The sequence below is a fragment of the Dermacentor variabilis genome, chromosome 6, assembly GCF_050947875.1.
Source record: "Dermacentor variabilis isolate Ectoservices chromosome 6, ASM5094787v1, whole genome shotgun sequence".
NCBI classification, from domain to species: Eukaryota; Metazoa; Arthropoda; class Arachnida; order Ixodida; family Ixodidae; genus Dermacentor; species Dermacentor variabilis.
The window spans coordinates 58,530,480-58,668,851 of record NC_134573.1 but is presented as its reverse complement, the minus strand read 5'-3'; the positions used below and the strand labels follow the sequence as shown (position 1 = coordinate 58,668,851).

General features: G+C 46.9%; 1 protein-coding gene across 1 annotated transcript; it reads left to right on the top strand.

Annotated features, from left to right (window-relative positions):
• The first annotated feature begins 49,238 nt into the window (after positions 1 to 49,238).
• LOC142584802 (piwi-like protein 1) lies at positions 49,239 to 130,337 on the top strand. Its single transcript, XM_075695077.1, has 7 exons — positions 49,239 to 49,691; positions 55,006 to 55,647; positions 69,869 to 70,081; positions 80,645 to 80,785; positions 97,246 to 97,818; positions 124,012 to 124,395; positions 129,682 to 130,337. The coding sequence occupies exons 1-7, from the start codon at positions 49,473 to 49,475 to the stop codon at positions 130,135 to 130,137; spliced, it is 2,628 nt and encodes an 875-aa protein (XP_075551192.1). The 5' UTR covers positions 49,239 to 49,472; the 3' UTR covers positions 130,138 to 130,337.
• Positions 130,338 to 138,372: the final 8,035 nt, after the last annotated feature.

The following is a 138,372-nucleotide window of genomic DNA, read 5'->3' as shown; positions in this document are numbered from 1 at the left end:
TTATCGCCCTTGGACTTTATACGGAACCTCACGGCGAGGGCGACGCCGACGGCATAAATGCACTTCGAGTGTCCATATAATTGCTATCAGAATAAAAAGTTAGTGGCGTAATGGTTTCAACGTCAGGCTTGTGTGCTAAAGGTCCTGCGCCCGAATCATGGTGTTGGACAATTTTAATAATGTTCATTCATAATTATTTATAACGCCCTACTTTCTTCAAAGTGATGAGTTTGCTGTGTCACAGGCAGACAGACTCAACTCCAGTTGATGTGTACGTAAAGCGAAGCACTCTTGGTGTGATTGGCTCATAAAACATGTGTCTGCTGTAAAGGAGAGAAGCGGACAAGAGGCCGTCCTTGAGATTGCCTGCTTTACTCTGCCTCGTCCTCTCCCCTTGCAGCGCCCGCTTTGCGAGCGTCCGAGGTCAGGTTCCCTTCATCTTCACACTCGACCACGCTGCAACTTTATACGCGCGCTTGCAACCATGAAACTTCGTAAACTTAATATGGAGGCAACTTGTCGAGAGAGTGAAGTCGTCGTTGGTGAGCCGCCCAGCACGCAACCAGCTTCTCTGGCGGGTGGCACTGACTGTTGCGCTTGTCGCAGGTCTCGCCGACCATTATCCCATCCCAGATATGCACGTACAGCAGGAGATTCGGTACAATGAACAGTTGATCTGTTCAGCTGTCGCGTGTGTGTTTTTAATGTTGCCGCTGACTGACAAAGTGTCGCCCATATGCTCGATCACGCTGCAGAGCTCGACAATATGCCCGCTGCTGCTGATTCGTACTTATCCGAAGGTGCAACAAGGGTCGTCCGCTTTGAAATCGATGCTTGCTTGCGCATCTGGGGCCGAATTCACAAAGCATTTCTTTCCTAAGGGTTCCTTGCCATTGGCCGGCCACCTTTGCTAATAATATGCCCTGCATCCCCATTGGCTGAAATTTAACCCTACGGACAATTTTACCATAAGAAGGTCTTGTGAATTCGGGCCCTGGTTTCATGCGTGTCTATTGGAGTCTCTTGTGGTGGTATCTTGCGATGGTATTGAGGCCTCTTGTGCGTCTTTCGCGTAGTGGCAGGTCTTCGATGATGATGACTTCAGTCGTGTTACTTGCCTTCGTTTTCTTCAGCGAGGCCTCACTCAGTGCCGGACGAACAGCCACGCATTCGGCCAATGACTGTATTAAAATCATAGCGTATGACGGGTCAGCAGACATCTGTCTGCGGTGATCGGTGGACACATCTGGTTCCTGGAGTGCTAGTGCCTCAGGTACTAAAGGATCTGGCGCCTCCATGTGCCCCGGTGTCGATGAAGTTGGGAGCCGCTTCACCGACTGCCGATGACGGAAAACGGTCACGGTCTTTGCAAGTGATGGTGTGGTGTCGGATGCCGACGCAATGTCGCACATCCACGGCGGAAAATACGGCTCGCATCCGCGGTCTACCACGGAGCTGGCTGCGAGCCCATTTAGCAAATACTTGCCAGGTGCGACTGCTGCGACGAGATGGTGCTTCTCCTGAGCTTCACTTGGTTTCTGCCGCAGCAGCTGGTCTGGCGAATACTGCCAAGTCGAAGTAGCCGCGGTGGTCTGCTGCGTGTTTGCGGCTTGTGGTGGAGCCGATAGTGTCGGTTTGTGATGCACCGCCCGGTGGTACCCGAAGCGGGAGCAATAGTCGCTGTGCGCTTCCCACCATCTGCGGTGGGTCCTACGATGACACCCGGGGAGCCAGCGTCAGCGGCAAGACAGCCAGCAGGCCTCTGTGGAGACGCTACTGAGCCCGACTAGCGCCTCAAAGCGGTGTGTCTCGCAAGCACCGTCCCCGGAGCAGTGCTGGTCGGTTTCGTTGCAGGCACACGCGAGATGGCAGAAAGCAGCCGTCGAAGCTGCGCTCCATTCTGCCGAGGAGCGACACTTGCGGACTTCCTAGTTGTAGCGTGCCTTGGCACCACCTCAAAGCGGTCCCGCTGCAACCAGCCATAGCGTGTTGTCTGGCCAGGCATGGCAAGCGACGAGCGCGTTAGCTGCTAGCTCCCGCAGAATGGGGTCATTATGGAATCCATGATAATCTGGCAGTTCCGAGACAATTGGCGATGGTAAGGTTGCAGACGGGAAACTGGAGATGTGGCCGAAGCGATGTATAGTCCAGCCTGCTGTGTTGCATGGTAGTTTTCATATTTCCTGCTGATGAGAACCATCGCAAGCAACGGGCCACCGCGGTGGAAAGTGAACGTTGGATTCCGATACCAGCTCATGATTATGAGCCAAAAATTTCGTAATAGTTAAGCTTCGAGCTTCTGTGTTATTTTGCGCAGCATGCATTAGCCAACAAGGGTAGTTATTATCGTTAATGCCGTGTCATAATTTCTTACCGCACTGTGGGTAAGCTAGATTAGAATTAGCCTTGAACGTAGGTCGAGCAAGCAGATGCCCTTCAAAAGGGTTTATGCACGAAATCAGGCGGGGCGGCGCATTGTGGGTGAGCGGCCACCTTGTAGTACTCCTTAGCAGACGCCCGCTGTAGCCTCCGCACCCGCTAGTGCAGCATGCTGCGACGATAAATGAGATAACCGCTCCAGTGACGCGCTACAAGTTTCCTGTTCACAAAGACAATGACTTCAATTGTTGAAGACTATGCAGCAACGTTATCTGAACGTCGCAGACAACGTTACGAGATCAAAACAAAAGCGATTGGCATGGACCCTTTTACGATCGTGCAAGCGACTACGTCAAAGACATTGGCTTGTGGCCGTGAGCGGATAGCTCAGATATCTACGCATTCTCGGTTCTAAGGACCAGCTTCACGACGCGGAAGCAGTTGAAGTCGCGGAAGGCGCTGAAGGCTCACAATTTTGTGACGAGCGGCTGGGTGCACGAGCCGTCTGTGAAGGTGGTGTCTGCCGACACCGTAATCATCATAACAAAGGTAAGGCGTCTTCTTTTGCACCATAACATGTGCTGATGGCGCGTTTTATTCGCAGGTAAACCCCTCACAGAGCCTCAACCAGGCTCCGCTAACAGTGTTGGCCAAGAGCGACGGCGACATAAGCGCTGCGCACTGCACTTGCATGGCGGGGAACGGCGAGGCCTGCGCTCATGTTGCCGCCGTTCTTTTTTCCTCGAGTACGGTGTGCGTGGGCGGCAAGAGCGTTCTTGCACTGACAAGCTCGAATGCGTGGCTTCCAGCCCACGTACGAAAAGTGGAAGTGCGGCCCATTGCTGCCTTGGATTTCGCATCGAGTGCGCGGAAGAAACGTCGGCTCGATTGTGAAGGAACTTCAGTTTGTGCGGCCAGTGTGAGCGCGCGTACGAAGGCCCCTGCTCCAACGAAAGAAGAGTGGAACAGCTTCTTTGGCGATCTTTTATACTTCGGACATCGGGCAGTCGTGATGAGCACGGACCCCACGTACAGCGACATGTATGTGCCTGTGGCAAGAGCCTGCAATGGTGCAGACCTGCGTCGACTGTACGACCGCAGTGCACAGAGCTTGTCTTATGACCAGCTGGCACAACACTGCAATGTTGTTTGCAGTAAGCTGCAGATTAGTGACGATGCAGTCAGCAGCATAGAGACAAAAACTAGGCAACAGTCGATGAGTACTCGATGGTTTGCATACAGGGCTGGCCGTATCACAGCGTCCCCATTATACGACGTCTGTCATACAAGACTGGAGGTGCCTTCAATAAGCTTACTGAAGCGCATTTGCTGCCCGCATGAAAATAAGGCGTCATCGCCTGCTCTTATGTACGGCAGGCAGAATGAATCAAATGCACTCGGCGAATACAAACTGACTGCCACAAAGTTACACCAGCAAGTACAGTTTAAGGAGGCAGGGCTGCTCTGTTTGATGCTGGCTTGATGATTCATTATAGCGTCCTACATCCCTCCCTCCCTGCCCCAACCCCACTCATTTCTCACTAGATTTGATATCGGTTGGGTTGACTATTCCTCCAGGCAATGGCATGATTCTTTGTTCGCAAAACACATTCATAAAGTTCCAGATCGCTTGCATGCGTAATTTAATGAAACTGTCAGAATTACTCTGGGATTGCAGCACGAACGGACACGGACACCGACTAGAAGCAGACAGACAGGATGAGTGATAACTCTCAACTAAATTTTATTTGAAAAGTATATATATATATATATATATATATATATATATATATATATATATATATATATATATATATACGTGTGTGTGTTCTTCGCTTCAATAAAAATTTAGTTGAGAGCTAGCGCTCGTCCTGTCTGCTTCTAGTCAGTGTCCGTGTCTCTTAGCGCTACAATCCAAGATCGTGTTACCGTCCCAACTCACCCAACTTTCTATCCTTTTGCATTCTCATAATTAGACCCTGTCTTTGAAATTTACCCACATATTGCCCATAAGGCGCCCTTTATTTTTCCCTAATATAAACGGAGCATCTTGTTTAGTTCACCCAGGACATCGCTGAAACCAAGTTGCAATGTGTTCTGACGCCTAAAAGATAGGAAAAGAAAAACGACGGCTCAGTAATTATTGGCGACGCTTCTAACTGGACCAGGAAGGTAACAATATTGTTGAACATTGCACGTACTATGACTCCCCCTCCCTTTTCCACAAAATATGGAGAGATAATTTAATTGAAAGAAGGCAGAGAGGTCGGCCTGAGCTAAGGTGATCTAGCCTGCTACTCTACACAGGGGGAGGGTGAACAGGGACATAAAGGTGTGATGAGGGATGACATAGCAAGAGGGATGCGCAAAGGGGAAAGCAAGTTCAACTCTGATGATAAAGATTGACAAATGTCATCCTAAAAGCCACTATCAGGTTACGTATCAAGTCTGTAGTCACCAAGGGAAGTTAAAAATAAGGGCGCTAGGACGAAGCTGGTGTGTGGGCCTCCCCTGCGTGAACAGCACAAGCGCCAAACAAAAGCTTTATAGCATATAAAGAGCTGTGATAAGCGGCTCCAGCACGGCGAGCACTTGTAAGGCACCTTTAGCGGCCGGATTCTCGAGACTACCGAGAATCACGCGCATTGACTCTACCAGGCGTTTCAGCATTTTTTGTACATTCTCCTTCTCATTGTGTTCATCTCCTTGCTTGCCCGTAGTGTCACCGGATTCATTGGCCCTATAATTCTTGGCTTCATGGCGCAGAGGACCACTGGGGACCGCTGGCATGGCCGTGGGCCTACAGGGCAGCAAAGCCATTCCGTATCTGTATCAGCCGGTGGAAGTGAATGTTTGCCGCGTGCTCGCGTCGACCTTGAATTATCAGTAGACGCCGTTACTGTCCTCGATGCGCGCACAGGTAGAGGTGGCCGTGGTTCCTGTGCCACGCTAGGTAGTTCTTCTGAAATGATTTTGTGATGCTTCTGTCGCGAGCGTTGGCCACTTTGGCGAACAGATTGAGCAGCCTCTTTACGTGAAGATTGGTCTCTTGCCATTTTTCGAAGAATACGAACCTCTTCTTTCATCTTCGGGCATTCCTTCGAAGTCGCTTCGTGAGAGCCAGTACAGTTGGGAGATTTAAGTGAGGACGCTTCACAGTCGGTGGTATTGTGCTCTCCGCCGCAACGCGAGCAGGTGGCTTTGCTTCTACAAACAGCGCTCACGTGTCCTACCTTGAGACATTTCCGGCACTGAACAGGCCTCGGAACGAATGGTCGTACTCGGTGTATCACGTAGCCCACTTTGACAGACGCTGGTAATGTCGAAGAAGCAAATATTAACTTGATGCATCGGGAGTGCCCCAAGCGGTGAATCTCAAGAATGCGCACCGATGAGCTCAAAAGACTCTTGAGGTCCGCATGCTTGATTTCAAGCTCCACGTCGGAAATCACTCCACTTGTTGTCTCCTTCCCGTAAGTAATAGAGGAGCGGACGAAGATTGCGCTTAACTGTGGAATGGTCTTTAACTTCTCAAGTATTGCGGAATTTTTCACAGCAATTGTCAGAATGTTCTTGGGAGCGTTGATCCTGATCTCGTTGATTTGCCCAGGAGCCACACTTACGAAAAATTCGGTTAGAAACTGCCTGCTGAGGGAGTTCGTGCTGCGTCACGTCGAGAGCGGCGCGTAAGAAACCATGAAGGATTCCTGTTCACTCTGATTCGATGAAGTCGCCTCAGTCAACATACGGCGCACCTTCTTCATACGGCAGCCCATGACTACGGTGTACTCGCTGTCAGAGCCCATGGCTTCTGGCGTTGAGCTCTCCCAGGAATCGAGCTGGTCAGAGCTTCCAAAGGCACGTTGTCCAAAAATGAGCTATGAAGTACACGACTGACCTTGTTCAGGTGGTCGTGGGAACATCTGGCTCATCCTTGATGAAACGATTCTCACGAAAATGGCAAGAACGTAAAAAAATTGCATAAGAGCGAGAGGCGCAGAGCACCAGTGAGCTCTGGGCACTTCTTTCTTTTCCTCCTTCCCACAAAATATAAACCTGTTGTAACCTATAGCTGTCAGGACACTGAGAAGCATAGCTGATAGCGGCCATATCATGCGCTCTAACACTTGAATAAGAATTCCTTTAGAAAGGCTCTGTGTCACAAAGTGCGTGTACTCCTCGGCGTCACCACACCGCAGCCAAGAGATCTCGCCGCGGCGTGCCCGGCGCGGGGAGCGCTGTCCCTAGATCCCGCCTGCATCTAGACCGGTTCCTCACGTGACAGCCGGCGCTCGACGGGAGAGAGAGGAGAGAGAGCGAGCGTGGAGTCAACCGCGGCAGTGGGCAGAGTTGTTGAACCGGCGAGGCAAGCGGCACGTGGATTGGACATCAGGCAGGGCGTGAACGGCGGCCTGAGTTCTCGTAGCCGAAGCCTCCGTAGACGCGGCCCCGAGTCCGTTCCGATCTTCGGCAGCGACGTATGGTGACGACGGACCCAGCAGCCCGGCGCCTACTCGACCTACTCGACACTCCGCAGATAAGCCTACGCTACGTGTTCAGCAGCTGTCAGAACTTTCCTCCGGACTCCTTTTCTTTTATCGCGTTTCATATTTTATTTAATTATTCATCACGTGTTAATACTTGTAAGTTCTGTTAGTGTAGTGTTTGCCGCGTTTATTGTCGCCTGTATTTTTCATTTGTGTCGCGTATTTTTTTGGGTTTTTTTTTTGTTATTTCGCGAGTGTTAGTAGTTCACGCGCGGTGGGCTTTGTGTCGCGCGTCGTGTCAGAGTTGGCGTTGTATGTGACCCGCACACCTTCCGCGAAGTTTGGCCCCACCTGCTTGTAGTTTTATATTCTTCTCACGATTATGTCTCAGGCATGATTTTATTAAACTGGGTGTTTGTCTTAAGCAGCCTCCCGTCTCATGTCTCTGGTTCATGGTCGATCAGGCGTAGACCTTATCGCCGGCCAGCAGTCGAACGATCAATAAACGCACGCGGGGTGGGTTTGTTGTCTCCCCATCCCCCCGGTTCGGAGAGTGTGAACATCTTACCCCAATCTTTGACAGTCACCAAAAATTGGCGTTAATTTTTTTCAAAATACGAAATATCTCCTGTTTTTCCTCCTGCCAGGAAACAAGAAATAGTGTAGCTCTTATTTAGAAACAGCCTGAAAATGAAATTGTCAAAACTCAGAAGTGACACGTGCCCAGGCCGCCGCCGGAAGCCAACTTATTCCGGCCGACGTCTACTGGAGAGGTAGACGGCGAAAGGGGGAGCTGCGTCTCACCCTGGTCACCCATACTCTCTGACGGGTGCAAATGAAGTGCTTTCTCTCTCTCTTTAGAAAAAATTCAAGTCAGAGTTCTATTGGTATTGAAATGGCTCTTCACGTTTAACCAAGGTCATTTTGCGGGAACATGTATACGATAAGTCGTGATAACACAATGAAATTCGACAGTTATACCTGTAAGAGGTTGATTAAATTTTTGATGATGATAAGATACTGAGATTACCACTTTACGTAGGCTGTCTTTGAACAAAGATAAATTGTTCCAGCGTTTGATAATCCAATGATTTCATGCCGTAAGGCACACAATTGTTGGGCGCGGCTGATTATAATATTTTATCCTTACCTCACCGTCGCCTCCAGGTTAAGTATAGCAAGCTTATTCGAATACGGATATAGCGCACAAAATACTGGTCGTGATGCAAGTTGCGCAAACTCACATTTGGAATGGTGGTAACCGCCCAGCGCCAGTCGTTCTCCCCAATGCGAGCGTCTATGGTGAATCTCGCGCGTCGCGCGCTACAGGGCGTCCCGAGAAGGCACAAAAGGCGGTCCTCGCTGTGCAAGCAGAGGATGCGTAGTAAAGAAAAACATTACTTATGTGGTCATCATCATCATCAGCCCGGTTACGCCCACTGCAGGGCAAAGGCCTCTCCCATACTTCTCCAACAACCCCGGTCATGTACTAATTGTGGCCATGCCGTCCCTGCAAACTTCTTAATCTCATCCGCCCACCTAACTTTCTGCCGCCCCCTGCTACGCTTCCCTTCCCTTGGGATCCAGTCCGTAACCCTTAATGACCATCGGTTATCTTCCCTCCTCATTACATGTCCTGCCCATGCCCATTTCTTTTTCTTGATTTCAACTAAGATGTCATTAACTCGCGTTTGGTCCCTCACCCAATCTGCTCTTTTCTTATCCCTTAACGTTACACCTATCATTGTTCTTTCCATAGCTCGTTGTGTCGTCCTCAATTTGAGTAGAACCCTTTTCGTAAGCCTCCAGGTTTCTGCCCCGTAGGTGAGTACTGGTAAGACACAGCTATTATATACTTTTCTCTTGAGGGATAACGGCAACCTGCTGTTCATGATTTGGGAATGCCTGCCAAACGCACTCCAGCCCATTCTTATTCTTCTGATTATTTCCGTCTCATGATCCGGATCCGCCGTCACTACCTGCCCTAAGTAGGTGTATTCCCTTACGACTTCCAGTGCCTCGTTGCCTATTGTAAATTGCTGTTCTCTCCCGAGACTGTTAAGCATTACTTTAGTTTTCTGCATATTAATTTTTAGACCCACTCTTCTGCTTTGCCTCTCCAGGTCAGTGAGCATGCATTGCAATGTGGTATCTCTATGTGCATTGCAATGTGGCATGCATTATGTGGTAACTCTGCCTTTCCCTCATGACTTCTCTCTTTCTCTCCATCTCTCTCTCTTTCTCTAATAAAAACGAAAATTTAGCTTCAGCTGTACCTTCGTTGGCCTTTGCAGCATGTAGCCGAAAGTGGCCACTGTCAAAAGTAGGGGGGCGAATGACATATTTTGACCCCCTACTTTTGAGAGGGGAGGCCAAGTACCCCCTGACCCCCCCCCCCCCCCCCCCCCCCAGTAGATACACCTCTGAACAAAATGGTGCGGTTGCTACCGAGGAATTTGCGTCATGACCATGCCATCAATGTGCACATCAAGCGGCACGTGATACCCAAGTCATTACTTGACCGGGATCGTTCAAAAAAACCATCGTCAAGGTTTTGCTACGATACCTGCACACAACGCCTCTCTATTAGAAATACCGGGTGGTCATCGACCCACATTTCTTGACTGATACCGATGATGTGATCAATGAACATTCCACAAATGATGTCACTGAATGCTTCGAGGACGACGCTTCTGACTTATGTATGATGGCCGCCCAACAGCACACCATGCTGTGGAACGAGGACAAGTACCTAAGCTTGTGTCCGGATGCCAACCAAGTGCCTGTCAGTCTCCCCTTTGACGAACAAGCTGAAGGACTTTGCCGCCATATACCTCGGCCAGCCAAAAGCATTCACAGTGGACGGTGTGACTGCTTTCGTGATGGCATCCAGCGAAATCAGGCCCAAAGATGGCCGTGGAGCCACGCCCCACCACATCTTGTTCAAGACTATGAAGGCGCATTGCATTCGCATACGAGACGGAATGCAAGTGATCTTCAGAAACACACGTGACACAGCCGGTATCACAAAGCGCGTGATTGAAGGCATTCACTTCGCCAAGAAAAGCGTCAACAACAATCATAAAAAAGTTTACACCCTTTGGGGCTTATCTTCTCCCACAAAAATAATCGTTGTCTGCTTTGATTGCTTTTCCTATGTTGAAAACTCAGCGCTCGCTACTCTCCTGTTGAGAATGCTGGGTCACGCTGATAACTCGGAAGTATAGTTCGTGACCTGGAAGTACCAGGCTCGTAGCATTAAAAAAAGGAAATGCGGGTAAGACAGATGACGATTATTGTTGTGGGACAAGATACGACCCAAAAGGTGTAAACTTTATTAAAAATGAACAGCCTCTCATTTCTCTGAACGATCCTGAACCTACACCCTTAAGCAAAATTACACCGTTTTGCCACCCAACAATAATCGTCATCTGCCTTGTCCGCATTTTCTTTCTTTAATGCGGCGAGCCGTACTCCCCAGTAACGAACGGCATGCTAGTTATCAGCATGACATAGCATTCCCGACTGGAAAGTAGTGGTCGCGGCGTTTTCAAGAAAGGAAACGTAAGCAAGGCAGATAACGATTATCGTTGTGTGGCAGATATACACCACAAGAAGTGTACCTTTGTCTAAGAGTGCACTATCCTAAACTCTAAAAAATGTTTACACTCTTTGTGACTCATCTTGTCCCCAAACAATAATCGTCATCTGTCTTGCTTGAGTTTTCTCTCTTGAAAACTCGGCGCTCGCTACTTTCCTGTCGAGAATGTTGTGTCAAGCTGATAACGCGCAAGCCCATCGCGACTAGGAAGTGCCGGGCTCGCAGCGTTAAAGAAAGGAAATGCGGGCAAGACAGATGACGGTTATTGGTTGGGGACAAAATACAACCCAAAGGGTGCAAACTTTTTTTAGAGTGTGGTGGTCAGCTAGGAAGAAGGACGTTTTCTCAATGATGAGACCACTCGGTAAGCCGACCGTTTTCCTCACGCTCAGCTCCTCAGAGTTACCCTGGCCCGATCTCCTTCGCCTACTGTACCACCTACGAAATGACGAATCGTGCTTTCACAGCGATACGCTGTGTGACATGACAGCTCTGCAACGCACGGAGCTGGTGAACCAAGACCCTGTGACATGCGTGCTCTACTTCAGTAAGTTCGTGGGTGTCTTCCTCGCCACCTTAAAACATCGTACGGCATCTCCATTTGGGCTGTACTTTGGGGAACATTTAACGCTAGAACGTTATCTAGTTAAGCGAGTCTAGCAGTGCTATTGGAGGAATTAGAGGGCAGTAAATGGGATATAATAGGGCTCAGTGAAGTTAGGAGGCCAAAAGAAACATATACAGTGCTAAAAAGCGGGCACGTCCTGTGCTACCGGGGCTTAGCGGAGAAACGAGAACTAGGAGTCGGATTCCTGATTAATGAGAATATAGCTGGTAACATACAGGAATTCTATAGCATTAACGAGAGGGTTGCAGGTCTTGTTGTGAAACCTAATCAGAGGTACAAAATGAAGCTTGTACAGGCCTACGCCCCTACATCCAGTCATGATGACCAGGGAGTGGAAAGCTTCTATGAAGACGTGGAATCGGCGATGGGTAGAGTGAAAACAAAATACACTATACTGGTGGGCGACTTCAATGCCAAGGTAGGCAAGAAGCAGGCTGGAGACAAGGCAGTGGGGGAATATGGCATAGGCACTAGGAATACCAGGTGAGAGTTACTAGTAGAGTTTGCGGAACATAATAATATGCGGATAATGAGTACATGGCAGTGGACTTCTTCAAATGAATAGAATTCCAATACACGCCTACATTGTCTTATGGCTGGACAATGATCCCAACGAGGAGGTCAGTGAGCACATGTATTTGTCATTTCACCGACTCGCTGGTCAGCTTCGAACACAGACATCCTTCCAAGGCCGAGCGATCAACGCCACTCCCATATACGTTCACCGGCTCTAAGGGCGCACTTTTGCCGCATGGTTACTCAGTATTGAGAAATGACAGGACTTTTGCTCGCGGTGGTGGCGTAGCGCTTTTCATTTCTAATAAATACGTCTTGCTACTGGAGCTTCTCGACAGCAAATCGGTTTGGTGCAAGATTGACTTTGGTGGCTTTACTATTGTGATTGGCGCTGTATACCGACCACCAAATGATGTCAACTCAATCCACGCTGTTACGGACTATATTGCAGTAAACAGGCTACAAAAAAAACAATTAATAGCTTGCGGTGATTTCAATGCCTCTTACATTGACTGGCGTTCTCTTTTTTCTGCTGGATGTGATCGAACCATCTCCGACGCTCTAATCAATCTTGCTGTGTCATATGATTTAACACAGGTCGTTGGCTCATGCACCCGAGAATCTGCTATTTTGGATTTGGTCTTCCTGAGTGATGGGCTCCTGTATAGCGAATGTGACGTTGTCGTTGGCATATCCGATCACAAGGCGGAAATTGTCCATCTAGATGTTGCTCTAGAGCCCAATAATCCAACATATAGTACTGTCCATGACTTTTCTCGAGCTGACGACAATTCTATCGTCGCCTCGCTTGCATCTCACTTTGATGACTTTATGTTTTCGAGTGATGCCTCAGGTGTTGACTTGTTAGTTGAAATGTTTCACAACATTGTCAAAAAGTGTACAGCTAATTTCGTACCAAAAAAGTATGTAAAGTGAAACCCGAAGCACCCATAGGATCCTTGAAAGATTATACATTTGATTCGCCGGATAAAGCGCTTTCGCCATGGCTCTCGCACTCAGAATGTCCGAGAACGCTCAATGCTAACATCACTTAGAAAATTTCTTAAGACTAAAATGCTGCGTGCTCGAAACTATAACACTCTGAAGACATTCCTCAAAGATAACCCATCCAAACTGTGGACACCGGTGTTCCTCCAACTCAACTTCTACGGTCATTAATGGACAGTCGTATTCTAATGCTATCATGATCTCTGAAGCGTTCAATACATATTTTAAATCTCTTTTTGTTGAAGATAATGGCATTATCCCTACTATTCACTGTGGTAATGCTTCAGAATGTTTTTCAAAACTTCAGATAACGTTCAGCGGAGTTCACAGCCTCTTGTTAAAATTTTGACACTAGTAAAAGTGCAGGACGGGGATAACATTCCAAACATGTTTTTTAAAGAGATACTCGGAATACTGAGCGCGGTATCTGAGTATCATCTTTCAAAGATCTGCCGAATCACAAACTGTTCTCAGTCTCTGGAAGGTTGCTCAAGTTGTACCAATACACAAATTTGGCAATAGGCAAACAATTTCCAATTATAGACCCATCTCCTTGTTATCTACTTGTTGTAAACTACTAGAACACATATTTCATCAGCCTAATATAGAGTACCTCAACGAGAACGACATTCTTTCACATCAGCATGATTTTGGATCGGGTTTCTTAACGGTTACACTACGAATTGAATTCACTCACGACGTTGCTACTACACTTAGTAACCGTGGCCAGATTGACGCCATTTTTGTTGACTACTCCAAAGCGTTTGATAAGGTATGTCATGCTAAGCTACTTATGAAACTTGAAGCTATTTTCAGAGGTATATACGGCAATCACTTGCTTGGCTGGATAAGAGACTACTTGCATATGTGGTCCGAGTTTGTCTCATTTAGTCAGGAGCACTCATCTTCAGTTGGTATTTCCTCCGGCATCCCACGGGGCTCCGTATTAGGACCACTTTTGTTCATTATTTACTATAATGATGTCGAGAGCGTTGTTACTAGCACTATTGTTAAGCTCCTTTTGTATGCAGACGACTGTGTCGTGTACTCTAACACCACCAGTGTCAATGCCCAGGAGATACTGAATAACACGTTCAGTGCCTTCTGCAACGGGAGCAAGACCTGGCAAATGAAAATGAACTTCGGTGAAACGGTATCTATGACCTTTTCGAACAAAAAGGAACCCCTGAAATTCCGCCTACAGTAATGATGAGAAGATTTTGACTTATGTCACCGAGTTCAAATATCTTGGTGTACCTTTTTCTTCCAACTTAATATAGCACAAACACGCCGACTTCATTTGTTTCAGGGCACTAAAGCGACTTGGATATTTAAAAAGAACCCTAAAAACAGCAACCAAGGAATGCAAACTAGCAACTTACAAATCCTTCGTGAGGCCCACTCTAGAATATGCATCTGTTGTCTGGTCACCTCACTGCGTATATGATGTATCAAAGCTTGAGGCTGTGCAGAAGAAAGCTGTTAGATTTATTTGTAATTTATACGATCGCAATTTCTCCCCCTCTCTGCACGCTGGCCTGCTACCGCTTGAGCCGTTGGCACACAGGCGCACGTGTGAAAGGATTACAATGTTGCACAAGATTGTACATGCTTCTGTCACTGTCGATGTACCTGTGACATTTGTTAACTCCTCGGCACGTGTAACGCGAAGAATCAATCCCTTGAATATAGTTCCCTTTCGAGCTCACTTAGATAGCTTAAAATTTACTTTGTCATTTACCATTGAATTTTCGCATAACCTACATACTCATCTCCGAGAATTGCCACATGAGCGCTTTGTAGACGAAGTTCGCTTACATGTGACATGCTGATTGTATCTTGTCTTGATGTACTTACCCACTCCTGCTGTCTCAAATCTGAGACAGCAGTATTTGTATATAAATAAATGTAGGTTCGGCGCCGCTGTCCGGCCAATGACACAAACGCGTGTGTTGCTCCCCATGACCACTGAAGACGCACGCTACAAGCTGCACTAGGAAATCTTTAATGACATGCAGGGCCTCTCGAAACACGCGCTTACGATAGCCTCGAAGCATTCTTAGCCGCACACAGCCTGAACGGGGCTCCATAGTTGGATATCATCCGGGCTGGCATCAAGCGACCTATGGTCGTTTTGAAAAGACGCATCGATCAGATTTGTGTTCCCGGCCACTGTGGCCGCATTTCGATGGGGACAAAATGCGAAAACACCCGTATGCTTAGATTTAGGTGCACGTTAAAGAATCCCAGGTGATGCAAATTATTCCGGAGTCCCCCAGTACGGCGTGCCTCGTAATTAGGTGGTGGTCTGGCACGTAAAACCCCATATTTTAATAATAATAATAATAATAATAATAATAATAATAATAATAATAATAATAATAATAATAATAATAATAATAATAATAATAACCAGATTTGAGTGAGCGCTTTTAACCCCTACATTGGTCCCAAGCTGCGCTCCAACATAGATCTGCAATACATCTTAAAGTAGTCGTGTGCCCCGTACGTACTTGATTACATCAGCAAGATTAACCACGGCGTAAGCGACCTTCAACCGCGCACTAATTCAGCTGCATGAACCGTTTCCTGACGGTGACTTCACCGATGCTTTGAAGAAGGTGGGGATGAACGTTCTCAACAGTGTGGGAAAGAACAGCCAAGAAGCGGCTCGGTATCTGCTCAGGCTTGCCATGTCTGAGTCGAGTCGCAATATCGTCTTCATTCCTACCTGCTGGTACGATGAGCGAAAGCGCGTCGAGAAAACGCGCCTGCAGCTGCACGCCGTCGATGATGAAGACACCAACGTTTGGAAGGAAGCTTGCATCGAAAAGTCTGCCTCAGGTGTGACATTAGCACACTTCTCCGTCCAGTACTACAACAATACGGATGGCAGCTATGCTAGGAGAACTGTACCTCGCATCATAAGATTGGTTACAGCCCTGCTAAACAGCAAGGCTATTACAGAGAGATGTGGTGCTGCTGAGCTACCCATTCCGAAACGAGGTAGCCGATGTCCTTGATTGTGGCAAGTTTGTCGCCATCTACCACTACAACAAACTGCTCCTCCGTAAACGGATGCAGGAATTCAGCTCCAAACTAGACACTCAAAAGACCATCCAGATCTGCGAGGCGTTGCACGTCACAGAGGCTAGCGAGGCAGGCTGACCGTCCGCACTGCGCGTGGTCGCTATGTATGCGAAACGGAGCACTGCTGAGGCCGAGTTATCTCAACATGAGCTTTGCGCGAAAATGATTCGGCCTAATAACGATGGCATTTGTGTGGGCGCGAAGACAAAACTCTGCAGCCGTAAAGAAGCGCAACAACATAATGTCAGCTGCCGATTTCCGGTGTCAATTTCGGATGGTTGATGGTGGCCAATATAAGCTACTTCTTCCTTACGTGCGCTGCCTCATTCCCTGCGGGGAAGGTCATTCGCGACCCCCACTGTAGATCTTCCCCACCGGACCGGCAGGCAATGGCGACCTTTGTCATGCGCCTCATGATGGGCATTGTCAACAGACTCCGCACTAGCTATGACAACACCAAGGCGCACATTTCCAGTGCATCAACCGGCAAGGCCGCAACAGCCATCAGTGACAGCATCATACGCTCTGCATTTAAGATTGACCAAGCCATGTGTCAGGAACCTGGGATGAACGTCGAACGATTAGCTTGTACAGGAGCGGAATGCGGGAGGCGGTTGCTTTGCTTGTGGACGAGGTGAGCATGATCGGCGCTAATGTGCTCGCTAAAGTTTATCGACGCCTTCAACAAATAGTTTTCAGTTTGACGTCCCACTCGGGGGCTTCTACATGATACTCCGTAGTGACCTGCTCCAACTACCACCCGTCCGTACCAGGTCTATCTACAAGAACGACACGACAAGCTTTGCTGGCGCCGAGACGATATGGCAAATGCTCCATTTCTACCCTTTGACACAAGTCATACGTCAGAGCGATGTCGCCTTCACAACAGTATTGAACAAAATTGGTGGCGGTGACCGCCTCACGCAAGACAAAACGGACCTCATGGAAAGCCGCTTCATCACCAAGTCGCAGGCACAACAAACCTGTCCAGATGCCATTCATCTGTTCCTAAACATGGTCCTCAGCAGACACCCCGACGTTTTCAACAGCGTAGCTATTGATGTTATGATTGGCTACAACGCTGCAGATTTGGAAGCATTCATGCTATCCAAAATTTACAAAATGACTGTTGCAGAAACGGCTGGCCTGCACTACAAAATGTCCCTTGTGTCCGACAAGATGTACACGGTAAGTTCCAACATTGACGTTCTCGACGTTCTCACAAATGGCTCCATGTGCACTCTGAAACACACTGACTTTCAAGACGACGGCCTTCTCCACAGGGTTCAGGTTCGAGGAGATTCCAGTAAGGTGGACATCGCTGCACGAACTAAGGCTTTAGCTTGTGCCACCTCAGTTGGCCTTAACACCAAATGGATTCCCATTCACTTCCGAACGGCACTCATTCAGCTTAACCCCATTTTGAAATGTCGATGGACCCAGCTTCCACTGGTTGAAGCAGCGGTTGTCACGATACACAAGTCGCGAAGCGGTACATACGCTAACGATGTATATTTATGCTAGGTCACGTCACCAACAGTTGGCGTACGTCGTTTTGTCTAGTGCTTCCACTGTACAGGGACCATTTATCACCAACGACACCGATGATTTCAAGTTTCATCATGCCGGAGGTCGATTCAATCCAGATTTCGATCCAGATCCAGATCAATTCCGGCGTCTCGAAAACCACACACTCCAGACAGCCTCGGATGACATGATGGCATTCCTCTATTACCATTCAAACCGCACAGCATTTTCACTCCTCAGCCTCTATGTGGGCAGTTTGAAAGCACACTTGCAAGACGTTATCATTCATCCTGTTACTATATTATATACATTAGCAAACTTTCTCCTTCTCAGCGAAACTTGGACAGACGCTGCAGACATTCTATATTCGGCTATTTCCATTGCGTGTCAACAAACAAATGATCCAGCCGTCAAGCAGCAGGTGTGGCACTGTTCAAGTGCAATGGGGGTCACATACATTGCTGCACGCATAGGATCCATGAGCACAGCAGTGCAACGGCCGTTCATTTTGTCGCACACATGTGCGCAGGTGAGACTAACGTGAACGACACGCATGTGCTCTTCGCTGTTCAGATACCTCTTAGCATGATACAAAATAACATCGAGACCTGCTTGGGCACCAAGCGTCTGCGTTACGTTCCGCCACTACCTCAAGTGTCGCCCAGCCTACAAGATCGCTAATACCTTGCCTCAGTGAGACCCGCAGGTGAATTTAATGTTGACATATAAAAGCCCAGTGACCGTTGGCTCACCGAATACACGGCCAACGTGCTCAACCTGCACCTCGTGACCGACCCCGCGGCCTACACGACACGTTCAAGGACATGCACTGATGCAATCTTTGCGCGGCATTTGCCATCCACTCTGTCCTGGTCTTACGTTAATTACTTCAGCTACCACAAGGGTTTGATCATGGTCGTCGACGTCAATCGTCAAGATGGATGAGACGTGCCACTTGACGTCCGCGTGGATGCATCCACATCGAACGGTGCCGTGCTGGTCCAATACCAATAGACATTATACGCATTTGTGCTCTTACACTTCTGCATTCTTCACGTGCAATAAACATGCAGAAGCTTCAGTGAAAACGCGTTTCATTTTTGCGTTCTACATATTCCTTAGAAGAGAGATCAACCCTAATTATTTTTGTAACGCGTGTACAAGTCTAAGTCTGGTCGCTGAGCATGTGCGACTGGATACGTGCCTGTACTGATTACTTCGGCAATGTCAATGTGACATTGGTATGTGCCCATTCTTCTCCATTCCCCCAAAGCGAATGCGCCAAGGCGACGCAAAAATATATTAAAGCAAAGTACCCTATCCGCAACAGGCAACTCAGCGTCGAGCGCGGCTGCCTCATGGATAACCATAGCAACGAAGTTGCAGCCTGGGGCGCTATAACGTGAAGTTATTCCAAACTTTTCTATTCCAATTCTGCAAGCAGCCCTCCACGATCGGTCAAAAAGTTTTCGATCAATCTCCCCTGCGTGTGTCTGTGACGCGACGTCACGAAATCACGTAAACGTCCGGCTTATATATGCGAACACGGATTATGCATGATTAGACCGAACAAAAGAAAAGTAATACTTCCTGATTCGACGCCTTTTTCGCCATTGGCGATAAACGCGTCGTTTGACCTGCTATTGGTAAAACGTTATCGGGCTGCGCCCCCTTCACCTTTCTGTCACGCGACGTCACAAAACCGCGAAAACTTACCGTGTCAAAGTGACGTGTAGGCGTTCAAGGCGCATTAATATGCCGAACAAAATTGAAATATCATCTGAGTAGCCGGACCGAGTCTGCCCCATTCCGAAAGGAATAGAAGACCGCTGTCCGCCAATCATTGTGTCACTAACTACTCGGAGCTTCCGGCGAGCATGTATATTTTTGGCGTATAATAAAAAATCTGCGTGGCAGTATAACGTCATCTAGACCTTTCGGCGTGCATACTACTTCACTCTGCTAACTTTTCTTTGATGAGGATCAGTTTTAGCGGAATTTTTAAACTTCCGTTGCCTCCGCCGCGATTTTCGACCAGTCAGCGCAAGCTAAGCAAACGGAAGCGGACCAATCGCAGAGGCCGGTACCACCCTCATCATCCAGTTGTCTCTTTTCGCTGTGCTGGCTCGGCCCCGTCGAAACTCTCTCTAATTAAGCGTGCTCCTCATCTCTTCGTAGGCAGTTAGGTAAGAAAAACTGTTCAATGTAGGCAATGCTATTCGCTTTGAAAGCAAAAGAAAGTGACATCCTACAAACAAGAAGCGCGTTTGATTAGGCTTTTCAAACAACGCTGCAGGTTTCCGCCCGATGCTTGCGTTGGTGGTTAAGTAAATTTGACGACATGAAATTGGAATAAAAACAGACTGGCATAGTTTTACGTTATAAGGGCTTCTTTCACGTTCGCAAAAAAGTCGATGTTTCACCCGCAAGGCTAAGCATCGATTGCAATAGACAATTAGTGGACAGCTATACGAAGTAAGGATAGTTGTTTTATCGGCCGTTTATAGTTAGAAGCTTTCGCTTACTAACTGAAATAACAAGCATATGGTGTCAGTGCGCGAATAAACATAAGCACATCGCACTCGATGAGCGCGGACACTCCCTGTAAGAACGCTGGTGGGAGCAACTCGGCAGCAGCAGCGACCGAAGTGACCTTCGTAAGGTCTACCGCTTCAACGTAAGAGCGGCGGGCACGCAGCGCGCGCAAAGGCATGAGCCGTCTGCAGTTCCTTTGTTGGCGAAGTCGATTGCCGCCTCCCCCCCCCCCCCAATCCCCTGTCTCTTTCGCGTTGCTTCCCCGCTTGCCTCCGTTATGGCGCGCGAGATTAGGCCGCGATCATCGGTTCCCCTGCGCCGGGTCGCGAAATGCGCAGTTGCTGCCGGAGCACAACGCGGCCTCCCCGTCCTTCCCTCCCACCCCCCAACGGCCTTTCGCGCAACGGAAAGGGGGTGTTTCCTCTCGGCTTTCCTTCGCGCGCGCCAGATTGAGCATCGTCGGTTCTCCTTTCGTGCTTTCACTCGCACATACACTCGCACGTACGCGTGGCGACGGCCTTATCGCCCTTGGACTTTATACGAAACATCACGGCGACGGCATAAATGCACTTGGAATGCCCATGTAATCGCCATCGCAATAAAACACTCTTATGTTGGACTACTGAGCGACAGAAAGTGGTATTGGGAACTTTTCATGTTGGTCTGCAATTTTCTCATCGCACTTTTCGTCTAACTATAATACTTGAGAAGTTGAAATAATTAACAATAATTGCGTAATTAGTCGGGATGCAGAATATAATCTCAGTATCTCCAAGCGACAGCAAACATTAGCTTGGTTCTGTCCAGCCTCGTGATATTCGCATATTTTTAAGTCTTGGCGCGTGATAGTCGGGACACCCTGCGTGTGCGATATATATATATATATATATATATATATATATATACACGGTTAGGACGCGCGCGTCCACACCGGCAGTGCCTCAATACGCACTTGGTGTCACTATACAGTCCTTTTAGGACCCTTGAAAGCAGTGGCATAGCAACAGGGGGGGGGCCGGGGGGCCGTGGGCCCCGGGTGCACGGGGCAAGTAGGGGGGGGGTGTCATATACGTCTGAAGACACCCGAAAATTGTCGATATCCTCGCCTTCCTCGACTACACCCGGGGGGGGGGGGGTGACAGAAGAGCTAAGGGCCCCGGGTGCCAGACGACCTAGCTACGGCACTGCTTGAAAGCATAGCGAAATAGCGGCTGCATAACGCTTCGTACGTAGCCCATGATGAAGGAATTTTCTCAAAGCTCATGTATCCCAAATTAATGCACACGCATTTCTTATGTCCATTGAATGTAATTGTCCCTCTATATTCAGCTAATTTGGCCTCGCTGGCTATTGTGGCTCTGCCAGGACGGCGAGCTTTCCCCATTCATAAAGCACGCTTATTGTGCTTAAGAGAACTAGCATACATAATTTCATGGAATGGAAACAGGTAGCCCACACATTCTGAAGTTTGCATACGCACTACCCATATCATGTCCCTCATTTTCACCAAGTACAAGCCAAGAATTAGAGCGCAGCTCTTAGGTGCCCGTTCCTGCGACGAGCGTCGGCGTAACCGAGCGAATGAGCACAGCAGATTAAAGACGCGAGGAGAAAAGCGAAGGAGGAGGATGCAGCGGAATCATGAGGCGAGAAGCTGAGGAGGAGGGTATGGCAAAAGCGTGAGAAGGAAAGTCTAGCGCGGCGACGATGGCTACGAGATGGCGCCAGAGTGGCGCGCGTCGTCTGTGTGAGGTCTGTCTTCAGCAGCTGCTGTGAATCGCGCCCACGCGTCACCGACGCGCTGCCTCTCGCGATCTCCAGATTATCGAGGCTGTCGCGCCACACATCGCTCCATTTGCAACGTGTAGCACGAGGCATTGTCCGCGCCAGCCAATATTTCGCGGATTGAAAGCTGCGCTCAAATTTCGCATTATGGATTATCGTAATCGTCGGTGAATTTTGTTTTCTTTAATTCACAGTGAACACTGCGGGAACCTAGTACCTCGTTGAAAGCATGAAAATAGCTAGAAACTGAGCATGGAGTAATTATTTAAAACATTTATATTTAAGCAAGAAACAATAATGCTTCACCTTACGCTTAAAGGCAACTCAATACTCGTTCTTTCCTTCGTGTAATAATATACGGAGTGGCCTTCCGGACTGCGCTGTAACAGCACAAAATGTTAACGAATTTTATACTCACCTAGAATTGTGTTACACGCAAGATAATTAAGAATTGATAATGCTTTCTGTTATTCTGTGTATACTGTGCATACTTGTTCATCCTCCCTGTAAGTTGTGTTTGACAATACTGTATAATGTTGTATTGTCGGTGCTGAAATTTACCTTTTTTATTTTGACAATTCCTCTCCTGTAATGGCCCTCAAGTGAGGGCTACAATATTCCAAAATAAAAACTCTAGCGATTTTTCGATGTCCCCTGATCTTCATAAAATTTTGAATATACGTTCTCGTTTGCACTCTGATTGTCCGTGCCAAACAATGTGGCTGCAAGTCATTTGGCTCTCCTGAAAATGAATTTTAAAGTTTGGTATCGTTCCCGACTCATGACTTTTTACTGGCCACCCTGTGTTTGTGACGTCACAGACTACACCACCACTGTCGCTGAAATCGCCGCTGTCTCGTTCGGAAAACCTGTAAAAACTGCCCAGTGCAGTCAGAAGACTTCATCAGTTTCGCTTTTATGACGTCAGCGCCACGTGTACTGCGCGTTTAGCCCGCCTTCTGGGTGTTTCCATTATGGTAGTGTAGGATCTGACGTCATCTACTCATCGTGACCTGACGTCACGATGAGTAGATGAGTAGAAAGTCATTGATGAATTCCTAAGCAAATTGAACTACCTTACCGGTGACCGGACTGTCAACGCGATTCGAAAGTGGTATACCCTAATATGTTAAAAAAAACGCCGGGGTTGCCCTTTAACATGCGCCCCATTTTCCCCAAATAAAAACCAGGAGCGGCTGGCACGAACATTTAATACCTAAAATAATAAGAATTTTAATTACATGCTCTTAAACGTTCCCTACGACGTTCCAACTTAGTATCTATGGTAAAGGGACCCGGAGCATCCGACTGCAAGCAGCTGCCCCTAGCTCGGCGGCCACTACATAACCAATGGCGCGACATCTCCATCAAGATATAGGCGGCACGTGAGGTTTGCAGTCCTCTTCTGGCTAAACCGGTTGCTCGTTCGCAGTCATATTTCGCAGGGGACACGTTCTAATACCGCAGCCGAGTGTGTTACATGCCTGTAGGTGACCGCTTACAGCAGCGACTAGCACAAAGTGTAGAATTTGCTGTAACATAACGGTGGCGCCTTCTGGCACTGTAAAGGGGAAACCATAGGCTGTGGGTGAAACAAATTGCGTGCCGCGTTTCGCGGCTATAAACGACAGACGGCAATGTGGCTGAGTCCCCGCAATTTCTGCACTTTCTACTCGGCAAAGTAGGCGACGTGTATTCCGATTTAATCTGAACAAGACAAGGAACAGTGCATCCGCAAATGTGGCATTAAAATGCATACAGAATTAATTGCTTTCTGTCTGAAATTTGACCGCGAACGAGCAGTGCAGCAGAACGAGTGATGCATACCAGGCACACATTTAAGCAACATAGTGCGTGATCTCCGCTGTGCCACCTTCTTTTCGCAGCAAAAGACACAGGCAGGAATCCGGGGTATGAACGTTTCTATTTAGAGCAGTATACACGCGCTGTAATTACGCGTAGACAATTTTCTTGCACCAACAATGCACACGTAAACCTAAAGTGTACTGGTCGCAAGAAAATATTCTACGTTTCCGACATTCAACACTAATGCAATACACAACGCGAGTATACTTACGTGCACCGTACTTACGCGAAAAGTGATAGCTTCGGCAAGAAGACTTTCCGAGACTGAGAGACAGCACATCATCGCTCAGCACATCACAATTTGCGGTGGTCAATAATTAGCGCATTGCTGTTGCCTGTGCAGGCAAAGTGCGTGCAACACACTTTACAGGGTAAACATGAATCCTACCTTAACGTACGACGAGTTCAAACCCATTAAACCCCGTCGCACGCAATCTACGTAGCCGACGCAGTCGCTTTGAAGAAATCGGATACTTTGGGCACAAGTAGGCCTATCGCTACCACCGAGAGGCTGGGATGCCTCCATCGGTGCTTTTCAACTCAAACACTCCACGTCGCGGTCAGAGCAGTGCGACAAACATATGAACACGCCACTGCAATTCTCGTACTCGCAGGTTACAACACAACGCCACAATTTCCACGCCGACTCATCTAGCTCACGTCGACTCTACATTTGGCGACTCGACGACTGTGCTGCACGGAAAAGCTCATTCGGTCCTGAAGATGTACTGTGCAGGAGCAGATAGGGGGGCGTACGACATCATCTCGACGTCTTTGGTCATCGAAAAAAAAAAAACCTTCCAGTCGGCGTTAATTTGACTAACGGAAACTGAAGCACAGAAACGTCATGCTAATAGGGCCAGCTGTTTCCCACCGTCCATGGAGGAAGGAAAAGTTAGGAGAAGTCATTGCGCCACGCAGCCAGCCTTGGCAAGCGAACGCTTCGTGAAGCTAGCCCTTTGCAGCAGTGGTGGCCCAACACGTGACCCCTTGCGTCGAGATCACGGAGCAAGAATCGATATTTGCTGAAACGTTTCGTTCCCAGTAGCTATGCTAGTAGTTTATTCGAAGCGCGCTTGTTCGGCTTCCCTGCCGTGGCTTTGTGCGCAGAGCGGGAACACTAAAACCAACCGCGCATTTTGACGTGCGATAACAGTTCGGGCCGACAGGTTTCACTTCAATCGCGTTGTGCATGCTATGCTCCCTCCTAACTTTTTCCTTATTCATGGCATCGTCTCTCCTAGCCTCGGTACAGTCTATTCTAGCACAACGCAGCCTCAGTAAGAACCCTACTGCTAGATTAGTCGGAAAATGTTCCACAGACAGTGTAAAAAAACATCGTTACAATCGTCAACAATTAAAACGCACCATATGTGTCCCGACACTTCTTGCTAGAAAATGCGACTAAAATTTAGTCAAAATATATTTTGTTTTACCGGTAACGTACTTTGTTTGATAATACCCACACGACAATATCACCGGCTTGCTCCAAGAAGTTTGTTGCCGAGTTACGCTACATTTTGCAGTAAGAGGCCACCCTTTCACGAAATTTCTAGACTAGTATTATTAATAGACTGTTGGCTGGGTGCCAAGCGGTGGTGATCTTGGGAGCATTTAATCACGCATTATTAAAAGCGTTATTATTTTCGTTGTTGTAAATGTTCATGCATGCTGCGCTCGGGGTGTGACGTGGCGTTTCCTCGAGACTCTGCGTGGGAAACTCGGCCCATGACGGTATATAGTATAACGCTTATGTACGCTTGCCTTAGAGCTCTTCTGCAAATGCTGGTACTAACTAGGGTCCTTGAAACTTCGGTCATGAAACACGCACAAGTTTTCCCTCTTTCCTCAATATTTCAACTTTCTGGCACGTTGAATTGCTTCAGGACAGTTCACGAAATTTCTGTGCGGGTCGTTAATTACGCTCGTAAAGCCTTGGAACGCTTGAATAAGTTATTTTCTGCAAAGGCTGTGATTAGCCTAGAGACTTCAAATTTTATTTACACATCACCAGTAACGTGGTCCCCGTTTTCTACAAATATAGAATTACTACCACATTTGGTTCTCTCGGGGAAGCGGGAAACACTGTAAACGTCTCATATAACACTTAAGAAAAACAAAAACAAAACAAGGTTAATAAGTTTTAATTTAGCCGCTGATTATAAGCCCACCCTTCCCACTTTTCCTGCACATTACACCAAGCATGTCCCATATTCCCGCTAAATTTAAATTCTTTCGATTACCTGGTTCTCCCACGACTCTTAAAACACGCATATAACTTTTTCGCGAGCTTCCAGTCACGCGCAACAAGCTACGCTGTGAAGTTAAATTCAAAGCGCAGAAGTCGCACGATCAGTCGTTTGAACAGTAACAGCGCCTATCGGCACAAAAGAGAACGCGCCGTAGACACGTTGGGCCCAGGGACTTCGACGCCAGCTTCAGTAGAGTTACGAAAACCCTGGCCAAACATCAGCGATAGGGCATGATTCTCAACTCATGCACACATACTGCAGCGCCCTTGAACAACAACACGCGAAATGCAGGCAATCGCAATAATTAGCACGTGCACTCCAACGACCCCAACGAGATTCATATACTTTCCGATAACCAAGCCGCCGCAGGGAAATTCGCAAACGCATTGTCCGCTCCCCATAAAGAAACCGCCCTTAAAGACCACACGAATTTAAAGACCAAGGGCGCTATAACTTAAAAATGTTCCAAACTTTTCTATTACAGTTCTGTAATCAGCCCTCCGCGATTGGTCAAAAACTTTTTTGGACCAACCCCACTTCACTTGTCTGTATAGCTACCCATCTGATTATGAATGATTTGACCGAACAAAAGAAAAATAGTTATTTCTGATTCGACGCCTTTTCGTCGTTAGCCCCCGGCTATTGGCCAAAGGTTTTCGGGGTGCACCCTATTCACCTTCCTGTCACGTGATGTCACAAAACCGCAAGAACTCATCGCGTCAAAGTGACGTGTACGCATTAAAGATGCATTATTATGCCGAACAAAACTTAATTTTCTTCTGAATAGCCGCAGGCTGCCCCGTTCCGAGATGAATAAAAGATGGCTGCGGCCGATCGCTCAGGAGATAGGTATTCGTACCTGCCAGAGGGCATATGTTTATTTGCGTATAATAAAACTTCTTGCGTGGCCGTGTAACGTTTTCGAGCACTTTCGGCACCTTTACGACCTCGTTCTGCCAACTCTTCTTTGCTGAGGATTCATTTTAACGTCATCCTTAAGCTTCCGTTGCATGCCGCCGCGATTTTCGTCCAGCCACCGCAAGCTAAGTAAAGCGGACCACTCGCAGACGCCAGCACCCCCTTCTTCATCCGGTTATCGATATTCAGGGCAGTGGCTTGGCCCCATCGAATCCCTCTCCACTTGAGCGTGCTCCTCGCCTCTTGTCAGCCAATTAGATAAGACAAGCCGCTCAGCGTAGGTAATGTTATTCGTTTTTGAAGCAAACAAAAGTGACCTCCTATGAGAGAGATAGAGATTCTTGGTTGGGAAGGAAAAGATTGGGGTAAAGTGCAGCGCAGTAACTGTCTCTCAGTTGAGGACACCTCAACCGCGCTGCACAAGAGGGAGTTGAAAGAGGGGTGAAAGAGACGCGGCGGCGGCGGCCAGAACGGCGTGCGCGGGCAAGTTGGTGACCTTCGCTTATGTGGCGCGGGGATTTTTTTATTATTATTATTTATAAATACTGTGATCTTAAACAACATCTTAGCAGCGTGGTACACGAGTAAGTTCACAAAACAAAATAAATAAAAATGGGCAATTGCACTCAGGTGGTGGTAACAACTTTATTTCGTCAACAGAAAAGATTTTGTTAACTTTAGTGGGCTTCCAGGGTGCGTGAGGTGGCCGTCCGATCAGTTCCTCTAGTGCCACCTGTTATGGTAGTGAGGCCCTGTCTGTCGGCGACTTCCAAAGCCGAGCTGACAGCCTGCAGTTGAACCGCTGGGTCCGAGCTGGACACCGCATCCTCCCACTCTTGCTCGTTAGAGAGATGCCATTCTCTTTTCGGTTTTAGATTGTCGCAATCGAATAAAATGTGTTTTAAATCTGCCTTTGTGACCCCGCAGAGCTTACATTCGGGGGTGTAGACTCCTGGGTAGGCCTTGGAGTATATATAGGGGTTGGGGAAGGTGTTAGTTTGTAGCTTCCGCCAGGCCACTTGTTGATGTTTACTAAGGCTTTTGTCCGGCGGCGGGAGCGTCCTTCTGTTGTTTCTGTAGTATAATGTGATCTCGTGGTAGGTGGTCAAGGTCTCTCTGGCCGACCTCAGGACCGGCTCGCCCACTGCCCGGTTGACGAAACCTCGGGCTAAGTTGTGGGCCGCCTCGTTCCCCGGATGCGACGCGTGGGCCGGAACCCATATGATTCTAATGGGTCTGGCGTTGAAATTTTGCGGTTTTAGGATTTGTTTGGCGGGATTGTGGACCCTCCCTTTTGCAAAGTTTCGAACGGCTGTCTTCGAGTCGCTAAAGATCGTGTTTGCTTTAGTGCTTATAATGGCTAGGGCGATGGCCGCTTCCTCCGCCTCGTGTGCCTTTTTGCTCCGCACAGAGGTGGCTGAGATTGGTTTTAGGTCCATGCCCACGACGCCTATCGAAAAGGCATCGTGATTACAGAGCTCTGCAACGTCCGTACAGACTGCCTCCTTATGGTTTGAATATTGCCTGTGAAGGGCTTTGGCTCTCGCCTTCCTCCTTTCTTCGTAATGTTCGGGATGCATGTTTTTCGGTATTGGATCTATTCTCAGATACTTGTGTATGTCTCTAGGCATTTTCACGGCATCCGTCCCTATGCATTCTTGCCTGATATCCAAGGTCCTTAGAATGTGTCTTCCCGTGGGTGTTTTTGTTAGCCTGTCGTACTGTGCGATTCTGTGTGCCTCGACTAGCTCGGGAAGCGTGTTGTGTATGCCTAACATTAGCAGCCTTTCTGTTGATGTATACTTAGGGAGATGAAAAGCTGCCTTGTACGATTGTCTTATGAGGCATTCAACCTTGTTCTTTTCCGCTGCCTGAAGTTTGAGATAGGGAGAGAATATACTATACGGCTGAGCACGAAAGCCTGCACTAACCTCCTCAAATCTGTTTCTTTCATTCCCTGGTGTTTATTAGCTATTCGTCTTATGAGCCTGTTGGTTTGTCCAACGCATGCGACTAGTTGGTTTATTGTAGTTGTGTTTTTCCCGTTGCTTTGAATGTGCATTCCCAGAATTCTCAAGGTTTGTACTTCTGCAACTTTTGTACCATCAACCCTAACATCCAATTGTGCCGGGGGATCGTTTTTCTTAGGTCTGTGTCTGATAACTAGGAGTGCGGATTTTTGTGGCGAGCACGTTAGCCCGACTCTCCTGGGGCATCCCGTCACTATATTCGCTCCCGTCTGTAGCGTGTTCTCAATATCACATTCGCTTCCCCTGACTGTCCAGAGGGTGATGTCGTCTGCGTAGAGTGCCGACGATAAGTTTGGTATGGCGGCAAGAAGCTTGACCATGGGTATGAGGGTTATGTTGAACAGAAAGGGTGACAGTACTGACCCCTGCGGTGTGCCTTTGCTTCCTAATTGTAGTGTATCCGACTTGATGCTTCCGAATGTTATTTGAGCCGTTCTGTCGGTTAAAAAAGCCTTGATGTATGAGTATATTCTCTCCCCCACGTTTAAGTCGGAGAGGGCATTCATGCTGGCATTGTGGGTGACATTATCAAAGGCTTTCGTGAGGTCCAGTGCCATTATTGCTTTAGTGTTGGTGTTATTCGGTGTGTTTATTACCTCTTCCGAAAGCCTGAGCATTATATCTTGCGTAGACAGGTTGGGCCGGAAGCCTATCATCGTGTGCGGAAAGAGATTGTGCTTGTCCATGTGGTCTTGTAATCTAGATAACGCCACGTGCTCCAATAGCTTCCCTAAGCATGATGTTAGGGATATGGGCCTGAGGTTGCTTAGTTCGACTTTCTTGCCTGGCTTGGGTATGAGAGTTACTTTGGCGTGTTTCCACGTCTCTGGCAGCCACCCATACTTCCAGCACTTGTTAAAGTACTCCGTGATCCCTTGAATAGAGTCCTCGTCTAGATTTCTTAGTATTTTGTTCGTCACCCCATCCGCTCCTGGAGCGGAGGATGTTCTAAGTTTCTGCACGGCCGCCTTTACCTCTGCTACCGTTATGTTTTCGTCAAGTTCAGGGTTGGGGTTGCCGTTGTAGTTGGGAAGCGTCAGGTTTTTCGTTGTGCATAGGTATCGGTTTTGTAATTCCGTTATCATTTCTTCGTCATTAAGTGGGCTTGCATGAATTATGCGTGCTACATCCTTCTGGTGAGCGGCTCTGCTGTTTTCTGGGTCTAAAAGATGTCTCAGAAGGTGCCATGTGTCTTTGAGCCCCAATTTTCCGCTCATTTGATCACATGTTTGTCCCCATTGTTGTTTAACTAAGTTTTGAGAATGATTTTCGATTTCTCTTTCTAGTTTGGCTATTCTAATTATAAGTTTTCTGTTGTGTTTTTGTTTCATCCATCTTTTTTGTAAGCTATTATGTGCCTGCCACATGTGTAATAATCTGCTATCAGCGGCTTTGTTTTCGGCTGCTATCTCTATCGTCTTAGTGGTGTGCTCTGCGTCGTTCAATAGTTTGTGAATCCATTCACTTAGGTTTTCAATCTTCTTGCCATCTGCGTTACCCTGTCTCCTTTCTCTGAATTTATCCCAGTCTACCACTCGTGTCACCCTTCTTCCTTCCTTCTTGAGCGTACTGCTGGGTATAGTGGTCTCTATAATGTAATGGTCGCTCCCTAGGTTTTCGTTCGTGTTGTGCCATTGTGCATCTACTATGTTTTTGCATAGGGTCAGGTCAGGGCATGTGTTAGCTTGCACACTGTTCCCTATCCTAGTTCGCACCAGCGGATCTGTCAGGAGCGTGTATCCTTCGTCCTGAACATATTGCCAGAGGCTAGTACCCTTCTTTAAATTTGTTCTGTAACCCCATGCCATGTGTTGTGCTTTCATATCTCCGACTACTATTAGGGGATTCGTTTTACTGATTTTTCTGGCTTCGTTCATGGCTGTTATCATGGGGGAGGATTCCGCCTTGGGGGTGCTATATATGTTTAGAATGAAGAGCGGGGCCTCGCTTCTTTTTAGGGGTATGACCTCTATCAGGAGGTAGTCTGCACCGTTCGATTGAATTTCGTGCTCTATTGCAGTTAGATTTCTATGGACCAAGAAGGCCGTGAGTGGTTTTTCTTCCTTGCCATTTTCATATGTTTTATAATCCCGAACCTTTACTTTTTTCTTGGTTTCTTGTAGGGCTATGACATGGGGAATTTTTTTCTTTTTCAAGGTTTTGAATGTGGAGCTCTAGGTTCTCCCGCTTTCCGCGGAAGCTCCTACAGTTCCATTGCCATATTCTTATCTCCGTCTGGCCCTTCCCCATGATTGGCTTTAGGGAGGGAGATGGATTGCGCTGTGGTGGAGGCCATGGGTCCTGGGGCCGGAAAGAGTTTGCCCATCACCTTAACCAGCTGATTGTCATGTTTCTGTACTAGCTCGTTTGTAGCCTTTGCTGCTTTTGTAAAAACTCTTACTTGTTCTGCTAAGGTTTTATATTGTTCCCTGGTCTCGTTTCTGATAGCTGTGAAGCATGCTTCTATGTTTGCTTCAATATTGTTTTGCCTTTCCTCAATTTTATCTAATCTCGTTGCCACTGTTCTTAATAGGCTCATTACTTCCTCGTGATTCCGTTTTTCGTGATTCTCTGAGTCTTCCATCAACCTCTTTTTTGCCGGTGGTCCTCTTGCAGGTGAGGGTGCCCTGGAGGATGCGTTTGACGGAGGGAGGGATGCCCTCCGCGGTTCCTGTGTTAAGATCGCGGGTTGTTGAGCAATATGTGTTTTACTTTCTTGCTGCTGCTGCGTTATTGCCTTCATTAGTTCCTGAATTATTCTTTCCTGTTTTTGTATGATTGCTTTAAGTTCCTTAATTTCATTACTCTCGTGGGAGGATTGCGGTGTCCCGCTCACCTGATGTGGTGCTCCTTCCCGCCAGGCGTTCGGTAGCGCCGGGTAGGACTCCGATCGGTCTCGTTGTCCTCGGTCGTTACCCTGGGCTCGGTTTCTCGATCTGCTTCTGCCTCGCTGTTGCTGCTGCTGTGTCGGGTGCGCAGGTTGCGCTCCCTGTCCCTCCGGTCGCTGAAATTCCACTTGAGGCTTGCCACTTCGTTTCTTGTTTCCCTTGGCGGGCGGTCTCTCATATCTGATCTTGCATTGGTTGTATCCCGTGAAGTGTTCTCCCTTGCACAGGATGCACCACGGCGTGCACGTGGGCTGGTCTTGGACCGGATGCTCATCGCCGCACCTGTAGCAGAGATTTCGTCGTTCTTCCGGACATACGTCCGAGCGATGTCCCGGTCTTCTACAGTTGTAGCATGCTTCCACTTTGGGTCTGAAGAGGTAGCAGTTGTGGATTCCTCCGCCAAATCGAATGGAGTCCGGGACTCTCTTGGTGTTTGCGAAAGTGATGAGCAGGGCTTTTGATGATTTTCCCATCCTTCTTGCGTCCACAATCTCTAGCTGTGGGTTCACTTTCACGATGTCGTCCATGATCTCGGCGTGGCTTTGGTGTTCTAGAACGTGATACGCAATCCCATTGATGCTGTTGTCCGGTGCCGCTACGTATGCACACGTCGAATAGACTTGGTCAAGGATTTTGATATGCTGTACTTCCGCGTATTTCCCTGCGCGTTCCATAGAAGGGGTGCTCACGGTAAAGGAGCTGTTAAAAGGATTGATCCTTACTTGGTCGTGTTGCTTGATTTCCCCAAAGTTCACTCCGATGTCCAGGCACAGGGCGTACAGTAGTGTAGTGGCCGTGTGGTCACGGAGCCGAAGTCCGCCTCTCGGCCGGTGTACGATCTTGTAGTCGCTCTCTGGCAGACGCGGGAGCGGCTTCTTTTTATATGGGCGGCGTCTTATCGATGCGTTCACCCCACTGGTCTGGGCGGCCTTGCCGGTGGCGTCCGTCGGTGTCATAGCTGCATCCTGTTGGGCATTGGCGTTCCCATGCTTGGGGCGAGCTCGATCATGGGCTTTGATGGCAGCCTGTATCCATAGGCTTCGGTCTTCATATTCCTCCGTGGAGATTTCTTCTCCGTCTACGGCGTACACCATCGCGACAGCGTCGGTGACGGCTCGAGGGGCCGGCGGCGACGCCGATAGCGCCCCTAATCGCGCTAGGCCTGAAGTAGGCCCTGCTCGGCTAGTTGCGGCGGGTGAACGAAAGTGCCCCTAAAGGGGTAACAAGGGGTCTTGCTCCTCGAAAAACAGCGGCAGGGTTCCAGGCACTCTCTGTGACCTTGTGGGAGCAGGTCCGGGTCTGCTGGTACAGAAAGTAGCTCGGAAAAGACCAATAACTCGGGAGCCCATACAGGCGCAAAAGACAGGCGCAAAAGAACAAGTGCAAAAAAAGAACAGGTGCAAAAACAAGCGCTTCAACGTTGCTTCAGGGATCTTTCCCGATCATACAGTCAAAGAGTGCTGTCACTAACTATCTCAGCAAGTGCAAAAAAAAAAGTTAAAGATATGTTTTGAAAAGTGATAATGAGTCCAGTGTTACAGTTTTATCGGCCAGCTTATTCCAATCTACTATAGTTCTCGGAAAAAAGGAGTACTTGAAGCGGTTGAAACGTGTTGTAAATGGAGTTACAGCTAGTGACTGTCGCTGTCTGGTAGCGTAACATGTTGCACAGGTGATAATGTGAGACGTGTCGATGTTGTAGTGACCATTTATTAGTTGGAAAAAGAATTTTAGACGACATGCACGATTTCTGTCCCTTATAGAAGTCAAGCCGCTCCGAGATAAAAGGCTAGTAATAGAACTACGCCCATATGTATTGTAGATGAATCGGACTGCTTTTTCTGTAAGCTTTCTAGCTTTCCAATATCGCTTTTAGTGAACGGGTCCCATATCATCATCATCAGCCTGGTTATGCCCACTGCAGGGCAAAGGCCTCTCCCATACTTCTCCAACTACCCCTGTCATGTACTAATTGTGGCGATGTTGTCCCTGCAAACTTCTTAATCTCATCCGCCCACCTAACTTTCTGCCGCCCTCTGCTACGCTTCCCTTCCCTTGGGATCCATTCCGTAACTCTTAATGACCCTCGGTTATCTTCCCTCCTCATTGCGTGTCCTGCCCATGCCCATTTCTTTTTCTTTATTTCAACTAAGATATCATTAACTCGCGTTTGTCCCCTCACCCATTCTGCTCTTTCCTTATCCCTTAACGTTACACCTATCATTCTTCTTTCCATAGCCCATTGCGTCGTCCTCAATTTAAGTAGAATCCTTTTTCGTAAGCCTCCAGGTTTCTGCCCCGTACGTGAGTACTGGTAAGACACAGTTATTATAAACTTTTCTCTTGAGGGATAATGGCAACCTGCTGTTCATGATCTGAGAATGCCTGCCAAACGCACCCCAGCCCATTCCTATTCTTCTGATTATTTCAGTCTCATAATCCGGATCCGCCGTCACTACCTGTCCTAAGTAGATGTATTCCCTTGCCACTTCCAGTGCCTCACTACCTATCGTAAACTGCTGTTCTCTTCCGAGACTGTTAAACATTACTTTAGTTTTCTGCAGATTAATTTTTAGACCCACCATTCGGCTTTGCCTCTCCAGGTCAGTGAGCATGCATTGCAGTTGGTCCCCTGACTTACTAAGCAAGGCAATATCATCAGCGAATCGCAAGTTATTAAGGTATTCTACATTAACTCTTATCCCCAATTCCTCCCAATCCAGGTCTCTCAATACCCCCTTTAAGCACGCTGCGAATAGCATTGGAGAGATCGTATCTCCCTGCCTGACGCCTTTCTTTATTGGGATTTTGTTGCTTTCTTTATGGAGGACTACGGTGCCTGTGGAGCCGCTATAGATATATTTCAGTATTTTTACATACGACTCCTCTACACCCTGATTCCGCAATGCCTCCATGACTGCTGAGCTTTCGACTGAATCAAACGCTCTCTCATAATCAATGAAAGCTATATATAAGGGTTGGTTATATTGCGCACATTTTTCTATGACCTGACTGATAGTGTGAATATGGTCGATTGTTGAGTAGCCTTTACGGAATCGTGCCTGGTCCTTTGGTTGACGGAAGTCTAAGATGTTCCTGATTCTATTTGCAATTACCTTAGTAAATACTTTGTAGGCAACGGACAGTAAACTGATCGGTCTATAATATTTCAAGTCTTTGGCGTCCCCTTTCTTATGGATTAGGATTATGTTAGCGTTTTTCGAAGATTCTGGTACGCTCGAAGTCATGAGGCATTGCGTATACACGGTGGTCAGTTTCTATAGAACAATCTACCCACCATCCTTCAACAAATCTGCTGTTACCTGATCCTCCCCAGCTGCCTTCCCCTTTTGCATAGCTCCCAAGGCTTTCTTTACTTCTTCCGGCGTTACCTCTGGGATTTCGAATTTCTCTAGACTATTATCTCTTCCATTATTGTCGAGGGTGCCACTGGTACTGTATAAATCTCTATAGAAATCCTCAGCCACTTGAACTATCTCATCCATATTAGTAATGATATTGCCGGCTTTGTCTCTTAACGCATACATCTGATTCTTGGCAATTCCTAATTTCTTCTTCACTGCTTTTAGGCTTCCTCCGTTCCTGAGAGCATGTTCAATTCTATCCATATTATACTTCCTTATGTCAGCTGTCTTACGCTTGTTGATTAACTTCGAAAGTTCTGCCAGTTCTATTCTAACTGTAGGGTTAGAGGCTTTCATACATTGGCGTGTCTTGATCAGATCTTTTGTCTCCTGCGATAGCTTACTGGTATCCTGCCTAACAGAGTTACCACCGACTTCTATTGCACACTCCTTAATGATGCCCACAAGATTGTCGTTCATTGCTTCAATACTAAGGTCCTCTTCCTGAGTTAAAGCCGAATACCTGTTCTGTAGCTTCTGGAATTCCTCTATTTTCCCTCTTACCGCTAACTCATTGATCCACTTCTTATGTACCAGTTGCTTCCGTTCCCTCCTCAGGTCTAGGCTAATTCGAGTTCTTACCATCCTATGGTCACTGCAGCGGACCTTGCTGAGCACGTCCACATCTTGTATGATGCCAGGGATAGCGCAGAGTATGAAGTCTATTTCATTTCTAGACTCGCCGTTCGGGCTCCTCCACGTCCACTTCCGGCTATCTCGCTTGCGGAAGAAGGTATTCATTATCCGCATATTATTCTGTTCCGCAAACTCTTCTAATAACTCTCCCCTGCTATTCCTAGTGCTTATGTCATATTCCCCCACTGCCTTGTCTCCAGCCTGCTTCTTGCCTACCTTGGCATTGAAGTCGCCCATCAGCATAGTGTATTTTGTTTTGACTTTACCCATCGCCGATTCCACGTCTTCATAGAAGCTTTCGACTTCCTGGTCATCATGACTGGATGTAGGGGCGTAGACCTGTACAACCTTCATTTTGTACCTCTTATTAGGTTTCACAACAAGACCTGCCACCCTCTCGTCAATGCTATAGAATTCCTGTATGTTACCAGCTATGTTCTTATTAATCAGGAATCCGACTCCTAGTTCTCGTCTGTTCGCTAAGCCCCGGTAGCACAGGACATGCCCGCTTTTTAGCACTGTATATGCTTCTTTTGGCCTCCTAACTTCACTGAGCCCTATTATATCCCATTTACTGCTCTCTCATTCCTCCAATAGCACTGCTAGACTCGCCTCACTAGATAACGTTCTAGCGTTAAACGTTGCCAGGTTCATATTCCAATGGCGGCGTGTCCGGAGCCAGGGATTCTTAGCACCCTCTATAGCTATAGCATATTCTAAAACGGGGCGGACTAGTGTTTTGTATGCAAATAGACGTACTGTTGGTGTGAAGTATTTTAATACGCGTCTTAGAAAAAACAAATTGCGGCGACAATTTGCTATTACTGTGTCAAGGTGCTTTGACCAGGAAAGATCCTTTGTTATGTACAAGCCAAGGTACTTATATTGCGCTACATCTTACAGAAAAGCGTTTTCTGTGCCATAGCGATATAGCAGTGGCTTCTTTTCTGAAGTTATCCGCATATATACTGTCTTTTCGAAGTTAATGCACATTTGCCATTGTCTACACCACTCAACTATTTTATTAATGTCCCTGTTTAAGCTAAGTTGGTCTTCTTCCGTTGTTATTTCATCGTACAGAACGCAGTCGTCAGCGTAAAGCCTGATTTTAACAGAGAGGTTAGTGACAATATCGCTTATATATAACAAAAAGAAAAGGGGGCCAAGAACGGGTCCCTGAGGGACACCAGAATTGACAGCAGCTATATCAGAGGTTGTTTTATTTACAGTAATAAACTGATGGCGGTTTGTAAGGTAGGCTAATCCATGCTAACATTTTATCGTTTTTAAGCACAGCTCCTAGCTTATGAAGCAATTTAACATGAGACACCCTATCAAATGCCTTGCTGAAATCCATGAATATCGCGTCTGTTTGTTTCCCTTTGTTTACAGTGTTAACAAAGTCATGTATGATTTCAACTAGTTGAGTAGTAGTCGAAAGGCCACTTCTAAAACCATGCTGTATGTTTGTGAAAACGTTATGTTAGTCTAGAAAACCAGTTATATGTTTATGAATTATATGTTCTAAGAGCTTACAAGATGTTGATGTTAATGAAATCGGTCTGTAATTTTTGATGCCAGATTTATCCCCCGATTTATGTAAAGGTTTTATTCTAGCAATTTTCCAGTCTTCCGGTAATGATCCTTCGTTGATTGACTTCGCAAATAGAATGTACAGATATTTTGCACACCATTCAGCATAACGCTTTAGAAAACAGTTCGGAATATCATCTGGCCCTGGAGATTTTTTAATGTAAAGCTTTAACAATAAGTTTAGAATACCCTTTTCCGAAATAACAATGTCGGGAAGGGAAGGCAGTTCCGCAGAAAAGCATGGTAAACAGCCATCATCACTTGTGAATGCACTCTTAAAATGGTTATTAAAAGCAGAACACACAGTTTTTTCATCCCGCACACTTTCACCGTTTATAAAAAAGGTGTCGGAAGACGAAGAGGCGGGCGTCACAACCCTCCAGAATTTCTCGGGAGATGATCTGATAAAGTCTGGTAGTAATGTGCTGTGATAATACTCTTTATCTTTGACAATCTTTTCGTGAAGTTTTTCGGACAAGTTATCAATATCGGCTTTCAGTTCTTCGCCGTCCCTCATTATGGCGCATTTCTTTTTTAATAGCTTAAGTTTCCGCCTCATCTGTAACGTCTCTCGCGTAATCCATGGATTGCTGCGCTCCGACTTATTAACTATTTTAGGAACGAAGCTTTCCACACAATCAAAAATGAGGTCCTTAAAAGAAGCCAGAGGTATTTTACACTACAATCAAGGCCTTGAAAGTGATCGTAGTTAAAAGCTAGCGCATCTATTATAGAGTCATCCTGTGCTCTTGAAAAATTTGGAAAATATTGAACCTTATTGGTTCGATTTATTAAAGCACTTTTCAACGTCAGGACAACTGCTTTGTGATCAGAAATACCAGATGTTACTGTATATGAGATGCAGTCTTTAATGGTGCCACTTACAAAAAACAAATCAAGAATGGACCTTGAATCATTTTGAATTCTTGTGAAATCCTTCACAATTTGTAGTAGATCAAAAGTAAAAGCTATATCAGTCATAACACTTTCCGCACTTTGAATTGAATAAGAAGAAAAAGTTTCCCAATTGATATTTGGCAGGTTGAAATCACCGGTTAGTATTAATTTATCTTCTCGCGTTACATATGAATGCATATAAGTTGACAAACGCTCCAAGTTATCAACAGTGGAGTTAGGAGGTCTGTACAAACCTGTAAAGATATATCTAAAATTATTGACGTACAATTTACAATATATGCTTTCAACATCCGGAACATCAGGCATTGTCTGCAGCATAACGGAAGATTTATACAGTATAGCAATACCTCGCCCTCTGTTATCCTGGTCCCTACGTAGCACTTTATAATTCTTTGGTACGAATACACTGTCAAATATTTCAACGCTTAACCAAGTTTCGGTTAGTACGGCCACGTCGGGCTCTAGTGAAAAAAGCCTGCTCTCAAGCTGGACAGTCTTATTCACGACACTGCGGCAATTCATGTTAAGAATTGTGAAAGGCCTAATCTTCTCAATTCATTTCTTTTTAGTAAGTTTAAAGCGCTTATCTTTAGCTTCGTCCCAGCGAAACATTACGCCGTCCACGCTTAACTTATCAAAGAACAACTTCACCTTAGCATTATTTTCTTTTTCCTGTTTCGCACTTAGCCATAATTTTTTTTCGTATTTGACGCACTCTGAATGAAAAGTCTTCTGTTACGGAAAGGGTTGTTCCTTTCCTAGTCATGGTGAAGCAGTGCTTCCTGCGCGGCGAGAGCCGCGTCACACATTTGACGTACGTTGCCGTCGATAGCTGGGCACTGGACAAGGAGGGCACGGATTGCAGCCGCGAGAGCGGCTATCAAAGCGTCCCTGGGGTCGCTGCTCGGAGCGGTTGAAGGGCCGAGTGGTGGCGCAGCCGCGGCTGTCTGGATTTGCGGCCGTGCAGGGCGTCACCATAGAGAAAGAAATTTCAACAAGAGCGGACACTCCCATAGAGCCCAGCGGCCGAATTGACTGTAGCACACCAAGCTGATGGTGTTTGAACACCAGTTGGTACACGCCGCGCCGGCTACGCTGTTCGGCGCAGCATTTTTTTTTTTTTCGCTTCTGCTGAACCCCGCGTGGCCTGGGCGTGGAATCGTTTCATTATTCAGTAAAATATATTGCGACGGACCTTTACAAGACTCCACCGAATCCGCCAGGTACAATTTCATAAAGAAAACGCAAGACGTCTTCTGAAATGATGAAATCTTTATTTCGCTGTATATAAATACTCGTTCCGGGCTTCTACATTCATCCAAAGTTGTGGCACCAGGTAAGCAGCAGTCGTTGCCGTACGAAGCTCCACCGGATGCCATCAGCTGCAAGAAAGTAAATTATAAGCATGTATTATTTCGGTATATTGACCTAACAGGAGTATTGCGTGTAGAGGCGAAACGTGCGTAAGTGGTGAATGAGCGACATTACAGATAAATTCACTTTTACGTAAATTTCGACTCCTCCCAAACAATGCCATAAAATCTGAACAAAACATGCGATTTTCAAGCACCCCTCCCTTCCCGGGCATTATTTCCTGCACTTTAAGTGCACATATACACGGGTGACTGCGCGTTTCCAAAACAACTTGGCCTCAGTCGACGCGATGGTATGCCAAGTACACAAAGGTGGCTACAACACAGGCTCAGCCAGACCATGTTACACGCTCGCAGAATGCCTTCTAGTCGCACTCGAGACAGATTCGTGGGTGCAAAGCCTGTTTTCAGTCGCTCAGAATACATAAATGTCATGTTCTTGAGCTCCTCCGCGTTATCTTTCACGCGTCCTGCCGGCGCATGCAACACTCCCGTGTTATCACTCTCGGCAATCGCTCGTCGCGTTTTCGAGAAGCGTGAGTACCGAAATAACGTATATGTTGTTGCAGGGCTATAAAATTCTTCACAAACTTGTCCCACTAAAATTCAGTACACGCAAAACTAACTCACTATGGCCGGTTTGCTTTTCTGCTAACAGCTTCACAACCCCAGGCGCGGCGAGCAAGCCTAAATATATCCCAAAAAGTTACCAAATAAATTACAATACTTTTTCGGGTCAGAGAATGCGTCACGAACTTCTACCAGTAAGATTCAGTACACGCGAAACTAACTGCGGCACACAGCCGAGCTGCTTTTCGCTAACTGCGCCACTACGCCGAGCGCGGCCACTGTGCTTGAAAAGTACCCCAAAAAGTAGTGAAATTAGTTACAATAATGTCTGGGGTCAGAGAAAGCGTCAGAACTTGTCGCGGTCGAGGAGAGCGTTTGATTGGTCAGTTCAGACAATCCTGCGGGTGACCGTCCGGTGCTTGCGTCGGCGGTTACGCAAATCTGACGCCAGGAGACTGGAATAAAGACATATTAGAATAGGGGCCCTAAAACGTACAAATATTCCAAAATGTTCATTCCAATCTCCTGACGTCAAATTTGCGTAACCGCCGACGCGAGCATCCGGCGGTCACCCGCAGGGTTGTCTGAACAGACCAATCAAATGCTCTCCTCCTTCATAGGAGGTCACTTTTGTTTGCTTCAAAAACGAATAACATTACCTACGCTGAGCGGCTCGTCTTATCTAATTGGCTGACAAGAGGCGAGGAGCACGCTCAAGTGGAGAGGGATTTGATGGGGCCGAGCCACTGTCCTGAAAATGGATAACCGGACGAAGAGGGTGGTGCCGGCGTCTGCGATTGGTGCGCGTTCCCTTATTTAACTCGCGGTGGCTGGTCGTTATTCGCGGCGGCATGAAACGGAAGCTTAAGAGAGAGAGACAGACAGAGGAAAGGGGAAAGGCAGGGAGGTTAACCAGAGGGGCAGATCCGGTTTGCTACCCTACGCTGGGGAAAGAGGGTAGGGGCAGGTAAAGTGATAACATAGTAGAGATAAAGAAAGAAAGGAGCATAGACACACAATCACAATCGGTCACTGTCATCGCATACTGTCACCGCACAGCACAGTAACACTTGCAGCACTATCGACATCTGTGCAGGCTACAGCCGCTTGTCCAATTCTGTTGTCATTAAAGAAAGCTTAAGAATAACGCTAAAATGGATATTCAGCAAAGAAGTGTTGGCAGAGCGAGGTCGTAAGCGTGCGGGAAGTGCTCGAAAACGTTACGCGGCCACGCGAAAAGTTTTATTATACGCAAATAAACCCATGCTTTCCGGTAAGTGCGAGCAGCCAGTGCTTCGGCGATCGGCGGCAGCCATCTTTTCTTCCTTTCAGAACGGGGCAGCCTGCGGTTATTCAGAAGAAAACTCAGTTTTGTTCGGCATATTAATGTATCTTTGACGCGTACACGTCACTTTGACGCGGTGAGCTTTTGTGCTTTTGCGACGTCGCGTGACAGGCAGGTGATACAGGGATATAGTGCTTGACCCCTGTTCTGCGGAGACGAAACAAACTTGTTGTCACGAGATTTGAGGGAGCACGTCCATGTCTCACCTATACCAAGAAATATGAGTGCCAGGTACCACGCAGGCCGCAGACAGGCCAGGACGAAGACTCTGCAGAAGTGATTCGGCATGGATCCGGCCGCCTACTACAAGGACGCAAGTGCAACCGCTCGCAGGGACTGCTACGCGATCGCCGCAACCAACAGAGTCACCACGATATCTGCTACGGTTAAGACTACCTCGGTAGGCACAGCAGAGGCAGCGGCAATAGCGCTGGCGATACGAGTCGCCGACTTCAAGGGTCAGTCGGCTCACGTGCTTACAGACTCGCAGGCCGCGTGTCAACTCTTCATGCTGGAAATGCTACTGCGCAGCGCCTAAAGAATACTCGGCTCACGACTGGACGTGGGCCACGGCATTACGTGGTGCCCCGCGCACAACGGACTCGACGGGAACGAAAGGGCAGACCGCATAGCTCGAGGAAGCAACGACCGAGCAGCGGCCAGAACCCTAGAGGAACCACTGACCACAGTGCGCGACATATTAGAGAATCAGAGGAGGGAAAGACGGACCGACGGCCCTCCGCACTCCAAACTGAATAGACGACAAGCCCAAGACTGGCGTCGCATACAAACTAATTCATACCCACATCTAATCCTCTTGCACAAGAAGCACCCGACATATTACACCGACACCTGCCCGTGGTGCGGTGCAAAACCCACGCTGGCCCACATAACGTGGGAATGTAAAGCTCGGCCAAGCAACGTCAACTCACCTTTTCTAAGCGTCACGGACTTCGAACGGCAATGGGAGGCACTGCTCGCAAGCGAGGATCATGAGAGCCAGTTGACCCTCCTGGACCAAGCTCAGCGAGCGGCAAGAGCCAGTGGAGCTCTGGAATGAGGCCCCCACCCAGACCTGCCATAACTCTGATTAACTGATCAATAAAGTTTTTTTTCTCTCTCTCTCTGGACTCTGTGGTGTCGGACGCGCCTCGCCGCCCTGATGCATGCGACGTATACGCTCAGCCTCTCTTGAGCGCCGCTTGCGTTCAGCTGCTGCCGCACGTCGCGTGTTGGGAGTCACTGGTTTGACGAGACGAGGCATCCTTCCCACACGATACCGCAAATTAAACTGCCGCCACCGCCGCCGCCACACCACACCCAAGCAAACGGTCGCCACGCGGCCACGCCAGGCCACACAGCGCCCAATCGGGAGGCCACCTCAAGCGCCTGACGACAGTGACGTCAGAGCGCACCGTCGAACACACGGCCGCCACGCGTGCCGATATGATGAGTCATCTCGAGCGGCGCCGAACCACCCGACACCCGCACTTGACGATATATAGGGACGTCACGCACGCGAGCCAATCAGGAGGCGCACACCTGCGCCTAGCGACAGTGACGTCACAACACAGAGGAGACCAATCAAGAGGCCGGAAAGCTGTGACAATTTCTGCTAACGACAGATGACCTTGACAAGGAACCATTAAAGGCTTCCGCCTTTAAAATATGCATAGCTGTGAAGAGGCGCGCGTGAGGCTCTCTGACTAACAACGCTAAGAAGGCTCGATCGCTAGGAGCGCTACTGTCGATGTTGCGACTTCTTCCAAATCGCGTCTTTCACGACGCCATGGTCTTTTGCTAATGTCGAATTCGGCAAATCGCACCGTTGCGCTCTGGCGAGCGCTGGGGCGGCGATGATTGGATGAAACGGGGCATTGGGGCTCCCCGTTGCGCACCGGTACTATTTGCCGCGGTGGTACTAGAGCAGCGGTGGCGTAGAGGTAGAACACCCGCCTCGCGTGCAAGAGGTCCGTGGTTCGAATCCCGGTGCCGGCAATTTTCCACCGGATTTAAAAAAAAAATCCGCGTGTTGATAAAATTGCACAAACAAGCCTGGAGTGTGGCCTGATCCCGGTGACCAGAACCGGTAACGCACTCCCTCACCAGAGCAGGATTGGCCACCCTGGTGCTGTACTTGGCCACAACCTCCTATGAACACAACAATCAAACCCCGGCCCTCAGTCCTCAGCAGCTGCGAAGCAACTGACCACGGCGGCGGTCAGACCTGCGACGCAGCAGAGGGTGCTAAGAATCACTGGCTCCGGACAGGCCGCCATTGGAATATGAACCTGGCAACGTTTAACGCTAGAACGTTATCTAGCGAGGCGAGTCTAGCAGTGCTATTGGAGGAATTAGAGGGCAGTAAATGGGATATAATAGGGCTCAGTGAAGTTAGGAGGCCAAAAGAAGCATATACAGTGCTAAATAGCGGGCACGTCCTGTGCTACCGGGGCTTAGCGGAGAAAAGAGAACTAGGAGTTGGATTCCTGGTTAATAAGAATATAGCTGGTAACATACAGGAATTCTATAGCATTAACGAGAGTGTGGCAGGTCTTGTTGTGAAACTTAATAAGAGGTACAAAATGAAGATTGTACAGGTCTACGCCCCTACATCGAGTCATGATGACCAGGAAGTCGAAAACTTCTATGAAGACGTGGAATCGGCGATGGGCAGAGTGAAAACTAAATACACTATACTAATGGGCGACTTTAATGCCAAGGTAGGCAAGAAGCAGGCTGGAGACAAGGCAGTGGGTGAATATGGCATAGGCACTAGGAATAGCAGGGGAGAGTTATTAGTAGAGTTTGCGGAACAGAATAATATGAGGATAATGAATACCTTCTACCGCAAGCGGGATAGCCGAAAGTGGACGTGGAGTAGCCCGAACGGCGAGACTAGAAATGAAATAGACTTCATACTCTGCGCTAACCCTGGCATCATACAAGATGTGGACGTGCTCGGCAAGGTGCGCTGCAGTGACCACAGGATGGTAAGAACTCGTATTAGCCTAGACCTGAGGAGAGAACGGAAGAAACTGGTACATAAGAAGCCGATCAATGAGTTAGCGGTAAGAGGGAAAATAGAGGAATTCCAGATCAAGCTACAGAACAGGTATTCAGCTTTAACTCAGGAAGAGGACCTTGGTGTTGAAGCAATAAACGACAATCTTGTGGGCATCATTAAGGAGTGTGCAATGGAAGTCGGTGGTAACTCCGTTAGGCAGGATACCAGCAAACTATCGCAGGAGACGAAAGATCTGATCAAGAAACGCCAATGTATGAAAGCATCTAACCCTACAGCTAGAATAGAACTTGCAGAACTTTCGAAGTTAATCTACAAACGTAAGACAGCTGACATAAGGAAGTATAATATGGATAGAATTGAACATGCTCTCAGGAACGGAGGAAGCCTAAAGACAGTGAAGAAGAAACTAGGAATTGGCAAGAATGAGATGTATGCGCTAAGAGACAAAGCCGGCAATATCATTACTAATATGGATGAGATAGTTCAAGTGGCTGAGGAGTTCTATAGAGATTTATACAGTACCAGTGGCACCCACGACGATAATGGAAGAGAAAATAGTCTAGAGGAATTCGAAATCCCGAAGGTAACGCCGGAAGAAGTAAAGAAAGCCTTAGGAGATATGCAAAGGGGGAAGGCAGCTGGGGAGGATCAGGTAACAGCAGATTTGTTGAAGGATGGTGGACAGATTGTTCTAGAGAAACTGGCCACCCTGTATACGCAATGCCTCATGACCTCGAGCGTACCGGAATCTTGGAAGAACGCTAACATAATCCTAATCCATAAGAAAGGGGACGCCAAAGACTTGAAAAATTATAGACCGATCAGCTTACTGTCCGTTGCCTACAAAGTATTTACTAAGGTAATTGCAAATAGAATCAGGAACACCTTAGACTTCTGTCAACCAAAGGACCAGGCAGGATTCCGTAAAGGCTACTCAACAATAGACCATATTCACACTATCAATCAAGTGATAGAGAAATGTGCAGAATATAACCAACCCTTATATATAGCTTTCATTGATTACGAGAAAGCGTTTGATTCAGTCGAAACCTCAGCAGTCATGGAGGCATTAAGGAATCAGGGTGTAGATGAGCCATCTGTAAAAATACTGGAAGATATCTATAGCGGCTCCACAGCCACCGTAGTCCTCCATAAAGCAAGCAACAAAATCCCAATAAAGAAAGGCGTCAGGCAGGGAGATACGATATCTCCAATGCTATTCACAGCGTGTTTACAGAAGGTATTCAGAGACCTGGATTGGGAAGGATTGGGGATAAAAGTTAATGGAGAATACCTTAGTAACTTGCGATTCGCTGATGATATTGCCTTGCTTAGTAACTCAGGGGACCAATTGCAATGCATGCTCACTGACCTGGAGAGGCAAAGCAGAAGAGTGGGTCTGAAAATTAATATGCAGAAAACTAAAGTAATGCTTAACAGTCTCGGGAGAGAACAGCAATTTACAATAGGCAGCGAGGCACTGGAAGTCGTAAGGGAATACATCTACTTAGGGCAGGTAGTGACGGCGGATCCGGATCATGAGACGGAAATTATCAGAAGAATAAGAATGGGCTGGGGTGCGTTTGGCAGGCATTCCCAAATCATGAACAGCAGGTTGCCATTATCCCTCAAGAGAAAAGTGTATAACAGCTGTGTCTTACCAGTACTCACCTACGGGGCAGAAACCTGGAGGCTTACTAAAAGGGTTCTACTCAAATTGAGGACGACACAACGAGCTATGGAAAGAAGAATGATAGGTGTAACGTTAAGGGATAAGAAAAGAGCAGATTGGGTGAGGGAACAAACGCGAGTTAATGACATCTTAGTTGAAATCAAGAAAAAGAAATGGGCATGGGCAGGACATGTAATGAGGAGGGAAGATAACCGATGGTCATTAAGGGTTACGGACTGGATCCCAAGGGAAGGGAAGCGTAGCAGGGGGCGGCAGAAAGTTAGGTGGGCGGATGAGATTAAGAAGTTTGCAGGGACGGCATGGCCACAATTAGTACATGACCGGGGTTGTTGGAGAAGTATGGGAGAGGCCTTTGCCCTGCAGTGGGCGTAACCAGGCTGACGATGATGATGATGACTATTTGCCGAATTCGCCATAAATGGATGCGTCAGTGGAAGTTATTGGCGTCGATATGATACTCTCGAAGTCATCCATATTAGTGTGAAGCGAGTTCGTATCAGCGTCATCGAGTGATTGAAGACTTCTTTTTTTTTAATGAACACACATGGCTGGACCTCTGAAGCATTGAATCCACACGACGCCGTAGAATCAAGAAATTTTACAATGTAACAATAGCTACGTCTGTAAGTGTACATTCGCGTACACTGTGAGCTGAAACACGGTGCACTTGTTCAATATGGCACTAAGACTACACGGAAACACCGACCAACGAAAAATTGATACAATAAAAACCAGTAATTTTGGTGTTTAGTTATCGAATTATTCGGATGTCGGCGGCCGCCGTGCAACCTTGGGGCCCTTTTGAACCTGAGTACCGTGTTTCAGCTCATATGCACGCGACTGTACGTGTCCGTCCTTAGGACCACAAAACTGAGGTGGTGGGTCAGCCAAGTTGCAGCATCGCAGCTTTTTCCTCACTGTTCTCATTACAACTCATGTGCAATTTCGGGCATGCAACGACATGGAGAAATAAACTTCACACTTCACAAATCAACGCCACATCGCCCGTAACGAGGTGGGTATTCTGTGAGACGACATGAACCAGACGCCTGAGTGGCGTTCGCTAGCGATGCATATGAGGGGCGGTAAAGTGTTGACCTGTGTGGCTGATTTCTCCGGGCATGCTTTTCTTTTCGTCGCGACGATAGATAAGAATTTTACAGCGAAGCTGTATATGGGCTAGCCGATTCGTCCGTCTGTCGCCTGTACACCGAAATCTCCTGCGGCACAACCCCATGCGCATGCGCGAAAAAAGAAAGCAAGAGAGGCGCGCGATTGGCTGCGCCAGTAGTGACGTCGCTGCAGTAGAGCGTGCGCGCAGCAGTTCCTCTCTCCGGCTCCGAAACAGGTAGGCCGTGCGTCATGCGTACTCCTGAGGAGAAGGCAGCTTTCGCGCACCAAAGCAACGAGTAGAACTGAGAACGAGGTCATCTACGCCGTGCTGGTGCTGCAGCCTGGGCCCAAGAACAGGCTCGTGCAGCCGAGCGCAAGCAGCAACTGCGTACCGAAGATCCGGCTGCCTACCAAGCGGTCGTTTAATGAAGCGTCGGGAATACGCCATGTGATAAACACCGGGCCGCGCGTTTCAGCTTCGCAACCATCGGTATGGAGTGCTTGGGCGGTGATTTGTTTGCAAGTACTGCTCTAGGAGGGCACGTATAGTACGTAACCGGCAAACAGAGGCCTCAGGAGAGCATGCCTGAGATTATAACAAAGCAAGTGACGCAGAATGTCAGGGTCACCCAAAGGGCCGCGGGGGAATCTAATTAAGCTGGAAACAGGGCCGTACGTGGATTGGAGCCTCGGCGAGCTCCTTTGATGTGATGTAGACGCCGCCAATAATACGAAATATTCACACATTGGCACAAGAAAAAAAAACGATTGAAAAATATGATCACGCCCAGCCACCAACTTCTGCAGCGCTAAGTTCAGCGCTGTCGTGGCACGCGACATCTGCAACATCGTCAGAACCTTGCACATAAGAGGCAATGGGAAAATATGACAGAAACCACGAAGGCGGCGATCTTGTTCGAGATAGGGATCGAAGAGCAGCTAGCCTCTATTCGTACGAACATCCGCACATTCTCAGCGATGCACTGCGCTCTCCACTAGTATGTGTTGACGGTAAAAATCGAAGCACCTCTAATGACACAGACCGCCCAGCAAACGTTAATTCGGTTTCCCTGTACAATACACTGCACTTACGTACTACGTAACGACGCCGACGTATCGCACGCTCCGACTTTCCTAACCACTCACGCGTTCTCGCTGAGGCGGTGCTGCTGCTGCATCCGCGGTTACAAACGATACACAAATCGTAGACGCCATATTGCGTCTACTACCACAAAAGCAGAACAGCTCCAGCAGCGCGCGATATATGCTGACGTAGTTGGTGTTGCGTGGCTTCAGAAGTGCGAGACAGTGCATGAAGACAGCTCTGTTTGTACGCATATTGCAGCGCTGCCTCGCACTTCCTAGGTAAACGGACTGAGGTGGGTCGCGCTCGCTTTCAGGGTACGACTTCCTCCGCAATGGTGCGCTAGCTACGCTAGCGCCGCAAAGCATTGTCCTATCTGAGCAATATGAACTAGAACCACAATGGACCGCTTTTCGATACTATGCAAGTCAATACTACGCGGTGCGGACGCGGACAACGCCGCCGCTACAAACTATAAATAAGACCATAAATAAATTCGTGGCGCGTGCACGTGCCATCATCGCGGACAACTTTCGGTGGAAGTGAGTGCATGAAAGGCTACGGGTGCGTGGCTGTCCACACGTGTTACGGCGCCAAGTAGTCCGCCAACGTTTGACAGCGCTTTTGGTTGCCTTGAACAGACGCTGAATCGACGCAGCTTCACGTGCGATGGTTTCGCGTTTACCAAGACACGGAAGGGAAAAGCCGTAAAATAAGTAAACTTTTACATTCAGTGGTTTGTTTTATCTTATTTAACTGTTGCTAATAAGGTGTTTACGTTTTCTCTTCCCCAGCCTAAACTAACGTGTGTATAAACACGGGACTCTATTGAGAAGCGCTCTCACTTGTGCGCGCTTTGCCTCCATAGCTTTCCCTTTCCCTATGGCTTTCCCTTCATTGCGACAGCGTAATTGAGCAAGCGGTCCCTAGCGCGTGCGTGGCAATTTCGCCGTCTACCCTCCGCTCCTCCCCGCAGCATTTCGTCATTTCTGCCTTAGTTTGTGCTCACTCCTTCGCCACCCTCCTCGTCACTTTCATACTCGGCTTCGTTGGGGATGGTTGTGCGTGCGTCGGCGGTTGAAACGCATTACCGCGACGGTGTTGGCAGCGTCAGCGCCACGTGGCGTTAATAAGACCCCTTCAGGTTGTCGTTAGCGACTGTAAGTAGCACAAGGAGCAGTACAATGGACGGCAGCAGTGATGGACCGCCTCTAGGCAGAGCTAGGGGCCGCTCTCGCGGGCGACTGCAATCCACGGCACCGCAGTCTACTGCAACAAGCGTGTTCTCGCGGCCTTCAGCTACGCCGACGCTGCTGTCCCCGATGTCGACCATGACTGACGTCAGCAGCCTCACGGCATCCGTGAATAGGATGACCATCACGGGAGCGGCGCAGGATGGTGCGGTAAGAAAATGAGTACTAACCACGCTTTGGGATCGGTCGTCGTCGATAATTGGCGCGTCCACGCTGTACTGACGCAGCGTTTGGACTGAACAATTTGTGACGATATGTGTTAGCCACTGCAGGGTTGCAAGAACTCAGGTTGCGTCTAACAGCGATTGCGCCTGTTTGCATAGAGTTTCACACCATAATTTATTGTTGAAAACTCCCAATTCCTTTCTGAGGCGCGTCGAGATCCATCGGTGCGTCTGCGGAACGTGCGGACGCGCTCGGCTTACGCACTGGTACGCACATACGAATTTCCACGCGTCTCGGAAATGGGCCCTCGCGCTTTGTTGTTCGGTACTTTGTGTAAAACCTACTCGAATAGTGTCGTAACGTTTCTTTAATGTGTATTGGGTACATCGGAGTTAGCAACATATGTGATGCTCCAGACCTTTTTTTTTTTTTTTTCGCGAACGAGCCACGAGACCCATGAGAATTAAGCGCGCGTCGTAAAAGGTGCGCAAGTCACAGCTTTTGGCTCCTCCCGTTGTTGTATACTTATCAGAGGCGGTTCTTGGAGCACCTCTTTCTCTCACACACACTTGCTTAGGCGTATTTTATGGCGAATTAGGCAAATCGCACCGGCGCGCACCGGGGCCCGCCCTGGGGTGACGATGATTGGATGATTGGTGCGCACCGGTGCGATTTGCCTAATTCACCATCACTTCGGTGTCGCTGTTGCTGTGTTCCGGTGCGTCGGGCTAAAATGCTGCTGGCGTCGCGCTTGCTCTGTGGACGCTGGTTGTACGGCGTTCTTAGCGACGTCATCAGATGCAACGCTGTTGGTGTTCCCACTGGCAAAGTTCTGACTGGTGTTGCAGAAGTCGCTTTTTTCGTTGCGACGCTGTTGGTGTTCCCACTGGCAAAGTTCTGACTGGTGTTGCAGAAGTCGCTTTTTTCGTTGCGACGATAGATTGGATGTTTTCAGGGGTACTGCTCCATGGGGGCAAATGTAACCGGCAAACGGAGACCTCAGGAGAGCACCTGAGATTCCCTCTTGCATCACTGGTGTATGTTGGAGAAGTGTTTCCTAGTGGAGCATACATCGCACATGCCTTTCGTCTTCCATTGGACTCCGCGGCTGTAAAAAAGAAATCTCGGAATTCGAAGCGCACCAACATAAAAAAAAAATTAAAAAATCACCGAAGATTACGATGCTCCCTAATGCTGAATTTGAGTGCAGATCGATCTGTGTTCGTTTTCATATCGTGTGTTGATGTTTTCTGCTATGATTATACAAGGTGTTGCTCTTTTTTTAGTTGCATCAAATTTTTAAAAAATTACCTATGGCAGATAGCACAATTCTAACCCTTGATCTAATTACTCCATAAGGCGGCTACGAGAAATTGAAATGTTCAATTGAATGGTTAGCGTAATTGTGCTAATTAACTATTTTAATTAGCTACATTACGCCACATGCTTCAATCTACGAATTACATCCGCTGAGTTGACACGGGATATCCACTTGGGACGAATTCTCTGGTCATGCACCAGTTCCAAGATATTTTCAATGTCCGTCGAAATCCATTGGTGTTGCAGTTACTTTTGTGCTTCAGTGCATTATATCAGGTTCTTAAAAAATTAACCTGAACGCCACTGCATTTTGTCGGACACATTGAAAATTTATATTTCGGAACTGGTTGTTGCGGCCCGAGGTGGCGGTAGGGCAAGGAATCCACCAAGTTCATCGGCGAATATGTCCAGTATTAGGAATGAAGGAAGAAGGGTTTATTTGGCATTAGTTACACGGCTCCAGTTACGGAAGCCCACACCGTGCAGGAGCACGTTAGACGTCCGAGTTCACAACACGTCGGGCACTGCAGGAAAAGTCTCCGCTTTTAATACCCTCGTCTACCCTTGGCGACTCGACTAGGGAATCTGATGATTAATCATCAAATCGGTTGCGCTAGCACACGCCCATGCAATCGCAACGCTCCTCAGCCGCCCCCTTCTCCGAAGCTTCCGCATCTCCGAAGCATGGGACAGGGGACAGGATAGCAACCTGGGAATCCACAGTCGTTGCCGTTCTTCGGTAGCATTAGACGGTGGCCCTTTTCATCATTCAGGTTGTCAGGTAATGTTGGGGAAGGGGGGTGCCTTTTGTGGACCTGTCAGCAGTAGGTGTCAACGCTGCGTTAACTCATTGGTAGGCGCCGATGGAGGGCTGGAGGTTGCCTCGTGGCGAACGTCTGATTAACGCCTTTGGCCATAGTGACACGTAACATGGCGCTGTCCAGAGAATTCGTTCCAAGTGAATACGTCGTGCGAGCTCGGCGGCTATAATTCGTAGATTGAAATAAGTGGCGTAAGATAATTAGTGAAAAAGTTAACGTAATTACGTTAATTATTCAATTGAACAATTCATGCCTCGTAGAAGTATAATGACCGCCTGCCGCATCGAATAATTTAGATCAAGGGTTAGAATTGTGCTATCTGCCATAGGCAATCTTGTTGCCTACGCCACTGTGTTGCTCTGTATGCTGCGAGGTGAGGACTACTCAAGCTGTTTTTGCAGCTTTTTACCTGCCCTCCTCGCAACATTTCCTTGTTGCGCCGTAATGCATTTTAATTTCAGTTTTAAAAATTTGGTGCAGCAAAAATAGAAGAAGTAACCCTTTCCCTATAGAAAAAGGGGGGTAAGCGAAATGGGGTAGGCGAAAATGCGAGCATTGACCTTCGTCACGGTTAAGTAATTAACCAATATGTAACGGCGCCGGATTGTATCGGCCTCCCGCGCCCTCAGCAGCTGGGATCCTCTCGTTGCTGTCAATCGAATTGCCTTACATCGGGTGGCTCTTAAAGGCGTTTTTTATAGTCTGACGTTATTGGCGCGCGAACGAGCGTCGTTAGACGTTCGGGTGCTTCGGAGTCCGTTGGCCGCGTCTGGTTACGATGGCGGCGCCAGTGCGTCGAAACATCGGTTGAACTATAGACGCTGTTGTTCACGCCAACGTGACCTAACGTGTGCGCGAGTTCTCACCGCCGCTCCTCGAAGGCTGCCAGTTCCTCCGGGGAACGCACGACGCGTGGCCGTCCCATCCGTTTTCCGAGAACGAACTGAACGGAACAAAGGCGGCGCGGCGCGCGCAAAACCCTTTCCAGCCCTTTCCCTCCCCTGCGGAAGTGAAACGGCTCTGACTGGTTGCACGCCTGGCGTGAGCGCGCGCGCCTATGTAGCTGGAATCCTTGCAAATGACACACGCTCCGGCGCCAGCGCAACTGTCAACTCATCATAACGCCCTTTCTTGTAGCTGCTGTGGTAGCAACTTAGTTTTTGCATCACTATATCGCCACTGAAGCAATCGCTGAAATGTGTTTTGAGGCACTGATAAGTTGTTAAGGCCCTCTGTATTTTCTTGCTATAAGAAATTTTTTGTGTTGCATGGGTAGTCTCTTTTTATACTTTAATTCCCCCCTTTTCCTTAACAAATATAAACTTCATCCATTCAAATTGGTACTTGAACGCTAGTATGCATACCTGCCAATCCTCACGAATCTTTTGTAAACTGCAAATTTGGGCCTGGGCCTGTTGTACATTTTTATTAATGCTGAATCGTGTATTGCAGAAAACAAATTCAGTTTTGTAAACTATGAGTTCGGGCTTTTCCTCCGTTGGTATTAATGTCACATCAGCGTTACAGAAAGTAAATTCAGTTCGCGAAAATCTTTTAAAGGTGTTGAAAGATGGGCTAGTGCGGGATTGTAAAAAATGCTTCCAAAAATGAAATTGTGATGTTACTTGCGTTGACCTTTAGTTGCAGTGCAAGGCGCTATATGGGGTGATAATTTTCATATTTTACAGATTAGTTAAAGATCACCCGGTGGCAGATAGCATAATCCTTGTCCTTGAGCTGGATTATTTGAAGGGGTGGTCATTACTAGCATGATAAATCAAACCACATAGTCGGTAGATTACCAGAAATGGACTAATTACCCTCTTAATTAACTTTGCTGCAATTTATGAATTGTAGTTGGTGCATTTGCATATCCACTTGAAATGAATTTGCAGGATTGCACCAGTTTTGAGATATTTCTCAAAGTGTGGGATGAAATACATAGGGGTTCCAGTTGCTTTTGTGCTTCAATGCAGAAAAGAATGTTTTGTTAAAAAAGATGTGGGAACAACTGCATTTTTACGACGAGTTTTATGGAACATATTGTTACCTCCACCAGATATGTTACGTAGGAAGGTGCAGACAAAGCTACATTCAAGTATATTTACAAGGGAATACGCCGCACTTGGCCAAGAGGCAACAGCCCGCGCTAGCCTCTCCTCCTCCTCGTCGCCTTCTCACTGCTCGCCTCTTCGTCGTTGTAAACACTGTTCCGTAGCACTATGTCCAACTGGCGTCAGTCTTTAAGTTCCTTCCAAGTGGATATGTCTTCCAAACCCGCCGAATACAATTCCTAAATTGCAATATGTGCCCTAAAGTAACTAATTTTGATGTTAATTAGTTAACTGATGTTAATTAGTCTATATGCATTTCGTTTTGTCGCGCAAGTAATGCCCGCCTCCCTGCGTAATCCAGGCCAAGGACTAGAATTAGGCTATCATGCAGCAACAGGCGATCTTTAAAAATTATGGAAAACTTAAAAATTATCAGCCCATATACCAGAAGGCTACTGGTTCGAGCCAGTTTATTCGGAATAGGTTGTAAAGGGGGTGGAACCTATGTCGGCAACCCTGCGTCAGCAATGTCATTGAAAAAGTTGCTTTCAATCTCTACTGGGCCAAGTTTACTACTGCGTGTGTGCTGCAGTGAAGCTAAGTCATTGTTAATAAAAGGCGTATTTCACTAGAGCTGAAATTCAGGCTAGTTGGTTATTCACAGGGATCAAATACCAGCACGTATGTATGTCACAGAAGGTATATGCTTGGGGCGAAGTTCTTTCAAATGCATGCGGGATTGTTATGAATTTTAATCTTCACAGGTCGGCTGGAGGCTCCATGCACACGTTTAATTATACACAATTTGGAACATAGTGTCCTGCCTCTACGCTTACCGTTTCTTCATTTTGTACTTGTTCTAAATGTTGTACTAGTTTTTACATGACTTCAGCCATTGAGCTACTGCAGCAGGTAGAATCCCAAAAGATTACCAGATCAATTAAAGTGCAGAAGTGAGACAGCAAAACAGCTCTGTTCCATATTGACGTGCTTTGCAACGACATGACTTCAGCCATTTTGACAAATAAGAAACGAATCTATGCATCTGGAAATTTAATAACTCGCACACAACTTGAAACAACCATTTCCATTTCCTCCTGACAGCACTTCACGGGCACGATGTGTCCTAGTCCACAGGCCCTGGCGGCCACCTCCCAGGTGGGCCATGGCACCCAGCGCGGCCGGCGCAACGAGTTGGCCGTTCTTGCCACACGCCCCGAGCACTTGACCGACAAGTGCGGCAACACGGGTAACCCTGTCCAGCTGCTGGCCAACTACTTCCGGCTGGTGTCGCTGCCCCAGTGGTGCGTGCACCAGTACCACGTCGACTTCCTGCCACTGGTCGAGTCGAGCCGAGTGCGGCGCGCCCTGATAAACGATTTCCGCGAGCGATTCGGCCGCTGCTTCGTGTTCGACGGCATGTCGGACCTTAAGACGCCCACGCGGCTCAGGCCCGACCCGCTGGAGCTGCAGGCCTATCGGCCCTCTGACGGTGCACCTATCGTAATCCGCATCAAGTGGGCCCAGCAGCTGGCGCCCAACAACCCCGAGGTGCTGCGGCTGCTCAACACGCAGATGCGCCGGAACCTCGAGCACCTGGGCTTCGTGCAGATAAACCGGCACTTCTTTGACAAGCAGGCAGTGTCGGCTATCCCACAGCACGGGCTCGAGCTTTGGCAGGGACTGGTCACCGCAATCGGGCAGCACGAGACTGGCGTCATGATGGTCACTGACACGGTACACAAGGTGGGTGGTTGCCAGCAGCTTTGGGAGTTCGTTGCACTGTGGTCTTTTGGTGTGGCCTATAATGCACAAACAAGCCGTATAAGTCGAGCCCACTTATAACCATCCGAGTTATAACAAGTGCTCAGTTATCACAAACAACGGACTGTCATAATTTTCATGCGGCGTGTGGTAGCACATCTTGGAACAAACGTGTCGCGGCTCTGAGCTCCCTTAGAGAGAACATGGTATACAGTTGAACCCGGATATATCGAACCCGCATATTTCGAATTGTTGGCTGTATCGAACACACAGATTACCCCCCTTGAAAATACTATGTAAAAGTATAGGACAATTGCATAGTATATCAAATTCCATTTTTGTCGGACATTCGATATATCGAACGCCGCGCCGCACCACGCCCCTGAATGTCCCAAAGACATTCGTGTCTGGCTCCAGGGGAAAACATTTCTGCAGTCAGCCAGCAGGCTCCTCCTCCGCACATGCGCGACTGTCGCCTAGCGACGGAGACGCAGAGCCTTTCCCCCTTTCTTGCACCCCACTGGTGCGAGCTCTCTTGCTCCTCCTGTACCGCCGGCGTGTGCATTGGGCAAGGCCATTGGAGCTCAACGAAGAGAGTGCGCGGCATTGAGACGCGGCGACGTTTCCAAGCCACGCTTCCTGGGGATGGGAAGAGAGAGTGAGGGGTCGGCACGGTCACTGCCAGAGAGGGCTCAAAAAACGAAGCATAGCGAAGCGGCAATTGCACCCACAGCGCCTTCGGCGGCATATTCCGCCGATCTTTGTCCCCGCTCTCTTCTTTCTTTTCCCTTTGTCGTTCCTTCGCAGCCGCGCTGACTGCCGCTCGAACGTTGGTTCTTTATTCTATGAACAGGCTGCGCTCGGACTGCTCCATCTGCGCATCGCGCGTTTTCTTGTGTGTACCTGTGTTTCAACACAGGTACACACAAGTGTGTAGCACGTATGATTGCGGTCATCTGGTGAGCTATAGCATCCGCGGACATGAAAAAGAGGAAAAATCTGGACTTTGCAAGAAAGTTTGAGGTAATCCAGCGTGTCAAGAACGGAGAAAACTCCTCCGTGGCAGATGCATTCGGCATTGCGCGGTGTACTTTAGGTACGTTGTTCAAAAACGAGCAGGACATCAAGCTTAAAGCAGGTGGGGAAAGTCGCTCAGGAGCGTGTCGTGTGCGCCCTGCTGCTTTTGACAAAGTGGATAAGGCACTCTGTACGTGGTTTCTTGAAATCCGAGCGAATAATATTCCCGTGGATGGCCCGATGTTAATCGAAAAGGCTAAATGGTTTGCTAAGGCTCTTGGCGAAGAGAACTTTTGTGGTGGCACAGGATGGCTGCAACGGTTTAAAAACCGCCGCGGCATTGTAGGAAAGGCCATTTCAGACGAAAGTGGGGCTGTCAGCCGCCAGGAGATGCAGCAGTGGCTTTCTGAGGAGTGACCGAAGATCACTGCGAAGTTTTCACCTGCAGAAATCTTCAATGCAGACGTAACTGGTCTCTTTTGGCAAATGTTGCCGAATAAGACACTCGCTTTTCATGGAACCTCATTTCACGACGGTAAAATGAGCAAAGTGCGTGTGTCGGTACTGCTTGCAGCCAACATGGACGGCCCGTGCAAGCTACGGCCATTCGTGATCGGGAAGAGCAAGTCTGCCGTGCTGCTTCAAGAACTGTAAACAGCTTCCCGTCCACTACGGCTGTAATAGGAAGGCCTGGATGACACGTTAACTTTTTGTTGAATGGCTGCAGGCTTGGTACGCTGCGTTGGGCAAGTTGAGCCGCTGAGTTTGCCTTCTGGTAGACAACAGTTCGGCCCATCAAACGACTTGCAAGCTGCAGCACATTGAACTGAAGTATCTCCCGCCGAACACCACAGCGAGACTGCAGCCCCTCGACCAGGGTATCATAAAGGCATTCAAGGTAGGCTATCGGAAGCGACTTATTCAACGGCTCCTCGTAAACCTCCGCATAGGAACCGATCTCAAGATCGACCTGCTCGGCACGATCCAGATGATTACCGGCGCTTGGGGCGACGTGAAGCAGGCCACAGTAGCCAACTGTTTCGGCAAGGCAGGCCTTGAAGTGGCCGGAAATGAATGTCCGGAAGCTTTAGATGACGAGGAGTGCTTGGAGGACGCGTTTCGCGACTTGTCCAATTTTCCCGGCGCCGTCTGTTGGTGACTTCATTAACGCTGACAGCGAAGTTCAAGCGGTAGCCAACCTCGCTGATGAGGACATTGTGGCCGGAATAGCTGGCGTTCAAGACGGCGATTCCAGCGACGACGAGGGCAGTTGTGTTTTCGAAGAAACACGTCCGTGCACAGCCACTGAACTGGTGTCAGCGTTCAGCCTGATTCGGCGCTGTTGCGGCGAAATGGAAGGCACTGGGCTCTCGCACCTGGACAGTATCGAGAAGATTGAGACTAGTGTTTTCAACTTCATTTCCCAGAGGAAAAAGCAGCCCAAAATTAGTAATTTTTTTTTCCGTGAAATAAAGCGCTTTCATATTGTGTGCACATGCTATGTGATTCGTGGCTGTTCCAATCAGTAAGCCACAATTTTTTATGATCACGAGTGCTTTTTTGGCCTATATCTGTATATTTAATTTTCGTTATATCGAACTATTTTCCGATCCCCTTTGAATTTGATATATCGGGGTTCGACTGTAGTACAGCTGTGGAAATGATAATGGCAACTTGGAGGGAGGTTATTGTGCATTGCATGACATGTCGGGTGATGTGTCTATGTTTTGGACACCATACTGTTGCCCTGTTTGCAGCTGCTGCAGTACCACACTACAGTGGGCATATTTCATTGTGCTTGTAGTGCACTAACAAAGCAATGTAAAGCAGGCTGTGCAGGCGTGTTGGCTACTGTGTTTGGCTTTAGGTTTTGAAAAACGTCATGATTTTCTGCTTGTCGACACTGCACCTTCAAGGGGGAATGTCTAGCCAGACAAGGCGAGCGAGCGAAAGGTTTAGTTAGGCAGCATGTTGAGTGCCAAGTCTAGTGGAAAACAAACTGCCTTGCACTGCGTATCATATTTACCGCAAATAAAGACGGGGAAGTGGAAGAAGAAGAAGATGGGGAAGAAGCACTGGAAGAGAACACAAAAACAACACGGGCAGTAACTTTCAACTTGGCGTCGGTGACGCCTATAAGGGGATTCAGTATACAGCAGCAAGTGTGCTCAGTCATTCATATAGCGAACACCAATGTGCTTTGCATCAGCTACATCCACGCGGGAATAGCATGCTTGTAAATTAACAAAATCATTACTAATGGTTGGAAACACTCTAGCTTACAGAGCAGTTATAGATCAATCATGATTCAAATTATTGGAAGGACGCCTGTAACATGCAAATTAACCATCTAGCCAAGTGCAAACAGAGCTGGAGGTACGCTGCCATATACCCTCTTGGCCGGCATCACATGGTCCCTATTGATATGTAGAAATTCCTCTAGCATATGCCAGAGATTTGCTGAAGGCCCCAGTCATTGTTAAAAAAGAAAATTAAAAAATGGGAAGGCTTGCTCTAAGTGTCTGACTGGAATTTCTGTTTGTGTTCGGGCACTATACTTACGATAAGCAGCAAGCAGAAAGGGGAACATTGCTCAAGATAACCACCTTGCACCTTGATGAGCTCGAACAGGTGGTGTCTCAATCCACGCCCCAGTGGGGGCGCCTTCTAGATAAAAGTTCCATATCTCAAACCACGGCCTTCGAGATTTGCACGTGCCGGCTAGTTTTTCTCCTGCCATGCTTATCGCACGGAGAGAGCATAACTTCAGAGGCGGGCATGGCTGGCTCCTCCTCTGCACTGTAGCGCTCGCAACCGAGGCATCGGGGAGGCTTTCGGGAGCTCTGGTACTGTTGCTGCGGCTTGGATGAGGCAAGAAAAAAACGTTCTTGTGCTGCTTTATGCTTTTTCATGGATATGGGGCTCAAGGTGTGGACAAGGGTCAAAGTGCACGTTGGAGTGTAGATTTTCTCAAATGCTTAATTTTTTTCTGCTGACATACGGTCACTGCATTCAAATGAGAACGTAGAAGCGGAATGTCCTTGTAAAAGATTGTCATGTGCTGGAAATGGATGATCTACTTCGAAATTTGCGGCTTATATAATGTTTATTTTCCGAGCCAATTTCAAAGCTGGCTCACCAAAGCTGTCATGTGCTGGAAATGGATGATCTACTTCGAAATTTGCGGCTTATATAATGTTTATTATTTTCCGAGCCAATTTCAAAGCTGGCTCACCAAAGCAGCGAGTTTCAAAGCAATTCCTCCTGCTGGTATCGCCGCTTGCTTTCGCCTCAGCATTTCGGCATCATGATATGGCGTGAAGGAAGACGTAGCACGACGTGCCCACAGAAACTTACCGCAATCGCCAGTGTACTTAGATTGAGGTGCACGTGAGAGAACCATGACTGGTCAAAATTATTTCGAAGCTCCATGCTACAGCATACCTCATAGTCATATTGTTTCTTTTTTTTTGCCCATACACCAAGAATTTTGTATTGCAATTGTGATTATTATACAGACACTCCAGGCTTTGACATTGGCATTTCCTCTAACTTACAGTGAACACATCTGAACAAGGCTACATTGCAAACACTCAGTTTAAGGAGCATGCGTGCAGTACAAAGAAATTAAGTCGAGCGCCTATTCATGCTAACTGAACTGACCAAACTTGGCACTCAGCATCGAATATGCTCGCTTCTCGCAATGTTGCCGGTGCCGCCAGGTCTGGCGAAGCATGACCTCATCTTCACCTCATCTTTGTGAGGACGGTCAGTTATCGCCAGACCCTGTGGCGCCAGTGGTGGAAGCAAAAGCTATGCTTGCATTGCGCACAATGCTTGGCGTTTGCCTGCGAGGCTTCCCACTTTTCCCTTCCAAACTCCCGCAGTAGTGCCGCAGAGGCGTGAAATGTGGACAAATACATTTAGGAGCAAGACAAGAAGCACCGGGCTGTGAGGGCGGTGGAAGTGGCCATACGTCTAGTCTGAGCGTTGTTGCTGCTGCGACGGCTTCAGACTGGAGCTACAGGCATGTACGTAAACTTCGCATGTGTGTATGAAGGAATGAGGAAGTTCAGCGTATATTTACCAGCATTGTGCTGCCGATAACGCGGCGGTCGTACAGTCCTTTGATGGGTCCTTTTCTCTCGATACAGTCGTTTAGAGTATGGTGCGCGCCGCTTGGATAAACGTTTGATGTTGCCGCCTTCGCAACAATTTAACGATGCCTTTTTTTCCACTTCACCGTATAGTCAGAAAATAATCAGAAGATCTTTTTTTTTTACTTAAGTCGCACTCGGACTCACCGGACTTCTACTCAGCCAGCCTCACACTCGTGGCTCAGTGTAAGTTTGAGTGAGTCTAAGGGGCCAACTGGAAGTCAAGGAGAAAACGGAATTTGTGCTCTTTTAGTCAAACCCACTTAAGTGAGTCGACTCACGAGTGAGTTTGCTGACCTATGCCATACCTGCTTTCCATTCCCCTTCGAGCTCAGCGCTATCGTTTGCAAGGTCACAGTGACAATATATCCAAATGAAGATAAGGCATCCTCTGCAGAATTCCTATCTTGAGATGGCATCGAACCAGCCGGCTGGTCTGATTTTTCGATATTGATTGGGATTGTAACCGGTGGGCTTGTTCCCGTACCATCTAGCCTGACCATTGGCGTAGCCAGGGAGGGGTGGGTGGTTTAGGGATCGAAATCCTCCCCTCCCCCCCCCAGAAATTTTCTGATGGACCCTGCCTTTTTCCCTTTCCCACGGAACAGAAAGTATCAGGAGGGGGGGCTCAGAAAGAACTACATGGATGTAAGGGAAAGCTTGAATGTGAAAGCAATAGTCGAGTACAACTTTAGAAAAAAGAGGATGCCCCGCCCAGATGACTGAAGTGCGACAACCGATTGCCTGCATGACTAAAATAGTCCCGCTCAAAACACCATATGTGCTTCTAAAATGCATAATTCTCTGTATAAATACAGACGTCTGTATTTTGATGACTGGTTTTGTAGAGATGTTGTGATTGGAAGGCTACAGCATGTGCTGGATCATGTGAGGAAAATAGCTCTGTGCCTTCTACAATGCTGCGCATCGTCTGCTTTTTAGCTTCATTGCAAGGGACAAAAGAAGAAAGAGCAGTTCTACATGGCTTTTGTGCTGGTTTACATGTACACGGCACATTTACTACTTGTTTTCTGAGCTTAAAATGAATCATTTGTGATTTAACAAGCACTTAAAAAAAACAGTGCATTTATTGAAACCATTACACACCTGGGGCGAGAAGACAATCGAGGCAGGAAAGATGCAAAAATAATTCATTTATCGCCTTTTCGAGTTTAGTAACATGATGCCTTTTGGGCTGTACAATGCACCAAGCTACGTTTTAATGTATAATAGATGCAGTACTTCGTGGCTTAAAATGGAAGACGTGCCTTTGTTACTTGGAATCATCTTTTCATTGAGTTTCTCCCAGCACCTACCACGTCTAGATGAAGTTTGCACGAGTCTAGCAAAGGCTAGTCTTCAACTGAATACTAAAAAGTGTTGATTTGCAAGCTGAAGCATTAAAGTACTGGGCCACATCGTCAGTAAGCATGGCATTCAGCCTGATCCCTATAAGAATTTGCTGCAGTGTTGCAATTTCCGCAACCAACCACACTTCAAGACATCCGCCGTTTCCTAGGACTAGCATCCTACTTCCGCTGCTTTGTCCATGACTTCGCCACCATCACCTCTCCTCTTCACAAACTTCTGATTTAGAACGCATCTTTTGTGTGGTTGAACGACTGTGAAGCCGCCTTCCAGAACCTCAAGCAATGTCTGAAGTCAGGCCCAGTGCTCCATCATTTTGGTGCAACCACCTCTACTATTTTACACACTGATGCATGTGGGCATGGAATTGGCACGGTCCTGCTGCAGCGGAATCGGAAGTCTGAAGAGCAAGTCGTTGCTTGTGCAAGTCATACTCTTTCTCCGACCGAGGGCAGCTACACCATGACAAAACAGGAATGCTTCGCCATCATGTGGTCAATACAATAATTTCTGCCCTATCTCCAAGGCCGCCATTGCAAAATTGTGACAGACCACCATGCTCTCTGTTGGTTGTCATCCCTGAAAAGCTTGTCTGGACGCCTCGGCCATTGGGTACTGCGCTTGTAGGAATATGACTTCATTGTCATGTATAGGTCCAGCAAATAATAATGCTGACGTTCTGTTGCGTTGCACACTGTCGCCAAATGCCCATGCTTGATCACTTTAAGTTTGCCCGCCACCATCTAACTGAACGTCCAAGCACACGCCAAGTAGCCCGGTACACTCGGTTGCCTCAGTTGACGTTCTTCCGTCTACTGACCTCGTCTAGCTCCACCGTACTGATCCATAGTGCTGTACACTGACCGACCGACTCACTGGCTTAACACGTCCCTCAATAGTCACTTAAGATGATAACTTCCGTGTTTTAAACTTCTAGGTGGTGCATTATTTTGATTAATTTACCGTCCTCCCGGTAACCGATGGGTCCCAGTCATACCTCGCTCACTTCAACTCCAAGCTTTAGAAGCATTTCACAACGATGCAACGGCTGGCCATTTGGGTTTGCTGAAGAACTACAACTGTATCAAAATGTGCTGTTTCTGGCCGGGCCTTTGCACCTCTGCTGCCAAATACCGTAAAAATCCGCATACAATACACAACCCGCATATAGTATGAGGTTAAATTTTTGGGATGTGAAATGGAAAAAAAAAAAAGTTTTATCTGCATATAACACGAGTTGGGAAAACTTGAGGAAAACATTTATTTAAATTACACTCCACACTCCTATCACTGCCTTCCTCAGCTGTGCTCTCTTCGGATAGTTCTTTCTCTGACATATCTTCCCAGAGGTACTGTCATGGTCTCAGGATGGTAAACACGATGCAAGGAATGTTTGAGTGAGGAAAAGCCTTTATGGGGCATGAGCAAAAGAAAATACATATATCCAGAAAGCACGCCTTGTCAACCCAATGGCAAAACCCTAACATACGACAAACTATATACAAAACTAGTTAATAGAAAATATTGTCTTAAGTCCTCGCACATGATGTATTATGAAGTTGAAAATATTTACATAAAGTCTATCGACATGGCCATGTCACCTCGTCGTCGCTGCTTCCAACGCCACGCCGTTGGGCCTGCCGATATGTCGTAGACTCAACGTCGCTGTGTCTGATGTTCGGTCCACGGTTGGCCTGGTCAGGGAGTCAGGAGGGTGGAGTGACCTAGGCGCCTGGATCCCCCAGTCAACTGCGCAAGCTGTGGATCGTAGCCGCAGGGAATCTGGGAAGTGGTGCCGTCAGCCTGTAGCTGCGGCTTCCGGTGAGAGGTCCTCTCGGCTTGTGGGTCGTGGCCGCGGCAGCTGGAGAACTGCTTCCACTGGGTTACCGCTGTCTCCGCTATCCGCCCGTCGTGTTTGGCCTGCAGCCCCTTCTCCTCGCCTTCGTCCCATAGCGTAGCTAGGCTGCTCTCTTCAGCTACGTGTCCCTTTTCCCATTGGCCACGTAGCTGCGCGTGCACTTTTGCGCTTCTTCTTCTGCTTTCATATTGTATTCTTTTTATTGGTACGCTCTTATTTTCTATCTTCTTTTTTCTTTATTTCTGCCACCGACTCCTCGTGTCTTCTTGTTTTTTTCTTACCCCCTGATTTTTCTTCTTTCTTTCTGCCTTTATTGGCTCATCACATATTATGCCCCCTTCAAGAGTTTTTCCATATGAAAAACTGCTTATTTTTCCTTGTATAGGATGTTTCCATCATCTTCATATGCCGGTCCAACATTAACACTTGACGTCTGCCACCATTTTTGTCATTTGCACCACTGGGTACTTTCCCCACAGATAAGTTCACTTCACTTCACTTATTCACTGCACTGTACATATCATCGAGTTCACTATTGGACACAAAAAGCTCATTGTACAATACTCCAAAACCACAACACTTCTAGAGTAAAATGTTATGACACTTGTCACTCCATGTACTATGAAGTTCTACTCATAAAATCTGCTCCAACATTTTCTCTTCCCTTGATGTATTCTACATGGAAGCTATATTCTTGAAGCGCAAGGCTCCATCTCATCACTCTGGAATTATTTAACTTTGCTTTATTTAAGAACTGAAGGGGTTGGTGATCTGTCTGCACCCTAACATGTTTTCCGTACAGGTATATGTGAAACCGTTTGACTGCCCATACGAGAGCTAAGCATTCTTTTTCCACAGTCGAGTAGTGCCTTTCCCTTTCGAGCAATCGTTTGCTTGCATAGAATACCGGATGTAATGCGTTGTCATTTTCATGTAGCAACACTGCCCCAAGCGCTTTCTCTGATGCACCTGTGCGCAAAACAAACTCTCTTTCTAAGTTGGGCGCCACCAGAACGGGAGGTTTGGCCATGTACTGCTTGAGTCTTTCAAATGCGTCCTCTTGCGCTTTTGTCCATTTCACTCTATTGCTTGTTGCACCTTTCTTTGTTAATTCCACCAAATTATCAGCTATCTCCGCATAATCTGGAAGGAAGTCCCTGTAGAAGCCCGTCAATCCCAGAAAAGACTGTACTCCTTTCTTGTTCTTCGGTGGATTTGCTTCTTGAATTTTGTCTAGTATTTCCTCTTTCGTCGAAATGCATCCCATGCCCAACTTGTCTCCAAAAAATGTCACCGCGTGAAAACCGGTGACATAAAAAAGACGTACTTCGCAAAGCGTGGTTTGCACGTGTGCTGCCAAGGTGCGCACTCAACAATAAAGAAATGATGCTGTAGTCACGCAGCAATAACGAAACCAAACCATAGCCACGCAGCATTGAGAAAGCCAAGCCACATAGCCATGCAGCAATAACGAAGTCAAGCCATAGCCACGCATCAATAGCAAAACCAAAACTTCTAGCCGAAATTTCTTACTGAAATTTTCGTTCGGATCCACACATAGTATGAGGCAAAAATTTGGGACTCTAATAATAGGGGAAAAAAACTGGTATTATACGCGGGTTTTTATGGTGTGTTGGCTCCTGCATGTCATGCCAACACAGAAAATGCTTGACCTCCCATCCAGCCAGTCCTCTGCAGCCTCTACCATGCCCGTCTACCCCCTTCGAATTTGTCAGCACTTATACAGACCCCTCCCACTCACGCCCGCTGATCACCACTGGCTCTTTACCGAAGTGGACCATCTAACACGCTCTGCCGAGACAGCAGCTCTTCGCTCTGGTACTGCCTCTGAATTCGTAGAGTTTTTCGTATACGGCATTGTTTTGAGCCACGGTGCACCTCGTGTCCTCCTGAGTGACTGTGGCAAGACATTCCTTTTGTATGTGCTTCGTGAAGTCCTCCAGGCGTCTGACACTGCCCATAAGACCACATCAGTGTACCATCCGAAAACAAATGGTCTTACAGAGTGTTTTTATCGAACTTTGTCCGAAGTGCTGTCTATATGTGTTCAACTCTATCACACAAACTGGGACACCATTCTGTCTTTTGTGACGTTTGCTTATGATACTGCCATCCAACGCACAACCGATTACAGTCCCTTCTTCCTCGTGTACGGACGTGCACTGTTTGTCTTGGACACTACATTCCTTTCAGCACGTGCTGCACTATTCGTGACCTTTCCAGAAAAATTTGGTGCTGGCATCGCCTGCTGCTGTGAAATTGCCCGTGCCGACACTGCTACCATTCAGGACAAAAAGAAAGTTCGCTATGATTTGACGCGTCATGTTGCTTCGTTCCAACCAGGCAACAAAGTTCTTTTGTGGACACCTGTTTGTACACCAGGGCTCTTTGCAAAATTTCTTCAGTGATATCTCGGCCCATACACAGTTTTGCAAAGAACTTCAACCATTAACTTTCACATCACTCCTGTCGGCTCAGCTACTGAGCGTCGCCCCCGCCGCCGTACATCGCTCACGTCTCGCCTGAAACCGTACATTCGCCATACCTACCTTTTCTAGTTTGCGATCTTGCTCACCACTTTTGTGAAGGGGGGGAAGTTAGTTTGAGTGCTGTTTGTGCATAACATCATTGTCATCTGTACATGTGCATTGACATCTTTTGGCTCAAGGGGTGCTTCGGCTCTGTCTCAGGCAGCTGCTCTGAAATATAAGCGTCACATTGGTCGACGTCTCACAATATACATATAAACAAGAAGAAAGGTAACCGAGGTGCCAAATTTTTGTTATTCATATCACAAGAAGCCAATAAACATAGGGAAAATAACTTGTACTTGCTAATTGAATTAAATAAATGATAAATTATTGGAAATGAAAGGGGATGAAGAAACAACTGGCCGCAGGTGAGATACGAACCCACGTCTTCGCACCATGTGTGCGATGCTCTTACCAACTGAGCTACTGCGGTGCCGTTTTCCCTTCCACTTCCTGGGGTATTTATGTTTTTAGTACTAGAACTAAACCTGGGAGTGTTAGCCAGCACCACCACTCACAAATCACAACTATGTGTGTGTGTGTGTGTGTGTGTGTGTGTTTATATTATGGGTAAGACAATCACATGCATAATGTGAAGACATGGGATTATTCCCCACCTGCAGGCTGTCGTTTTTATATCCATTTTCATTTCCATTAATTTATCTTTTCTTTAATTCAATTGGTAAGTACAAGTAATTTCCCCTCCGTAGCGGGAGAGAGAGAAAGAGAGGTGAAGGAGGGGAAGGAGTGTTGGCTGTCTGTGAAGAACCCCCCCTCAAATAAATTACAGGGTATGCCCCTGAACCTGGAAGTAGATACTACTTGGTTTTGCTTCCAGAAACGCGTGCAGGATTCAAAGGACAAAAATGACTTGTGTAGAGATAGATAACACAAATATTAAGTACAATAACATAAGCCACGAGCGGGTGTCACGGGTCAAAGTGCTTTAAAATCTGTCAGAGCTGCCAGCCTTCATTGCACAGTGACTTATGGCTGTGACATCTGATAACCTCCTATGGCTTTAGTGTTCAAATGGGCTTCTTGTAACACAGAAAGGAGCCCTGCTTGGGTTTGTCTGTGCCTCTTGAATATCTGTGCGCGATCAAATAATAAGGTGATGTTTCACAGAATGAGGAATGCAGAATGCATCAGCGACCACAATTAGCCCAATTTCCATCCAGATATCTCTAGAGCAAAGAAGGATGCCAGAATAGCCCTTTTATTTCCCTCATCAGGATATTTTACAGTGCAAAGAAACTAGACACGAATAAAATAACGTAATAATAACACGGACAAAGAGGTATATTCTTACATTGGTCTAATTTTGGGAAACTGAGCAGTTACTGTGTTTTCCTTCATAAATTTGGCCAAAATAAATGCATTTGCAAGATCTGGGCACTGCTCCTTCCCCTTGGCTGTCAAAATGCCCTGCAAAAGGCAAAAAAAGAGCCATTGCGCATGCTGAGATCTCGTGCGGTCAGCCTTCCACCACAGCCTCTTCTGGTGCCATATGCCTCGGCTAACAGTGCCCTCTCGGACTACCCGGGTGCACATGCCGCATTACGCTTTTCTGCTGCGGAGTGCGGCAGATGGGATGTACAGAGAAAAACCAGCCAGCGTGCGCAAACCTCGGAGGCCCTGCTTGAAGGCTGTGCTTGTGCTGGTTGCAAGCGGTCGGTGGAAGCGATTGCCGGAGCTGGAAACATTCTAGACGTTGGGTTTTGGGCACCTCCTATAATGAGAGTTTTTTTTTTTTTTCCAATTTAAATGTCTGGTGCAATGACGGGCCCTAAAATGCTATACGACTTATCCGTTAGTTTGAACTATAGAAGCAGGAGTTATAGGGACTTCACTGTACTAGGTAAATACCAGAAAGCAGGAAGAATGTGGCAGTTTTTTGCACACCATGAAATCGGATCTACGACTCCAGCAGTCAGAGCAAAAGTGAGGGACTTGATAAAAATTGCTATCACTTATTTCTTTGACCTGCTCCATGTTTGGAGTGCTCTGTTCTAAATAAGCTGCCCCAAGTTTAAAATTTTGTGCTGCAGATATGTCTCTTTTCCGATTGAGCTCCTCCAAAACCAAGATATTTCTGCTCCAAAAATTCCTTTAGAATATATTCCAGCTGTCTCGCCCTGCTCTATTCTTACGAAACAGCTCTAGGAAGGATGAAAACATAAGCACGAACTGCACAGGTCAAGCACCAGACCGTGCAGTTTTTTATTCTCTTCGCCTTCCGTAGTACTGTAAACATGTTTCGTAACTGTACCAGGAATGAACCAGCCCAACATTCAGTATCTTGGTTCAGTTTGCATTTCTTACATCATAAAGATGTCAGAGAAATTCTACCGTAGCTTCTCTGATATGCATTGCTTCGAATACTAATTGAGGATCTGCATCAGCGTAAAATGCAATTGCACAAGAAAGCAAAGTATTGTGCAGGAATATTTACATAGTGCACTAAATGCAGCAATGTTCACCTGTGGGACAGTGTATATCAATATTTTTTTTTTGTTTGAGAGGCACACGACGATAGTGGTGAGGCAAAGAGATACCACAAACGCTAACACAAGGCACACACAAGTACTTTCGGCTGGCAAAAGTGACTTGAAATGCCCTTGAACAGGCCTTTGAACACTGTGTGCCCCAATATCGAGGCAAGAAAGCGCTCTGCATTTTGTGGTGAGTTGGATCCAAAACGACTAGAACTCGCTCTGGAGCGACCAGCAGCATCAAATTCGGCATTGCAGAGTGAAAAGAAAGATAAACTGACAGAACTGTCTATTTGTCGCACCCCACGTTTTGTCTATTGCCTTCAATGTGTAGCTTGCTATCCTTTCATGATGCTAAGATGTGTTTTGTCTAATTATTATTTTGTTAAATTCCTATGCCGGGATCCCGTGTGTCTTATATTTATACTGTTTGCATGTGTGCACAATTTTGAGTTTACTACTACTTGTTGTGTTACTATATTAGTTATATAATATATATATATATATATATATATAATAGTAATTGTAGTGTTACTATATTTCTTTAAAAATAATCCTGAGATTAAGTGCAATGACTCACTTATATTCTTACAAATATTTTTTTGTATGTGTGCGTTGTCTGTTAAAGTAATCATTGTGCTTGCGGCTCCGTCAAGCTCTCACTTCTGTCGGGGCTCCTGCATCATGTTAATTGTTACTTGGCGTCAACAAAGTTCAAAGTGCAACATTATTCACTCATGTTTCTGTATATCTCAGGTGCTCCGACGAGACAGTGTGCTCGACCTGCTGTCTCACCTGCCACACTTGCCAGACTACAGGAACGAGGCTATGAGGCGCGTGGCCGGCTGCATCGTGATGACCCCGTACAACAACAAGACGTACCGTGTCGACGACATTGACTGGGACAAATGTCCACTCAGCACATTCGAGACCAAAGAGGGGACGAAGACGTACATGGACTACTACCAGGTGTGTACACTGGTTGATGTGTTTCTCGTTTAAAGACTTGGAATTTGCTGCAGTAAGACAGAGACGCAGTTGTGGACATACATTAGCGCTAACAGGTAAATGCTTCGTTGTCACTGCACAAATAGCTCAGCTCTAGGATGAGTAAAATGGAAACGGAGTTGATGATGCGAGCACTTTTTTTGTCTTGCCCTTTCCATTCTTTGCATACGTGTTCTGGAGTTGTGTTTTCCAGGAATTATGTATTTAGCGTAACCGTCAAAAAATTTTACACGAAGGAACTTTGGGCTTGTTGGTATTTCATATCCACCAAGTAATGTAGAAAGAAAAGAAAAGGAACGCAAATAGAGGCATAGCCTTTAGTCTCTGTCTGCTGTACTGTCCTCATGTTTTTTTCGTGCTAGTCAGCTAATATGTCTCTGAATGCAAGGAATGCATAGAGGAACTGACAATTCTATAATTGTAGCTAGCAGTAGCACATTTTGCTCGCACTAGCGATGAGGGGCTAAACGTAGGAAGTTGACAGTAACAGGCTGGCAGGTAAATGTGAAGCTACTGCCCTTGTGTGCAACTGATAATAAATAGATTGCTTACTCGTCAGAGAACAGCGTACCTGTAGTGCGTGGGGTATGTGGGTTCATGTCCCCAAAGGTGGCTTGTTCCCCTCTTACAAATTCTCTTCCATCATAAGTAATGGAAAGTAAAATTAATCACTTCGACAAGTGGAAGGAGAGAGAGGAAGGAGTCCTTGCCTCTGGCACTCTGCGGATTCGGTGACCGCATTTCCTAAAGTGTGCCACCCTGTCAGTTCTGTTCATTAGCCGACTAATATACTATGGGTCCCACGTAACTTGCTTGTACCAAAAACTACTTAATATGAAACTGCCACACGTCTGGACGGAATGAAGGTAGTGTTTGCTGTCACTTGGAACAAGCCTGACTAGCTTTTGCATTTTGTCTCATTACATAATTAGTTATTCGTATTTAATAACCTTCTACAATGTTATATTCAGAGCAAAAGTGTCAATGAGAAAATTGTAGACCATCCTAAAAAATTTGCGATGCAGCTTTTTGTTGCTCAATGCATGCTGCATAAATGTTTGTTCCAGGCCTAAAGGAACGTCGCGTGACACCTTTTCTGTCAGGCTTGGAAAATTTTTGTGTAACATCTATTGAGCAACAAAAAGCTAGACACCCTCATTGATCATCCCTGTTTAACCGGTTTTAGGTGGTGTTTTTGTTGGTTATGTTCAGTTCAGTATAGGGTATAACTATAGATTCCTGTAGGAGGCTATAGATTGTCTATCGAATCATAACCATGCTATTTATGTGCTGTGCAGTGAAGCAGAATAATATGCTTATGCAGGATATCAGTGTGAAAAGCTTGTACTGTCAAATGAATGTTTTGTTTGACAGTCATTTTTAGTAAAAGCAGGGCTGTAATTAGACATTCTTGAAGCAGCGCTATGTGAATCCTTATTTTCCTTAAGGTTAAAAAATTCAATTTTACATATTACGCAGGGCACATGAGCACCAAGTTGTGAGAGGTGTGGATTTTCGCAATGGCGCCGTAAAAAAATCTTGTGTAAAAATAAGCACGCAATCAACTGAAGTATGATGAAAGCTGCTGCTGGAACTAAGGTCATTTTGGAGCTAGCTTCGGTGCTTAATGTCTCAGGAGTGCAAGGGCTCTAGCTTGCCTTCTTAAAGGGACACTAAAGCGAAACAATAAATCAGTTTAGACTAATAAAGCATTGTTTGAGAACCCTGCAGGCAGCCATTTCAAAATAGTAGTTTCATTATTAGATGAGAAAATGAAGGTCGAAGTATGAGTATTTGAATTTTGTGCCGAATCCCCGACGTTGGTACGTCAGTGTGATGTCAGGCATATTCCAAGGTATGTTTTTGCATTTGACTGAGTAAAGGTTCCTGAAATTTGCTATGTTTAATATTTGGCTCCTTTAGAACACAATGTAGTCAATCTGTACTGCTATATATAATTGTAGTCCCTAGAAGATTCCATCAAAATCCAAGACATCACAGCCCCCAGGTGCAGGAACTTAAGCAGGCGTCGCCACCTGCCTTTCGTTCTTGCACTTTTTCTGGCTTACCAAGCATTTTATTGTGGTAAGAGTGGTGTTTTTAGTGTTGTAGAAAGGTAATTTACAGGTGCAAAAGAAATCATTTTTCTCTTTAGTGTTCCTTTAAGAGTGTTGGTTACATGGATGGCTGGATGGATGTTATGAGTGTTGCCTTTGGAACGGGGCGGTGGGTTGTGCCACCAAGCTCTTGTTATTATACTGCCTAATGTTCGCTCAGGATAAAAAAGAAGAAAAGAAAAAAAAAGCGTGCTCTGTTTCCTTAACCAAATTTTCTGAACCCCTATTGTGAACTTTGTTTTCTTATGTCTTTGTTTTTTGGCATTTCCCTACTTTTTCACCAACTTCCAGTCCCCTCTACAACCTCTATTGCGGACTTGTTTACTTTCCTCCTGCTCTCGCTGAACCCAAGGGCTTCAAGGAGTCCATTGGTGCCTAAATCGACTGCTGGGAAGATATCTTCACATTGTAATAAAACATGCTCCATCATTTCCTTCGCTTTAGCACAGCAAACACATGCTTCTTCCTTACGTATTGCGTCATAAGCGCATGTTCTAAGGTATCCTCATCTCGCTTCGAAAAGTACTGAGCATCCCTTTGAGTTATCATAAGTTGTTTCTTTCTGGATTTCGTTTTTTTCTCTTAAATAGCTACTCGTGGCTGGTTTATTTTTCATTACCGCCACCCATGAGATCATTTCTTTTGTGGCTCGCCGGGATGCGCGGGATGTGCCCGTAGCAGTTCTCGCCATAACAAATTTCATCTGGCGCTTCTTGTATCATATGCAGCTTTTCGGCCCGTATAATCATATATGAAAACCCAAAATCACATTGCTCTATTTGACTTAAAGGCAAGTGGTGGGGTCTGGCTGAAGTGTTATAATCAGCTGCACCCAATAATTGCGCTCCTTATGGTACATGAAATCACCGGATAATCAGATAGCACTGGAACCTTTGAATCTCTGTCCAGAGATTGTCGACCTAGTGTCGCACGCTCGGTCTCTTTTCGCCACCAAAAAAAGAAAGATATTAAAATTTATGGGTGTGACTGTCAACTTTCGTCGTGTATTCACGAGTTATCCTAGATGCGGCGGTAAAAACGACCTTGTTGAATGTGCAAAGCCATTGCAATATACTGATACAGCACTGACCTGAATTTCTTTTCTATCAGCACTTGTCACTTCTGATGTCTCTCCATGTTATATCCAGGCTGTTTATACATAAGAGTTCACTAGCTCATGTTCCCTGCAGGAGAATATTAGCAGAGATATAATATTAAAAAAAAAATGTCACGAGATACAACTGCATGAGATATGAACTCCGAATTCGTTGTGAGACTTTCACATTCCTGCTTTAAGTGAAAGCGTTGCAAATTATTACTGAACCCTCGCCTTTCCTATTCCTGTGCATCACATGGGGCTCATAGTTTGTTTCTTCGATGCCTTTGGGGGTCTCTAAATTGGACACCGTGTTCATATTTGGGAAAAAATAGGGGCATGCTATTGGTAATGTGTAGGCAATGTCCTAAGCCGGTGGGTTAAATGCGCTTTTCCTCAAAAGATTACATATTCAAGCTGTGCTAAGCGTACTCAGTGTGTGTTACAAGTGCCATAAAACATACCACTGCCCTGTCATAATTACAGCGACAACAAAGGTAAAATTTTTCTAACATAGGGGGAACGCTGCTCCATGATTGTGTGTGTTGTCTAATGTGTGTCGATCGAATACAGCTATAGCAAAAAAAAAAAAATTGGAGGACGCTTAAGCTTCGCCTTCAAGAGTGGAACGCGACAGCGTTCCTGTTTCACCCGCCAAGGGGTGTAAGACAATGGGCTACGGCGCAGCGACTACGCGCCCCGCATCGGACGCGGTGAGCGTCGAGCAACGCAGCGTTCGGCGCGACAACAAAATGTGCGCCTGAGCAAGCGACGCACGCCTGAGCCTTAGAAACAGCTCGTTTCTAAGGCAACACCGCGTTCACTAGAGGCGCTTTTGTACCGCTTTGAAGCATCGAACTCGTGGCTCAGTGGTAACGTCTCCGTCTCACACTCCGGAGACCCTGGTTCAATTCCCACCCAGCCCATCTTGGAAGTTGCTTTTTATTTATAAAGTGCCTGCCGTGATTTATCGCTCACGGCCAACGCCGCGGACACCGACGCCGACGACACCGGCTTTTCTGCGACACGAGCTCCTTAACGCTATCGCGTTAAAAGATTCTTAAGCAAACGTTTCGAAGGGTCGATTTCCTGTTATCGTCTGTGGTTCTTGAATCTCTAAGAGAACTCTACGTTTCACAAACTTTACACTTGGAAGAAATGGCTGCATTTTAAAGGGACACTAAAGGTTAATATTAAGTCAACGTGGACTGTTGAAATACCATCCCAGAAACCTCGAAACGCTTGTTTTGTGCGAAGAAGAGACTTAAGAGAAAATGTATTCTGAAGCGTCTGCGTACCTCTAGTGCAGTTCAAATCACCTGCCCTCCGATTGAGGAGTATTGACGTCATGGTCTCATAGTGACGTTGCGCCATCGGTGAGTAAAACGGCTCCCGCAGACGGTGTTACGGTTTTTCTGCACAAAACGCAAACGCGCGGCCAGAAAGAGCCAAGACAGAGCCGACAGCAGCACGAAAGCGGAACATTGAAATTTCTTTCTCTATGGCGGAACTATGGTGGCTAGCGGAAGGGAAAGCGCACGACGATAAGCTGGTTCTTTATTTTATGACGCCAACTTCAACGCTCGTTGCAATGGATGACTCTGACAACGACTTATTAGCTCACGATGCTGGGCTCGAGTTCAGCGATTTAAGCACTGATGAACGTGACCTGCTGTTGAGGGCTCGCGCTGCCGGCGTCATTGCATACTACTATGACGACGGCCTGCTTTGAAAGGCACTTCATGCCACTTCAGTAAGTCGGCGTTGAACTCGTAATCCTCTGGAGGAAAGTGCAGCGAGCACACTACGTGATTTCTCGGCTCTTTGTCAGCGCGTTGTGGCAGAGGTACAGCACTTAACCACTTCGAACGGAGAGGTTCAGTCGTTGGCACACAGTGATAAGTGACATTGGATTCGCCGCTGCAACTGCCCTTGGCCAAGTTCCGCGGACCGTTCGCGCATCCCAGGACACCACATGGACGTGGCATTCTCGCTGCTTGTTCCAAATGCAAGTCTCGCGAGCCAGCAGGACCACCGCAGCACGACGCGATAAAGAAACAACTGAAACTCAAAGCGCGCGCGGCGCATAGTCGAGTGCGCAGAATCGAGCGAAAAGGGAACCTTTTGATCACCCATACTACTCAAGGGTAACATAAAAATGTTATTTTTTCTTAGAACCAAATAGAAGTAGACAAGTAGCATTTTCTTCCGTGTTATACTCTAATGAAATTATCTTTTTAATACGAGTAGTTGAGTAATAGTGACATAAATTATGATGAGGAGTGCTTTCGTTATCAGGCTAGTACCGGAATGTCGCTGGGGGGTCTCAAATCGTGTCATGCATTTACCTCAATTTCTCGGTTACTAAAGCTCTGTTCGCGATTATATTGACGCCTTAGACATTCTAGAGCATTGCTTTATCACTTTAACTTGACTTTCTGGTAACCTTTAGTGTCCCTTTAAGGGAAATGTGAAGTTTTAATGTTTCTGGTTTATATACAAGGCATTACATATAGTTAGTGAACCCTCACTTTGCTTTTTTTATTTTTATGCATGATATATTTGGTTCACCTGTTGTCCTCGGTGAACTAAACTAGGCAGCATCTTCCATGGTTGGTGGCGGTAAAAACAAGGTAATGGGTGATATGTGTGGGAAAGTCAGTAATGGGTGGGTAATTGCTGCTTTGCCAGTAAATTGCATATGCAAATGCTCTAGAGCATTTCAAGTGTCTGACGAGAGGGGCAGAATTCATCCCGTGCCCCTGGCAGGGCTACGAATGTCACCAAGATCAAATTTAGGGAAATTGGGAGGAACACTATGAGCTTTGCATCGTGAAATAATGTGTGTGTTGATGAATTGACTGGCTGTTTCAAAATTGGAATGCATCATGTAACCACACGAAAACAAGGGACAAAGAAGGAACACACAAGACACGCGCGGAACTTCAACTAAGGTTTACTCCGGGAAATCCCACATTTATACAAGTAACATAATCACACTTGCTAATCTTCAGACAGCCATCACTCGACATGCGGGCGTGAGTGCCACAAATTCGCTTGTAAATATTTGAACTCTTTATCGCTCAATGACACTGAAGAGTTGCTTACGCAGCTGCCAGAATGCATTTTTATACAATAAGCTTCATAGATTTCTCGGCTCAGTTGTGACGCAAACATCTTAAAGACTTTAGTGTCGCGGAACCTAGGCGTACAATTACGACAGTGGCGACAATGGTCAGCCAGTTTGCCGCCCCCCGCCAATCCTTCTACTCCTGCGCGGTGCTCCTGCAGTCTGACGTTTAGGCACCGTCCCGTCTGCCCTATGTAGCTATTGCCACAAGAGAGAGGTATCTGGTACACTACCCCTATTGATGAAGTGATGGCTGTCTGAAGATTAGCAAGTTTGATTATGTTACTTGTATAAATGTGGGATTTCCCGGAGTAAGCCTTAGTTGAAGTTCCATGCCTGTCTTGTGTGTTCCTTCTTTGTCCCTTGTTTTCGTGCGGTTACATGATGCATTCCAATAACGACCACCAACTAGCCCGCTTATCCCTGTTAAATATGTTTCAAAATCCCTGACAAGTGCTCAAAAGTATTACGTGCGGGCAAGGTTTCAAACAGAGCAGTCATGTACAGAAAAATTTTCAAAGGATGTGATACATAATTATCGGAAACTGACTCTTGTTCCAACTGTGCGAAAGAAACAGCAGCTTTGCTGGAAATTTAGTTGTAATTCTGGAAGGTTGCGCACATCTGCAATAATTCTTTATCGCAGTGAACATTACAAGTGTTTTATGATGACTGTGCTTTGTTGTGTATAACCTCAACAGTACTATTGCCTTAACTAGCAATAAATTTGTTCTAATAGATGTAAACACCAAGTACTATTGTTTGTTTAAGTGTTAAATTTTGTAACGAAGGTGCATTTTTGTATGCGCTGTACTGCTGCTATTGTGTGGGGTCAGAGACCTCTGTCAGGCACACATTGCCATTTGTCCCTGCATGATTTTGAGATTTTACATGATTTCAGTGTATAAATTCAATTCAGATCATTTTTTTTCGCCTTTTGTAGATTACCATATGTGTGATCCATAATCAGGTCCATGTTTTTTAATGTTAAAATTACTGGTAAATGCTCTTTCTCTCATTCTGTGTGTGTGTGTGTGTATATATATATATATATATATATATATATATATATATATATATATATATTGTATTCTGCCTAATTAAGTCATTTTGTCTTAATTTATTAACTTCTCAAATATTATAATTACATGAAAAGTGTCAATGACGAAATTGTAGAGCAACATGAAAAACTCTCGATAAAGCTTTCTGTTGCACAATACTTGCTACATAAAAGTGTTTTTCCAAGCGTGAAAGCAGCCCACAAATACACATAAAGTGCCTCAAGCGTCCAGTCGCGTGGCACCTATATATATATATGTATGTATATATATATGTATATATATATATATATATGTATATATATATATATATATATATATATATATATATATATATATATATATATATATATATATATATTCCATATTGCTGTTTTTCATTGGTGCATCAACATACATTTTCTGTTTTTCTAGTACAGTGAAACCTTGTTAAACCGTAGTTGGCCGGAGCTTGGGAAAAGTACATACTAAATGATAGTACTGTTTAACTGAAATGGCATAAGATCGCCCACTTACCTGTCGAAAACGGAACATGGAACTCTGAGAAAATGTGATGAAAGGGGAAAAAAAACATGCAGTATTTATTAACTTCGCGCGACAAAATTGTTATTTTTGTTTAATGCTGCTGCGTGCCACCTTTTCAGCCAGCCTCCTCTTCTCGGCAAACACTCGCATGGCAGATTCCTCGTTGGCGTTAAGTATTCTCCGTGCACGTGCGCGGTAATAGAGACATTTAGCGTGTCCGGTATTCCGGCAAGCATGGGCGGTTTGCCGGTTTAGCGGGGGCGTAAACGTGAGCGGCCAGACTGGTGGCGCCAGCTGGTGGCACAAAGCTCACCACGTAATCACAAAGCTAATTACTATGTTCTGCTTAGCTGCTGGTGTAAATTTTTGACAGTGGCGTAATCTTGTTCACAGTTACGCTGCTGCCAAAAATTTGCACCAGTAGCGAAGCAGGATCTAGTGGGTTACTGCAGTTTTAGCTCCGTGTTTGTCTGGTTGAACTCTACACTACCAGGCGGCTGGACCGCTCTGGCCTCTCACGTTTACGCCCCCGCAAATCCGGCAATCAGCCCAAACCACTACCGTTTACCGGAATAGCGGACAGGCTAAAGGTCTCTAATACTGCAGAAGTCCCGGGGCGCCTTTTTCATTGCTGGGTTCTGTCTTCATCTCGACGAATGCATTCACAAGGCTGCTGTAACGCGCAGCTTCTGCCACTGTCGGGCCTGAATTGCCCGTGCTGTCGCTTTCCGTGTCGTCCTCATCACTGTCGCTAGTCGACACTTCGGCAACAACAGAGGCAACAATCGCGAAAATTCGAACCTCATAGCCGACATCTCTTCGCAGTCGCAGCAGCGCTGCCGAGCAACTTCTTCACATTCCAAATGCCACACACCATAGTCAACAGCAGATCCCTGTCACGTGCCAGCGCCGACTTGTTCGTGTCACGTTCGATAGCATGGACGATGTCTAATTTTTATTCTATGCTGAGCACTCGGCGTCTTTTTTTATCCGAGCTTCGGGCATGACGTGAGTCATCGCTTGCACGACGCCACAACACTCTCTGGCACGGCGCCGAAATGATGTTGATGTTGATGGGGCTTCATGCGCAAATGCACAGGGTGCTTGGAGGCCGTTGTTCCGATCTCTTAGGCTTGTTGTCCTGCCGGGCCGCCCGATGGAGACAACGCGCCGCCATGTTTGCGCGATGAAAAGTGGAAACACTACATGTTAACCGATGCATATGCAATAAGCTGGTACGGTTTATGCGGATAAAAAAGACATTATGTTCAATGACCGCTGAGTCGGGGATTTGACTTTACTACTTTTAAAACGAAACTTAGTAACTATTTAAGCGGGTATGGTTTAGCGAGGTTTTACTGTATGTATGTATGTATGTATGTATGTATGTATGTATGTATGTATGTATGTATGTATGTATGTATGTATGTATGTATGTACGTACGTAGATAGAGTAGAGGGGGGTCAGATGGTCTGCCCCCCCCCCTTCCCCCCGAGAAATATTTGGTACACCAGTGTGCTCAGTCATAGCCACGGTGGTCATGCTGTTACACACAGTGAATGCTGCTGTGAATGCCAGGCTCCTTAAGGCTTGTCAGTGAGCAAAAATTATCATGTAGAGTGTCTTTGTGAATGTAGGCCCAGACAAGTTGTATGTAGCTCCCCATGCTGCATGTCCCAGCATGCACACTGGTCGGTATATTTTCTCGTGTGCTGCATTGCCCTACTCGCCATTTGTGTCCTGTGCTGTCCTGTTCCGTGTACTTCTGGGCCCTACATTGTGACCATCACTTTTAGAAATCCCTGAAAGCTGGGAGCCTTTGAGAATTTATTATGATCACTGAGTATAGCCATATTTGACCTCCATTCTCTGTCTTAGCCTTGTTTTCTTCCTTGACAGCCTTGGTATCCTTCTTGATATCTTCATCTGCTTCCTCACCTAACCCTGGAATCTTATATCAATCAATCAGTAATTGAATTTTATTTCAGTTAGTTCCAAATAAAATGGGAGCTGAAAGGAAAAAGCAGTTTAAATGACCACTTGACTAAGCTAGCTCTCCTTGTAGTAGATACTTGTCCTACTTTGTCCTATGCACTACTTCTGTTGATCCTGAATTGCACTAGACTGTCTCCTGTATTGTATTACCCCCATATTCACAAACGTGCCTTAACTTGAAGCCTATGCTTGACTTGATCCAGATGAGGACGCCAGCTGGTGTGAACGTACCAGAAGCCCTCATTGAGTTTTATTTGGTGGGTTCATGTCGGACATTATTTTCACCAAGTTGAGCTTGGGCTTCAAGTTAAGATGCATTTCTAAATGTGGGAGTTACATTTGCCCTATGTTATTGTGCTTTTATTCTGTGTTATCCTACACCCTGTTTGAATAGTTGCCTTGTTCTAAGTTGTAGTGATGGGTAAATGCCTGGGGCAGGCATTGTCACGGGTATTCTAGAATGAGCGGTGTGCTCTAGACTAGCAATCACGTTGTGTCGCACCTCCCCCTGCCAAGCTATGCGTATTGAATTTTTTTTCTGCGGCTTCGTTGCACGTTGTCCAACATCCAGTTGACGTGGATGCTCTCTGTCCTACTTGCAGGAACAGTACGAGAAGCGTATTTCTGACGGGAGGCAGCCACTGCTGGTGTGCCGTCCTAAGGAAAAGGACCTGCGTGCTGGCAGGACTGAGAACATCTACCTCATACCCGAGCTGTGCGTGCTCACCGGACTCACCGACGAGGCATGTGCTCTGTGGGCTATCTTCGATGCCTTCTGCTTGCTTAAGCTGGTGCTTGCAGGGAATGGCCTTGATTTTTTTGCTCTCTGATTTAGACTACTTGCGTAAGATGGTCACTTTCCACCCCTGTTGTGCAGTTATTTTCATTGAAAAACACAAGTCCAGCCTTTGTTTACAATGGCAGGAGCATGTTTTTTTTTTTTTGTACAGTAGAATCTTGTTTATGTGTTCTAGGGGAAAAAATGCGAGAAAGAACATGCTAACCAGAAAAATGCATGATCCAAAGTTACTAAAACATTTGACAGACTCAACAGTTGACATCTACATAAAGGGACGCACATGTTGCACGAATCCTTGGGGTACAAGACACAGACACTCGCCAAGCGAGTGAGCGGCCCGAGACGCTCGTAATTTTTGCGGCTTCAACAAGCTTACGTTTGTGCTCCTCGAATCAGGCCCGAGTCAGCAGCTTCTTTGGACGGGGCATTTTGGCTGTGACTTTAAACGCTCACTAGATGTGCCCACAGTGATGCTGAGACGACATAGGGCGGAAGCTTGCGTCCGTCTGCCGTGCACAATAACACGACAGTAACTCGTGTTTTCTTGTTGCCAGTGGACCAGACGTAAACTTGTTTGGAGCCCTTTTCGTTCATGGTGAGGGGCGATGGCATGTCCAGATAAACCGGCGTTTGGTCAGCATTGCCGATTTGCCCTAGCTGGAACTTCCTGGACTTGGGCAGCGAAATAATGTGGCGCCGGAAAGTCACAAGCAGTTCCTTAAATGATTCGGGCAGCTTTTGTGAAATCGCAGTTCGGCGGCGTAAGGAAAAACCAGCATGGCACATGTACTGATAAATCCAGTGCTTGCTCGCTTTGAAGGCAGAGCTCGGTAGCCCTTTTCCTCTTGCAAGGTCCTTAGCTTTTGCCTGCATAAGCTTCACGCTCACAGCATGATGCGCGGCTCGCTGTTGGCGTACGAACTCAGTCAGGGTGAGTTCGACTTCCGGGAATGTCCCATTCTTTGAGCCGCAAAAGCTTCTTCGCATTCTGCTGCATGCAAAAAGGGCTTCCTTCTACGACGTCATCCGCGAATGCTTGCCTCGTTGACGCCAAATGCCTCCCGGCCGCACTGTTGCCGATGTCCTGTGTGGCTAGAATAACCTTTCTCTTGAAAACAGCCGAGAACTGTTTTCGTTGTCCCGACATCTTGGGCCTTCAATGCGGAATGAAAAAGATGTACTTCGCAAAGCGTGGTTTACACGTGTGCCGCCAAGGTGCGTCATCATCATCATCATCAGCCTAGTTACGCCCACTGCAGGGCAAAGGCCTCTCCCATACTTCTCCAACTACCCCGGTCATGTACTAATTGTGGCCATGTTGTCCCTGCAAACGTCTTAATGTCATCCGCCCACCTAACTTTCTGCCGCCCCCTGCTACGCATCCCTTCCCTTAGAATCCAGTCCGTAACCCTTAGTGACCATCGGTTATCTTCCCTCCTCATTACATGTCCGGCCCATGCCCATTTCTTTTTCTTGATTTCAACTAAGATGTCGTTTACCCGCGTTTGTTGCCTCACCCAATCTGCTCTTTTCTTATCCCTTAACGTCACACCCATCATTCTTCTTTCCATAGCTCGTTGCGTCGTCCTCAATTTCAGCAGAACCCTTTTCGTAAGTCTCCAGGTTTCTGCCCCATATGTGAGTACTGGTAACACACAGCTGTTATACACTTTCCTTTTGAGGGATAGTGGCAACCTGCTGTTCATGATTTGAGAATGCCTCCCAAACGCACCCCAGCCCATTCTTATTCTTCTGGTTATTTCAGTCTCATGATCCGGATCCGTGGTCACTACCTGCCCTAAGTAGATGTAGTCCCTTACCCCTTCCAGTGCTTCGCTACCTATCGTAAACTGCTGTTCTCTTCCGAGCCTGTTAAACATTACTTTAGTTTTCTGCAGATTAATTTTCAGACCCACCCTTCTGCTTTGCCTCTCCAGGTCAGTGAGCATGCATTGCAATTGGTCTCCTGAGTTACTAAGCAAGGCAATATCATCAGCGAATCGCAAGTTGCTAAGGTATTCTCCATCAATTTTTATCCCCAATTCTTCCCACTCCAGGCCTCTGAATACCTCCTGTAAACATGCTGTGAATAGCATTGGAGATATCGTATCTCCCTGTCTAACGCCTTTCTTTATAGGGATTTTGTTGCTTTCTTTGTGGAGGACTACGGAGGCTGTGGAGCCGCTATAGATATCTTCCAGTATCTTTACATATGGCTCATCTACACCCTGATTCCGTAATGCCTCCATGACTGCTGAGGTTTCGACTGAATCAAACGCTTTCTCGTAATCAATGAAAGCTATATATAAGGGTTGGTTATATTCTGCACATTTCTCTATCAGTTGATTGATAGTGTGAATATGGTCTATTGTTGAGTAGCCTTTACGGAATCCTGCCTGGTCCTTTGGTTGACAGAAGTCTAAGGTGTTCCTGATTCTATTTGCGATTACCTTAGTAAATACTTTGTAGGCAACGGACAGTAAGCTGATCGGTCTATAATTTTTCAAGTCTTTGGCGTCCCCTTTCTTATGGATTAGGATTATGTTAGCGTTCTTCCAAGATTCCGGTACGCTCGAGGTTATGAGGCATTGCGTATACAGGGTGGCCAGTTTCTCTAGAACAATCTGACCACCATCCTTCAACAAATCTGCTGTTACCTGATCCTCCCCGGCTGCCTTCCCCCTTTGCATAGCTCCTAAGGCTTTCTTTACTTCTTCTGGCGTTACCTGTGGGATTTCGAATTCCTCTAGGCTATTCTCTCTTCCACTATCGTCGTGGGTGCCACTGGTACTGTATAAATCTCTATAGAACTCCTCAGCCACTTGAACTATCTCATCCATATTAGTAACGATATTGCCGGCTTTGTCTCTTAACGCACACATCTGATTCTTGCCTATTCCTAGTTTCTTCTTCACTGTTTTTAGGCTTCCTCCGTTCCTGAGAGCCTGTTCAATTCTATCCATATTATACTCCCTTATGTCAGCCGTCTTACGCTTGTTGATTAACTTAGAAAGTTCTGCCAGTTCTATTCTAGCTGTAGGGTTAGAGGCTTTCATACATTGGCGTTTCTTGATCAGATCTTTCGTCTCCTGCGATAGCTTACTGGTTTCCTGTCTAACGGAGTTACCACCGACTTCTATTGCGCACTCCTTAATGGTTCCCATGAGATAGTCGTTCATTGCTTCAACACTAAGGTCCTCTTCCTGAGTTAAAGCCGAATACCTGTTCTGTAGCTTGATCCGGAATTCCTCTAGTTTCCCTCTTACCGCTAATTCATTGATTGGCTTCTTGTGTACCAGTTTCTTCCGTTCCCTCCTCAAGTCTAGGCTAATTCGAGTTCTTACCATCCTATGGTCACTGCAGCGTACCTTGCCGAGTACGTCTACATCTTGTATGATGCCAGGGTTCGCGCAGAGTATGAAGTCGATTTCATTTCTAGTCTCACCATTCGGGCTCCTCCACGTCCACTTTCGACTAACCCGCTTGCGGAAAAAGGTGTTCATTATCCGCATATTATTCTGTTCTGCAAACTCTACTAATAATTCTCCTCTGCTATTCCTAGAGCCTATGCCATATTCCCCCACTGACTTGTCTCCAGCCTGCTTCTTGCCTACCCTGGCATTGAAGTCGCCCATCAGTATAGTGTATTTTGTTTTGACTTTACCCATCGCCGATTCCACGTCTTCATAAAAGCTTTCGACTTCCTGGTCATCATGACTGCATGTAGGGGCATAGACTTGTACCACCTTCAATTTGTACCTCTTATTAAGTTTCACAACAAGACCTGCCACCCTCTCGTTAATGCTATAGAATTCCTGTATGTTACCAGCTATTTCCTTATTAATCAGGAATCCGACTCCTAGTTCTCGCCTCTCCGCTAAGCCCCGGTAACACAGTACATGCCCGCTTTTTAGCACTGTATATGCTTCTTTTGTCCTCCTAACCTCACTGAGCCCTATTATATCCCATTTACTACCCTCTAATTCCTCCAATAATACTGCTAGACTCGCCTCACTAGATAGCGTTCTAACGTTAAACGTTGCCAGGTTCAGATTCCAATGGCGGCCTGTCCGGAGCCAGGTATTCTTAGCACCCTCTGCAGCGTTACAGATCTGACCGCCGCCGTGGTCAGTTGCTTCGCGGCTGCTGGGGACTGAGGGCCGGGGTTTGATTGTTGTATTCATATAGGAGGTTGTGGCCAAGTACTGCACCAGGGTGGCCAATCCTGCTCTGGTGAGAGAGTGCGTTACCGGTTCTGGTCACCGGGATCAGGCCGCACTCCAGGCCTGTTTGTGCAATTTCTCAACACACGGTTTTTTTTTTTTTTGTATTTCCCGGAGGAGAATTGCGCGGCACCGGGATTTGAATCACGGTCCCCTTGCACTGGAGACGGATACTCTACCGTCCCCGCAGGAGTTAAATTAAAATTTGAATTATGGTGTTTTGCGTGACAAAAACCACTTTCTGATTATGCAAGCCGTAGTGGAGGACTCCGAAAATTTCGACCACCTGGGGTTCTTTAACGTGCACCTAATTCTAAGTACACGGGTGTTTTCGCATTTCACCCCCATCGAAATGCGGCCGCCGTGGCCGGGGTCCGATCCCGCGACCTCGTGCTCAGCAGTCTAACACCATGACCACTGAGCAACCACGGCGGGTCCCGTAGGAGTTGTACGCCTCATTTAACCTACAGTGGCGCCCTATTTGATCAGTCAAGGTGGACCAATCTGAGCTCGGTTATACCGCATGGATGGCACTCGGCTAGAGAACCTGGTATTTATGACCTGCACATGTGTGGCCACACATAATTGAGGATATATAATTTTTTTTTTTTAGGAGGGTTTCCGTACAGTGATAAAAGGAAGGAAAATACATTAAAAGGAAAAAAAGAAAGGGAAAAAAAAGGAACATAACATGTGATTTGAACTCGTGATCCTTCAATGTTGCCCGGAAAGGTAGCTCAGTCGGTTGGTTTGTCAAGCCAGCGGTTACTTTCAAGCGCTATAGCTCCTGCTCCGAGCCTCATACTTATGTGGAAAGGGGCTGGTGTTGTCCGCGACAGTCGATTTTTGCTGATTCTGAGTGGTTGGAAGGCATTATTTCTTGGAAAAATGGCCGCCAGAGGAGCTGCGTGAACTCGAGCGGCTTTAGAGACTAGGAAAATTGCCTTACAATATTTAGACTTGAGGGGAAGCTTCGTTAACAAACTATAACACGGCAATGAGCACTCGAATACGACGAGAGAAATAATTGAGACGTGGAAAATTCCCTCGAAATAAATCTGGTTTGCGAGACAAATGCTTGTATGTATTGAATCTCTTAAAAGATGAGGGGGGAAATATGCGCTCACCGAGAGGGCATCGTCCGCACGAGACCACCGCCAGGCTCCTTACGGGGATGTGGAGAGCTTCGCGGCCGGAACGAAGCCCCCCCTCTCCGCCGACCAGGCGTGGAAAACGCGCTTTCCGATCGCTCAAGGTTGCGTAGGAATGGTATAGTTCTAGCGTCTAGGAAAAGTTTTAACAGGTGCGAGGACGGCACGCATAGCGTGGGAAGCTAGCCGCCGGAATAGCTATCTTCGAGAGCTATTCTATATTATATTATATTATACTTCGAGAGCTATGACTGATGCTTTTCTATATATATGTATTCATCTCATCTATGCGATCGCATGCGCGTGCTGTTTCTTTGTCTCTGCGTGTAGTAGTTAAGAGAGTCAGTTTAAGGGCGGAGAAGAGGGAAGGAAAGGAAAGCAAACTTGCAGCGCCGTGGTTTTAAAGCGCAACCGTGGTAGAGAAACGGAAAGGCGATATAAGCATGCGTGGCTATGATACGCACACGACAAACTGCCTTAAGGTATTTAGAATTGAGGGGTAGTTTCGTTAACAAACTATAACACGGCAATCAGCACTCGAATATAATTATAACCCTAATAATAATTGTAAATATTCATCTCATCTATAGTATCTAAAGCGCGCGTTGTTTCTTGCCTCTGCGTGTAGTAGTTAAGAGAGCCAGTGTAAGGGCGGAGAAGAGGGAAGGAAAGGAAAGCAAACTTGCAGCGCCGTGGTTTTAAGGCGCAACCGTGGTAGAGAAACGGAAAGGCGATATAAGCATGCGTGGCCATGATACGCACACGACAAACTGCCTTACAATATTTAGACTTGAGGGGAAGCTTCGTTAACAAACTATAACACGGCAATGAGCACTCGAATACGACGAGAGAAATAATTGAGACGTGGAAAATTCCCTCGAAATAAATCTGGTTTGCGAGACAAATGCTTGTATGTATTGAATCTCTTAAAAGATGAGGGGGGAAATATGCGCTCACCGAGAGGGCATCGTCCGCACGAGACCACCGCCAGGCTCCTTACGGGGATGTGGAGAGCTTCGCGGCCGGAACGAAGCCCCCCCTCTCCGCCGACCAGGCGTGGAAAACGCGCTTTCCGATCGCTCAAGGTTGCGTAGGAATGGTATAGTTCTAGCGTCTAGGAAAAGTTTTAACAGGTGCGAGGACGGCACGCATAGCGTGGGAAGCTAGCCGCCGGAATAGCTATCTTCGAGAGCTATTCTATATTATATTATATTATACTTCGAGAGCTATGACTGATGCTTTTCTATATATATGTATTCATCTCATCTATGCGATCGCATGCGCGTGCTGTTTCTTTGTCTCTGCGTGTAGTAGTTAAGAGAGTCAGTTTAAGGGCGGAGAAGAGGGAAGGAAAGGAAAGCAAACTTGCAGCGCCGTGGTTTTAATGCGCAACCGTGGTAGAGAAACGGAAAGGCGATATAAGCATGCGTGGCCATGATACGCACACGACAAACTGCCTTAAGGTATTTAGAATTGAGGGGTAGTTTCGTTAACAAACTATAACACGGCAATCAGCACTCGAATATAATTATAACCCTAATAATAATTGTAAATATTCATCTCATCTATAGTATCTAAAGCGCGCGTTGTTTCTTGCCTCTGCGTGTAGTAGTTAAGAGAGCCAGTGTAAGGGCGGAGAAGAGGGAAGGAAAGGAAAGCAAACTTGCAGCGCCGTGGTTTTAAGGCGCAACCGTGGTAGAGAAACGGAAAGGCGATATAAGCATGCGTGGCCATGATACGCACACGACAAACTGCCTTACAATATTTAGACTTGAGGGGAAGCTTCGTTAACAAACTATAACACGGCAATGAGCACTCGAATACGACGAGAGAAATAATTGAGACGTGGAAAATTCCCTCGAAATAAATCTGGTTTGCGAGACAAATGCTTGTATGTATTGAATCTCTTAAAAGATGAGGGGGGAAATATGCGCTCACCGAGAGGGCATCGTCCGCACGAGACCACCGCCAGGCTCCTTACGGGGATGTGGAGAGCTTCGCGGCCGGAACGAAGCCCCCCCTCTCCGCCGACCAGGCGTGGAAAACGCGCTTTCCGATCGCTCAAGGTTGCGTAGGAATGGTATAGTTCTAGCGTCTAGGAAAAGTTTTAACAGGTGCGAGGACGGCACGCATAGCGTGGGAAGCTAGCCGCCGGAATAGCTAAGGTGCGTAGGTGAATAAGGTGAATAGCTAAGCCAAGGTGCGTACTCAACAATAAAGAAACGATGCTGTAGTCACGCAGCGATAGCAAAACCAAGCCATAGCCATGCAGCATTAAGGAAGCCAAGCCGTAGCCACACAGCAATAACGAAGTCAAGCCATAGCCACGCAGCAATAACAAAACCAAAACTTCTAGCCCAAATTTCTGACTGAAATTTTTGTTTGGATCCGCATATAATACAAAGCGAAAATTTGGGAAGCTAATAGTAGGAAAAAATCTCGTGTTATATGCGGGTTTTTACAGTATTTTCGTTTGATGCCGCGGTGGCCTAGCAGCGATGACAGCGGCCTCGAACTTACTGAAGCTGCGAGCCAGCTTTTCAGCCTGCCCCTTCTCGGCAAACACTCGCATGGCAGGTTCCTCGTTGGTGTTGCATATTCTCCATGCACGGGCGCGGTAGCATTGCAGAAGTCGCGGGGTGCTGTTCTCATCGCGACGATTGCATTCATGAGGCTGATGTAACGCCAAGCTTCTGCCACTGTCAGGCCTGAATCGCCGGTGCTGTCACTTTCCGTGTTGTCCTCATCACTGTCGCTAGGTGACACTTCGGCAACAACAGAGGCAACGATGGCGAAAAGCCGAACCTCGTAGCCGTCATGGCATCTCTTCGCGGTCACAGCAGCGCTGCCGAGGAACTTCTTCGTGCTCCAAATGGCAACAGCATAGTCAACATTAGACCCCTGTCGCATGCCAGCGTCGACTTCGTGTGACGTTCAGTAGAACAAACAATGTCTAATTTTTCTTCAATGCTGAGCACCCGGCGTCTTTTTTATCCGAGCTTTGGCAATATGCGAGTCCTTGCTCGCACGACACACAATGCTCTCTGGCACGGCGCCGAAATCATGTTGATGTTGATGTGGCTTCGCGCGCAGACGGACAGGGCGCTTGAAGGCCATTGTTCTGATCTCTGTAGCTTGTTGTTCTGCCAAGCTGCCCAATTGAGACGACGCACCGCTGTGTTCGCGCGACGAAAAGTGGAAACACTACATGTTAACCGATACGTACACGATCAGCTGGTGCGGTTTATGCGGATGCAAAACACATTATGTTCAGTGGCCGTTGATTCGGGGATTTGTCTTTACTACTTTTAAAACGAAACTACTGTTTAAGCGGGTACGGTTTAACGAGGTTCTACTGTACCAAAGCCTTACTTGGCCTAGACCTTCTCAAAGCCTTTGATAACGCGAAGCACACTGCCATAGTAAACAGCTTGGCTGAGTTGCAATTGGGAGAACACACATACAGTTACATATGTGCCTTTCTATCCAACCATATCAACGAACTCTCAGTGGGTGACCTACTCTCTGAACCGATCAGCCTTGGAGTTTGCAGCATTCCCCAGGGAGCCGTTCTGTCACCTTTCCTATTTAAACTTGCAATGAAGTCGCTACCACCCAAAGCCTGCAACACACTCTCTATGCCAACGACGTTACGCTATGGACGATCATGGCATGCGACGGACAAGTAAGTCAGAGACCCTTTGGAATGCAGCCAACATGGTCGTCCGACTGATGTGGGTTTAGAGTGGTCGCAGAGCAAATCGGGGGTACTAATACTTCGCAGATATGCAGGGAACGTAGGGAATGAAGTGGCCCACCAATGTGCTCATGAATTCGTCATCCAAGCGGTGGGTCCTGCCTCTGACCCAGGGGACCTGGTCAGTGAGCCACTGACCGCATACCATAACATAGCACAATGCTACCATCTCCCAAGGCAGACAGAACCCCCACCACATCCCAAGCTCACCAAGAGACAAGAAGTCACCTGGCTCCAAACACACACCTTTCCCAACCCACAAATATACACACACTCTTACTTCCCCTCACTTGATAGACTCACGCTGCTCAGCTGTGTACGTCCATAGCCTTTTTAAATTGTATACTCAGGGATTGCAGTAATGTACACAATTATAATGTGAACCATGTGCACAATAATGCTGAATGCAACCATAGCCGGCATCTATTAAATATGCCATGCAGTCCAGTACAATGATGCAAACCCATGTGGGATCACCAGCGTGTTTCTGGGAAAAAAGTTTGCTTCGTGCTTGAGGTACTTGGGAAAACGGTGACAACTCTAGGGTGTCGACTTTTGGACAGCACACTGTTATCTCTGTTGAAATAACGTTAATTTCGTTCAGACATCAGCGTACCATGGCATGATAGCTGACAAATGGCAAAGGAATGATGCCATGTAGGTATTTGTATTTACATACTACAAAAATCCGTGTTTGACTTTAGTGACCTAGTAATTGGTGTTGTGCGCACAAAGCTTGACTCCGTACTGGTTCTGCTACCTGGCACCGCTTGGCAATAGCCATCATTGATTATCCGATGTTGTCATTCATGATAGCCTGCACCGGTTGGGCAAGGTCAGCCTTCCAGATGGCATGCGATTACTCTTATGCACATTGCCACGTACAGGTCACAGTTAAACATTAGGAGATGTTTTCTGGCCTTAAAAATGAATGACCTTGTCACATCCAGAAATGTGCCTATCTTCAAGCTATGACTTGCAGTACTGTGACCAAGGTTGCATGCATGTCCCATCTGTTGTGTCAACACCAGTATATTGCCACGTCTCTTCTATGTTGATGACAAAGACAACAATGGGAGCTTTAGTAGGCCTACTAAAGCTCGCATCATTGTCTTTGAAGTTGACAATACACTATATATATATATATATATATATATATATATATATATATATATATATATATATATTTATTGTTGGTTTTGTTGAGTACGCAGGGTGACCAGATCTTTTGGGATTACGGATTGAGTGGATTTGGCACGAAGCCAACGAAACGACACACAACTGTCAAGCTGCCATTTTGTTTAATAGCACAAAGAAAACGAGAGGGAGAAAACAAGAGTGACTTTGAAAAAGGTGAAAGGACGACGGCGCACCATCGGATACATGGCGCCATCTTGTGACTGCCCATTACACTACTGACACTCCCCCTTAATGGACTGTCATTGCGCCCACACTTTTGATGCTCAAACATTCACAGTGCTTGAGAGTTATTCTTCCATTTAAGGCCTTAGTGAAGAGGTCGGCACAGTTGTTCGACAATTCGACGTACTGGAGTTGCAACTTTCCCTCTTCGGCCTTTCCTCTCAGGAAATAATACTTGAGGTCAATGTGTTTGCTTCTATCTGAAGTAACTTGGCTTTTTGCAAGCGCAATTGCACCCTGGTTGTCAGCCATTAAAATCTGTGGTGCAAGCATGAATTCGTGCGCATTAAGTTTCTTCATGAAATTTTGGAGCCACATTACTTCCTTTGTAGCGTGACACATCGCTATATATTCCGCTTCGACTGTTGACAATGCAGTGCTTTGCTACTTCTTACTACTCCAGGAAATCGTAGCACCAGCTAGCGTGAACATATACCCACTGAATGACTTCATGTAAGGCTTGTATGCACTTCCTGGTTCTCTGGTAGACTAGTGCATTATTCTTTGTCTGTTTCACATAGCGAAGAATGTGCCTTATGCCATTCCAACGTTGTTATGAGGGATGTTCATTGAACTGGCTCATGTAAGTAGTCGCAAAAGCCAAGTCTGGCCTCGTGCTTCCGACGAGGTAAAGCAACGCACCAACTGCTTGTCTGTACTTGCGGGGCAGGTCCTCACTTGATGGGTTATTGTTGTCTCCTCTTTGGTACTTGCTTCCAGGATCCAAAGGAGATGATGCTGCCTTTGCATCTGACATGCCAAACGTCTCCAGTATGTCGTTAGCATAGGCCGTCTGGTCCAGTGTTAGTTTTCCATCTTTTTCTTTCTTCAGTCGTATGGAAAGAATGTGGCTAGCTTCACCCAAGTCTCTTGCATCAAATTCTTGACCCAAGCAGCTCTTGAAGTCGGCAATCTGTTTCTCATCTTCTGCGATGATCAGCAAGTCATCATCATAGACTGCTACGATGCGGTTCTTCTTTTTGCTGACATAAATACAGGGTTCTGCTTTTGATCTTATCCCTTCTGACTTGAGCATTTTGTCCAAAGCAAGGTTCCACTCTCTTCCAGATTGTTGTAGCCCGCAAAGGCTCTTCTTCAGAAGGCAGACTTCATCCTTCTTACAGTTATTTAAAGGCTGCGGTTGTTCCATGTAGACAGTCTCTTTCAGAATACCATTTAAGTATGCTGCTGTGATGTCCGTCTGGTGGATCTTCCAATTCGTCTCAACCGCTATGGCCAGCAGTGTCCTGATGGACTTCAGCTTCACTACAGGAGAGAAGGTTTCCTTGTAATCGGTACCTTTCACCTGTGAGTGTCCGCTTGCAACCAACCGAGCCTTGTACCGCTCTAGGTCACCATTTTCTTTGTACTTCTTGCGGAACACCCACTTGCATTTTAAAACTTGTCTGTCTTTTGGTCGTGGCACTAGCTCCCGTGTATTGGAAGCATTGAGGCTGTCCAGTTCACTCTGTGTAGCTGCTTACGATTCCTCCTTGTCTGGTGCATAAAGGCTTCGTGTAGAGTTTCTGGATCTCTTTGGCTGTTTTGCCTGGTATGCATGGTGTGCGTGGCATTCACTTTGATGTGGTTTCTTGTTTGCTAGTCTTTCCGACCGTCCTAGTGCCTGTGTACCACAATCTGGCATGCTGGACAGTCGCTGCGTAGCTCCTTTCTCCTGTGTAGTTGCCTCGTCTTCATCAGCTGATGAGCCATATTCTTCAGCATAGTTGTATTCAGTGTCATTGCGATCTGAACTACCAACATCACGTGGCTCGCTCAAGCTGTCTTCCACCTGTAACATTATTGTGCAATAAGTGTCGATATGTGCTTCAGGCTTGCTACTTGCAACTTGGGTAAGCTTGCATGGGAAGGACTCTTCTTCAAAGGTAACGTCCCGACTTACAAAGAAGCGATCTTCCTTCTAGTTACACAGCTTGTACTCCTTCACTCCTTCTGCGTAGCCGACCAGTATGCACTCTTCTACTTTCGGGCCCAAATTGCTCCCCTTGCAACTTCTGTATAGCACACTCCATGCTCGGCACCCAAACACCCTTAGATGGTCCAGTTTCACTTCTCTCCCTGTCTCCCTGGTGACTCCTCCAACTGCCTTCGGTGGGCACTTGTTTCTGATGCGACTTGCAGTTACAACGGCATTAGTCAAGAGCCTTTTGGTGACACCTGATTCGATGAGAAGGCACCTCGTCATGTGAAGCAATGTTTGGTTCATTCTCTCTGCGTATCCATTCTGCTCAGGCGTGCCAGGAATGGTCAGCTGGTGCCTTATGCCATGCTTGGCCAGGTACTCGTTGAACTCTTTGTTTGTGTACTCTCCTCCATTGTCACTACGCAAGGACTTCACCTTCGTGTTGTGCAGATTTTCCGCCATGCGTCTGTACTTGTCAAACTTCTGAACCACTTCCCTCTTGGCCTTCATGTGGTACATCACAGTATATCTTGAGTAGTCGTCTGTGAAGGTCACAAAGTAACTGGAGCCCCCTTTGGTCGTTGGCGTGATCTTTCCAATCACATCTGAATGCACCAGCTCCAGTGGAATCTTAGCCCGTGTTGCCTCACCCTTTGGGAAACTGCTTCGCCTTAGCTTTCCCAGACGTGTCACATTTGTCCTTCACAGGGTCTTCACTAGCTCCACAGAGGCCTCGAACCGCATCCTGGTGAAGGTGGTCTATTCGCCTGTGCCAAAAAACTGTGTCTTTTGTCTTTGCCATCTTCGTCGACATTATTTCTTCTTTGACAGAGTACAGTCTTCCTTCTCGAGTTGCAGTGAGGATCAGCTCACCGGTGTCCTTTGTAACTTCGGCTTTGCCCCCGGCGAACATCACGTGCAAACCTCGCTATTCAATTCTTCCGACTGATATTAGGTTGCCATTCAAGCCGGCAGCATAAAGGACATCTTCTAGCATGATGAATGACCCACCGCACTCTTGAGATAGTTGAATCTGAACTCTTCCTTTCCCCATGATGCTCATGGATTCTTTGTTTGCAGTTTCTACTCCTGGCTCGCACGGCTTGAAGTCAGCGACCTTCGCCTTGTGCGATGTCATGTGATCTGCAGCACCGCTATCAAGATGCCGCACATGAGAAAGCGGTGTTATCACATTTTAGCACATAAAGCCATCTGTGCTGCAATCTTCCCCTGTGATGAGTTTCCCTTCTTCTGGTCATCCCCTTTGTCTTGAAACTTGAAACTGGTTACAATGTCTGGCTATATCACTAATTTTGCCCCAAGCAACGTATCGCACCTTCTTCTTTTGCATACTTGATGTGCACTGGTGAAACTTCTCGCCAGTGAGTTGATGATGCACCTTCTCATTGGTTTGCTTGCTCTCAGTCCTTTATCGAGCTTTAATGATCAGGGCCCTTGTCTGACTCTCTTCTTCGCTTAACCGATCTTCGTCAATACGCAGCTTTCTCTTTTCTTCGATCAGCAGCCTTGTCTTCACTGCTTTGGTCGTGAGGGTTTGTTCGTCTTGCTCCAAATTCAGAAGGAGTGGTTCGTATGTGTCAGAAAGTCCCATTAGCACCACTAATGCAACCTCTCTGTCTGTAAATGCATAGCCTGCATTTGATAACTTCTTATGCAGCACCATCAATCTTCCTAGGTAATCTTGCATTCACTGGTCTCTCTACATTTTTACGTTGAAAAAGTCGCGCATCAGCTGGAGTATATGCAAGAGTCCAAACTTTGAGCGCATTTCCTGCAGCGTATTCGAGGCTTCTTTCGCAGTTCTGCAAGTCCCAATTTCATGCAGGTAGCTGCCCTCGACGATAAGGAACAGAAAGGTCAGGGCCTTGTTGTCGGTCTGCTTTTCTTGCTTGTTCATTTCTCTGTTCGAGAATCCAGGGTCGATCGCTTTCCAGCATCCCTTCTGTACGAGAGCTGCTCTTACCCTTATCGACCATGTGTGATAGTTATCTGATGACAACTTCGGCAGTCTAAACTCGTCTATTGCCGACTTGTTCGCTGAACCTCAAACGCAAGAGGGACAACGCACTTCTTTTTGGGAGCTGTTTCTCAATTAGTGCACGTGAAAAGATTTTGTTCGTAGCTTCTTCTGATAGTTTTGCCATACTCACGTCGGACGTGTCTAAGCGTCTTTCGTATACATCCATCATATAGCCTGCTTCAACGCCGGTGTCGCGTGACGGTCCATCTTTCTTACGAAAAAAATTCACACTTGTCACTTTTCTTCACGGGCACGCACTGCTTGTCAGTCACTTCTTCCTGACAGTTTCGCGATACTCACGCCTGTCTAAACATCTCAAGACATCGACCCGATGTAGTGAAAACGGTGTAGCTTGACGTTTTCTGCTTCAACATGGATGCACTTTTTCATCACTCAACCAAGGCAATCCGTCTCATTTCTTCCAAAAAGTGGTCGATGCATTGTCCTGGGCCCATAGTCTGTTGGTTTTGTTGAGTACGCAGTGTGACCAGATCTTTTGGGGTCGCGGATTAAGTGGATCTGGCACGAAGCCAGCGAAAGGATACACAACTGTCAAGCTGCCATTTTGTTTAATAGCACAGAGCAAAAAAATAAAAAACGAGAGGGAGGAAACAAGAGTCGCTTTGAAAAGGTAAAACGGCGATGGCGCACCAACGGATACATGGCGCCATCTCGTGACTGGCCATTACACTACTGACACACATATATATATATATATATACATAACACTGTACGGATTTTATCTGCATTGCAGAGCTGCTTTTCTGTTTGTGTAACACTGTCAAGCTCTTCAAGTGAAAGTTGAGAATAGTATAATATCCCTTGTTATTAAACAGTTCAAGAGATTTTAGAGAGCTAAGAATACATGGTGCAAGGACCAACTTAGTAACTTCAACACCTTAATAACAAAAGAAAGTTTTACCTTCGATCACATACAGACTGATCACGAGGTGATCAGGTACAGTAGGCTTCTGATAAATTGACTCCGTTAATTCAATTTTTCAGTTAATTAGATCCTGACTCAAGGTCCCAGGCAGCGGGCATGCATTTCTGTGGGCCCAAACTTCCGCTATTTCGTTCGTAAAATTGGCCTTTACCATATAATTCGAACTTGACCTTTTTGTTGACCCCGATAGTGACTTCTTTGCCGCAGCGCTGTTCTCGGAGGAGCTTTGGGACGGTTAAAGTGTCTGAAGACGCGTTGTCTCCCATTGAAAATGCTTATTTTCGGCCTGCTGTACTAAGTTTTTGAAGGAATAAGTGCAGCTGGCCATGTGTGATTGTGGTACTTACCTTATTCTAACATGCCTGTTGTTCTTGTTTTGCTTCTCTTTTTTGGTTTTAGAAAATTGGGCCCAAGCTGCCTGCGTAGTGCAGTCGGACATGGAACTATAACCGCCTTCGCAGTGTTTGTATGCATTGCTGCCTAACACAAGTGTATTGCAGAAAAGCAATATTTAAAAAAAATAAAAAAGTGAATAATTAGAAAACCGGCTGCCATGGTGCAACATATGAACCCTTGCCATTCTTCTTTTTTTTTTTTTTTGCTAAACCATCAACTGCGTGTTATATTTCTACTTGAATTTTTTTCTATGTTGGTTTCGTATTTGCACACAAGAAGTGTGTGCAGATTTGATTCAGGGCATGTTCGTATCGGGCAAATACTACCAAATGAATCAATGGTGTGTTTTGGCATTTCTTTTTTTTTCACCTTTTTTAATTGGACCTGCCGGATAATTAAAACAATTTCGACAACCCCATCAAGGCCAAATTTACGGAAGCTGACTGCTAAGCTCTGCCTACCATATCACTTACCTCATGACTATACTGCCCAGTGAAGCAATGAAGTACTTCTCGCTCACCATTATCTCTCCTCCCCTTCACAGATGCGGGCCAACGTGTCCGTGATGCGTGACTTGGCCCAGCACACACGTGTCGAGCCATCAAAGCGCATCCGCAACCTGCTCGAGTTCATTGGCCGCATCAACGGCGACGACGCGATCCGCCGGGAGATGGACGAGTGGGGCCTCAAGTTCGACGACGCGCTGGTCACCGTTAAGGGCCGCGTGCTGCCAGTCGAGCGTGTGAGGCAGGGCGACCGCAGTCACGGCTACAACTCGCAGACGGCCGATTTCTCGCGTGAGACGCGTGACCAGCGCCTGCACGTGGCGGTCAACATCGAGTCATGGCTGGTGGTGTGCCCCCGGCGGGAGGAGACCAACACCACCGAGTTCGTGCGCACCCTGCTGAGCGTGAGCCCGCCGATGGGGCTGGGCTTGGGTCAGCCGCAGATGCTGCAGCTGGACGACGACCGAGCGGGCAACTACGTGCGCGCCCTGCACGAGGTCGGGAGCGGCGGGAACCTCCAGCTGGCCATCGTGGTGCTGCCCAACAACCGTAAGGACCGCTACGACATGATCAAGAAGCAGGCCTGCGTCGACCTCGGACTCCATACTCAGGTTAGCCTTCGATCATCCTTTTTTTTTTTTGTTCTTGTCAATGCCCCCAAACTTTTCGTGTGAAATTTACAAATTCTGTCATTTGTTGAGTTAACATTCTTTCCTTTTTGTCTCTGTGCTACCTTGTAGTGTGCGATTGTTGTTTTGAGTTGTTATCTTACTTGTTCTTGTACGGGAGGCCCCGATGCACTCTTTGACTGTGGGATCTCCTTTTGCATGCTATGTAACTGCAATATGACCAAACTTTTAATAGTAAATTCCGATCATAATATCTTATAATTGTCGTATGAAGTGTTATGAAAAAAAGACCCTGTTCGTGAGAACTTTTTAAGGTGTTGAAGGATGGAGTGGTACAAGATTGCGACGAAGAAGAATGAACATAACAAAGCGATTGGGATGATACCAGCACCGCTCTTCTCTGGCAGTGCAAGACACAGTGTAAGAGAGGGCTGCTTGGTTTGAACAAGTTCATTCGGACAAGTTCCCGAAGCAGGCGAAATCGGCAACGGCAGAGTCACTGAAAAAATTGCTGCATTTGAAAAACAGTGCGTTGCTTGTCACTCTCGGCTATTCCTAGTTTACTGAATACTTTACCGCTTACTTTGTGCACTGCATCTAAAAGTAAATGATCAGTTTAGTAAATTGCATCCCACAAATGGTTCGCTGAGGGCAAACTTTTAAAAAATGGGTTCTATCCCTCTCCTTTGACCCTTCCTTGTCACTTTGCAGATTTAAAACATTTTAATGTCCACAGGTTGGCAGCAATGTCTGTTTAGTTAGTATAGAGTTGGATAGGATAGTTAGCATAGAGTTGAACATGCCATGGCCATTCTCTTGGTTGATCATTCCAGCAAGGCCATCCCATTTGCATGACGTAGCTTCTAGTGCAGCACCCCATTGAAGCGACGTGGGCATCCTGCCCGCAGGCTTACGCAGTAAATGCGTGTTGAAAGCGACGTCCCCAAAAGTTATTCACCCAGAGCATGACCGTAGAGCCTCTTAACAAGACGCGTCTATATTTGGAGCATGAACACATGAAAAGCTGACTGGCTAGCCAGCCAGCCAGCCAGCCAGCCAGCCGCCTACGTCTTGGGGCTCTCATGGTCATTTTGATAACTTGGTATCTACCAAAATTGGCATAGCATGACAAGAGTATATGACTAACGTAAATGATAGCTAGGTTGTTGCAGGCTATAGTTCTTTACGAGTCTAATACTGTACTGTACTAAACTAGCCAGCCAGCCATCTACATCTTAGTGCTCTCATGGTCATTTCAATAACTTGGTATGTACCGAAATTGGCATAGTATGACAAAAGTGTATGACAAACATAAATGATAGCTCATGACATGCGTGTCATGTACGTCATGAAACAGCTGCCTACTCTTAGTGCTCTCAAGGTTGTTTCATTAACTTGGTAGGCTCCCCGCACACTGCTTCACATAACATTGATTCCCACAGGGCATGGGATCTACCGTATTTTTCTTTTCTTTCTTTCCTGTTCTTTATTCTTTTTTCTTTTTTTTTGCCTCTAGGGTGAAATCGGTGAATCCAGTGATTAATGCAGCACTGAAAAAAATGATTAGCTTAATATGCATGCTATGGTGTTTCTGCCTTCTGCAGCACTAAATCATCTGCATGATTATATCTGTTCTTCTAGCATACCACATCAGGCAGCACAGCTAGGCAACTTCAGTATTAAAGAGCAGTCCTGCATAATTTATTTGGTTGCACCCAGGTCAAATTTGTTGGGTTGCAGAGTGCAGGGCACTTGTTTCCTTAGCGGTGATATCCGCAATCTACTCGGCACATCATAACGGCGGTGCTGTCTGTGCGGTTTAAAGCCATGCTAGCAGAATGGCATATAAATGTGCCACCCACAGTCATCTGAATCGGCTTGAGCCTTCGTGTCACATTCCTCTTATTCTGTGTTTCTGCAATTCTTCCAAAAGTGCTGAACAACCATTTTAAATCCTAGACCATGTAGTTGACCTAAAAAATATAAGTATGGTGGTTTTCATTCTGTGAATTTTCTACCACAATATATTAGCAAGTCTTTCAGCTGTCCTTTAGAACTCTCTGCCTCGGATTCATCTGCCTTTCTCCTACTGCATGACTCGAACCTCAATGCATAGGCACATAACAGATTATCAGATATAGCAAAGTAAATACAAATTTCTCAAATTTTACTTAACCAATATCAGCATGCGCGCTTATAACAAATATTGTTTGCAGTGAGGTGTTTGAACTTGTACTCAAAGATGTTGTTCAGCAGCTACGAAGGAAAAGCTACGGGGGCAAAGTGTTCAAGAGTAAGCGCACTTCTCAAAAAACATGCCCACATGCTCATTTGCATTAGTGTAATCCCCAGAAGAGAGTATGTAAACGCTAAGCGTAAGGTCATGGGATCCCATGACCTTATGGGATCCCATGACCTTATGGGATCCCATGACCTGGCCATGACCATGATCCTGGCTGCAGCGGCCACATTTCGATGGGGCAAAATGAAGAAAATTTCCATGTATCATGCATTGGGTATACGTTAAAGAACCCCAAGTGGTCAAAATTCATTTGTAGGCCCCATCCTATGGCGTACTTTGTGATTCTGGCATGCAAGGCCCAGGGTGTCTAGAAACCTGAGAAACCTGGGAAAGTCGGGCAATTCCTGAAGACCTGGAAATGACCGGCGTATTGTGAGGGAATTCTTCATTTTTAGTGATAAAAGTCATGGGAAATGACTGATTAAACTGCCCAAGTTCCAAATTCATGCAGGCAGGTTCCCCACACAATTATGAGGTTCTTTGCAGCAGTGAAAGTCAGCTTTCCTGCACATTGTGGTTGGTCACCGCATTGAGGTAATTGATTCATAAATTACGTGCAGCAGTGGCTTTTGGCTCGACGGGAGCACATGCTTAGCTAACCCTACATGCACTTGCAAGGCAGTGTAATCTTTCAGCGCACTACATATACTTGTTTATGCGCAGAGCTTGCAATACGTGAATCATTTTGTCTGTTGTGGTGAAGGTTATTGACAGTGGCAGGGATCAACCTTGCCTGTAGGGTAGACACTGATGAATCCAAGGCGTTAGTTTGTTGCAGAGCAGTTAGATTTAATAGGCTAGTGGCTTCGACATACTAAGGCTGCAATGCAGGAAAGAAGAGGACGCGAGAAATGTAAAACAGGCAACACGAGCGCTGAACTAACAACTGAGCTTTACTGTTGAAGAACTGATGCACATATAGGTACAGAATATCGGTATAGTCAGCAAAGTGGGGGTGTGTACATATTCAAAGCTTCCGTATAATGAATCGCATAGTGTACTATTCGATTCGGTCTTTGGACCGAATAGTCACTATTCGTGAATAAAGGTACCTTTTGAATACCTTACGAATATTTGGAAGCGTCAGCTGTGCCCAAATAAATTAAATTGGTGCAAAAGTACAGTAAATTTTCACCCCTGCGGGCATGGTATAGACATACATCATGAGAAACTGCACAGTGGAGCAGGCTAGGTCACAAACGTAGTCATACTTTACAGCCTGCACACAGATCATTTGCACTGTCTGAAAAGGCCAGTGCATGCAAAGAAACGGCTTGTTTGCTCCTAATGCTCCCCCCATTTGTGTTTTTTAATACACAATGCTTCATAATGAAATATGTAATGACAAAACTTGCTAACTTTAAGAACACTGTGGGATGTGGACATCGTTTTATATTATTTGTGTTAATGGCTATTTATTATTACAGCAAAGCTGTCTATGGATTCTCTCTGGAAAAATTCTGGCAACAGAAAGTGCCTTGCGGCAAAGCCAGCTTTCTTACGAATGCTCTGTAGCTCTCACTCTAATTTAGGTGTCTTGGAAAAAATCGTACTGAAATTGGCCACTAAGACGACTCTATCATTATGCCAAGTTTCATTTACTTGTCATAATTAGTTAGTTCTCAGTGAAGTTGTAAACGTTACAGAATTTTTGTCTGCTATCAATACATGGGCATCTACGGAGGGAGTATGGTTACAGAAAACGGCTGAAACTTTTGTTTTATCGAAGCTATCCCGAAACAAATTAATATGGCAGTTAGCTGCTGAGACAACTCTAACATTATGCCAAGTTTCATTTACTTTTCATAATTACTAGTTCACAGTGAAGTTCAAAATATTGTGGAATTTTTGTCTGCTGTCAATACATGGGCTTCTACGGAAGGGACACAGACAGCTCCATGTTTGTCTGCTAGAATAAAACTCTAGTTCTTCCATGTTTCACTCATCTGGTTAACTAGGAAGTATGCGCAATACCAAATTAAGAACAAACGTGTTTTGTTTCGTGCACTCCTTTGGTCTGTGCCCCTGTCAACACGTATCATCGCTCACGTCGAGGATCCATTTAACGCCCGCCTGTGTCTAAACAGCGCTTCGTCGAGAACACCTGCGTCTTTAAAGCGACATCGTAAAAGCCCTTCGGCGGTAGCTCTGTGTATGTATGACGTAGTGTGGGATGTAGTGCGTGCCTGATATTCCTTTGTATTTCACATAAATGACATATACATAATTGTATGTATAGTTACACTGACAAAACTCTACACGAACCTCATTTATACCACCATAGTAGCGTCGCTGTTCAATCACCTTCACGCGGTGGAATGGCTCTTCAATTTTTTTCACAAACTATTTGAAAAGTATTCGATATTCCATTCTATTCGATTCTGGCACAGTTCGATTCGTATTTGATTCAGTCTCAAAAATCCCTATTCGTACACCCCTAGAGCAAAGACGGAACAGCATCGAAAACACAAAGGTATGCGATTACATCTCTGGACCATCATCATTTATTACAGCACGTGGTGAGATTTATTCGATTTAATTATAACCACGCTGAAGTTGAGCTTCTCTATCCAAAAGCACTAGGGAAGGGCTGCTGATACAGGTGTCTTGTAGCTCTATGATTTCTTCTGCTTCTAAGATTTGGCATGCAGTTTTATCATGATTCCTGCTCACAATGATAGTTTTTTCAAACTCTTTCATGCAGCCGCAGTCCCTAGAGTGGAAGGCTAAATGCGCTGAAAGAGCATGGTCTGTGTTGTTTACCTTGTCCTTACGCTGCAGGTTGAGACAATGGCTTGTTTTTCCTGTGTACACTTTTTGACAAGACTCTGGGATGGTGTATGCTACATTTTCACTGCAACTGACAAACAGCTGACAGAGTTGCTTAGTGCAGCCTTGGGCTGTACTGGCTCCATTGTTAACCTGACTGCATAGACTAGCGAGGTGATTCGGCACAGAAAAGACGACATCCATGCTTGCCCTTCTGCCAATTTTCTTCGAATTGTGCCAGAGGCAAAAGAAAAGTATCAGTTATATGGCATTCATATTGCTTCTGCATAATTTGAAGAGTATCAGAAGGGAGGGTGGGGATATCGTCTTTTCTGCGCCGAACCGCCTTACTAGTCTTATGATCGCCATCGCATCTTCTATACCCCATTTCATACATCAGGTGCAACTCTGTGGAAGCTACGCAAGAAGTTCGGTCACCAAAATTTATCACTCCGCGTGTTCCCGTCTATGCTTCGTTGTGCACCAGGAGGCGCTTGCTTGCGCGAGCATGCACGTGAGGCTGCCGCTACGGCTAACGAAAAGAAACGGTGAAACGCAAATTGATTTAAAACGTGTTATCAGCTGTATGAGTACACGGTTTGTTTATTTCCAAGAGTAAATAATTTCTTTTCTTCATTCAAAACAGCTTATATAAAGAAAATTTTAATGAAAATCGGGTCAGAAAACACTGAGCTATTTCTAAGTGTGAATGGAGCCACTGCAAGAAGTATCTCTAGCTTCCACAGCGTTGCACCTGATGTATGAAACGGAGTATACACAGACACTGTCAACACCTTTCACACTGATATTAAACAATAAGGAATATGTCATTTGGGATTGACAAGCAAGTTCTTAGCTGTCAGAGCTGTGGTCACTGGTTTCTGACATTCTTCAATTGATATCTTTACTTGGTGAGTGGTCTTTCTTTACATTTGCTGCACTAATATTCAGATTTTATCACAGCATGACTATGCACATCTTAGAACCTGACCATAACGGTGGTTGAAATTTTGGACGCCCTGTAAGGTTTCATTTAATCTCGCTAAGCGCCATCTGCTGCATGATATTGCATGTGAAGATGGTCGCGTTATTTTAAGCACTTTTCACTCAAACAAGTGTCACAATTTAGAGACGGAAAGCTAGCTTTTTGTGGTCTTTGTGCCACAAAATTCTTTGTGAGAAAATAGACATTTTCTATGGGAGATCATGTGTCTTTGACTAGTTCACTGTACCCTAAGTGTGTCATCAAGACAGATGCTGCCACTGGGAGTCAGAACTGGGGTCACTGTTGGAGTTAGGTGCTTGCATGCTCACCAACCAAGTTGGGATTAGCCGTCAAAGGCTAATTTAAAGACCGTAATGATAAAAGTTTGGGCCGTAGAAATGTATGGCCATAAATGGCACTGGCCAGGACCTTTGGTTAGGATGAAATTAATGAAAAAATTAATTAACCTCAAGAGTATTAACGAAAGTCTTATACTTAAATTTCTCCTGCTGCCAGTGTAAGCGCGCAAGTTTTGTTCCTTCTGGATTCCGCCATTTTTTGGAGGGTTGTGAGAAAACTTGTGCTGAAAATACACTTGCTGTCTCTTGATGTTTTTTTAGCCATGTAGCTATTATGGTAGTCGTGAAAAACCTGGAAAAGTCAGGGAATTTTGAAGAAGGAAGTTGCCAGACACCCTAAGACCCCTGAATTTAATTGTTATTGTAGAATACATAACGTCTTACAGCGAAGCTGTTAAGGGCTACTTTCCATGCTATCGTGTCCGCATGTAGAAAAAAAATCAGGGGTTAAACACTCCCCATATGTGAGCAATCCCAAAGATAGTGCAATACTGGGCCGACTCACGGCGGAGGTGCAGTTTGCCATTAGGGAGCCCACACACACAGCTTCGCTGGTCGTCATCCTTCTCAGCGTGGAAGGGCACCGGGTTATTATGTACAATAGCAAAATAGGACCATACAGATCGCCAGATGTCAAGTTTGTCTCATTGTTCTGCTTTTTTCTTCTGTGTTTGGGCAAATGCCAAACCATTACATGTGGAAGCTACACTGGTTCAGTATCTGTTCCATGAAACCAGAAGCATTGTCAAATGCTGCCGGAAAACATGGTGCGGTAAGACATGCGCAGAAGCTCTGTACCTGTGCTTTCACTTAATTTCCTAACAGTGACTTGCTGGGAGAGTTGGTGTATGATAGTATCACATAGGGGAATGCCAGCACACTAGGAAGAAAAGTAGAAAAGAAAAAACCCAGAGGAATTCCGTTACAAGAAAACATTCAAGCACCTTTCCTGTTCCTGTGTCTTCCTTGAGGCCATACCAAACGTAGGCTTGTTGGCATATGGAAGCTTGCACCGACGCACATATACTCGGCGAAAACTTTCTGTGGCAATGAAGTTTGGAAAGCTAGGGAGGCAAAGCGCGCACAAGTGAGAGCGCTTATGAATAGTGTCCTGCGTTTTAGTTCACATTAGCTTAGGCTGGGGAAGAGAGAACGTAAACACCTTATCAGCAACAGTTAAATAAGACAGAAAACACCACTGAGTGTAAAGATTTACTTATTTTGGGGCTTTTCCCTTCCGCATCTGAGGAAACGTGAAACCGTCGCACGTGAAGCTGCGTCAATTCAATGTCTGTTCCGAGCAACCAAAGCACTGTCAAATGCTGCCAAACTACTTGGCGCGGTAATGCATGTGCAGCACCCATGCGCCCGTAACTTTCCCTTCATTGCCACAAAAAGTTGTCCGCGAGTATACACATGCTCAGATGGTATGGGACCGATCGTACATGTCGAGGCACGGTGTCTGCTTGCATATCTGTTCCAGATATATTGTAGCACTCCTCAATGAAGCACACTAAGCAAACTTTGTGGGCGATCTTGTGCCTGGAAACTCAATACTAAGCATTCACACAATTTACAATAAGAGTTAACATGAGCCTATTCAACAGTCAACTGCATCTACATGCCGAACACACTTTTCACGCGCCCCGAAGGCCAGGAGCCACGCCGTGACTTCTCATTGAGCGGGAGACTCGGGCGCTGCTGTGTGCGCGTGCATGGGAGACACGCGCTGTATCGCCATGCACGAGGCGTTGCTGGTGCTCTCCTAACGGCAAAGCTATAAGTAATGCCTAGGGGCTTTAGCGATGAGGCGCTTGGAAGGGTACTTTACAAGAGTGCTTGTAACTGGCATGTGGAGAGCTCACTGCAGCATTAGTCCCCCTCTGAAAAAGCATTGTCCCGATGCGTGTGAAACAAATTGATCCATAGATATGTTTTCATTGCCTGTCGAAGTAAGGCGTCATGCGAACTATGTGTACGACCTCCGCATGGTTGTGTCGCTTTGATCGCTCTTGTTCATGAGGGATGACTTCGTAATTAAGGTCACCTACTCTGCGAATAGCTTTCGTAAGGTCCAAAGTATCAGCGAAGAAGCTTTTCGCATAGTCCCCGACGTTGCACTGGTGTCGATACCCACACTTTAGTGCATGGGTGGTACTGAGCTTCTCTGCGGTGCAAGTTGTAGTAGCTTGCGTCCCTTCATTGTTGCCGGCGTATGCAGAACCGTGCCAACTGCCAGGCTTCTTCAGCTCGTAGGAAGTCATCGACGTCGCACAGGTGGTTGTTGTCATCATCTACTGGCAGCATAGCATCCAGTGTGGTTGTTAATGTGCGGCTATAGACCAGTTGAAATGGAGTGACCTGAGTTGTCTCCTGTACAGCTGTATTACAGGTGAAAGTGGCGTAAGGCAAGATTGCGTCCCATCTCTTATGTTCGAGGTCGACATACATGGACAGCATATCTGCCAGGCTTCGGTTTAGACTTTCCGTCAGGCCGCTTGTTTGGGATGGTATGCAGTGCTTTTCCTGTGACTGGCGTGAGTCATCTTCATCAAACACTGCATCAAATCAGCTGTGAAGGCTCTCCATGATCAGTAATCACGACCATTGGTGTTCCATGTCGCAGTACTATGTTACAAACGAAGAAATTGGCAACTTCAACTGTCATTTCTCGCTCAAGACAGCCAGTTTCAGCATATCGTGTGAAATAGTCCATCGCTACTACGATCCATCTCTTCCCTGACGATGATGCTGGGAATGGTCCAACAAGATCCATTCCAACTTGTTGAAATGGAATCTTCGGTGGGTCTATGGGTTGGAGAAGGCCAGCCGATTTCACAGGTGGTGTTTTTCACCTTTGACATTCGTGACATGTCTTCATATAAGGCTGCACCGATGCTAACATTTAGGCCAGAAGTATCTGAGACGAATTCTAGCGAATGTCCGGCTGACACATAAGTGACCCGACGATGATTCATCATGGCAAGCTTCAAAAATTTCTGGTCGCATGGCTGACAGTACGATGAGCAAGAATTTTTCCTGGATGCTTTCAAAGTTTCTCTTGTAGAGCACATTATCTCGGAGGCAAAATGATGATAAACCTTTCGTAAACATACGTGGGACTTGGACGTCGTATCCTTCGAGGCGCTTGATGAGTGGGAGCAATTCTGTGTTGGCCCGTTGATGCTCGGCGATTTCCGAAGCTGTCATCGCTGTAAGGAACGGGAAATCTTCTTCTGAAGGAGTAGACTCCACTGGGGAGCGGGACAAGCAGTCAGCATTGTTATATTTTCTTCCAGACCTGTATACAACAGTAATGTCATATTCTTGTAGCCTGAGACAGCCTTACAAGTCGTCCAGATGGGTCCTTTAGGTTTGCCAGCCAGCAAAGAGAATGGTGATCGCTGACTGCACGGAACGGTCTGCCGTACAGGTATGGTCGGAACTTGCTGATGGCCCATATGACAGCCAAACACTCCTTTTCTGTCACAGAATAATTTGTTTCAGCGTTTGAGAGAGTGCGGCTAGCATACGCTATGACTTTCTCTTCCCCATTTTGCCACTGAACTAGAACCGCGCCGAGACCGAGATTGCTTGCATCTGTGTGGACTTCTGTGTCCGCTGTTTCATAGAAGTGGGCAAGGATCGATGGGGCTTGCAATCGTTCCTTTAATTCATTGAATGCAACCTCTTGTTCAGTATGCCACATGAAGGGTGCGTCTTCTTTAGTAAGTTTCGTTAGAGGTTCGGCAATTTTTCAGAAGTTTTCTACAAATTGCCTGTAGTAAGCGCATAGTTCCAAAAATTGCCTTATTGTCTTCTTGTTTGTCGGCTTTGGAAATCGCTCAACGGCAGGTGTCCTGTTGGGATCTGGACCAATTCCTTGAGCGCTAATTACGTGACCCAGGAAAGAAAGTTCTTGGAAACCAAACTGGCACTTTTCCAGTTTAATGGTTAGGCCTGCCGAGCGGATGGCTTGGAGCACTAAACGCAGCCTCTGGACATGCTGGTCGAATGTTGCAGAAAACACCACTACGTCGTCTAGGTAAACTAAGCATGACTGCCATTTGAGACCTGAGAGGACACTGTCCATAATGCGCTGGAATGTCGCCGGCGCACAGCAGAGGCCGAATGGAATCGCTTTGAACTCATACAGGCCGTCCGGGGTTACAAAAGCAGTTTTTTCATGGTTTCTTTCACCTACTTCAATTTGCCAATACCTGGTCTTGAGATCTAATGAAGAGAAAAATTTTGCATGTCATAGGCGATCCAACGTGTCATCAGTGCATGGTAGGGGGTATACATCACGCTTGGTCACACTGTTCAGTTTCCAGTAATAAACACAGAATCTCAATGTATTGTCCTTTTTTCTCACAAGGACTACGGGCGACGCCCACGGGCTGTTTGATAGCTGAATGACATCGTCCTCAAGCATCTCTTGCACCTGACTCTTTATCACCTCTCGTTCAACCGTGACACTCGGTACGGGTGTTAGTATACTGGCCTGGTCGCTTCGTCTGTTATTATATGGTGTTTAACAATTGGTGTGTGCCGTACCTTTGATGAGGTGGAGAAACATTCAGGGAAGTCTTTTGTAAGGTCCTCCATCATTTCGTTCTGGGCTGGCGACAGACTTTGGTTGATCGCAATCGATGTTACAGCGTCATGCATAGTTTGGACAGCAGGCGGCCTTGACACTAAGCTACATACCTCTGGGACTGCAGTAGCGTCGTGCAGGAAGGCGATGGCTGTGTTCTTTGCGACATGCTGAAATTCACTTCCGAAGTTTGTCAGCAATACATCAGCACACCCATCGCGTAGTTGAACAATTCCTCGTGCTACGCAAATACCTTTTTTCAGCAGTAGCTTGACGTTGGCTTCCGCTTTATCTTCTGAGCCATCGAATGCTTCGTTTCTTACGCGAACCAGCATGGCTGCATTGTGATGACACGGTTATGTCATCGTCGTCAATCCGCAAGGCAACGTGTTCTAGCTCCTCCGACTCTTGCACATCTACAGCCTGCTTCGTAGAAATAGGCGCTAGAATTCTGCAGGTTGATTATGGCACCATTATGGCACCCTTACCCTGAGTTTGTTTGTCGACAACAAGCATCCAAGTTCAAAGTACAAGGCACTGCCTCCGCCGTAGCTAGGTCGACGGTGCCTGCTACCCAGGCGAGTAACGGTCCGGTGGCCTCCGCCGTCGAGTACTCTGCCTGGGCACCGGTGTTGACGGGCAGGGTGTGGCAACGCCAGGTGCTGCCTGAGACAGCCTCGCTCCATCCAGAGGATCCACAGTGGTCGGCCTTGTGAGGGGTGACGGGCTTGACACCGGCCACTGGCAACGCTTGCCGCCTCCGAGGTGGGCGGTGCTCCGCTGGAAGTGACTGGTGTTGCCGCTAGTTCTCCTGCGGGCTGGAACTTGGAAATTGCAGTCGAAGGTGCTGGCCAGGTCCCGAGGCGAGGCCTGACATGGGCAGCATGTCTGTTCCACGTGGCCCCGTCTGGCATGCGGACAAGCAGCGATGAGGCGCTGGCAGGAGACTCCTCCTGTCCGGTGGACCAGAGTGGGCCAGGATGGAAGTTCCTGGCAAGAACTGGAGCTCCCGACTCCGGCAAAGGCCTGGAATGGCATCCTCGGTCAGCAGCCTGCTTCTGCTTCATCTGCATCAGGAGCGCTGTGGATCGGACGTCCAAGGGTGTCTTGACCATCTGACCCAGCAGGAGCTCACGGGGCACGGCTAGTGACATCGTGAGGCGTGGTCCGGTATTGAAACAGTATCCGGGCAATCTGCGTCCGGAAATCCCCAGTCTGGCTCTTCTTGAGCTTGTCCTTGATGGTTTGCACCACCCGCTCGGATGCACCATTTTAAGCAGGGTGGTACGGCGAAACCATCATCCAGAGGATTCCATTCGTCAGCCAAACCATTTACTCTGTGCTGGCAAAAGCAGGACCAGTGTCGGACACAATGACGTCCGGCAACCCCTGGGTGGCGAAGACCTGTCGCAGCACTGCAATGGTCACACCTGCTGATAGAGTGGTGACAGGTGGAACCTCCACCCACTTCGAAAAGGCATCCACCACCACCAGGAAGTAATGGCCCTTGAAGCCCCCCCAAAATCCACATGTAGGCGGGGGAGCTCTGTGGGAATGGCCAGAGGGTGATTTCTACATGAGGTGAGGCCTGCTGGCGCTCCTGGCAGATTTAGCAGCTCTGCACCATTTGAGCGATGTCTTGGTCCAGGCAAGGCTACCAAACATGGGACCGGGCCACCATCTTAGTCTTTTCCACACCCAGATGACCTGCGCGCAGCAACTGCATAACCCTGGACTGAAGACTTTGTGGGATCACCACCCTGGAACCCCACAGCTAGCAGGCCTGCTGAACCAATTCCCCACGAGACACCGCCTTGACCACCTGAGACAGGACTGGGTCCCGGCTGGTTGCCTGCGATACCGCAGATCTGGGGAGCACCTTCGGGCACGCATGCTCCAGCATGAACGCATCAGCAGGTTCTGAAACAGCATCAGGTACCTCTGGCAGTGGCAGGCAGCTCAGGGCGTCAGCAGGTCCCAGGTCCTTTTCCAGATGGTAAACCAGCTGGTAACTGTAAGCTGCCAGCCTTGAGGCCCAGCGTACCACTCGAGGTGATGCCTGCACAGGAACTGCCTTGTCAGGCCCCAGCAGCCCCAACAGCGGCTTGTGGTCCATGACCGCCTCGAACTTCCGGCCCCACAAGTACTGGTGGAAGCGTTCGACACCGAACATGAGGGCCCAACCTTACTTGTCCAGCTGGCTGTAACGTTGCTCTGCAGCATGAAGCCGACGGTGAGCAAACGAGACAGGGCGTTGCTGGCCATCTTCGTGCTTGAGAGAACTGGCACTGTGAGGGGGACTGGGCACCACCACAGTGACCGCAGCTACTGCCCTTTGTCGCCAACTTGTTGACCGCTGCTTCCGGTGATGGTGAGCCAGCAATAGGGGGGGGGGGGCAATGTTTCGTCACTCACGGCAGCGTGGGACGATCCGTGGGTACTCGTCGCCAGTGTCACGATCCGCCCGGGTTTGTGAACGAGGGCGGGCTCGGGGCACCCTCAGTTAGACGGACGCTCCGACGATGACTGACTGCCGCTCGTCGGTGTTTATTGTGGTGCGGTGACCAATGTTGCCTACCGAGCCTGGCAGACCACTGAGCCTGGCGGGCCAACGAAGTTTATGCCCGACGGGGTGTCACATGCTTGTTACACGACAAAATCTGAGACGTAAGAAAAACCTCGAATTCCAATTCTCGCTGTACATCTATCTACCCAGGGGCGTAACGAGGGGCCCACCAGCCGTATGTATCTCGGGTCCACTCCACGGCATAAAAACTTTTTTCAGTTCCTTGGTGAGTGCGCATCTTACGACTGAATAATCAGCACCTGCATCAACTAATGCACTCAATTCATGATTGTCTGTCGTAATGCACAAGTCTGAAGGAATTCTGTTCACTTATTCATCCGTTTCTGTTCGTGCTGGCTGCTCGGTAAACTTGACGGAGGACCTTGGCTTTTTCGAACGTCAGCGGTCTCACCTCCACAGGTCGCTCGCTTGCTTCAGTTTTTCTGACGTGGGCTCAGTGAACGACGCCTTGGTGAAATCGAGGGTGGCCGTGGACTCGGTGATCAGTAGCGTGTAGACGCTGGTGATCATGACTGGTGTTGGTATCTAACAGCCGTGTCCTGTTGTCTGGTGAAGTCTTGAATTTCGATGGGTCTTTCACCATTACAGGGACAAAGTGCATTTATCGTAGAGCTGTGAAGACCTGCTCTGCGATATGGGCGCATTCTGTGAAGGTGTCCAGCTTCTCCGCAGTGGAAACAAAGTGGCGTCCGATCGGGTGCAATCCACACCTTGCTTTTTTGTGGCCTCAGCTCTGCTAGAACAGGTCCACTGCGCAAAGTCGGCTGGCGGCTGCTGGGGGTCGCAAATGGAGCACTATGCCCGGTTGGTTGGCATAACACATCAGCATACGTTGGCATGCAAAGTACTGGTGGTGATTGTTCATGATGCACAGGCAGTTCCTCAAGTCCTGGCTGCAGAATGGCATGCCGAATTTCGTCCCGAATGTCGGCGGTGAGAGTTGAAACTGTCCGCGTGGCTTCCAGTAGCTGCAGCTTTTGAAGCTCCTCCTTTACGATTGATCGCATCAGTTCTCTTAGCGCTTTGGTGTTACTGCGTAGGCCTGCTGATAGGAGATTGGCTGGTGCGTTGGTGACATCACAATTGTAGTGATGGGCACACTGCTGCAGCACCTTCTCTATGGTTGTCGCTTTGGTGCGAAACTCAGAAACACTGTGTGGTGGGTTGCGGACGAGTCCTGCAGACGGCTCCTGCTTAACGCCATGCATCAGATGGCGTAATTTCTTCTCTTCGGTCATGTTTGGATCAGCGCGCTTGAAGAGACTGGACATGTCCTCGATATACATGCCGACACTCTCATTAGTGCGCTGGTATCTGGCTTGTAGAGTGTGCTCTGCCTTCTCTCGCCGATCGGTGTAGGCATACATGGCAAGCAACTGTCGCTGCAATTCTTCCCATGAAGATAAAGCTGCTTCATGATTGACGTACCATGTCCTCGCTGCCTCTTCTAACACGAAGTACGCATTGCGAAGCTTTTGTGCCTCGTCCCAGCTGTTGAAATCTGCAACTCTCTCGAAGTGCTCTAACCAGTCTTGCGCATCTTTGAATGTATTGCCGTGGAAAGACTCGCGCATTTGTGGTGTGCACACGATGAGCTGGGACAATGCCACTGGGCTGGTCATAGTAACTGTTGCCTGCACTACTGCAGCAACAGGAAGCGGTTCGAACTCGGGCAGGTCTCCTCGTATGCGGTGGCTTGTTCTGTGGGTTCCAGTCACTGAGGGTCGGGTCTCCGTTCTCTTGCGAAGTGGGGACTTCCAATCATACCCCGCACCTCCACCAGAAATGTAGCACTCTTCAATGAAGCACACTAAACAAACTGGTTTATTGTGGGCGAACTTGTGCCCGGAAACTCAATACTGAGCATTCACACAATTTACAAGAAGAGTTAACAGGAGCCTATTCAACAGTCAACCGCATGTCCACGCCGCACACACTTTTCATGCGCCCCGAAGGCCAGGAGCCATGCCGTGACTTCTCATTGGACGGCAGACTCGGGCACTGCCGTGTGCGCGTGCATGGGAGACCCACTGTATCGCCATGCACGTGGGGTTGCTGGTGCTCTTCTATTGGCGATGCTATGAGTAATGCCTAGGGGCTTTAGCGATGATGCACTTGGAAGGGTACCTCACGAGAGTGCTCATAACTGGCATGTGGAAAGTTCACTGTGGCAATATATTGGTGCTTTGGCTGCCTTGCGATGTAACTGGCTATGCAGCAGCATGGCACAATCAACACTCAGTGAGGCAGATTTATGCCATGCGAGAATGTGCTTTTTCTTTACTTTTTTTTGTTTATTCAACGGCTCCTAAACCAAAACACTTGTGTTTATCAGTATTTCAACTTTTTGAAGCATTGTCAATAACAAAGTATGAGACGATGTCTGTTAAAACATCTGTGAGTGAGCCAAGTGGGCACGCCCTGGTGTGTGTTTCTTGTAGATGCAGACCACTATTCCTTGTGAGGTGCAGCAAACACAGGGCACGCAAACAAGAGCTTGTGCGCATCAGTGAGTGCACTTGTGGCCTGGGCTTCTTTTTTCCAGGGCTTTCCTTTCTGTCTGTGGCATTCCACTATGTTTCCCTTCATTGCGACAGAAAGTTGTCTGTAACTCGCGTATTCAGAAATGCAACTTGACTTGAAGCCCATGTTTGACTGCATCCAAATGATGCCTGTTGTGAACGCACGGAAGAAAACAAATTGAGTGTCCTGGGGCCACGTTCACGCCACGTGTCATTTAGATCAAGTCAAGCATGAGCTTCATTTTAGGATGCATTTTGGAATACGGGGGTAAGTACAGTATAATGATGCTATAAACTGCATCTTTAGAATTCAATAAGGCATTGGGATGAGAGAGAGAAAAGAAGGGCAGTTAGGTCATCCAGGTTGCACCTGGTTTGCTACCCGACACTGGGGAGAGGGGGAAGCGGGAAGAGAAGGAGAGGGAAACGAAGAACAATTGATGCACATGCACATATTACAGTGTTCACGAAACAATCACAGGCGGTTGCAGAGCTTAGTCTGTCATCTAGAAAAATTGTGGCAGTGCTTTTGTGGCCCAAAGTGCAGATAACAGTCAAGGCCATGGTGGGCAGAACTGCTGTTTATTTATTTATTTATTTATTCAACATACATTACTGGTCTATTCTAAGGCAGTGAGAAAGTGGGGTAATATATACAGAGTGGAAAAAGAAGTTAACATCATACAAGGGTAACATTGTAGTACACACAAAGGTAACAAATGGAGTTATACGCCATGCGCATTGCCTATAGAGGCACCACTGAAAGCCGTGTAGCGGCAGCTGTTGGAACCGCAGGCGAGTCTTGTGCCAGAGACTCCTGCTTCCACTGCAGGCATGACTGAAGTGTGTGTGTGCGATTCGCCGCTCGTGCGCATCCCAGATAGTTAATTCTGCGGCGCCAGTGTGCGCAGGGAAATCAGCCGTGACGTGAAGACAGCCATGAAGTCAGACATTTGTATGACTTCACGGCTGTCTAGGACGACATTGTCTCCATACGCGACAAGTGTTTGCTGCATATAAGCATCAACAAGCTTGCCTGCGAAGCGGAGCTCATCGCCAATATGCTGGTTTCATTACAACGCCTCGGCCGCTAATGGCTTCTTTGTTGGTCCGTGAACCGTTTTTTTATGCACACACTTGCTTCGTTTACATGCTGTGTATATTTATAGTAGTCGCGCCTGCGAATTCATGGTTCATACAGGCATGCTCACGTGAGAAGCCAGCAAGGGTAAAGCTTGCAAACCAGCATGGTTAGCTTGAGCTAAAGAGCACATATAGAACTCCGGCAATAAATAAGGGTTGATTGTTTTTATGCTTTAGTTTTTACCACTGACAGCATGGATTTCACAAGTTCCATCGCTAAACAAGCAGAGCATTTCGATGATTTCGCAGGAGCACGTAAGTGAGATATCAGAAGATGCCATAGCTGAAAATTTGTCTGCCTGGTCAGTCAAGAGCATATTGCTTTTATATTTTATGTTATTTTTTAGTGTCACCACCATTTTTACTAGTATCACCCTCGCACCCAAATACAGAAGTAAACCGCATGTTGTATCGCCTGTTGTAGTGCCCTGAGTCTGAATAGCCAATGCAGCACTTTTTAATTAGTTAAAAGAATACGTTGACACAATGTTAACAGTTTGAAAGCTAATACAATGCATGGCATTAAATAATTCTTGAAACCACGTGTGCCATTGAAATCATTTTCTAAGCAGAGAGAACTACATGTGAAGCAACATGAACATATACTGACTCATTTCATGCAAAAGAAGAAAAAAGTACAAGCACTCGCAAGCACCACTAGCAAGTAAAGAAAGCAAAAAAAAAAACACGAAGGTTTCAGAATTGACCACAGTGCATGACATAGCCGGGTTAAAGTGAATCTGTATTAGTTGTAAACATCAGGGCTTCGAAGTTCAGGCTTTCCCATTACCGCGAACTGATATTAAGAAGCATTCAAAACGAGGTTGAATGCGCTGTCAAAAGTCTTCAATGCTCACAGACACCAGGTTGTACAGTCAACATGCAGATAGCTGAGGTGAGCATACACCGAACGTTCTTTGCCGCAGGTCACATTTCAGTGCCATCGATAAGTAGAGCAACAGCTGATTCCATGCAATGAATGAAAGATTGTGCGACGCTTTTTTGAAGGTGCTGTCACCTGCTTTTTATTACAGAGCCCTTTATTCAATGCGTTTAAACACAATGAGTGCCTGCAGTATAGTGTGCAGAAACAATCGCCTTCTGTTGTGCTGAACCAGTTCAACAACCAGCCTATGTCTGAAGAAAGAATTTTACATCTAAGCAACTACTGCGCTTCTCGAGACCGACCAGCCTGCGTGAAGGCCTGTGATTGGAAAGATTTTTTCTGTTACAGTGCAACCTTGTTAAACTGTACCCGCTTAAACAGTAGTTTCGTTTTAAAGTAGTAAAGTCAAATTCCCGGCTCAGCAGCCATTGAATATAATGTGTTTTGTATCCGCATAAACAGTACCAACTTGTTGCGTACGTATTGGTTAGCACTCCACTTTTCGTCGCACAAACACGGCGGTGCTTCGTCTCCATTGTGCGGCCCGGCAGAACAACAAGCCTCAGAGATCAGAACAATGGCCTTCAAGCGCCCTGTGCATTTGCGCGTGAAGCCACATGAACATCATTTCGGTGCCGTGCCAGAGCATTGTGGCATAGTGCAAGTGAGAACTCACGTCATGCCGAAACTTGGATAAAGAAGACGCTGGGTGCTTAGCATAGAAGAAAAATTAGACATCGTTTGTGCTATCGAGTGTGATGCGAAAAGTCGACGCTGGCACGTGACATGGGTCTACTGTTGACTACAGTGTATGGCATTTGGAATGTGAAGAAGTTGCTCGACAGCACTGCAGCGACCGCGAAGTGATGTCTGCTACAAGGTCCAACTTTTCGCCGTCGTTGCCTTTGTTGTTGCCGAAGTGTCGCCTAGCGACAGTGATAAGGATGACACGGAAAGCGACAGCACGGGCGATTCAGGCCCGACAGTGGCAGAAGCTGCGCATTACGTCAGCCTCATGAATGCAATTGTCGCAACGAGAACAGCACCCCGCACTGAAAAGGTGCCCCGCAACTTCTGCAACTCTACCGCGCCTCTGCACGGAGAATATGCAGTGCCAACGAGGAATCTTCCATGCTAATGTTTGCCGAGAAGGGGCTGGCTGAAAAGCTGGCTCAGAGCTTCAGCAAGTTTGAGGCTGCTGTCGTCGCTGCTAAGCCGCCGTGGCATCAAACGAAAAATAACACGTTTGTCGCGCGAAGTAAATAAATACTGCATGTTCTTTCCCCTTTCATGGCACTCTCTCTGAGTTCTGTTTTTGACAGGTAAGTGGTGATCTCATACCATTTCGGTAAAGCAGTACTACCGTTTAGCGCGTATTTTTTACAAGCTCCGGCCAACTACAGTTTAACGAGGTTTCAGTGTACCTGTTTTCTTTTTTCTTTTACTTATTTTCCTTGGTCCTGTCGCCTTTTGTCATTTTTACAAACCCTATGTGCCCCACCCCAGTGCAGGGTAGAATAACGGAAACTCGTCTCTAGTTAACCTCCCTACGTCCTTCCTTTCTTTCACTAGCACTCTCACTCCACAGCTTCGCTCTGAGCTGTCTGTCTTAGCTTTTCGCGTCTTTTCTTCATTTTTAAAGTGGGTATCCCATCTCATCAGCAACAACAACCTAATGTTTATTGTATCTTCTGTACTGTAGATGAGGCAACCAAGTTTAAACGACCCGCCATGGTTGCTTAGTATTGCGGTGATTCCACTTCCGGCCACCGAGCGTGACGGACGTGTATGTCATGGGCTCTTAGGAACAGCTTCAGCGGCCCAAACCGGCCGTGGTAACAGGATTTCTGACTCGGACAATGAGTACCAAGTTGTTTTGCCTAGTCTACCAACAGGGCGTTTTGTTTTGAATACGGTTTTCCTACACTGTGATATCAGTGCCCACCCATACCGGGTGGAAGATTTTCGCGATGCGCTCGCTCAGTTATCGCTCCTGCCGGAAGTGGCTGCTCCGTATGAGCCATGTGTGGGCCGCGACCTTGAAGGACAGCGACACGGTGAAAAAGATTGTCAGCGTTGGAGAGCAGCAGGTCAAGAAGGGCCGGTGTCTCGTCATTGACCCCGCCAACCAGGATGTACGCCTGAAAGTGCATTGGCTGCTGCCCAGCGTTACTGAAGAGGACGTACGTCTTGCCTTCGCGCCATTTGGAAAGGTCACGGACGTCGTCCGCGAGCGCTGGCGGGTCCACAGCGTGGCTGATAAGAACTCAACAACAAGGCTGGTTGTGCTGAAGTTGAAGCCGGGCGTAAAGCTCAACGACCTTCCGCATCAGGTGAGCGTCGCCGGGGAACTGGCTCTCGTGGTTGTGCCGGGCAGGGCTCCTACGCTGCCGCAGCACGGGCCACATTCGTCGCAAGTGCCGTATTCCAAGGTGTGGTGCCTGCCGACGCTTCGGTCATGACGACAGTCAGTGTGAGCGCACGTACGCTAGCGTGACCGGACCCGTGGGCAACGAGGACAACTCTGCCCTACTCATGGACGAGGCGGACATGGAAGACACGTCGTCCGCAGCAGGTGAAACAGCTGACATCGTGGCAAAGTCGGCGGTACAGCTTGAACAGGAGGAGAAACAAGTCGCTCAGGCTGTCACCACAGTACAACAAGCGACTGCAGAGGGCATTGCGGCCAGGCCGAATGTTGAAGTGAAAACCCCACATGAGACGGAGGCGACCTCCGGCCTCGTTGAACCTGGAGGCATGGACAGCCTTGCCGGCCCAACTAGCCAACCGACAGGGAAACGGCTCCACAACCAGACCATTATCTGAACGGTGAAACAGGACGGCAGCGGAGGAGACGAGCCACCACCCATAGCGCCAGGTAAAAGAAGGTCGACCTTGAAGCCGTGGCCGAACATTATGGGTCGATCCACGACAGGTGGGTAAACCGCCTCCATAATTCCGTGCTGTCTAGCTCGTGTGGGGTTGGGGGGTTTGCAATGGCCGTCATCCTGAGCGCTAGTTATTTAGAACCTTGTCAAGAAGGGGGGGCCCAAGTTGCACTTGAGTGCCCTTTCCGGAAGGTCTAGCTGCGTCTCCTTTAGAGGCATTCGACGTGGTTATCGGTGCACCTTTATGAGCTCTCATCCTTGTGTAACTGTGATGGGCACCATTCTACCGTGTAGCCAGTGTGGTTAATATCGAAGGAACGCTACGTGTAGCTACGTTAAATGTACGTGGGCTCAGTGCAAGAAGACGGTAATGTCAGCTAAGTCGCCTCCTCTTGGATAATGACTTACATATAGTAGGAATCCAAGAAACGAAAATTGAGAGCCAAGCGCTAACCGACATAATGGTGTCCAATTTTCGTGCTCACTTTGACGTGTGCATTTGTCATGCGGTTGGTGGATCAGGCGGCTGCGCTATATTCCTATAAAATAATTCTGGCATTTTCGTGCAGTCAGTGTTTTCGTGTGAAACTGGGCATCTCTTAGTGGCCGATTTTTGTTTTCTTGATGTGGATTACCGTGCTATTTGTATCTATGCGCCGAATATTGAAATGGACCGGTGATCTTTCTTTGAGAGTCTTGAAGTGTACGTAAACTGTTCCAAGGTGGTAATACTGCTGGGTGATTTTAACTGTATATGCAATGCTGAAGATCGAGCAAAATGTGCACACGTTCGCAATAAGAGTGCTGAATATCTGAACGGTGTGGTGCACGATTATGACCTGGATGATGTGGGTAGTGTTTTTGCCAGTGGGACTCGCCCGCAATTTACCCACTTCCAGCGTGATAGCCAGGCTTGATCAATTAGATAGATTATACATGTCAGCCGAATTAGTGCCCTTATGTTGTGAATATGATGTGCAAGCTGTAGCATACAGCGATAACTGCTTGGTAACTGCCACGTTCGGGAAAAGACAAAGCAAACAGACCTTTAACTGGGATCTCTGGAAAATGAATGCACAGTTTCATGACGATGTTTTTGTCGATGCTGTAGTGAATGAACTAGAAAGCCTGACTTCAGCCAAGCCAGTAAGCTTTGCCATTCAATGGGAAGAACTTAAACAGAAAGTCAAAACATTGGCCATTGAAAGAAGCAGTGTCATTAGACACAAGCAGAAACAAATCTTCGCCAGGAACTGCAATTTTTTATCAGCATGGAAAGTGTCAATCCTGGTGTGTGTTAACGAATTAAAGAAAGTTAAAACTGAACTGGAAAGGATGGATACAGAAAAATACAAAGCAGCACTTGTGAGATCAAGGTCTGAGAAGTTGTGGGCGGGAGAAATTCCAACAAAACGAGCTTTATCAGACGAGAAAAGGTACACATGTCAGAAGGAAATCCGCCAGCTAGCTAAAGGCAATCACATTACGTCCGACAAAAATGACATCAAGCAAGGGATTAAAGCAATTTTAGGTCATCTGCGAGACCTTAAAGATAGCTACGAAAAAGAATTTCTCTCATTGATGCCAAAGCTCAATGAAGTTAGGACACTGCTGGAACTACCAATAAGCCTGAGCGAGATAGAGTGCGCAATAGATGGGTTGTCCATCGCTAAAGCACCAGGGCCTGATGGCTTGGGACCCACTTTCTATAAAACCTCAAGTCTGCATTGGCTCATGTTCTTCACGTAGTTATCAGCGAAGGGTATGAGCGAAAAAGATTGCCGTTGTCTTTCACAACCTCATATATCGTGCTAATTCCGAAGAGTGATGACAAGGAAAAACTTTTGTTGCCAGGGTCATATCACCCGATAACTCTAGCCAACGTCGACTGTAAGATATTAACGAAAGCTTTGACCAAACGACTGCAAAGTGTAGTTAAACCATTGGTAGGGCCACACCAGACTTGTGGCATTAAAGGCCGCAGTATCACAACAAATGTACACATGGCTCGAAGAGTGCTTGAGTGTTGCGATGTGATTAGCGATCACATCGCGATGACGCTGATCAATTTGGCAAAAGCCTTCGACCTCGTCTCGCACAAGGCTTTGTTCTGCATATTGGAACATGCGAACGTTGGCAACATCATAACGGAAGGCGTCATGATGGCGTACAGAGAATGCTTAACGCACATCATTGTTAATGGGAAGCTCACAGATAGCTTTCACGTGCTCTCGTCAGTGTGGCAAGGATGCCCGCTCTCGCCCCTTCTATTTGCTATGTATCTAGAACCAGTCTGTTTGGCGATTGAAAATGACAAGCGCATAGCAGGCTATCGGCTGCAAGCAGCGCACGTTAAAATTTAGGCTTATGCCGACGATATCACGATTTTCTGCACAAACAAAGCGAGCATTAAGGAGGCCACAACTGTCGTTGAAATGAACTAGGGTGGTTGCTTGAGCTAGTTGGTAATTCATGATCAAAAATAACGTACAGCGCGAAAGACAAGGACTGCGAAACATACACAGCGCTGTGTATGTCGTCTTCGCAGTCCTTGTCTTTTGCGCTGTACGTTATTTTTTTCAAGAGTTACGGCTTCTGGCAAGGTAGTTGGAAAGACACGCAGGAGACCCTTTATCTATTGAAGTGGTCGTCGTTACCAACGCAGTATTTGGGTGTGCCTCTCGGAAGTTTTCGTGAACCTGAATCGTACTGGCTCGATCAAGTTTGGAAAGCAAAGGAAAAGGCTGACGGGTGGAGAGGAAAGCAATTGTCAGTGTTTTCTAGAGCCACTCTATGCAACCTCTTTTTTGTTTCTAAGATATGGTACGTTATGAATGTGTTGTGTGCTGTGAGGGTAAGCGTACAAAAAGTTCACTGAGTTTTCGCTATTTTCATTTGGGCCTCTACCTCGGAGAGGGTGAGTCGAACGAACTTGTTCCTCCTTGTCAAGAAAGGTGGGCTTGGTCTAGCTCATTTGTTTCTGTGACAAGTCACGTCACGTTTTGTGTTTTTACGGGATCAAAATGATCCTTTTCTCCGAACGGTGATACAGGTACGGCTGTGTAGACAAATTCCAGGATTCATTGTTTCGACTGTTCACAATATGCCAGGAGCCGTGACTGGTTACCTGCGTGAAGTGGTATGTTCATATAGGATGTTGAATGTACGTTTTTCACAGCAATACCTGACCACCATTACAAAGAAAAAAAACTATACAGAGATCTTGTGGACACAATATTCCCTGCACCTTTGTACCGTCTTCCATACCGTGGAGGCCCAGGACAAGACATTCTAAAGAGAGTGAAAAAAATTGCAATATGGCCGTCAGCTAACTCTTTCTTCTTCAAATTATGCACAAACACACTTCCTGTTAAGACCTGGCTTCATGAAAAGGGTATATTCATCCCCTGGAGCACTGACTGCTTATTATGTAAAAAACCGGAAACAATAGAACATGCATTCCTAGACTGCTGGGACGCCATCTTTCACCGGGATGTTCTGCAGAGAACATTGAAAAAACACTTACCCCTAGACCCATACGGAATACGCTTCTTACCGATTGATAACACCGAGGATGTCCCGTATGACCTTATTATGGCCCTGAGCCTCCACGCAATGTCGAAAACTAGACTGCAATTCCAAAACGGAGACATTGTTGTTCGACCGGTTCGGGAAATTTTCATTAAGAGTGTCGTGTGTGTAAGATGCTTTGAAAGCGCTGCCTTATCCACTACAATGGATCTCTGTATTTGATGAATTAGCGTTGTTGAAAAGATTTTAGTAATGTGTTTGCCAAAGTGTGGCTCGCACGTTTTATCCTTTGCAAACCTTGATTTAGAACAGTCAAAGTCTGCAATAAAAAAAAAAGCCATGGTTGCGTAGTGGCTACAGTGTTGGGCTGCTGCGCACGAGTTCGCGGGATCAAATCCCGGCCACGGTGGCCACATTTCACTGGGGGCAAAATGCAAAAACACCTGTGTACTTAGATTTAGGTGTACCTTAAACGCCCCAGGTGGTCCAAATTTTCACCGTCCCCCAGTACGGCATGCCTCATAATCATATGGTAAATTGGTATGTAAAATCCCATACTCTAATAAACTAATCTAAGTTCAAATGTGGAAGCGTTCATTAAAGGCACAACCACATCGAGCAAAAAATGAAAACACAGTAATCACTCTAAAATTGCAGTAAACAAATCGCGATTGCTTGTCCTTTTCGTCGGACAGCCGCGATCCACCGCCGATGCCATTCTTGCTAGTGAAGCAGCACTGGCAACTGATTAAGTGGGTGCCTGGCTATTTTTTGTGCGTTTTAAAGCAACGAACTATGCAACGTTGTTTCAAGACATCACTGAAGGCTGACAGAAGCGTTAAATAACTATCAAGAATGCAAACATAACAGCTCGCGCATAGGCACAGACGGAACAGTGTTTGTCCGAGCCGCCTATGCTTCGCAGCCTTGGCGACAGGCGGCGTTGTCTGCGTTGTCTGCGTTTTGCACATGGCGTATAGTACTCTGATACATAAATGATACAATATTAAGAGTACAGCACATTCAGGTCATTGCGAAATGTTTTGCGGTTCGACATGGATGCTGTGGGGCCCAGACGACAGTTACAATGTGCAACAGCTGCTGGCAATGCAGACAACTTAAATGGTTGTGCCTGACCATTCAAACGCATGAAACTGAGCGCATTGTGAAGATATTGTGACATACAGTCTGGCGACTGAAGTGGCAGACTGTGAGACTCATTGATTTAGATGCACTTATGAAAGAGAAATAAAAGAACAGTAGCACTTTTCTTGATGGCGATTTATTGGCGGACATGTCATTGCGAAATGTTTTGCGGTTCGACATGGATGCTGTGGGGCCCAGATGACAGTTACAATGTGCAACAGCTGCTGGCAATGCAGACAACTTAAATGGTTGTGCCTGACCATTCAAACGCATGAAACTGAGCGCATTGTGAAGATATTGTGACATACAGTCTGGCGACTGAAGTGGCAGACTGTGAGACTCATTGATTTAGATGCACTTATGAAAGAGAAATAAAAGAACAGTAGCACTTTTCTTGATGGCGATTTATTGGCGGACATGACGGCTGAGGCCAGCAATGCTAAACTGCATCGTTCTGCAGGTGATCCTGGCACGGACTATCAGCAACCGCCGTAATATGCGCTCGGTGGCTACCAAGGTGGCCATTCAGCTGAACTGCAAGCTCGGTGGCGAAGCGTGGTGCCTGGACATCCCTCTGGTCAACACGATGGTGGTTGGCTACGACACCTACCACGATTCGAGCTCGCGCAGGCTCTCAGCTGGTGCCTTCGTGGCCAGCATGAACCGCTTGCTGACACGCTGGTACTCTCGTGTAGCCTTCCACGCCACGCACCAGGAGCTGGGCAACTCTCTGGGTCTTCTGTTGCAGGATGCACTGCACAAGTACATGCAGGTCAACTCTGGCTCGGCACCAGACAGGATCATCTTCTTCAGGGACGGCGTCTCTGACGGCCAGATACCACAGGTGAGCAGCTCTGTGATGCTCTTAACAGACATCTCTTCAAGCAGACCAGCGCCCACGTAGAAAAGAAATAATGGAGAAAGCAGACACGATAGTGCTTCAGCCACAGTTCAACATTTTTTATTGGACGCCATTCACCAACTACAGACTCGCCAACACACCAACATTCACCAACTAGCCACCATGTTGTTGCACTAGACTCTCTTGTGGTCATTTCTCTTTCATTTTGCATATATACTTCGATATTATGCCTGCAGAGATAATAAAGACTAATTATGGCCATCAAACAATGTTGTGAAATTATACGTTTACGAAAGAATAACAAATGCCTAGAGGAACTGATGAGAGATTGTGAATCTTAGCAGTATGAAAAGAAAAAAAAAAGAATTCTTGGCAAAATGATTTTCTGCATTACACTAGTTAATGCTCTTGGCTTTCATTTTTTCAGTTTTTCTTTTTAATTTATTATATATGCACATATAACAGCTACAGTATATCATATTTTTTGTATGTGTGTGTTTATATTATGCGCCCTTGAAATGCATTGCAAACGCACTGCCTAGTTATATGGGGGATAGGGCCTAGTCAGGTATTGTTGCTTTTTCCGTTTTCCCAAGTGCATGAACTGCCACACTTAAATAAACTTCAACTTGATATTCGACCATATGGACCAGGCTACCATAGGGGAAATGCAGTTTATAAAAATTCACGCAGAAACTCCTCACTGAGTTGTTGTAAGCATCACTATTGAGGAGTTACCACTCCAGAGTCGGAATGACTCCGGAATCATTCCACATTTTCGTGACCCCAGAATAGAATGGGAATGGAATTAAGCGCATTTTGTCCAGAATCTAATGGGAATCGAATTACGTCTCTTTCAGAAAATAGAGTGCTTTCTTCTTCTACACACAATTTTTTTTGTCAAAATATGCTGAAGAACCAGCCAGTCCACGTTCAACCATGTCTAAGCCAAAGCCTCAAATTCAACATTAAAGCAGTATGTTTAAAATGGCCTGGCTGATTACGAGCACAGTATATTTATAAGCAACACGCCTACTAGAATTCTGTCCTTGTAGACCAGGTTGCTCCGAAGTTTATCTCTGCTCTTCGCGTAATCGTGGCTCTATGACATTGGTATCCGTCATGCGGAACTACGGCGGCGGCGTACTCCCTCCCCCCCCCCCCTTACGCCTTGTGATTTTCTTTTACCTCGGCTGCGCATTCGCCCCGGCCGCCTACTGTGTCCCCACCTATTTGTTTTTTCTTCCATCACCACCGTTGGCGACTCGGATGCATATTCGAAAAAGCGCTTCTCTAAGTTGTGACGCATATTGACGCAGGCACGATGCTTGCATTCACTGCAAGCTTTTGCATACCAGCTTGCATGTAGTATACATGCGATGCAGGCCTCGTTCAATAATCAGATTAAGCGACTTAAAGCAGCACGGTTCCCTGACTCGCTGGTGACCTCAGCCACCGAAAGCCTTTTACGGAAGGTTAAAGGTACCAGTGCCACAAGGGAGGAAGAAAGAACCAGAACCGTAAGATCTGCAGTGATTCCTCATGTTCATAAGGTCTCCCATAACCTCAAGAAGGTGGCAGGCTGGTATGGTGTACTCATTACCTTTTCTGCCTCCTTCAAACTGGGTCGACTGTGTTCGACAACCACTCGCAAGGAGACCGGTTCGCAAGGCTGTGGCAAGAAACATGGCACGTCCTACGGGAGATGCGCTACGGGCGTGCTGTATGAAATTCCCCTTGAGTGCGGCAAATCCTATATTGGACAGACTGGATGCTGCATAACTGAACGAGCCAGCGAACACGAACTAAATCTAATGAAAGATGGCATGGCACATATGCCTGTGCACTGCAAGGCCTGTATGTGCAAACCACGTTTTTCTGAGATTAGGATTCTTGGCAGAAGTAGATTTCAAATGGCACGTGAGCTAATGGAAGCTTACTATATAAAAAAGAAAGGTACAAACTGCATTAGCGTTACATCTATCGTGCTCTACAAATCGGAAACTAGATTGTTTGACCGCTGGGTAAGTAGATTTGTGAGCAGCCAGCGCATGCGTGTATATCTATATATATCCATGGGTCACAGCCCAAATTAACCCAGTTGGCAGTGCCGCCTGTGTTGTCTTTATGTGTCTTCCTTTTGTGTGTGTTAAATTGCGGCAAAAAACATGTCTCTTAGCAAGTACCAACTAGGCCAACAAGCAGTTCTGCTGCAACGAAATTCAACTGCCTGGCCATTCCCTGAGCGGGAATGAGCTAAGTTTTTTCCTTCCGAGGAATTGAGTGGAATGGAATTGCGGAAAGTTCTAATTCCACAACACTGGTAAGCGTTGTGCCAGCTGCTCGTCTCTATGCAGCCCAGTCTCAATATCAGTGTTGTGAAACTTTATCTGACTAGTGTAAACGACAGCGCTGCAGCGACACGAACTGCTGCGAATGGCGGCACAAGGTGAATTGATGACACAACCAAACGACTGCAAGTGAGAGCGCCAGGTGCGCTGATGAAATCCCGGTCATTATAAGCTGTTATCGCTCTTTAGTACCTTGTGCATTCAGAAAGAACAATTTCCAAACGTGATCAACTGCACTTTGGCACCGACTGCATATGGTGTGGTCACACGGACTCTAAATTGAAATTGATCTATGATTGGGACACAGTGCGACAAACGCTGATAGCTTCATGTGCACTTTGTTCTCGCTGCTTAGTTCGCATGGAAGCAATGAAGGTCAATTTGCTTGCTATTGTGGACCCTATCTTGAAAGCGATTGTCATACATGACAGGCGGACAAACAGGTTTCATTGTTGGGTGTAAAGCTGCCTTTGCAGCTTTAAATGTTGCAAAAAGAAGCGTATGTAAATACTAAGAGAAATATAAAAAAGTATTTAATAGAAGCTTATTTATATACGCTTCCTCTTTAATGGTTCATAAGCTTCCTGAAAACATGATCTTTCGGCAACAATTGACGTTCTTTATGTCACCAAAATGTTATCGTATGATACATTTTCGAGCCCCTAGATGCCAAGAAACTGCACGAGGACCACGTGATGGAGAAAAGTAGCTGGCTGCCGCACCAGCCACCTCATATTTGTCCACCTGCCTCATAGGAAAACGCTGGCACGTACTCGGTTTCCTATTCCGGTGCCAGGAAATCATCTTCTGAGTCATTGCACACCATACTCGCAGCTGTGGCCACCAGCCCTATTGTGCTAAGCATCTTCACCTCTCGGGTTTCACAGCACATGGGGCATAGCACCGTTCTAAGCGCACTGCATGCTCTTAATGGGCAATAACTCAAATGCGTTGGCATTCCCCGGTGCAAGCGACGCCGTGTTTTGTTTTTGTGGCCTTGTAGCCATCGTATTCCGGCGTTGCCCACCAGTTCGATTTAGTTTCGTTTTCTCATCGCCTTGAAACACTCTGCAGTAAGAAAACGACAGCAGGCATCTTTTTGTTGGGTCACTCGTGCCCCACCATCTCGACGGCCCTCGGTGTTTTGTGCCGCGAAGATTTGTGCTGAGTGGGCATGTCAGAACTAACTTCCAAAATGCCCCACTCGAAGAAGCTGCTGACACAGGTTGAATTCGCGGAATGCGAGCGTAAGCGTGCCGAAGCCACGAAAAAGACTGCACGCTTCTCGGGCTGCTTGGGCTCCACCAGCCCAGCGTGCGTCTCTGGTTACAACTGGTTACGCAACGCTTTGCCTGACGGAGAGGTCGACTACAGTTGAATCTTCCACATTTTTTATTGGTACAGAAACTGAATAACGTTCGTTATTCTGAACAGTTTGGTATTTTGAAGTTGTATTACTGAAATATTCTTCCATTGAAATTATAAGCATTATGCAGGAGATTTCTAAAAAGTTCATTATTCTGAAAAGTTTGTTGATGTGGTGTTTGTAAACGAGGTTTCACTGTATACTACATGCTGATAATAAATCTTGGATAAAGCAAAAGTACTTTATATCAAAAGCGACCTTGTTATAATGGTGCCATGTTCCATGTTAGTATGGACCATTGCATATATCCTCCCTCCTCCTTCGTGCAGACACTATAATGTCTGTTTAAGAGTTGAAGCATTTTTTTAAAGATCACCTGTGCCAGATAGCACAATTCTAGTCCTTAAGCTGGTCCACTCGAAGAGGCTGGCTGACATTACTTGGATGAGAAATAGGAATGCGTTATTAAACTCACCCACAAAAATGCACGAATTTGTTTTTATAGCAATAGCAATAAAAACAGGCAGATTTCTGCCGTCAGCGTTGCCGTCGCCATGAGGTTCTGTATAAGTGAAAGCGAAAGCGTGTGAGGGTGAGCCAGTGAACGCGGTTCAATCCAGTTACCCAGTTACTTTTGTGCTTTCAGGCCCAGTTACGTTGGTGCTTCAATGCATAAAATGGCGTTTTCTTAAAAAAGAAGGGAGGTAAGTGGAACAAGAGTTCGCTTTTACTGCTAGTTTAATGGCATATGAATCAAAAATGCTTTCATCCACAGAATTCTCTTCAAGTGGACTTGCCTTGCAGTCTTGTTTATGAATGATACAATTTATGAATGAAATTATAGGGTTTTACGTGCCAAAACCACTTTCTGATTATGAGGCACGCCATAGTGGAAGACTCCGGAAATTTCGACCGCCTGGGGTTCCTTAACGTGCACCTAAATCTAAGCACACCGGTGTTTTCGCATGTCGCCCCCATCGAAATGCGGCTGCCATGACCAGGATTCGATCCTGCGACCTCGTGCTCAGCAGCCGAACACCATAGCGAGCAACCACGGCGGGTTACAAGTTATGAATTGCAATATGTGCCGTATAGTAATTACTCAAAAAAACTTAGTGATTTTGTTTTAGCGCTCTCGTTTTGCTCATCGTCTTGAATTTCCATCTCCTGCATTCCCCGTGTTTTAGTGATTTTTTGTTAGTCGAATATGCATTTTGAGTTCTCGTGCAAGTCTGCCTCTTCGAGTGGACCACCTCAAGCACTAGAATTGTGCTTTCTTCCATTGGCAATTTTTAAAAATTGCTTTATTCTTTGCAGGAACACCTGGTATATAAGACAAGGGGGCATGTTTCCACTATTATCTTTTCTTTTTTAAGTAGGAAACCTGTCTATATATATTCCACTATTTACGTACATGCTTCTAACAAATATTTAATGTAAACGACCTACTTTCGTATGAGAAGCGACTTTTCTTTGTAATAATGTAATGTTGCAGCATTCCGTCCCCTTCCTTTCCTACATCGTGTTGTCCTCTGTCCCCTTTGCACACAGGTGCGAGAGTGGGAAATCGAACAGATTATCGGCTCACTGGACGCCCTCTTCCCGGGCGTGGACCACAAGCTAGCCTTCGTGGTGGTCACCAAGCGCATCACCACGCGCTTCTTCTCGCACCTGCCGAGCGGGGGTTACGGCAACCCTTCGCCCGGCACCGTAGTCGACACCGAGGTGACGCGCCCCGAGCGCTACGACTACTTCCTGGTGTCGCAGAGCGTCCGCCAGGGCACCGTGGCCCCGACCCACTACAACGTCATCTATGACACGACGGGCCTCAAACCGGACCACATGCAGCGGCTGTCGTACAAGCTGACCCACCTGTACTTCAACTGGCCCGGCACCATCCGAGTGCCGGCACCGTGCCAGTACGCACACAAGCTGGCCTTCCTGGCCGGCCAGTCGTTGCATGCCGAGCACAGCCCTCGCCTGGCATCCACCCTGTTCTACCTGTAACGGGCTCCGACCGCTCCCCGAGACGGGGTCGTGTCGAGATGGATGGACGGACTCACAGCGTGCAGCTTCGACCTCGTGTCATGCTATGCATCCGTCTGGATAATCTGCTATTTTAGGATAATCTGTCCTTTTACAGAAGCATTCTTTGCGTTTATTCACATATATCCAGTACAGACCTTTCATTAAATAGCTTACTTATTGTCTGGATCATTTCTTTCTCAAATGAAAGCACTCTCCGCGTTCAACATTGATTCGGTACTCATCTTTAAAATAATGAAAAATTTAATACTACTATTTGATATAATAAATCGGCTATGTATCATTTTGATGATTGCTCCCTCAACTAAAACCACTCTTTGTAAATGCAGGGCTAGTACGCTTTCTTTTCATTTTCATAAGGGCTGTTCAAATTGGATGACCTCACTTTATTTTGTTTAAAGCAAGCATTCTATTTTTTATTTTCTCTTGTCTTGCACAGAATTTACTATAATAGAGCTAAGTTATTGTTAGATGCTTTAACGAAACAGGCATTTTGATAGATGTGTGTCCATGGCTTCTTTTTTTTTTACTTTAAACATTACTTTCATTGCACTCTATTCCATATTCAGTACAAACTTCATTTCACAGCAGCTTAGTTCTTACCAGATTTAATAAATGCTATCTTCATCTTGTTCATGTAGTGGGTTCATCTTTTTGTTTAAAGCACTTAAAAACTATTTGTCTTTCCGAATTTACAAAAACATTTTGCATGATTGCATTGAATGGAATGTGTATGCATTGTTCTGCTCTTGTTTCAGGTATTTTTAAGTAAACACTTTTCGTGAGGTCGAGATCAAAGTATTTAAGGGCTAGGGTACTTTTGTTGCACGTGTGAATCATGTATGAAAGCTTTGAGTACCATCTATGTAAGAGTAAAGTCACTGTGGTGACCATGCCAACTGTCCATCCATCTTGCCAGGATTTTTACAATGTTTTGTGCATTTTTATTCAATTGTTTCTTTCTTTTATTTTTTTTGGGGGGGGGGTGTCTATAGTGTCTGGTATAAAAGTTGCTCTTTTTAAGGGAAGAAATGAAGTCTCTTAATGCAGTCATTTTTGGCAGCATCAAGTTTTGAGAGAAGCTGTTATGTTGCTATATGAAAAAATTTTTCATCAGGTTACTGCCTGGGGGTATCTTATTGTGTAGCCCAGTTATAAGGTTACCATTTTAGTTATTTGTTTTCATAGTAAAAAAGTCTTTATGAATGATTGTTTTGGCACATTCTTTCTTTTTCTCACATGTACCTTCTCTGAACAAGCAAAATAAAAAAGATGTGTAACAAATGGACAACACACTAAGACGGTGTCCAAAAAACGGAACAAAATGTCCAGGAAGAATGATGTCAATATATATATATATATATATATATATTCCTAATCATGGAATACGCTAAATATAACGGAGGGTTATTTCATCATGTTCACCTGTTTAAGTAAAAGACAGGAAAAACCAAAGAAAAAATTTTTCTCATTCATATGCACATACAGCAGAAGGGTTCATGAAACGTATTTGTAAATGTGATGTTTTTGAGTTATTTTGCTTTGGTTTGCTGTGACATTTAAAAATTACATGAATAAAATAGTTTATATTTAGTTCTGGCTTTATGTATGAAGCCTTTCCCTGTATATCATCACAAGGGTCTCCCCCACATATTCTACTATTTTCTCCCGTTTGCATTTTTGTGCTTTGTATAGTCAATGAAGCATGTATGTGAACATTCGATCAGTGGATTTTGTTTTGGCACATGGGCTTTTGTGTGCTGCCCGAGTGGGCAGCAGCACGCATGAGCAAGTGCTGCTTGATGCCAGCAACATTAAAAAAAGTGTTTCGATCATAGTTTCCTACCAAAAGATTTACTAGGATTCTCACGCTGCTGTACATCGCCGACCTTGGGAATGAGGGTTAGTACTATATGTGGAATTGTCTCGAACTTCATGCTTGTGGCTTGAGACATCCTTGTGGCTTAATTTGGCAAACTCTATTTTCCTTTGTTAGCTGAAATTTTTGAAGCACTCCTGTTTTTCTTAATGTAGAAGGCAATAAGACTGCGACATGCATCACCAATGTTGCATTTATAACGCAGTATTTTGTTGAAAATGATCACTTTGCAAAGCTTCAAAGTGAGAAGGACAAGTTTAAGCAAATGTACAAACTGCGGCTGAAGCACAATGCTTGCAGCACCCATAGACGCTAGCAGCACAGTTCCCCATAGTAGTGATTATTGTAGAAAACGCTATGATTTCAGTGTCAGCTAGCACATGGTAACTAATGAGGAGTGCTGACATGTTCTCAAAGCCATAGAAACTGAACCATGAACCGCACGTTTCAGGCATGTAAACAGTACTTGGGAATCCCGAGTGAAAGTAGAGAAGTGCAAAGGATATTTTGCTAACAAAGTTTTTCGAAATGCCAGCCCACCGCCATAGACAGTATTGTGGCGTGACAAATGGAGAAAGAAAAGAATTGGAAGGAAGCATTAGTGCAACATGATTGAAGCCAAACATTGTGGACGAATGCGCGGTAGGTTTCAGTGCTCCCACGCTGAAGGCAGAGCTGCAGCAGAACTGCCCAACAAGTGCATGTTGATTATAAAAAACAATATTGGGAACCAAACATTGTTGACCAATACGCTGAATTTTGGAGTTGACGTGTTGGGCTGTTACCGCGAGGGGAAAAGCAAAGGGGATGACTTCTCGGGAGAGTTCGTCTGCCAAGGCTGGCTGCGTGATGTGATACCCACCACTGGGGATTGGCCAACATTCAGATGGTATTATGAAGGTAAGTTATTGCTGAAGTAAACAGAAATTTGCGGGAAGAAATGAATGCAAAATAATGTGCAAATAGCTGATCAAAAAAGTTGCTCTGAAGCAACTCCATTTCTCTTCTAGTACTTCAACCACTTTGGGCTAATTATTGTGGCACCCTATGAAATTTATATCACAAAGTTCTGTCAGTTTCTGTGACCTTTTCTCCTTTGTCCTACACTTCTGTTGTTAGCGGGCGCTGCGAGCGCTCGGCGGCGTCGGACGTTCTTCGCTCTGGCTCCGCGGATGTTCCCGTATTTTTGCGCACTATCACCGTCATCCCCCTCGCAACCGATTTTATCGTGATCGCCAAGTTCTGTGCTTTGCCCGGATACCACTCTCGTCCAGGTGGGCCAATTTTCGGCACTTCTAGAGACTGTTTTCACTACCGGCTACCACGCCACCTCGCTAGGCTTTGTCTCATTGCGCCTAGCGCCCCTCGTCGCGGCTTTCAGCCCGACGATGGCAGCAGCCACTGCGGTTACGGGCTACGACTACAGAGGCTAGAAGGTTTTCCTAGTGTCGTGAACGGCCGCCATTTCAAGGGGCCCCTGTGAAACCAGTTTGGATGCACTGCGTAGGTGGCGCTGCAGCTACCAGGCGAGTAGAGTTACTGTATAACATACAGTAACTCTACAGGCGAGCGGCTTTGGCCGCGCTGTTCTAGGCGCGCCGTTCGCCCAGCCAGTTGGCAAGTGCGCGCGGGCTGGGATTTGTTCGTGATTTGTTTGTGCCTCTCGATGCACGTGTGATAACGCCGACAAAAAAGGTCGCACGTGTTTCGTGCCGCTCTGCAAAGGTGGCTACAAGTCGTCGAAAGAAAAAGTGTCGTTCCGCGCCCTGTCCGACCCTCATCGTTTGCAAGAATGGCCTCGAAACATAAAGCGAGATGACAAGGCTATCGACGAAACCTGTGTCGTGTGCTCAAGGCATTTCGACGAACGCTACGTTCAAAGGACGAGATAAATTGCTACTTTGTCCCGGCTGTTAGATTGAGCCTCTCTCACCTGGCTAGCATACACAGTATGGAAAAACGTACTTCTCGAAACCCTGCACGGTGACAACGTCCGATATGAAATACTTGCCTGATGCAAATACTCCAGAAAGCTTATCTTGAACCAGTTCAGCAGGCAGCATAAGAAACTACTAGCGACGTTGAAACAAATAAATGCAAGGAAGCCAAAATCCCTCGACTTATTCCGGCAAAAAAAAAAAAAAAAAAAGAACTTTCAACAAGACCGTCAAAGACCTCCGGGCACTCACGCAGTCCATCCCAACTATTGGGCTGGGGGAGAAAATCGGAGGCCTTCCTCCAAAGCAGCGCCTTGGTGTGAAGGCATGTTTCGAGGCAGCTTCCAGAAAGTCAACCCGGGGCATACGGTTCGATCAGCTGTGGGTGTTGGAATGTATCCTCATGCGGATGAGGAGCCCGCAGCTTCTCATCCGCATTTGCAAAAGGCAGCGTCAGAAACATCGAAACGACAGAACGGTTTGTAAAACTAATGGAAAGACTAATTTTTATAATGTCGTCTAGAATCCCATCAAAAGGCCTTCGTGCTGATTCAAGAAGTGCGCAGTTTTTGAATGAGTTTATTGTTTTTCTCAATGAATGGGAGGAATATGCTGCACAGCATGGTGGCGGCTTTTTAAGTGCAGAAACTGCTCATGGGCTGCGTGTAACGCTGCAAAGCACACTGCCGCTTGTAAAATACCTGACCACGTCCCTGCAATACAAGTACTTGTCGACTGCAAACCTTAGTCAAGACAGGATGGAGAATGTATTTGGTATTGCGTGCCAGCTGCTTCGGTTGCAATGATCATCCAATAGTGGGACAGTTTTTGATAATTATCAACAACCTGGCTTTCGGCAGCCTCGCAAAGCCTCCAAAAGGGTCAAAAGTGCCTGCAGAAGTAGTGACTGCCCTCTTGCAACTATCTTATCTCCCCAAAGAAAAAAATGCGCGAGTAACTGAACTTGTCGATAATTTACGTACTGGATGGCGGAAACTTGGCTTCTGCTGCATGCAGAGCTGCTCGAGGAGCGCAGCAGCCTGAGCGATCCTCAGGGCTGTGTAGACAAAAAAAAAAGTGACAGCAGACTAATTTTTTTTATGTACCTGGGTATGTTGTCAGAAAAATCCTTAAAAGATTTCCTTGCCCTGAATGTGCAACTTGTTTCAGCACTTTGTCTTTGCAAGCCGAGTCAAACAATAATGCCTCGCTTACTCGAAATTTTGACCATGGAGGCTTAGTTTATCCATCAAGGCCAATTGAACAGCTCATAGCAAAGCTTGAGGACGCATTTACGGTGTTTTTCAGTCGCAATGAGCTACACGCAGATAGCATGGTCAGCTTTCTGCATTTTCTTCAGGGACGTGAGCTTCAAGGTGTGAGCTTCGAAGAGCATGGACTTCGAATTACGGCAGAAGTGATGAAGTTTTACGCCTTGACTAGGATGCATTTTGTTGTAAAGTCAGTAAACAAAGAGCGCAGCGATAAAAAAAAAAGCTGCTGAAAATGAGGCGCTGTCGGTAGCCTCGCACAGGGCACTTCGCACAAGGAAAGGCATTAGTATATTGTTGACATGGAACCTTGTGTAATAAAGACATTCCACCCTGCGATTTGTCCCGCTTCATTTTCTCGTTTCGGTATCATGTACAAGATGTGTTTTTACGCTTCTTTACGGCGCAGTAGGTCGGTCCCGACGTGACGCTTGCATTTAGCTCCTGCCGCGGCACGCTGTCGGTGTTACAGCTAGTCCGTGTCGAATCTAAATGACAAGAGAACCTGTGCCAGAGCTTGCACTGTCTTTAGCACTTTAATGCCTTGTCAAGGCATTGACAGCAGCACACACACGATCAACCGACTGAACCAGAGAGCACTACCCCCATGAAAATCTCTTGCGCCCGCCCGCGCGCCAGCGGGCGGTAGCGCCATCTGCCCTGCGCATAGCAAGTTATTTCAGCTGCTCCGGCTCGGTCGTGACACTAGGAAAAACTTCTAGCCTCTATACTACGACCCTGCTTCACTGCAAGTGATTACGATGGAGACTTCCTCTGCCGACCAACTTATGCCATCGGAGAATGAATACCTCGAAGACATGGTGAATATCTGGAAACGCAAGCAAGCGAAATGCAAGCCCGCGTCCTTGCACCGAGATGCCGCAGCAGACAGTCATTCCGCAGCTGCGCATGGCACACATGCGCGGCGTCCCACAGACGCCGCGCGCACCTCTGTTTCTTCGCCGTTGGCGAAGCAACGCAAGTGGCGTCCGCGTCAAACTCCTCGCCTCTCCCGAGACGTCTACATCGTGGTCCTAAAGCCTCGCATTCCCTGCGAGCTCAGAACCTTTTCCTCGGCTGATCGTCTGGGCGACGCAATCCGAGCTTACCTGGGTGACCCGACCACCACACAAGTGCAAGTGTGGCCGATCTGGGACCAAAACATCATCATCTGCAGCACCACCGTGCTGCCCAAGGCTGAACAACTCCTCGGAGATTTCCAGCTGCCGGTGGGGGACCAGCTGCTACCCGTCTGAGGTCACGCCAAGCCTACCGGGGAAACTTTCCGGGGGGTTATCACCAACCCTGCCAAGACCCCTCAAAAGATAAAGCTAGAACTTCACTGGCCCCAAGGTACCATCCTTGCGGTCCGTAAACTCGGCGACTCCACCGCGGCTGTGGTTACCTTCGAAGGTACGAAGCTCCCCCGCTTCCTCTTTTACCACTGCGTGGCGACGTACGTTCGACCGTATAAAAAGACAATCCCGGCCTATCCTCAGTGTGGTACCATAGGCCACCGGCCGTCTGTGTGCCCCCATCCCAACCGAGACCGCTGTACCCAATGTGGCACCATCGCTCTCGAAGGCCTCACAGACCACGATTGCCAACCCAAGTGCCTCCTCTGTCACGGTGCTCACGAGACCGGGGCCAGAGGTTGCACGGGCAAATACCGGAAGCCCACGTCGCCCTCGGCACATCCTCGAGCGCTCACGTCACCACCACTCCACGACAAGAAGGGTGCCCACCCGAAACAGCCTGGCTCCCAGCGCCCGGCCGAAACCCAAGAATTTCCGCCGCTCAATGTCTCGACGGCGCCACCACAGGTGCGTAGTTGGGCAGGAATTGCTGCTCCCAAGCCTCTCTCTCCCCCACCTACTGCCCCTCCCTCCCCTGAGCTCGCGGCCCTTCGCAAGCAGAACGCGGACCTTCAGCGGCAAATTGCATTACTGACTAAGCAAGTTGCATCCCTGCAACAGCACACTTCGCAGGCGCCCGGCCCTGCCGTCCCTACCCAGACGGCCCCGCTGACCGCCCCCCTCAAGCCCAGCCCTCCGGCGGCGCCCACACCGAGTACTCCCCCGGCTACCGTAGCTAAGGCCCCTCTGCCGATTGGTTCAACTTTGCCCCTCGAGGAGCGCATCTCCCGCCTTGACAATCTGCTCCTCCACCACATCGCCACTTTTTCCGTTCAACACATTGTAGCTGAGGTAGTGCAGGCCATTCAGGCCAGGGCGATTACTCAGTTCAAATCCAATACATCACGGTCCCGCTCTACCTCGCGAAGTAGTGTCGGTTCCGCTCCCCGGCGCAGCAAGGTGGCCACCACCACCTCGACACAGGGCAACCCGGCTTCCATCCCCCTTCCTGTCTCCCAAGGCTCCGAACAGGGCATGGAGGATGACATATAAAATCTAGGACATTCATGATGGCTACCAATCGTACACCCATTTCAAATCTATCGTCCCGCTTCGATATCGTACAGTGGAACTCCAGAGGTTTCGGGAACAGGCGAAAGCGCTCACACCTTTCCCTATTTCTCCAATCACTTGACTCTAAACCGGCCGTCTTGGCACTCCAGGAATCTGGCTCAACCCCAACCCTTTCCGGCTACTGCCCCTACGTAGGTGGCACCACCACTTGCCTCCTAGTGCATAAGATGTACACAGCGGTTCATATCGATCTCGATCTGGACCTCCCGTATGACCACTGCATGGTCTCAGTGCTCCCTCTGCGGAGGGGCCAACCCTCGATTCATATTAGGGAGTTTTAGAATAGGGGCCCCAATAGTTTGGGGCCCCAAAGAGCTTTGCGGGTGTTAGCGTTGGGGCCCGTAGGAGTGAAGAGTTTTAGAATAGGGTTTGACGTTTGCGGATAGCGTCTTGCGCTGACAGCGCCACTACGGCGTCAAAGAAAAACTATTAGAAATAATTAAATGAAATATACCATTTTATGACAGGAATAATAATTTTTACTTGCGTGTATTCGCGTTTAAGTACAATTTAGAGGTTATTCTCTGTAAGCAGCAAACAATTAGTTGCGCTTAGTTTTGAGCAAACCAACTTTACTAGCCTTCACCAGCCAAGCTTAGCCGTGTTAGGCCTACGAGCCA

Excerpts from the sequence above, each read along its gene's own strand:
- LOC142584802 (XM_075695077.1), top strand. The coding sequence starts at position 49,473 with ATGGACGGCAGCAGTGATGGACCGCCTCTAGGCAGAGCTAGGGGCCGC. Across the intron at positions 80,786-97,245 it reads TCACCGGACTCACCGACGAG|ATGCGGGCCAACGTGTCCGT; the intron begins GCATGTGCTCTG and ends TCCCCTTCACAG. Across the intron at positions 124,396-129,681 it reads CTGACGGCCAGATACCACAG|GTGCGAGAGTGGGAAATCGA; the intron begins GTGAGCAGCTCT and ends CTTTGCACACAG.